We start from the raw sequence: 136,130 nt of genomic DNA on the forward strand, positions 1-136,130 counted from the left end.
TATTCTTGTGTGCAAACATGGAAATACACCCAGAATAGTTTTGGCTCGATCGAGATGTATACGTACCACGTCCCTGCTAGCCAGAGTAGCATAATGCGCAATAAAACCTGCATCAGTAAAAAAAATGTCATTATTCAAATTTATGAGGAAAACATGAATGAACAAGTTGGTTAATCTAGAAATCAGTAAGGGGTGCATCCGTATATGGATAAGAACTTATGGGATTCACTTCAAATTTGAAACTAGATTCAAAGGATTCCCCCGTTTTCCAGTCGAACCTCAAGGAAGGAACATAGGGCATAGGCACGTTGAGTTGATTATCTATCCATGTTATCTAAAGTTCTTGTGCATACAAACAAGGAAATGAGCTAAATGCACCCTAAAAGGAAGTGGAAAACTCATAACTTAATAAGCTCGCATATGCCAGCTATTGCGATATTTCTACTCACGAGAGCATGAAACATAACAAGCAACAATTGGCCATAGTAGCATCAGTCATGTTAATCTGTCCAAATATAAATTCAAAGAGATACTTCAAATTTCCATAGAAGTTCATCAAGAAACTGATATAACATACAGACATCCAAGAATTCCATAAAGGCACAGGAGTTTTCCTCGAAGGTACCGCTTACAGAATAAGATATTAGCAGAAAAGCGTACAACAAACAAGTACCGTAAGTTACTAGCACAACATATTGCTCTCTTATTGGAGCTTACCACTGTGTCGTCCCATTAGCTTGACAAGACCTATACCGTTCTCAGCACTTACAGCTTCCACATGAGCAGCATTTATTGCACGTTGAGCCTCCTCAACTGCTGTGTCGAAACCAAATGACTTGTCAATTACCTAAACATAGGTAACAATGGGTTCATGAATATAGGGTACACGTAAATGTCATATTCCACCAAAATATCACTAAAATGTGGAGAAGTGTATTACAGGGATGTCATTGTCAATAGTCTTTGGAATGCCAGCAACAGAAACTTTCAGACCACGCCTTCTAACTTCCTGAAGAAGATTAAAGGAAAGAGTGACTTACAAACATATTGCACTAATTGGTTGTGATAATATATGATCGGCTGGCTATCAAGACACCATCAAGAAAGGCCATAATTCAAGCAGGTCTAAAAACACCTTCTGCTAGTCTAAAGTTGTGCTTACTTCAAATATCACCCCTGCTCCCCTTTGAGTACCATCACCACCAATTACATAGACCTGAACAGAGCATCAAAGAGTTGAGCCAATGTACAGGTTTAACTGTCTCAGGTTGGTAAACCAATCTTCATGGTGCCGATAAATTAAGAGAAGTACAGGATGGTAACAGGAATGAGACAAAAATGTGCAGATTAGAAATGCCATTTTCTTTCATTTACCTGATTTATGCCACGATCTTGAATGCTGTCAACAATCTTCATGGTGTCATGGCCTCCTCGGGATGATCCGAGAATAGTCCCACCCCTTTTGTGAATGTCATTTACACTCTTTGGAGTCAAGGTGATGGTGTTGCGAGCGTAGAAGCCTCTATACCCACCCTATGAGAAAATAAACATGAGGATGTCAAATGAGTGCTGAAGAACTCCAGGACTAGAATGATTGATTGCATGCTTTATGTGGACTTCGCAGCACGATGTAATGACTTTTACCTGAATCCCAAGTATCTTGGTGACACCATACATGTCAGATAAACCGCATACAATTTCCCTAATCACAGTATTAAGTCCAGGGCATAATCCTCCACAGGTTACAATGCATGCATGGACCTCATCTGGTTCAAAATAGACCTAGCCAAGACAAGCATAAGGTTACAAAAAGGCTTATGAGGTTAGTAATATTAGCATACATAAAGTGAAAAGCACAAGATTCATATACCCTTTGGCGAGGTCCAGCACGTCGGAAGTGGTTCCCTCTGGGCCCATCCTTGTGAACAACAATCTGCATTGAACAATAGTTCGGATCACAGGATTGGTGTAAATACTTTGTAGAAGTGAAGTATTTGTATCACAAAAAAAGCTGCAGAAAGGACAACAAGTTCCTCAAGGATCACCTTCTGGCAGACAGTGTCGTCTGGGTTTACGAAGTACTGCCTGAAGGTGAGAAATAAAAGGACAAGTTAGTGGCAATGGCTAAGGGAACAATTTGAGCTTATCAAGCCAGCAAGTTCAAGCTTACTTCACAACCGAGTATGCTGGGTTATCTTGCAATGGATTTGGGTACGTCTGCGACATCAAATGAAAATTTGTCATGATCACAAATCGGTTATGGGTGTCTCTCAGATTCCACATTTCATCTGCAGCCTCCATAACTATGGCAAATCGCTATCACTAAATCTAAATGGCCAAATTAGGAACAAAGGAAAGAGTAAAATTGTAGTTTATGGGATCCCTCGAAAAGGCAATTGCTGAAAAAAGCACTCGCTGTGCCAATCACACCGAAAAAGCCCACGCCATATAAGCCCATAACGCAAATAGATAATAATAACGAACAAAAAGCATTATATTATAATTATATTATGAGTAATAACAAAAGTGGCTGACAACTTTAGATCGCACGGATCATTATCAGATTCCACGTTCTCGCACGATTCAGCCGCACCGCGACGATGCTACGCAGCGAGCAACCTCGCCTCCAGCAGCAGCGATCGATCAGCGGCTCCCCGCGCGGCCGCGCCAACCCCACCAGATCGACCCCCTCCCCCACTCCGCGCCCGGGACGGCGGCACTCACCGGGAGATCGGGGAGGTAATCCGACACGTGCGGCACGTCCTCGAGGACGTACCCGGCCTCGCCGGACACCAGCTTGACCGCCGCCGCTCCGTCCATCGCCCCTCCGCGCCGGCTCCGCTCCGGCTCCCACGCGCGTCCCCGAGGCGTGTCCCGGCGATCGACCAGGTGGTGGTGGTGGTCCCGCGGGCTCGGGACGGTGATCGGCTCGGGCGCGCCCGCGGCGGGCCTGCTGGGATCAGCAGGGTTCGAGTCAGCAGCGCGCGACGCGGGCGGCGGCGCCATGGGGGCTGGAGGAGGACGCGGTGGAAAAATCCATTGCGGGTGGCGTCCGGGAGGCTTTGTGGTTGTGGGGGGAAGCGGTGACGGCGACGGCGGCGACCGGGGTGCGCGTGGCGACGAGGGGTGACGGCGATCGGCGGAGGAGACGAGCGAATGGGATGCGGGCGGGCGGGGACGACGGCACGACGCGGAGGAGACGGACCGGGGAACTGGGAGAGATGCGAGGCCTGACACTTGGTGGGACCGGGCGTGTCTTTCCGGTAGTGTGGGACCGGGCCCCGATTCGTGTTCCCTTCCCCTTGGCTGCTGGACCGGCACGTACGGTGTGTCCGTGACAGATTCCTGATTCGTTGTCTCTGCCGCCGGCCACTGTTCAGCCCGAGGCAGCGAGCGGTAGGCACCGGAGTTTGATCGAGGCTCCGTTCAAAGACTCGGTTCGCTCCGATGAATCATTAAATCAGCGTTAGTCATCAGTTATCAATTAGCTAGTAATATTTTTCTCTCATAATAAATTAGCATCAACCATCAACCACAGGCAGCCGAACAAAACGAAAACTTCAAAATCCGCTACAGAAATGAACTGTGATCAAATCTTCTACGAAAATGAACAGGCTCTAAAAGGTGCTGAACTTCTGGATGTGTTTCGCATGCCGTTTTTAAAGCCTTTGACAGCGTAAATGCCTTGGGTATGACCTATGAGCATTTGCAGTTGCATGCTATATTTACCAGATTTCAACATTAAAATTTTTAGCGAATTAAAAACAGTCTTTTCTTTTACTTCTTTCATTCTAACCTTTATATTGTAGGAAGATGTCCACTCGTTGATATCAATCTCATAATGACAAAAATTACAAATAGTCATTGGATCACCACACAAGGCTACCTAGTGAATCTCACTCAATGCCAAATCATTTGAGAGAGCAAGATCTTTTAAAAGTCAGGACTCTCAAGAGGATGACACTTGACCATTATCTTTAACTCTGGAAATTGTCCACATTAGCACTTCAAGAACAAAGCCGCAATAGCTTTGCTTATGTGCGTCATCTAACTACATAGCAATTTGCCACTTCACAAGTGAAACTCGAGGTGAAGGTGGAAAAAAAAGATCCACCCCAATTTTGAGAATGGCAAAATGTTAAAGACCCAAGCCACAATTTGTCACTTCATCCTTTACCCACACCAAATTTTGTCACTTTCGGAGATGTTTGGATTGTAGTCACACCTCGCCACACTACAGTGTTAGGCGGGTGTGGCGATGGAAATCGGCGCCACAGAAGTGTGGCATGCCGAGCTGCAGTGGGCAACCAAGCATCCCTTTCATCCTCTACTCGACTACTCTAAGTCACTCTTCTCAAGTTCTATTCTTCGCTGGGAAAATCTACTGCATAGGCGCCCCCACCCCCGCGTCGCTCCCGCAGGTGACTCGGGGGGCCCTTTGCGCCGCCGGACCCTCACCCTTCCCCCTCCCTTCCTCGCCGTCGCCTGAGCGGGGGCCGGAAGTCCGGCGCCCGCAAGGAGGGCGGCGGCGGGGGGACTCGGGCGGGCAGGTGGCGCACGCCGTGCGGGCGGAGGCGTGCTTCGGCCCGACGCCGATGGAGCTCCTCCGGTGGTTTGGCGGCCGGATCCGCCGCACCTATGGCCGGATCTGTCACCCCCACGGGTGGATCTACGGCCATGGTTGGCGGCTGAGCGCGGACGGTGCTTGGTTGGCGGCGGCTCCCGTCTGCGGCGCATGGCGGCCGGTGCGCGGGGCCAGCGTGGAGGGCGCGTCGCGGCGCGAGGTAGGCAGAGGCACGGCCTGGCCGCTGGAGGAGGCCGCGTGGAGGAGATGCGGCGCGGGGCGGTGTGGTGGAAGCGCCGGGCGGCCGTGCGGATGGCGCGAGGGAGGTGCGGCGCGGCGATGGGGGCTGTGGCCGGCGCGCGGGGAAATGTGCGCGCGCACGGCAGCGGCTGTGGCCAGCGCGCGCGGCAGTGGAGCAGCGGCGCGAGGAGGAGATGCGGCGCGGACCGAGGAGGTGCGGTGGTGCGGTATGGCGCCGGCGCGTTACCGGGTCGCGAGGACGGCGGAGGGAGATGGAGCTTCGGCAGCGGGCTTTGTGGAGCTGCGACAGTGGTGTCCCTCGGTTGGGGCGGCCGCAGTGATGGTGCCGGCTTGAAGCGACGAACGCGTGCAGTGGGGTGCCGGCACTCCGGGCGAAAGCCCTCGCCAGATTCATTCTGGTGAAATGGCGGCGGCGCCTCCGAGCGTCGCTGTCCCTGTTGAGGGCGTCATTTTGGAGTTGCAATCCTCCTGCACGAGGTCTCTGGGTGAAAACCCGGTCCAGCTCCTGGACGAGCGACGGCGGCGCCTGTGGGCATCGTGACCTCCTTGGAGAAGGGCATGCTGACCGGCCTGCTGCTAGCGATTTGATTGGGTCAGTGGTTACAAATCTATCGGAGGGCGTGCGGAGAAGGGGGTTGCCTACCTCACGCCAAGACGCCTGCTCTTCTGTTGGTGGCCGGGGGGTCATCACTCGGCTGTTGTTCGCCCACTTGCAGAGTTCCGTGGTGCCTGGAACTGCGTTGCAGTCTCCAGTGCGGTGAGGGACAACATTTGAAGCGTCCCCTCATAAGAGAAGACTTAAAAGTGATACAATATCAGTCCCGGGAGGTTGATAACACTTTTATTACATCAGATGGTACATCACCGTACAACTCTACGCGGAAGTGGGCAGTGAAGCGCTACTATCGCGAGGATAACAACTAACACCCATACAATGATATTAACTACGGAGAGGGGGTCATCAGAGTCTTGCGCCATACGGATCTTCCTGCGGGTGACCCTATCCACAGGCAAGGTTGGGTGCAGGACGGAACCTCTACTCAACATCTTCGGGAACGAAGTCTGGATCTTCCTCTGTAAAAATTAAGAATGAGGTGAGTACAAACGTACTCAGCAAGTTCAACCACACCCACGGAGGGGGTATAAACAGAATATAATGCACAGGGTAAATTAAGGAGAAGGCTAGGGTTTATTTTGCAGAAAGCAAATTTTTATGCAGGGGTTCATTTGAAGGATTTTCAAAGCAAGTTTTTCCTTTTACTGGGTAACACGTAGTGTTGACCCACACAGAATCTAAGTTTTAAGCTGCTACCGAACTCCTCATCCGCCGTATCACACGACACAACTGCCGGATACTTTTCCATAACAACTCACGCCAACCCATCCAATCCCAGAAGAAACACTAGTTATGTGACCACACCGTAACTCGCCCAATACCGTGGGCACGGCTATTCGAATAGATTCTTAACTCTGCAGAGGTGTGCAACTTTACCCACAAGCGGGGTACCACAGCACGATCACCTTAGTGTCGGTGCAGATCCCAACAAAGCCATTACTCACCTTAGCTAGACCTGACTAGCCACCACGGGATCTACCAAGGGGTCATCGACCTATCACCGAGGTATAACCGGGGCATAATCACACAGAGCATATCCCTTCTCCTTGGTCACCCGTTGCTCTCAGCTCTCCTGATGGCTATCAGACTAACTAGTGAGGTTCATACTAAGCCGGCCCATTCAACGGTCGAGTGGTTTGTACGATAGTGGAGTTAGGTTAGATGACACACCAACTAGGTCCTTAGTTGTGACAAGATGGATATCTCCCTTCCTTGCTCTACCACTCGGGTATGAGCACACCATTTGGCAATTCACACAGAAGTGTCATCCATCCCGTCTATACTCATCTTTCAAAAATTTCACATTTTCCCTTCCCACACACACTCACGCATTTTCTTTATAAAGTAAGTTGTATCGTGTTTAAGGTCCTAAGCGTTCTAGCAGCAATTAACGTCCAAACACATCACATTCAAACATTAATCTAGGTGGTCAAGGAATGATTATAACAAATCAAGGGGTGGCTATCCAACCATGTTTTCAGCAGGCAAAACATATGTAGTTTTGTAAAACAGGCTAATACGTTGTGTTTATAAAAACTAGGACAAAATATGCATCAAAGGCAGGATTGAACTTGCCGTCTTCAAAGCCTTCCGGGTAGTCCTGATCGAGGTATTGTCCTTCGGGTTCGGGGTCACGGAACTGGTCCTCGTTCACTTACTCGCAGTACTGCTCGTCGATGGGTTCTCCCTCGTTCACACCGTGATCTACGACGTATACAAACAAACACACAATTAAGAAAAAGAAATAAATGTTTTATCGTTGAGCTCGAATCGGAAACAATTAATATATGGAGATAGGTGTAATATTTTTGGGCGATTTCCTAATGGCATGGCCAAAACTATGTTAGGAATGGCGTGGTAAAGTTTCAGGTCGATCGGAGATTGTTTGGCGCATGAAATTCTAAGTTAACGAGGCGTTTAGGGTCTACACAAGGGTCCAGGGACTTGTTTGTAATTATTTCTGAGAAGACAGGGGCTTGATTGATATTTTAAAAGTACCCGGGTCATTCTGAAAATGGTCAAGGGTTTATTTAGAAATATGTTTATATGGGGGAGGGATTTATTTTGGAATATAATAAAGGGCAGGGGTTCTTTTGCAAGAAGGCAAAAGAGTGGAAGGGCTCTTTATAGAATAGATGGTAGGGGAGGGGGTTTTTTGGCAAATGTACCCTCCTTCTTCCTCCTCACGCGCAGAACAGAGGAGGGAGGGCGCAGGGCGCCGACGGCCTTGGGGCCGGCGGCCCTGGGGCTTGCGGATGCCGGGAAGGAGGGGGAAAGGAGGAGGGGTGTACGGGGAATCGATTCCCCTCCTCGATTTGAGGGGTGGCGGCCCGTAGAGGTGGCGCCATGGCGGCGGGCGGTGGCGCTGCAGGGTCCCGGTGGTGGCTAGGGCTAGGGAAAATGATGAGGGAAGCGAGGGCAACCTGCTGCTCTCCTCACCTTGGGCTGGGATGGAGCGATGAGGTCGGCCCACGGCGGCGGGTAGCGAGTAGCAGAGGCGACCGTGGCGGCGGCGCTGCGGCTGGGAAGGAAGGCACGCGGTGGCGGAGGCGGTAGTGGTGGCCGAGAGCTGCGCGAAGGTGCTACTTATAGGCCGGGAGATGCGGTGGAGAGGGCGGGGCAGGTGGCCGGCTAGCGAGCTCCGAGGACGGCCATTAATGGTGCTTGGAGTCGTTGCGGCATCGTGGAGCGGTGGCGCAATTCGCGGTGGTGGTACGGGTGACGGGATGGCTCGAGCAGTGCGCCGAGGAGGACGAGCACATGGAGGAGCCCTGGGCGCTGTGCTTGTCGCTGAACGGCTCGAGCGGCGAGGCGGCGGCGCTGTGCGAGCAGTACGCGCGTGTGCGTGGCCGGCGGCGAGGGCGGGCACAGGAAGGTGGTGGTGGTGCTGACCAGCGAGCGGCGCGGCGAGCTTCGGGACCGCGTGGAACGCGTGCGGTGCTTGGGCAGGCGTCCGTGGTGTGGCGCGGGCGTCGCGGCGTGCGCGGCTCGGTGCACCGAGTGCGGCGAGCCCGTGCTTGCGCGCGCGTGCGCACGGCCCAGGGGTGCTCGGCGCGCTGGGAAGGCGGGGTGCGCGGGCTGGGTAGGCATGCACCGCGCGTGGGTAGAGGGCAGCGGCGAACTGCTTTGGCAGCGAGCGAGCGGGCATGGTCGGGGAGCCAGGCGGCGGCGAGCTGCTCAGCGTGTGGGGAAAGGAGATAGGGAAGGAAGGAAGGAGAAGGAGGAAAAAAAGAAAAGGAAGGAAAATGGAAAAAGGAAAAAGAAAAAGGAAAGGAGAGAAATAAAGAAAGAAAGAGAGAAAGAGAGAAAGAGAGAGAGAGAGAGAAAATGAGAGAGATTCGTGGCGGCGACCGCGGCCGGACGGGCACGCGCGCCGGTCGGGCGTGACGCGCAGGATAAGGGCGAACAGGGAGACAGGACGGCGATGGATTCGGATGTCGGGATCGGGTTTTTCGGAAGATCGGGAGATCGGGCGGGAAAAATGATTTGAGCTCAACGACGAAAAACTTTTGAAAACAAATTTAGCGCGTGATTTAATTTGGTGAATTTTTGGTATGTTACTAACCTACCCCACTTAAAATGAATCTCGTCCTCGAGATTCGGCTGGCTCCTAAATAGATGGGTAAATTCTATCTTCAGAGCATCTTCATGCTCCCATGTAGCTTCTTCTACTCCGTGTCTGCTCCATTGAACTCTGCAAATCCGTACTTCGGAGTTTCTTGTCCTCCTAGTGACAGTGTACAAAATCTTGACAGGTACTTTCTGGTATCGCAGGTCTGGCTGCAAATCTATCGCTTCTACTGGCACGTGTTCTGTCTCGGGTACCCTCAAACACCTTCTTAGTTGGGAGACATGAAACACTGGGTGTATATCTGACATTTCTTCTGGTGGCTCCAGACGGTATGCTACGGCTCCGACTTTCTTCAGAACTTGGTACGGTCCAATGTACCGAGGGGCCAACTTTCCTTGTACTTGAAATCTTCGGGTTCCCCGAATGGGTGAAACCTTAAGGTATATGAACTCTCCCGAGTTGTAACTTATTTCTCGTCTCTTCTTGTCTGCGTAGCTCTTCTGTCTAGACTAGACCTGGGCATGGGTCACCCGACCCGAACAACCCGACCCAACCCGCCCGAAAAAAACCCGACCCGACCCGACCCGAGCTACGTGGCGGGTGGGCGCGGGCCGTATTTTTTGACCCGCAACAATCAACAGGCCGGGCACGGGCCGTGATTTTTGACCCAAAACCCGACCCAACCCGAAAAAACCCGACCCAAAGGCCAAAAAACCCGACCCAACCCGAAAAAAACCCGACCCGACACGCCCGCGCAGGGTGCACGGGCCAACCCGACCCGACCCGGTGATAGGTACGGGTCGGGCGCGGGCCGTCCTATGCGACCCGTGACCCGACCTTGACCCGACCCGAACCCGACCCGACCCGACATTTGCCCAGGTCTAGTCTAGACTGGGCGGCCTTCAGCTTTTCTCTGATCTCGGCCACTCTTTCTTCCGCTTCCTTTATGAGTGCGGGTCCTACTAAGGCACGTTCTCCAACTTTTGACCACATCAGAGGAGTTCTGCATTTTCTTTCATAAAGGGCTTCGAATGGCGACATGCCTAGGCTTGCCTGGTAACTGTTGTTGTATGAGAATTCTGCATAGGGTAAACTTTGTTCCCAATCCTTGCCATAGGTAAGGACACATGCTCTCAACATATCTTCCATAATCTGATTTACCCTTTCTGTTTGATCATCCGTTTGTGGATGATAGGCGGAGCTGAAATCCAATTTAGTGCCCATGGCTTTATGCAAACTTTTCCAAAACCTAGAGGTGAATTGTGTCCCTCTATCTGATACAATTATGCTAGGCACACCATGCAACTTTACTATATTTTCCACATAAAGCTTAGCTAGCTTTTCCCCCACTGTAATTGGTCCGCACGGGTATGAAATGAGCCGCTTTGGTGAGTCGATCCACTATTACCCATATAGAGTCATGTCCTTTCTGTGTTCTGGGCAAGCCCACTACAAAGTCCATTTCTATCTCATCCCATTTCCAAACCGGGATGGGTAGGGGTTGTAACAATCCTGCTGGCTTCTGATGTTCGGCCTTGATCCTTTGACACGTATCACAATGGGCAACAAATCGTGCAATATCCGCCTTCATTCCTTTCCACCAATATTTTTGTTTTAAATCCATATACATTTTGGTGGATCCTATGTGAATGGAGTAGGCCGAGTTATGGGCTTCATCCATAATTATTTGCCGAAAGTCTCCTTTCTGGGGCACACAAATTCTATTTTTGTACCATAAAGTTCCTTCACTATCCACTCTAAAATCTGGTGCCTTATTTTCGCCAGTCTGCATTCAGATTTCAATTAAGTCCTTGTCCGAACTTTGGGCCTTTCTGATTTTATCCTCCAGAGTAGATTGAATGCTCATCATGCGAATGGAACCTCGGGGGACAATGTGCACATTCAATCGTGCCATCTCTTCCTGCAGATGGACATTCTTGGGTCCATAAGATTTTCGGCTTAAGGCATCAGCTACCACATTAGCTTTACCCGGGTGGTAATGGATTTCCACATTATAATCTTTAACCAGTTCTAACCATCTTCTTTGCCTGAGGTTCAGGTTTGGTTGGGTAAAGATATACTTGAGGCTCTTATGATCCGTGTATACCTCACACCTGTTTCCAATCAGGTAGTGTCTCCAAATCTTGAGGGCATGCACTACGGCTGCAAACTCCAAATCATGTGTTGGGTAGTTCTGCTCATGAGGCCTGAGTTGGCGGGAAGCATACGCAACAACTTTCCCGTCTTGCATCAGTACACACCCTAATCCTTGTCGGGATGCATCACAATAAATGACAAAATCCCGATGAATGTCCGGTAGGGTTAGTACAGGAGCGGTTGTCAAACTTCGCTTCAATTCCTGAAAACTTCTTTCGCAGGATTCTGTCCAGACGAACTTTTTTTCCTTCTTAAGTAGTTCCGTCATGGGCCGGGCTATCTTGGAGAATCCCTCGATAAATCTTCGATAATACCTAGCTAATCCCAGGAAGCTTCTGATTTCACTAACATTAGTTGGTTGCTGCCAATTGGAAACCGCTTCGACTTTCTCAAGGTCGACTGCTACTCCTTCTGCGGTCAGAATATGTCCAAGAAAAGCCACTTTCTCTAGCCAAAATTCACATTTGCTGAATTTTGCATAGAGTTTGTTTGCTCTCAACTTTTCCAAAACTACCCTCAGATGTTGCTCGTGTTCCTGGACACTCTTGGAGTAAATAAGTATGTCGTCAATAAAGACTACGACAAACTTATGTAACTCGTCCATAAACACCTTGTTCATGAGATTCATGAAATATGCAGGTGCATTGGTGAGTCTAAAAGACATCACCGTGAACTCAAACTGCCCGTAACGGGTGACAAAAGCTATATTTGGAATGTCACTTTCCCTAATCTTGTGCTGAAAATATCCTGACCTCAGATCAATTTTGGAGAAGTACTTAGCTCCTTTTAGCTGATCAAAAAGGTCATCAATCCTGGGGAGGGGGTACTTATTCTTGATGGTAACTTCGTTCAGCACCCGGTAATCTACACACAACCTCATACTCCCATCTTTCTTCTTGACAAATAGGACTGGGGCTCCCCAAGGCGACGAGCTTGGCCTGATGAAGTCAATTTGTTGTAGTTCTTCCAGTTGCTTCTTTAGTTCTACCAATTCAGAGGCTGCCATCCTATAGGGTCTCTTGGCTATATGAGAGGTTCCAAGGACAAGATCGATGACAAACTCTATATCCCTATCTGGTGGCATTCCGGGGAATTCTTTAGGGAAAACATCTGGGTATTCGTTTACTACTGGGACTTCTTCCAAGGACTTTGCTTCCATGCTAAACACCATTGGGTCAGATCCACTTCCCCGGGTATGGCATGTCACTCGTACTCATTCTGGGTCCGTTAGGTGTACCACCTTGTCAGTACAACCTATGAGACCATTGTGTCGGCTTAACCAGTCCATTCCAAGGATCACGTCTATTCCTTTAGACTTAAATACTACTAGGTCTGCTAGAAATTCTACCCCACTTAAATTGATCCTTACCCGTAGACAACCTAGTTGACACTTGATGTCACCTCCAGGCGTCCGGGTTAATAGGGGTGTTTTTAGTAGTACTGTAGGTATATTGTGCTTTTCCACAAAACTTGAGGATATGAATGAGGGTGATGCTCCAGAATCAAATAGTACTGTTGCAAGAGCTGAGCTGACTAGGTACTCATCGAGCACTACGCCCTGAGCTCCTTGAGCCTCCTGCGCGTTGATGTGGTTGACGCGGGCTCGTCCAAATGACTGCTGGGGCTACCTCATCAGCTGACTGTTGTTGTTGGTGTTGCTGTTGTTGCGGATGGGCACTCGGTTGGCACCTGACAGAACTGGTCTTGGTCCATTTACCGTGTTGGAGAAGGCTGATGTAGCAGGCTTGTTCTTGGCGTATGGGCAGTTGGCAATGAAATGCCCTATCTCTCGGCAGTTGAAACAGGCCCTAGCATTGCTGTTGTTGGTGGTGACTTGGCTTGCATTACTCTGCAGGGTCTTCATGGTGTTCTGGCTCCTAAACTGTGTTATGGGCCTGTGGCCCTGTCACCTGGGACTGAGTCCTATATTGCATTAGGGACTGATATCTTGGTGCCATATTGCTGGAATTCCTTGGTTTCTGGAAGCGGTCATGCTGGCGGGCCTTGCTTTCCAGAAACTTGCGCTTGTTATCCTTCCTTTCTTCAATTTTGGCCCCCTCTGTGAGAATAGCCTTGTTCATCAGAGTATTGAAGTCGGGGTAGATCTAAGGGGTAAGCAAGGTCCAGAGTTTTGGGTTCAATCCCTTCTTGAACATGTCCTGCTTCTTTTCATCATCGTTCACTTCCTCTGGTGCATATCGATCCAGCTCCATGAACTGGTAGGTGTACTCTTCTACTGACATGCTTCCTTGTTGCAGTGCTCGGAACTCATCCGCCTTACGCTTCATGGTGGCTGAGGGGATATGATAGCGGCGGAACTCCTTCACAAATTCTTTCCACGTGATGGTGGAGGCATCTTCGGCAGCGGCACAGTAATTTTCCCACCATGCTAAGGCAGTTCCAGTGAGTTGGTGAGCTGCCAGGAGAACTTTGTCTCGATCTGGACATTCGAATGGCTCGAGCTTCCTCTGGATCACACGCAGCCAGTCGTCTGCATCCAAGGGGTTGCTGGATCCGGCAAAGGAGGGCGGCTTGGTCCTCAGAAAAGCTGTCAGCTTGTCGTTCATGGTCTGCTCTCGTTGCCGCTTGTTGACGAGGGCATTGGCCAGTGTTTCCAGTATGAGGGTCTGGTTGTGTATTATCTGTGCCATGTCCCCGAGGGGTGGTGGTGGTGGCAGTGGCAGTGGCACTTCTCCTTGATTTTTTTCTCTGTTCTGGCTCACTTCTTGTTCTTCCTGAGGAGGGTTCTGTCCATTAGGTTGTACTCCTGCATCAGCGGCTGCAGGGGTCCGGTTGCGGGAGGCCCTCGTACCGCTTCGGGAAGCCATCTGTAGATGGGGTAGAGTCTTTGTGAGATTGGGGTTAGGATTAAGTGATGTTTAAGTTGTTTTATTCGTATTTTTGAAAAGGCAGAATCTACATTCCGCCGAAAAGCACACAAACTAACAACAAGCACACAAGCATAGCAAACAACAAGCACAAACAACTTTATTGTTGCAAGGGTACAACACGGGGACGAGATTAAAACGCGTACTACACGTCCGGGTACAGGTTTACACTTAAGGGTACAACTTAAGCCAAAGGGGCTGGGAGGGTACAATACTAGGATGGCGTCGGGCATTCTACTCGCGGGGCGAGCCTTCTTCTGGGACAGAGTGTGCGAGTAGTCCTTGCTCGCCGTCGTCTAGGTTTCCATTTTCCAATGGTTGCACAGCAGCTTCTCTTTCAACGGCGGCAGTAGACCCTTCAGGGTTCTCGGGTGGGGCTTGTGGAGTTCTCAAGAGTGGTCCCCATCCTATGACGGGTGTCCCGAGTAGAACATGGTCATCCCCAATTGCCGGGACTGGCGTTCCGCTTCTGGTCCATTCTTGCATACGCCGGTCTCGTGCTTGCCTGAGGCTCTCCTGGGCAACTGCTTCGCTGCTGACCGCGGCTGCGGCTCTTGCTTCGGTTTGGGCTGCCCGTATCTGTTACAGTCTCACCGCGAGCTCTGCTTGTTCGGCTCGATGGGTCTGCTCCCTCAGGATGCTGGCTTGCTCGTCAAAGAGCTGATCCAAGGAGGCTAGGTAGGTAGCCACTTGGTACAGGGGGTCTTCTTCATGGCGGCGCCGTTCCAGGCTTCTCATACGAGCTTCCCAAACTGGGGTTCTGCTGGCCGGCGGGAAGAACCTCATTGGTGTAGGGGCGAGTTGTCTTTCAAAACTCCGGCATAGATAACGGAACGCCTTCCTGACGGCCAAGGGATAGGTGTCTTGGTGCCTAAACCCTGTGGCGGTCACTCGCCATGGCTGGATGTCGGGGTAGTGGTCACTTCTGGCGATGACCAGGATCACCCTGCAGCGGAGGGTACCATGGTGCTCGTACTCTCTGATGTAGTACCTTAGGCGTTCCGTAACGCCAAGGCTCTCCAGGGCGTTGATCAAAAGGCTGGGGAAGCCAGGTGCAGCTTGGCAATTGCCCTGGGTCCATCCTTCCTCAGCCATCTGAAAGCAAAGGTAGAGTGAACAAGTTTTGCACGAATATTTGGGTACAAAAGGGGGTAGATGGTACTTATTATTACAACATGGAGGGATACAGTTTTCATGGATACATGATTATTAGGATAGGGTTCTAGCTTGGAGTGCTACTCCTATCATGGGGACTCTTCCTCGGTCCGGATAGGGCACTTCTTTGGTGGAAGACATTGTTCCATCACATCATCTTCGGTCTGAGTACCTCTATCCCAATGGGTTTCTTCGGGTTCTTCCTCTATCCACCCACCTATTCCTCTGCGAGCCTCATACTCTTGCCATTGGGCTTGGAGAGAGGCTAGGGAATACTCGGCGTGTGCGGCTCTTGTCCGTTGTTCCTCCAGTTCTTGGGTTGCCTTTTCTGCCCTATGGATTTGGTGCTTCAGTTGTGCCGCCTATTCGCGGTAAAGTTCATCCAGGCCGGTGAGGTAGATGGATAGGTGGGAGACCGTATCTTCTAGGTCTTCTTCTTCTCTCCCAAGTCCTCTCATCCGGGCAATCCATGAGCGTCCTCTTCCTTCAGTAGGCGGGAAAAATCCCATAGAAGTCCGCTGGAGATGATGCTTGTAGACCACATGTAGACGTCGCAGGGTTTTTCGTGCGGCCTTTTGGTAGGTGTCTGGGAAGCGAAAGCCAGTGGTGGAGATGAACCAGGGGTCTACGTCAGGGTAGCGGGTGCTTCTTCCCACGAAAATCATCACGTCGCACCGAAGAGTGCCCCTGGAGTCGTATTCCCGGTAGACATACTCTGGTGGGTCCACCACTCCGATGCGTTCCAGGCTGAGTATCAATAACTTAGGAAGGCCGGGCTCTGCGTGGTAGATTCCGCCACTCCATCCATTGTCAGCCATCTGGAACAGGGCAAGAATCAGCGGTGAGTGTTTGTGTGGAAAAAGGATTAAGTAAGGAAAAATCCTAATGTGAAAAGGCCTGAAAAGGGTTTCGATCCTAAGGGTCACGTCCTACGGCCAACTTACGGTTCTGATACCACCTGAAGTATCCCCTCATAAGAGAAGATTTAAAAGTGATACAATATCAGTCCCAGGAGGCTGATAACACTTTTATTACATCAGATGGTACATCACCGTACAACTCTACGCGGAAGTGGGCAGTGAAGCGCCACTATCGCGGGGATAACAACTAACACTCACACAATGATATTAACTACGAAGATGGGGTCATCAGAGTCTTGCGCCATACGGATCTTCCTGCGGGTGACCCTATCCACAGGCAAGGTTGGGTGCAGGACGGAACCTCTACTCAACGTCTTCGGGAATGAAGTCTGGATCTTCCTCTGTAAAAATTAAGAATGGGGTGAGTACAAACGTACTCAGCAAGTTCAACCACACCCACGGAGGGGGTATAAATAGAATATAATGCACAGGGTAAATCAAGGAGAAGGCTAGGGTTTATTTTGCGGAAAGCAAATTTTTATGCAGGGGTTCATTTGAAGGATTTTCAAAGCAAGTTTTTCCTTTTACTGGGTAACACGTAGTGTTGACCCACACAGAATCCAAGTTTTAAGCTGCTACCGGACTCCTCATCCGCCGTAGCACACGGCACAACTGCCGGACACTTTTCCAAAACAACTCACGCCAACCCATCCAATCCCAGAAGAAACACTAGTTATGTGACCACACCGTAACTCGCCCAATACCGTGGGTACGGCTATTCGAATAGATTCTTAACTCTGCAGAGGTATGCAACTTTACCCACAAGTGGGGTACCACAGCACGATCACCTTAGTAACGGTGCAGATCCCAACAAAGCCATTACCCACCTTAGCTAGACCTGACTAGCCACCACGGGATCTACCAAGGGGTCATCGACCTATCACCGAGGTATAACCGGGGCATAAGTCACACATAGCATATCCCTTCTCCTTGGTCACCCGTTGCTCTCAGCTCTCCTGATGGCTATCAGACTAACTAGTGGGGTTTATGCTAAGCCGTTGCCCATTCAACGGTCGAGTGGTTTGCACGATAGTGGAGTTAGGTGAGATGACACACCAACTCGGTCCTTAGTTGTGACAAGATGGATATCTCCCTTCCCTGCTCTACCACTCGGGTATGAGCACACCATTTGGCAATTCACACAGAAGTGCCATCCATCCCGTCTATACTCATCTTTCGAAAATTTCACATTTTCCCTTCCCACACACACTCACGCATTTTCTTTATAAAACAAGTTGTATCGTGTTTAAGGTCCTAAGCGTTCTAGCAACGATTAACGTCCAAACGCATCACATTCAGACATTAATTTAGGTGGTCAAGGAATGGTTATAACAAATCAAGGGGTGGCTATCCAACCATGTTTTCAGCAGGCAAAACATATGCATTTTTGTAAAACAAGCTAATAGGTTGTGTTAATAAAAACTAGGACAAAATATGCATCAAAGGGCGGGATTGAACTTGCCGTCTTCAAAGCCTTCCGAGAAGTCCTGATCGAGGTACTGTCCTTCGGGTTCGGGGTCGCGGAACTGGTCCTCGTTCACTTACTCGCAGTACTGCTCGTCGATGGGTTCTCCCTCGTTCACACCGTGATCTACGACGTATACAAACAAACACACAATTAAGAAAAAGAAACAAAGTTTTTATCGTTGAGATCGAATCGGAAAATATTAATATATGGAGATAGGTGTAATATTTTTGAGCGATTTCCTAATGGCATGGCCAAAACTATGTTAGGAATGGCGTGGTAAAGTTTCAGGTCGATCGGAGATTATTTGGCGCATGAAATGATAAGTTAACGAGGTGTTTAGGGTCTAAACAAGGGTCCAGGGACTTGTTTGTAATTATTTCTGAGAAGACAGGGGCTTGATTGATATTTTAAAAGTACCCGGTCATTCTGAAAATGGTCAGGGGTTTATTTAGAAATATGTTTATATGTGGGAGGGATTTATTTTGGAATATAATAAAGGGCAGGGATTCTTTTGCAAGAAGGCAAAAGAGTGGAAGGGCTCTTTATAGAATACAGGGAAGGAGAGAGGTTTTTTTTGGCAAATGTGCCCTCTTTCTTCCTCCTCACGCGCAGAACAAAGGAGGGAGGGCGCAGGGCGCCGGCGGCCTTGGGGCCGGCGGCCCAGGGGCTTGCGGCGGCCGGGAAGGAGGGGGAAAGGAGGAGGGGTGTACGGGAAATCGATTCCCCTCCTTGATTTGAGGGGTGGCGGCCCGTAGAGGCGGCGGCCGGCCCTGGCCGGTGTGGCGGCAGCGCTGCAGGTCCCGGTGGCGTCTAGGGCTAGGGGAAAATGACGAGGGAAGCGAGGGCACCCTGCTGCTCTCCTCACCTTGGGCTGAGATGGAGCGAGGAGGTCGGCCCACGGCGGCGGGTGGCGAGCAGCAGAGGCGACCGTGGCGGTGGCGCTGCGGCTGGGAAGGAAGGCACGCGGTGCGGAGGCGGTGGTGGTGGCCGAGAGCTGCGCGAAGGTTCTACTTATAGGCTGGGAGAGACGGTGGAGAGGGCGGGGCAGGTGGCCAGCTAGCGAGCTCCGAGGACAGCCATTAATGGCGCTTGGAGTCGTTGCGGCATCGTGGAGCGGCGGCGCGATTCGCGGTGGCGGTACGGGTGACGGGATGGCTCGAGCGGTGCGCTGAGGAGGACGAGCACATGGGGGGGCCCTGGGCGCTGTGCTTGTCGCTGAGCGGCTCGAGCGGCGAGGCGGCGGCGCTATGTGAGCAGTGCGTGCGTGTGCGGGGCCGGCGGCGAGGGCGGGCACAGGAAGGCGGCGGTGGTGCCGACCAGCGGGAGGCGCGGCGAGCTTTGGGACCGCGTGGAACGCGTGCGGCGCTTGGGCAGGCAGCTGTGGCGTGGCGCGGGCGTCGTGGCGTGCGCGGCACGGTGCGCCGAGCGCGGCGAGCCCATGCGCGCGTGGGTAGAGGGCGGCGGCGAGCTGCTTTGGCAGCGAGCAGGCAGGCGTGGTTGGGGAGCCAGGCGGCGGCGAGCTGCTCAGCGTGCGGGGAAAGGAGAGAGGGAAGGAAGGAAGGAGAAGGAGGAAAAAAAAGAAAAGGAAGGAAAATGGAAAAAGGAAAAAGAAAACGAAAAGGAGAGAAATAGAGAAAGAAAGAGAGAAAGAGAGAGATTCGCGGCGGCGACCGCGGCCGGACGCGCACGCGCGCCGGTCGGGCGTGACGCGCAGGATAAGGGCGAACAGGGAGACGGGACGGCGATTGATTCGGATGTCGGGATCGGTTTTTTCGGAAGATCGGGCGGGAAAAATGATTTGAGCTCAACGACGAAAAACTTTTGAAAAACAAATTTAGCACGTGATTTAATTTGGTGAATTTTTGGGATGTTATGCGTTTGAAGGACAACGCTAGCGGCAACGACAACCAGTGACGACTTGGCTTGCAGCGGATGGTGACGGGGTGTTCAGCATGGGTGAACCCTTCCGGTGCGGTATAACGTCGAAAGACGGCGCGGGCGACATCTTCGGTCTTCTGGCTCGAGGGCGGTATCTTCGTGCGAGGGGGAAAGCAACGTGATGATTTTGAACCACGACGGTGGTCTGGCGGCTTGGTTCAGTTCCCGGGGCGGGGGGGGGGGGCTCTTCTTGCTGCCTCGACGGCAATCCCTGAAACGAGTACGGAGCATGGTGCCATGTGGCGGGTTGGAGGTCCCCGCACACGCGAGTGTGATGTCCAATGGCGGAAGTAGCGAGGCCCTCGCGCGTTGGGTTGCTCCGGACTTAGTGTTTTTCATGCCGTCGGGCGGTCGGTTTGGGTGCAGCAGCACTGCGGCGTTGGGTCCTGCATGGCAGTGGCCTCTTAGTGTGGTGGTGTCTGCTCTTTCTGCTCCTCTATCAATGCTGGAACACTTCAGATGTTTCGATAGCTGCAAGAGTGCGATGGTAGGTGGAAGCTGCGGTTGTGCCTTTTCTCCTCTGTCGTTGTTATGAATAGAGTTTGGCTGTGTTGATGTCCCAATCCAACCGGACAGTGAGTATAGTTGAACGGTAACATGTGTTGACGTTCCAATCCAACTGGGCGAGTTTGTTGTTTTTTTCCTGCATATGACCTCTCAGAGCCGTAGTCTTGTATTTTTCTACTATATCAATAGAAACGCGCTCGTCGAGTACGTTAGTTCAAAAAAGAAGTTCTATTCTTCGCAATAAAAACCATCAATCCTACATTGTCGCCATCTACCCTCTAAAAATTGGAAGGAATTTCCTAGTAAGAATGTTAATGGATACCATGACATGGTCAGTAATTGGTCACTGACACGTGGGTCCCGATACAGGCTCAATGTGACTTGACGGAGAAACTTGTTCCCCCGGCAATCCCCCACTTCCTGACCTCCCAATTTCGTCCCAACCTCGCGTTAATCGCGACCTGTTTACTCTTGGTCTCATCCCAACCCGCCACCATCTCCTACCATCTCAATTTCGTCCCCGTTCGAAGCCATCGGCCCACCTGCGGTCTGCCGTTCAAGCATTCGCCATGGCCGCGGAGGCGGCCGGCCGACGGGGGGCGGCGGCGCGGAGGAAGGCTAAGGAGGCCGCGGTGGGCGCCGCCGCGAGGGTTCTCTTCTACCCCACGCTGCTGTACAACGTGGTGCGGAGCAAGGCCCAGGCCGAGTTCCGGTGGTGGGACGAGGTCCATCAGGTGAATCATCGTTTCCGTTTCCCCCATAACAGCGAGCGAGTGATTAACACGAGGTTTTGAATTTTCTCGACCCGTTAGGATTAGGAGCCTGCTCCATGCTTTTCGTTGCGAGTAAGGTTAACAATTTTAGCATTAGCAACTAGCATATAAATGGAGTAATTTTTTAGAACCGAGTAACCTGTGAAGCATAGCCCATCATGGATGAAATGCAGCTGCAGCATGCTAGGTTTTCCAGATGGTGCTGACTTCATTTTTGTCCGCTCCAAAGAATGTCATAGTTGCATTATCTGTAATTCTGCGTGCATTAATTTAGCTTCGTACCTGGGGTTTAATTATGGCTAGTCTTGGTTTAGTGTTTACATATGGTTATGGAGTTAAATTATTTCCTTTGTGGTTGAGCAGATATTTCCATTTGATGAGTGTGAGTCATACATATCTTTGATCTGATTATACAGATGCAAATATTGACCTTTGTACCAGTTCATTTTGCTTGGAGCGGTTCCATTTCGCAGGGATGTTTCACGTTTGCAGAAGCTTGGGGTACATGGCGTGATAACCTTAAATGAACCATTTGAGACTTTGGTACCATCGTCAATGTATCAGGCAAGTGGCTTACAAGTTCTTTACCTTTTTATATTAAAAGTTATATGCAATTTCACATATCCTATGGTACTTCGAAGTTTCATTAATCTTACCATATGCCACTTGGGAACAGAATTGCTCCAACCTAAGTTAATCAATCAGAAATACGTTGATGTAAATGCTGCTCTGCTGAAACTTACAGTCACGTGGGATTGATCACCTTGTTATTCCTACAAGAGATTATATGTTCGCTCCTTCACTTGTGGATATTAATCAAGCTGTTGATTTCATTCATAGTAAGTGAGACACAGATTATGCCCAAAGTGATCCTTTTGAATTTAATAGTAGTTTATGAATTGACCACCCAGATTTACTGATTAAGTTGTTGGCCATTTGTGACGTCACTTCCTTTTTTTTTTCAGCAACTTTCCTTCTCTTCAATATAACACTTCTGCACCTTTTAATTAGGGAATGCATCTTCTGGGAAAGTAACATATGTCCACTGCAAAGCTGGAAGAGGCCGAAGTACAACCATTGTCTTGTGCTATCTGGTAAATTTAGTTATCTATCTTTTAGTAAGAATAATATGAAGTCAACATTTGAGCTGAGAACTCTAGGTAATAATTAGAATGAAGTTATAACATACTACCTGTTGGAATTGATTTACAATTGCATCTTAGTGCAATCCATGATATCTGTATGGTCCTTGGTTTCACCAGGTAAAGTACAAGAAGATGGAACCTGAAACAGCTTTTGAATATGTACGATCTAAGAGGGCTCGAGTGCTGTTGACACCTTCGCAATGGAAGGTACAGTATACACACCGACTCTCATCTCTTGCATCTTAAAACATGCGAATTCTTTGCACTAACAAGATTTTCTGATTTCACTTCCCCCTGCTGCGATTTTCTTGAGCTTGGGTAGTTGCAAGAATGGGTCTCCTTTAAATAATTTATATGCACTGAAAGATGCACACTTATTGGTGGTAATTGCAATTTTCCCAATTTATCCTAATGATATAATTGAGTAGGGCCTTTTCTTCCTCAGTAAGGAAATAATCTGGTTGCAGTAGGAACATGAGTACTGTTGTTGTTACTCCTACTGCATGACTGCCTATATTTAAAATGTTTTCTTAGTGGAAGAGAACGTTCTGCTTGTGATTCAAAGGTGATGTAAACATGGCACTCATATTTGCAGAGCAATGCTGCAATCTGCTAGCTGTTTGGATTGTGACATTCAGCCACTCTTTTCTGGTGAGTGATAATGCACCAATTTATATAGCTGGGACCAAATTTACTCCTAATGGACCCAAATAAATCCCATTGATTAGATAGATGTAATGCCGAGTTATCGCTGGGGATTCTGAATGTTTCTCGAAGGTCCTGAAAGCCTTTGCAAACCTATTCACGTGGAAGAAGAGTGCAAGACAGTTTAACTCATTATTCAACGAAAATTCTTATTTATTCTAGCCGGATTTTTTTGTCGCAGGTGGTTCAAGAATTCAGCAAGAAGAACGCTGAGGTTTCTGCTGTAACAAGCAATTCCGCAACAGCATCTCCAGCAGGGGATGCCGTACCGGTAACAGAAGCAGATTTGGATGGCAATGATGTCCCAGTGGCTCTTACAGAGGATGCCAGCTTGTCTTGCCAGAAGACTACCCCGTCAAGGCCAATGATTAAGATGCTGTCATGTTTGTTTCCTTCTCGGATCTGATGAATGATCACTGGACATTGGGTGTTTGAGGTGCGTGCATGTTCTCCCCATGACCAGTTTATGAGTGAAGCGGTGTGCAGATCTGCAAGGAACTAAGGACGGCAGCTGCCATCGGCATAATATTTCGGGAGTCATAAAATTGTCCATATTCATCCACTTTGCCCGTGTGTACTTTTTTTTTTGCGGTTCTTCATCATTTTATTTTGAAACGGTATGTACCTCCATGAGAAATTCATTGAATGGACCTCTGGTGATTTTGTACGAGACAAAATGGTTTCAGGATAGCCGAAAATTTGAATTGAGCAATAACCTGTGGAATTATTTTACAAATGCATAGTCAAAATATCTGGTTTTGTTTATAGAGTTTGTTCTGGACTGGTATTCAGAAAAGATATGATTTGAGTGTGCCGCACGACTAAAGGGTCAATTTGAACTGTACAATGACTCAATTGGGTTACTCCAGTTCTGCGGCTGCCAAGTTTGGCCACCTGTTATTCCGGTCGCCATCCGATTTCAGATCACCTGATCGGATCTGAAGATAAAATAATACGGTTACATTGAATAGATCCGGATTAGTCATCTGATGTCATTGACAGATGACAGAAAGGTCTCAACAAGCAACCGAAATAAAAAGTAAGAAAGGCCTCAACAAGCAATGGAAATAAAAAAAAGTAGCACATTTTGTTTTTGAATCTTCGATTTCAGCTCTGTACTATTGTCATTGTAAGTTCTTTCAGGACACTATTGCTATTGTGAGTTTAGCCTGCCCCAATAGTGACTTCTTAGTTCACCAAAGAAAAATGGAGTCTTAGAGTCTTAGCTAGTTTATGTCATAATTTATCTATGCTTATATATACAAAAGTAGGCCAGCTTAGCAGAGTTGGAGAATCGCAACGAGGAGGTGGAAGATCGCCGGTGAGTGATGTGGGCAGCGTGGAGCGTCATTAGTGGCGGTAGAGGGGGATTGGCGGTGTCTTCAGTAGTAGGAGACTGGGTAGTAATAAAAGCAGTCGAAAAAACCCCTCACTCATTTTCATCTACACATTTTTGCCTCCGAAATGAAATCAGAAATGGAAATGAAGACTGTAAACGAAAATTGTTTCAAAGGATATAAAGAGAACAAACACGAAAAGAAACATGCAGGTAACCGACACGAATAAAAAAGATACAACACATAGACAAAAATAGTAACAACTACAATTATTAATTGGCCAACACAATACATCACGTATCCACATAACATAATGATAAATTACGGTTTATAATTCTCAAACTGCAAGCTTATTAGCCTTACTTAAATAGTTAAGCGCTCGCATACATTCACTCAACTAGATACAAGGAGTTCGGTTTCTCTTCCAATGTCGCTATTCGTAACAACTTCATAATATTAGAACTCACCGTCACGTGAAAAGAATGGAGCTTTGTTACCATGATTGTACCAATGGGTACTTTGAAGTACTTTTGCCTTGAATTTTTTCTAGCTGTTGATCAATGAAAAGTATTTACAAAAAATAAATGAAATTAGTATTCGTTCCCCACTTTTTAGTACTTGGTCCCACATTTTTGTACTACTAGATACTTTAGTCTACGTATTTCTAGGTACTTTCTATCTTGATTACCGTACGATTCTGTCAGATAGATGACTCTTATTTTTTTCAATCATTGTAAAAATTCTCAACTAATACTTTTCTTCACATTTAAATAATTTTCTAGAAACAAAAAAGAGAGCAAGATATATGTAGAAAATAGGCCGAGATATGATTTTCCGGTTCGATTCCGTTCCTAGGTTGAAGATATGAGAAAGAAACACAAGTGGAAAATAAGAAGATTGTTTGGAGGAGGAAGAACGCCTTGCATCATTTGGATTGCAAATCCAACGCCAATCATCTCAAGGAAATTTGGATCATATTTCTTTGGCTTTCTCTATCTCTCTAGCTCACTATTATGATCTCACAACCATTCATCAGCAATAAGTACCTAAAATTATTCCACCACTCACATGAAAATATACAAAATTCTAATTTACGCGTAGAATAAAAACTTAAGCAGCAGAATAAATTGAAAAAAGAGAAAAAATAAAAATAAACGAAAAGTGGAGGAAAAGTAGGGTTCCATTCCAAGGCCTCGCCCTCACGCTAGTCGCCCACACGTAACGCAACCGATATATTCCCCACCCAGCCCTGCCCAGCCGTCCAGCCGAGAGACCGCGTGCGAACCAAGCAGACCCCAGCCGAAGTAGCGAAAGCGAAGTCGTCGCCGGAGCAGGAGGAGGAGGAAGCGCGCCGGAGCAAGATGTCGTGGCAGACGTACGTCGACGAGCACCTGATGTGCGAGATCGAAGGCCAGCATCTCACCTCCGCCGCCATCGTAGGCCACGACGGCAGCGTCTGGGCGCAGTCCCCGAACTTCCCCCAGGTAGCATCCCTACTCATCTCCGGCCGCTCTGCTTGTTTAGCTCTGCTCCGTGCTCCTGCCGCTGATCTGCATTCGCGCGACTCTAGATCTGCCCCCGCCGCCATCCGCTCGCCGCGGGGACCGGCCGGATCGGGGCGGGTGTAGGTCCGGATCTTGATCGCTGAGGCGAGATGCGGATCCAAGTCGTCCAAGCTGTGGTTGTTGCTGCGGGTGTTTCTGTGGCCGTTTGATGTGAATATAGTTGAGTCTGAGCTTGCTGATGTGGGTATAGTAGATTTAGGGATGGCAGGATTTGTGTTGTTGGCGTGTGAATATGATCCGGTTGGTAGCTCGATTAGACTTTCAACTCATGAAATTATGCTGTTCTCAGAAGTCGAAATGGTCCGGCAGCAAGCTTGCAGAAATTGATTTACATGTATGATCAGAGAGTGTCTGCTAGAGGCTCACCAAATACTGCACACTGGATAAGTTTCAGTCCACGTCGTGTCAATGGTGCGACCTGAAGCACATTTTTAGTTTTGATTAGATGATGATTCGAGTGCTGCTATGATGCCCCTCTCTCTTGTGTGTGTGCTGCTTGTTAAAATCAAAAGCGTCTTTCAGTTGGGAAATGGTGTTTTGCGTTGCATGTTCAACCATAACTTTGTAGCACGCACTCTTCCATTGCCAAGGAAAATCATGTAATTTGGAAAAAAGGTCTCGCGGTACACAACCCATAGGCTTCGTCGTGGTGTTGTCATGTACATGGGCTGTGTGATGCTTTGTACAGTTGATTTGTTATTCTACCAGAGACTGAGTTTAAAATGGTATACTTATATATACAGGGTGTCTTAGTGTCTTCAATTTTACATCCTTGTGTTCACATGATGACCCATCTACTTTTTTTCCCCGCCCTGTGTTCTCATGTTCATGTTTCCTGCTTCTTGTTCCAGTACAAGCCTGAAGAGATTGCTGCCATCATGAAGGACTTCGATGAGCCTGGTACTCTTGCACCAACTGGTCTTTTTCTTGGAGGCACAAAATACATGGTGATCCAAGGTGAACCTAATGTTGTCATCCGAGGAAAGAAGGTATGGTTTGAAACAGATTATTATATCTACAATGCCTTATACCTTTGTGTATGCTTGTGTTAATTTACCAGAAACAAACTCAGTTCATGCATGCAATACCATAGTTCTTATGATATCAACTTGTAGAAGTATTAAAGGAGCTATACTGTATCAAAGATGCCCTGGATGCTGCGCATGTTGCTTTTCATGGACGTGGTCTATTATATGATGAATTCCGGCATAATTGATATTACTGCTGAAGTATGTTAATTTTTTGCATGTAGAAGCCTATTATGTAGCATGTATTTAAGATCTCATTATGAAGTGGGCAGTAATTTGTTCTGTAGGCTGAATGTCTTTGTGGAATTGTGGTTCCGTTTGTTGTCCGTAAATCAGGGTTGCAGCCATTAATTAACTAAGCAAATGAACACGCAGCATGGTACACCATATGTTAGCAGTGATTCCTTAGCCTGTCACTGTAGTGGATATCCAATCTACTCTGAACTGTTATATCCTATTCACATAAGATGTTTCACACTTTCCTCCCTGATCTCAGTAAACATGTAAAAAGCACAAACTTGAATTGCTCTTTGATTTACACTGTTGCTTTCACATTCCTTTCAGGGCACTGGAGGCATCACTGTCAAGAAGACGACCCTAGCCTTGATCATTGGTATCTATGATGAGCCAATGACTCCAGGGCAATGCAACATGATAGTGGAGAGGCTCGGCGACTACCTGATCGAGCAGGGTTTCTAAGTTTGTCATATGTTATTTTGGTCATTTGGCACTTAAGTTTGCACCTCATTTGGTTCAGTAATCTGTGGGCTTGCTCATCTACTTGGCGAATCGCATTATATTGCATGCAGTGAATAATTAGCTTGGGTTTGTTTGTTGGTAACAATGTTGGAAAAGAGTCTGAATTGGGGTTTATGTTTGGCCTCGCGTCATATCAAACTCAGCTGCTGTTTCACTGAGTAATGTACATTTCCCTGGTCATGCTACTTGTGATTCTGCTGCTGTATGGAGATGAGTGCATTTTACCGAATGTGATCGGCTTGCTGTTGAATTCTTCCGGTAGCTCAGTTTTTTTTCTCGTAGCACTCTATTCACGCTAGAACATTGATCAGGTAGACCAGTTAGAAAAAGGAAAAGGATATCGGAGTTGCCTTTGGCCTTGTTTATTTTGGGTCGGGAATGATAGGTACAACAAGAGACTTATAATAGGTACAATAAGAGATCAAAATTTATTTCAGATTGGAATCTAATTGCAATAAATAAACTCAATAGATACAACAACAGATGGGTGGATTCCACAGATCTTAACATATGGATTGATTTTAGGTCTTTTGTACCTATTATTTTGTTGCAATTAGTTTTTCTGATCCGGAATAAATTCCGATCTCTTATTTTACTTGTCATGAGTTTCTTGTTGCATCTATCATTTCCAAACGGAATAAGTCTCATGTAACCGAACAAAGAACAAAGGCTTCCTGAGATAGAGGTCTCTGTTCAGCCCCTGATGTGGATAGAGAACGCCATCTATTTGTGGGGAGACATGGACTGAACGCACGATAGCCCCTCGTGGTCACGTGCTAATCCCGCAGTTTTTTCAGGGAGGCGCGCGTCTTGACGTTTGAGCTGTGGCTGTAGGTCTTGACTAGTTGTGGAAGGAACAACTTCTGTTCTTCAGCAACGGTGTTATTGCTAGTTCTTTTTTGAAGAAATGTTATTATCAGTTCTCCTTTCGCACCTTTGTGCAATCTCAAAAACAGCTGCGACAGCATTTAAAAGGCACCGGAGAAAGGGTGTATTTGTATCTGTAGGGAAAACGCGATATCTGACCCTGGAAAGGTTTGTTCAATATCTGTGTTGGCTCTAGTCGACCTTTGGCCTTTTTTTTTTGCATAAATCGCCCACCATCGTGGAGCTAATGACATAACCTCCGTAATGAATTTTTGTAACACTTGCCCACTTGGGACTTAGTGAAATTTAGATCTTTATGAAACTTGCATATTGCATCGGGCCATAGAGTTTCATTTCATGAAAATTGCGTCAAATCACATACGTCATAATTAAATACTATGCTAATATATGAAATCGTAAAATGAAACTTTGCATTAGAGATCTTGTTTCATTCGCGAACTCAAGTGTATTTAGATGATATGTCACTCCATAAAATCGTGTAGTAAAATTTTACATTAAAAATAGTCTAATGTATTTTCCATAACACTCGCCCACTTGGAACATAAAATGATCGCGAAATCCAGAATTTTATGGCACATAGGCCACAGCCCATAGCAAATGCCATGCCCATAGCGCACCAGAAAGATCACAGAAGACGCGGGCGAGACGGTCAATGCGCCACCGGCCCTCGTCCCCGGAAAGGCAAAATTTGGCGCAAACGGGCAGGTCAGGTCGGCCGCCGGGAGGAGCGGTGACGTGCCGACGTCGCGCGGGACGCGGGGCCGGAGCGCCTCCCGCTCACCCCTCTCCTCTGTCCAGCAGCAGAGCCTCGGCTACCTGACGCTTTGACCACCGCTTCGTCTCATCCTCGTCGCCCCCCTGCGCCCTCCCCTCTCGCTCGCTCGCTCGCCAGCGGCTGCTTAATAAATCACCAGCCCTCTGCCCCGGCCACCGAAAGCAACCACCCCACCACGGATTAAACAAAGCGCGCACCCAATCAACGCGGCGGCGCACTCGCATCGCACCTCGCAACCGTATCTCCCCGAGCCGTGTTGGGGGAGGAAGAGGAGTGGGGAGCCCCGATCCAGTCCCATCCAGCCAGCCGAATCCCCTCGCCGCCGCCGCCGCCGCCGCCGCCGCCCTCTCCTTCCTCTAAAACCCTAGCGTGAGCGGGGATGAAGATCCAGTGCAACGCGTGCGGGGCCGCGGAGGCGCGGGTGCTCTGCTGCGCGGACGAGGCGGCGCTCTGCGCGGCCTGCGACGAGGAGGTGCACGCCGCCAACAAGCTCGCGGGGAAGCACCAGCGGGTGCCGCTGCTCTCGGACGCCGACGCCGCCGCCGCCGCGGCGCCCGCCGTGCCCAAGTGCGACATCTGCCAGGTCAGGCCCCGGGCCCTGTCTGCTGCCTCTGTCTCGCCTGTTCCTCCGTTCGTGGTGATCGATTGGGGTCGCTGCGCTCCATTTCTGGTGCTCGATTGGGGGTTGGTTGGGTCAGTGGGTGGGTGGGTGGTGGCTTGGAGTTGTCGCGCAGTAGTGTGTTTGCGCAACTGGTATGTCATATACGTTTACTGACGATCTGACCGTGCTAGGAGAGCAGTGAGCTCATTTCTCTCTGTCCCGGGTGTTACAGCTAAAATTGGCATCAACCGATCTGACCGGTCAGGCCAAGCGGTCTGACCGGTCTGGTGCTGATCCGGCAGGAGCCCGACCGGTCTGACCGGTGGGTCCTACCGGTCTGACCGGTCTAGGAGGAGTCCGACTGTAATTAGGGTTCTTAATAGATTTAGATCTGTAAACAAGATTTCTTGCGGGGTAAGTCTTCCCCACCCTATAAATATAAAGGGTCACAGCCGATTGAGGGGACAACCCAATCGAATCTATCAAAAACATATCTTTTATTTCTTTACCTTTACCCTACTTTTCCAACCTCGACATGTTGTTCTTCTCTCGTCTCCATGCCGTTTGAGGACGGTCCTAGCTGGCCTGCCGAGCCTAGGACAACCCTACACGCGCTTGCCCCGACGGGGTCCTTCCCGGGCTAGCATTCGTAGGATCGTCGCCATTCTGCACGGCGACCGGTCTGACTGGTCCCTCTGACCGGTCTGACCGCTCCACGCAGGAGGTGCTGCAAGGAGCCCCTCTTCGCACCACGCGATCTAGCGCGTTCGTGTGTTGACCGAGATTTGCGTCAACACAAATTGGCGACTCCGCTGGGGAAGAAAATCAGGTTATCGTAGCCGATTTGTCAAACCTTAGCAATATGACGGCACGTGAACAAGGAGTCAAAGTGATAAAGGAGTGGCAAATACCATCCCCCATTGACATATTGATGAAGATGCAATCTTCAGGTAATTTACCTGATTTTGTATCCGGTATTGTTAAATATTTTTTTGATAAAGAAAATAGTTCAATTCAAGCTCCTGTTGTTCAAAAGTCGGTTATTGAAAAGCCGACTAATAATCCTTGCAAAGATTTGCCTATTTGTGATGTTGTTGGTCAAGATACAGTTTGACCGTCTCAAGCCGAAATTGTAGAACCAAATTTCCCTTGCAAGTACACAGAAATTAATTCTAGTACTTCTATGCTCGGGGGGCAACAAAACAAAGGCAAATCTGCTGGTTGCATTGCAACCGGTCTGACTGGTCTTAAGACCGGTCTAACCGGCTCATCTAGAGTTTTGCAGAATAAATCAAAACCTAAGATGGTTAAGTCCAAAAAACCCGAGATTGGTGTTTGGAAAACTATTGAATCCAAAGGCCGTCACAAGCATCAAAAGGAAAAGCCGAAGCCCTTTCTTGGAGATCATCCGGCTAAATCCAGAAAACAAAATAATGATGCTAGTCGGCTAAAACATCCAAAACACTCAAGATCTACTCCAAGACAACAATTCCATGATCGGAATCGTCAGCCGAATAATTTTCCTAATTTAGTGCCGTTTTCATCACATAGGTCGTCTACACATATGCCATACGGGTCTTATTATAGCATGCCTTGTTTTTATCCGTCATGGTATTTTAATTCCTATATGCCGTCTTTTCCTACATATTTGTGCCCAAATTATATTACCTATGGGGAGCCGACAATTAGTAAGCCATCACCTACAAATAATGGCCGTTTTGATCCAAAAGATCGGCCTGTGCAGAAAAAGAAACACATGGTGATCAAGCAAGTTTATCGTGTCAAAAAAGATGGGCGATTGAATAAAAATTCAGTTTTGACACAAGATAAAGAAAAGCCGACCGTTGAAGAAACATCGGCTAGTTCTGTTGCTCAGATTGTCCCCAATGGAGACCATACTTCAAATGATATAGCTGAACAATGTTCAAGTTCGGCTAGGAGGCAAGATAAGAGCAACCATGTCGGTTCTGACAGGACCGGTCTGACCGGTTCGTCAGACCGGTCTGACCCTGGGAAGTCTGGTGGTGCAAAAAATAGGATCAAGCCGACCTTTGAGGAGTTTCTGGATAAATACAAGAAGATATCTGCGCAAAAACAAAGCAATCAATTGGAAGGCAAACGAAGAAGGAGTTCTTCACCACCAAGATCAAGAAATCATCATCGATCATCTTATTGGACTTCATCATTTATCCCGTCGATGCACGCACCATGGACTGCATATTTAGGTGTGTTTAATCTGTGGTTTGATTATAATCCTTGGCTGCTATATTATGACTATCAGTTTTATGCTTTACCAAGGAGCTATGATTTGTATAATCGGCCGCATTGGCCGTCTCAAGACTTTTGTTATTAAACATGCTAGGGAATATAAAGCCGAAATAGTTTACTGATATTAAACTAGAAATTGTTACATTTGCTAGTTCTCTTATTTCGGCTATTTAGGCATGTTTAAAGAATATATGGCCGATGCATTGCTAATCGTCGTCCTTAGACAATTTTGGTTTAGAAGAATGTTTTTTGGTAAGCAAGCTTTACCAAAAAACAGGGGGGCATATGTTGACAGCCAAAATTGGCATCAACCGGTCTGACCGGTCAGGCCAAGCGGTCTGACCGGTCTGGTGCTGTAGCTGATCCGGCAGGAGCCCGACCGGTCTGACCGGTCTAGGAGTCCGACTGTAATTAGGGTTCTTAATAGATTTAGATCTGTAAACAGGATTTCTTGCGGGGTAAGTCTTCCCCACCCTATAAATATAAAGGGTCACGGCCGATTGAGGGGACAACCCAATCAAATCTATCAAAAACATATCTTTTATCTCTTTACCTTTACCCTACTTTTCCAACCTCAACATATTGTTCTTCTCTCGTCTCCATGCCGTTTGAGGACGCCCTAGCTGGCCTGCCGAGCCTAGAGCAACCCTACACGCGCTTGCCCCGACGGGGTCCCTCCCGGGCTAGCGTTTGTAGGATCGTCGCCGTTCTGCACGGCGACCGGTCTGACCGGTCCCTCTGACCGGTCTGACCGCTCCATGCAGGAGGTGCTGCAAGGAGCCCCTCTTCGCACCGCGCGATCTAGCGCGTTCGTGTGTTGACCGAGATTTGCGTCAACACCAGGGAAGGTTTCATGATGCGCTCTGCCGCTGTTCCTCTAGGATTTTATGATTTTGAACACTTGACTTGGATGTTGTACTGGTGTGCCATTCCTGAGGACCTGAATCATCACTTATCCACTCATACATTCGGAAACATTTCAAACTGACCCATGGTTATTGTTACACTAAACATTGCCATTAGTGATGCTGCACTGGACATTTTAAGTAAAAGCCCTGGTGCTAAATTAAAACCCTTCACTACCATTTTGTTTCATCTGTGGCTGTGATGCTCATTATTAACTTCCATTCGAATTGACCTTAGAACTTAGAAGGGAAGGATTGGTTATGTTGTGGTGGTATAAATTCTTGAATTTTAGTGACATGCTGCTGCATGGGCAGGGGCTTATGCATTTGGTGCATAGTTGGACAAACTTATCTTCACGCAGGGCGCAGCCAAGGGGATTATGTTCCCATCCATGATAATCTAATATTTGAAGATGTAGTTGTTGATAGAGGGCATTGCGAATTATCACTTGGGGCGTATCTGTACAGACTAGTTAATTAGAAACTTAAATGAACAAAAATAGGGAATGATTTGCTACGTACTTGCAGTTGAATTAATCCTAAGGTGAGGTTGTGGTTTCAAAGATGAAAGCTATTATACACCGATGCTCTCATTTTGTTACTGATTAAATCATAAAAAGAGGTTTCGAAGATGAATATACACCAATGCTCTCATTTTGTTACAACAACAACAACAACACAGCCTTTTGTCCCAAGCAAGTTGGGATAGGCTAGAGATGAAACCCAAAAGAAACAAGGATAAGAGAAACACAAAAAAAGGCACAAGACACAAGGTAGTTACTGATTAAATAATGTCCCAATAAAATTTACATATACTTGTATTTATGGTAATTGCACGTTTTACGAAAGCAGTCCAATACTTCATTGATGCATCAATCTTTTTATGCTCTAAAGATGACACATATTGGTTTATAACCACCACCACCAGCAGCAGCAACAACAAAACCTTTTAATCCCAAGCAAGTTGGAGCAGGCTAGAGATAAAACCCAACATGAGCCACCGACAAAAGGAAAACTTTTAAAAGTATAATGGATTATTAATGTTGGCTGGAATTGATCATGCTGTCCTGCATGGGCCCAGGTAGGAGCATGCTTACTTCGCCATACTGTCTGGGTTACTGTGCATGTGTATGCACATGCAGTTTCGGTTTGTATTTCCAACCTTGTTTCGATGAAATGGATAAGCATTCAATCCAATGATTTTTGATATAGGAAAATGTGCACTAGAAATGGTCCACTCCACCTAGGTAGCTTTGTTAGGCCAGCCTTGTTTCAATGAAATGGATAAGCATTCAATCCAGTGTTTCTTGATAGATGAAAATGTGCACTAGAACTGGTCCAGGCCTACTGGGTAGCTTTGTTAGGCCATAATATAATTGTTACTGGGACTGACATTATGACCAAGGCCAATGAGGAAGACCAATGAAAATGCAGCGATTTGTAAAAGTTTTCTTTCCGTTTGTTCATTCTATCTAGTTGACCTGAATATGGCTGCTTACCATTTTAGAAGAGGATTGAAGTGGTACAAAATTACATTAAATGTACAGGTCATGGAAAATGAGAAATTTTACTTGAGTGAACCCTGATAGGCTTTGCATTGCGCTTGCACAGTTTTCACGTTTCACCACCACCCTATTTATGACAAGCGGAAGAAACTGATCAACTCTTAAGACGAAAAAAAACATCGCCACACAATGCACATGCACAAGCTCATGTGTCATTTTCTTGCACGAGTTCATGAAAAGATGCAGTTACATGCACATGTGCACTGAAGTGATCTGTAACTACCTTGAGGAAGCCAAATTGAAACATCATGTGTTTTCTCTAATCACAACACGTTGTGCCCTATCATTTCTTGTAAGCTGTCACGTTAGCTGATTTGAATAGGACCTAGTAAATGCAGCAATCGTCATATAGTAAAGTTTCTACTTTGAGTCCATGTATACTCCTTATTCTATATCAAACTAGGTTGTGAGTGCTGTAAGCAGTTAAAGTTGCCTTCATCCTAGAAAGGATAAATTACGCTGCGTGGTGCCGTTGTCTAAAGAAAAGATAAATGAAATTGCGGGGCATTTTTTCTGCAAATTACACTTGTTTCAGTTCACTGGTGGCTAGAGAGCCTTGGCACTGAGTTTTCTGTAAGTTATACATTAGGGGAAACCTTTACTTTGTTATGTATTTGTACAAATATGTATAAGAAAGGCTGTACTCAGCCCCGATGGGCTAATATTTTTTAATAAAAAATAGGGGAAAATTAGAATCTATACAAGGGCATTGGGCCAAGAAGAATAGGAGTGATCTAAAACATCTCTCATTCTATGTAATTGTAGAGAGACTTCTTTGGTGAAATCACCTTTCCACTTCAGACTTCTGTAATGTAGGCCTGATCTGTCTGAAAATGTGGTCATTTCTCTGCTTCTGGATGGTCCAGAAGATGATCATGAATGCCTCCATGAAGAATAGGGCTTAAAATTATTGCTTTTTGAATCATAGGAAACACTTAAGGGTTGTTGCTGGGTGCCTTCTATTCGTTTCATTTTATACTTAATAGCTTTTGTGCCTATGAGGATTGGATCGCCATATGAATGTTGAGTCAACTATATTTTACTTAGTTCTTTGAGGTATGGTCTAGTCTGGATAATTTGGATACTGATACTCTAATGACCTGTGTAATTAATGTACTGAGCTGCAGTAACATAATTTTCTTGTACTATATTGATTCCTGCTGCAAGAGATTTCTCATGCTTATCCTTCATTGCAGGAGGCTTCTGGATACTTCTTCTGCCTAGAGGACCGTGCACTGCTTTGTAGAGATTGTGATGTTGCTATACACACGGTAAATTCATTTGTTTCGGTGCATCAGAGATTCCTGCTAACTGGAGTTCAGGTGGGCCTTGATCCTGCCGATCCAGTTCCACCCATTGCTGAAAACCGTGTTAATGCCACTGGTGGCTCGGTATATCAACCAGCAAAACATCTTCCAAGGAGAAACACAACAGTTCAATTTTCAGGTGAAGGCACTGCTTCTGTTCCCAGCAAAAAGTTAATAAATGGAGACTATTCAAGACAGAATTCTGTTCCAACAGTCAGTACGGGAGTGGTTGATTGGACAACGCACAATGGTGCAATTCAATCCGGAGAATCTCCGCCTGAGTACATGTCAGAGGAAAATCCAACACTTCTGCAATCTAGCCAGACCACAGCAGTCTTTTCCAATCAAATTAACAGCGATAGTGATCAGGCCTACAACTTGCCATTCTCGGGTGGTAATGGGTCAGACAGCCTACCAGACTGGCCTGTGGATGAGTTCTTCACTAACTCAGAATATGGCCCAAACTTCAGCTTTTCGGAGCATGGTTCTTCAAAGGCAAGTTACCATATTATACACCATGTTCTGCCTCTCTTCTCTCAGTGTCATTAGAATCTTATTTTCATTTTCCAGTTTTTTTGGACTGCAGATGAACGTAGAGAACATTTCTTGTTTCCATAATATTTTTAAAATTCCAATTGTTTATTCCATCGGTTGACTATATTGATGCATTTGAATTTAGAACCTTTTACTGTGATAATACTGCAGATTGTTGTTATAATCATGTTTTCTTTGTCATTTACCTGAAGAACATTAATGCATAAGATTGTTTAGGTTGAAGCTTAATCTGACCATTTGATAACTAGCTAATGATGAGCTGCAGAGGTTCAGGCTTCTGCTACCAAATAGCTAGTTTACTGACTTAGTTGCTAGATTTGTTGACCATTACTCTAATGTAGAAGACTGGCTTTTTGCAATAGTTTAGGTTGAATATTTTGTGACATGGTTAACGTCAAGGTCTTCATGTACCATCTACATTTATTCATTCACTTGAAATCCTTGAAAGGTGGACTATTAAATGTCATCTTCTCACTGGATAAACTGTTTTTTGGAGACATTAATCTTTTTGTGTCCATTTCTGGTTTTACAGAGTGACAATGCTAAGCTGGGGAGTGCTGCGGGATCTCCACAATGCCGTTTAGCTGAAGGCTTCGTTGCTGAGGAACTATTAGGCCAGGTTCCTGGATTGGTAACCGATAAATATATGGGCCGAGTACCTGAGAATTCATGGGCAGTCCCTGAGGTTCCCTCACCACCAACAGCATCGGGGCTCAATTGGCATGGGAATTTGCATTTCACTGCATATGACAGCACCATGTTTGTTCCTGAAATCTCCTCCCTCCAGAGCTCTCAAGATCAATTCGCTGTACCTTCCGGTTTCCAGCGCCGGAGGAGACAGTATTGAGTGACAACAAGAGCACTAGACACCACTCTCTTTTAGACAATCTTGAGAGAGGCCTCTTGCTGGGCCAAACGACGGGAAAGGATCAGGACTGGGTGATCATTCCCACTTCAATGAATTATCCGGTAGCCAGGTTTAAAGTGTGTTGTAATGCCTCAAAGTTGTCCATCTTCCAAATATTCGAGCTTCCCTAGTGAATCGTTGTGGTGTTGAGTTTGTGTATATAGCGAAATAAAGAGGAGCACCAGTAACATCATAATTAATGGCACATGAAGTTCCTTCTCCAAGTTTCACCCCCTTTCGGTTTTGGTTGAAGGGGCACCGGTCGCCGGGGAATGCTAAAAGTTGCTCAGTTTTGATGGTACTCTTGCTGATAATCAGCCTGGCATGATGCCACGGTTTCCGTCCTGCTTAAATTAGCAAAGTATATATGCTTATCCAATCGTACTCACAAACACATATCCTATCTATATGACTATATGAGCACCTCCAAGAGATGAGATCATGAACATTGGAGCATACGTATGAAGAAAAAAAACTAAAAAAGGTTATGAATGAACAAAGTTGCTCCCCCATCCCCACTCTTACCAGTTTGGATGAAAATGATTCGGTTTGAGAATTCGGGGCACTTTTCTGTGCGCATCCTTTTTTTTCGCACCGCTCAATTTTATCACAACTATACCGTTTTGTCTAAATTCGGTAGTTGACTCTCGTACTAAATGCGGTCTATGTGAAGTGATGAAAATAGATGTTAGTTTAATTTTCAAATTTTGGAGAAATTCTCGCGTTGTAAAATTTGCACCCGAGGAAAACCGATTTGTCCATATCGGCAAGCCCGTCGTGTCGTCGGTCCCGCGTCCAAAACCTTCTTGCCGGTGCTCCGGTAGCCGCGCACGATGCTCCGCCGCGTGCCCCACTCTCTCCGCTGCGCCCTCGTCTCCTCCGCCTCCACACACCACGGCGGGGCACAAACCCCGAACCCCAGCCACTCGCCTCCGCAGGCCCTCCTTCCCCAATGGCGCCGTTACGCCTCCATTGCTTCCTCCTCCTCGGCCCCTCCGCAGCCTCCTCCTCCTCCACCTCCATCGCCGCCTCGGGGTCCGTCGCGGCCGGGCGGAGGCGGTCCCAGCGTCTCGTCTCTGAACCCCGCCGAGGTCGCCAAGTTCGCCGCTATCGCCGAGACCTGGTGAGAGTGAGATCCCTTCCTCCTTTGCGACGACGAACTCCCGTGCTTTTCCTAGATGCTTGGATGAAATTTTGAGCGGGCGTTCGGTTGGTCAACGGCATGTTTGCCCCTCCGCGCGCGTGTATTGGAAGGATGGTGGTGAACAGCCCCAGTGGCATGAGAGCCAAAGCACACTCTAGTTTGACAGACTAGTTGGCCTACCTGTTCCGGATTTGAATAGAACCTTTCTCATCCGGGAGAAGGTCTCCTGCAGTGATGGACACTCTGGGGGAATTGCTGTTGGCATGCCTTCTGTAACTGGATACTGGTTCTCATACGCAGCCATGAAAATGAGAAATGGTTCAAATAAGGTGAAGGTTCAACATGTGTTGCATCCTTCATTTGTTTTGGTGCCTTAGGCTGGGGGTTGGTTGTAGACAATGATACTATAGCAAGTGAGTGTTGTGAATACCAGCATGTTGCAAGCTACTTTCAAGGAAGTGCACAAATTAGGCTTGACCGCTTGAGTAAGATGGGACAGTTCAGTGTAAACTGTTCTATATCGCAAATGAAATGCTAAAATTGGTTGGGAACTACAAGTATCCCCTTTTCATGCGTTTGCTTATTATTGATGGTGGTGCTATTTCTGCAATGAACAGGTGGGATTCAAATGGTCCTTTCAAGCCTTTGCATTTGATGAATCCAACCCGACTGTCTTTTATCCGCTCCACTCTTTGTAGGCATTTCAGGTACATTTCCGCACCCCTTGAGCTTATTCATTTTTGCTGATACCAGAATGAGCCGCCTGTAAAGATACATGAAGTCTACTGCCATATATGCATTGATAAATCATGCTGTCTGTGAATAAAATCTTCTCTCATGGTGTTTCTTGACTAAGCTGCTGAATTAGTCTGCTGTTTTCCTTTTCCTTTTCTTTTTTTGCAACCGTCCTTAGCACATTTTTCTTTAGAGGGAGTGTATTACTCTGCTGTAGTATGTTTGGACTAAAACTTCTTTGTTTGGACTATAAATTGGCACGTCCTAAGAAGCAAATGTACTATTTGTTTGTTCATTTTAACTAATTGTGAAAGTGTGCATATTCATACGTCCAGGAGGGATCCATATTCATCTAAGCCACTCGAAGGTCTCAAAGTTATTGATGTTGGATGTGGAGGTGGTATTCTGTCAGAGGTTGAACTCTTCTCTCTGTCAATCATTCCTGTGAATCACTACCTTCCGTCACTTAACATTGTAAAAGCCAAAAGAGCAATGTTCTTTTTATGAAGGGATAAGTGTGTCGCTCATTTGGCAACAGTTACAGATTATAGAAATGGATACTATGTTTACTATAGTTGGCATTTTGCTTATCAGATTGTTTATGATGGTATTTTGTGCAATAGACATATCTTTATATTGCTTGAAAAATTGAGTTGGTGGTGGAGCTAATAGGTTCTCTCCTTCCAACTCGGAGGTCTTTTGTTGATTGATTTTGTGCTTGCATGATTTTTGTCCCTTTTGAGGATATCTTTGGAGAATGGGATTATTAGCGCATTTGACATGTATTGTCGTGACTTATGATATAATTATTTATGGCTTGCTGATTGGTGTGAATTTCAAATGTAATTTCCAAATTTAGGTCAGGGGGTAGAATTTAACTTTAATATTGCTTATTTGAAATCTGTCTGAATGGATGGGTAGGCTGGTTAAAAATTTAGGTTGAGGGTATTGCCTCATATGTAACAATATCTTTTTATCAATTCGCATTTTGGCTTAGTTGAATTTCTTAAAGTAATGAAACTTCAAGAGCATTCACCTTGCCTATCCTGAAGTCCAGAGTCAAGCTTACTTATATGGACTTCAATAATTTATTGTCTGATTTTTGTTCCTACACTTTGGAGAACAAGGTAATGTGTAGAAAATGCAGAAAAGCGTTCATTATTTCCATTTTTAAATGGCTTTATGATTTTGGACGCAAGCCTCAATGCATGTGCTAGTTCAGCTCGGGAACATTCTACATGCTATTGCTAATCAATTTAATAAATTTGTAAAGTGGGTATAATATATGATAACTAGGTTGTTTAAAAGTGATGCAGATCCCTTTTGGGTGTTTTCAGTAGAATTGTGGACTGTAACAGGTGTTTATTCTTCTTTTTTGATCGATTGGAAAAAAATATAACATAATTATATCTTTGTGCTTGATGGTAGTCTCTTGCTCGGATGGGAGCTACAGTTACCGCTATTGATGCTGTTGACAAGAATATAAAGATCGCAAGTATTCACGCGGTATGTGCGACCTCTTGATCATAAATATTATCAGGTGAATGTAGATGTGTTTATTCATTTCATGAGTTATTCTGAGATCTTAAGAACAATAATTCGTAACTTAAGTATTCCTCAGTCTGTGATCTTGGTTCTTATGTTCTCAGGCATCTGATCCGACAACTGCTTCCATTGAGTATTGCTGCACGACAGCTGGTGCCTCCCTCCCTATCTCTAAATTAATTTATATGTTGAACAACATTCTTTGTGTAGGGTCTCTGCATTATATGGTTCTAACAGCATTTACCTTTGCATTTCTGTTGAACATTGATAGAGGAGCTGTTGACCTTGTAGTTCTTTTCCATTGATACCACAGTGTGATGTAAACTATTTTTTTGGGAATAATGTCCTTAGTTCACAATGTTGTTAAAAACTTAATAATTATATGTAAGAATTAATTGTACTACAAGGGAAGAACATTACCTTTCCAGTTTTGACATGAGAGCAAATTTGGATATCAAAGTGATTGATCCCTGATATTCTTATGACTATGACTGAAGCAAAACTTATATGAATTTTTTTTACATGCAGAGGAATTGGTAAAAGAGAAAAGGATGTTTGATGCTGTAATTTCTCTTGAGGTACATTTTTTTTTGTTACAACAGTACCCACCCTCTCCTAGTCTCCTCCAAAAAAGTATGGAGGAGCCTTTGGTCTGAATGATACTGAAAAAGATACCTTGGTGTTTCTGTATATTATTGCATAGAACTTTCCATTTGTGCTCTTTTCTCTGCTTGAGAGTTTTACCTATTAGAAATATAGATCAAACAGTGTCAGTACTTTTGTGTGCATTAATCATTAAGTGGAAATATGTTTGTAATTGTGTTAGCCCAGTCATAAGGTTAGGTAAGGCTTTTTGTTTCATGTACATCTGGGATCCATGTGAATATCAGTGCCCTCGACCTGCGAGGGGTAAGCCGCTCCCTGAGCATTAATGTAAGAAGAAGACTTGTCACTCAGGTCGAGAAACCCCCTGAACCCCTACCCCACCGTAACCCGTGTGAGAGAGGGCCAGGGTGAGCCGGGACCTATTTCCATGTGCTTTGGCGTGTAGGCAGGTGATGTGATTTTTTTTTAACCTCAGCCTGAAATTCACTGCCACTAGAAGTCGAACCCAGGACCCGAGGAGTGCTACTAAGGGGAGTATCAGTGCCCTGTGCACACCAACATAACTGGTCTATGAGAAACTTATGAAATTTAAGACCGAATATCAGCATATGAGCTCATCCTGTACAATAGAATCTTTAAAACATGCCACACTGCCTTTTTTTCAGGCTCATTTCATCTACAGCCTTGTTAACTGTTGTACATTGAATCTGGAATATGGGTTGAACTTCGTATATTTTACAGGTGATTGAGCATGTCGCTAATCCTTTAGAGTTCTGCCAGTCTCTCTCGGCTTTGGCAGTTCCTAATGGTGCCACTGTGGTTTCCACAATCAACCGGTCAATGAGAGCATATGCCACTGCAATAGTTGCTGCTGAGTATATCCTCAGATGGGTTAGTATCTAGTCCTCCTTTCATGTTTTAGCTTCGTTTTCTGAAATTGATAAATTTAGTTGGGCAGCTCGTTGTGTTGCAGAAATTTGCTAGCTTGTGAAGTCTTTGATAATCGAGACTGACAGCTAATGCTTCTTAGGGACCTGAGTTGTAAAGGAAACATGGTAGTTCATTCATTCCTAACAAATGATTCTACGGACGTACATATAGAGAGTGCCCCTTGCTTCCTGCAGTGTTGTCAGAACCAGGGTCTTAGATCCATAAACAAGCTGGCTTATGCTGCTCAAAGTTTGTCTGGTTTGAAGGTTTCTTTTCAAATTTGAAAGTCTTATAATGATGTAATGAAGAGAAGCTGTGTATTAAACCGGTAGCTATTCTGAAATCGAAGCCAGGCCAGTTCCAGTTTCTCGGCTGATTCTTGACTTTTGTTACCTTGGTCAGGATCCATTAATGGGCCTAGCGGGTGAAATCCCCATAGAACCATTCAATACTATGATGTTTCTACAATTATACTGGCATAATTTTGCTTATGGTTAAAGTACTAGTGCAACTTAAGATTGATATTGCATTTTGAGTTATTGTACATATGCAGCTTCCTAAAGGCACACATGAGTGGTCCAAACTGGTCACCCCCGAGGAGCTTGCCCTAATGCTGCAAAAGGCTTCAGTCTCTGTAAGTTCTCAATCACAGTAACATGCTGATTTTATTTATGATTTATGAAGTTATGTTGCTGATAGCTTGGGATTTTGGCATCTAGGTCGAAGAGATGGCCGGGTTTGTTTACAATCCATTGAGTGGAGATTGGTCCCTGTCAGATGATATCAGTGTGAACTATATTGTTTTTGGCGTCAAGAAAAGCGGAACACCGTCAACAGATGGTGCAGAAGCAAGGTTACCATAGTTTATACAATGATGTTACTGCTGCGGTGGCGGTGGCCTGCGGAGGCAACCAAATAGCAGAAGATTTTTTTTCCATATCGTTTTCTGTTTTGCCTCGGATTGGGGGGGGGGGGGGGATGGCTGGAGATGAAGCCCTGTGAGAATTTGACAAAAGACAAGTCGCTGACATGTACTAGACCTAGCTCTGTTCTTGTAAATCGATCACGTTTCTGGTCTTGAAATATAGGAGTTAGATTCTGAATACTGAAAGGTGAAAGCTGACGCCCCTTCCCTTCGTCCCAAATCTGAACAGCCTTCTTCCCTCACGGCGCGGCTGCTTCGAGGTCCGGTCCGGGCAGGAGGTTGGGGAGCACTTTGACGTTGCCGCGCGCCACTCCGCGGCCGGATCGCCCAGCCTCCCGGAGTCCCGGTCCATCGGAGTCCGGCCGGCGGTGCGTCTCCCCGTGAGAAAATCACGGAAAGCGCTCATATCCGACGGGATGAGGCTCCGCTGCAGTTGGCCGCCGTGCAGTTGAGTCACTACGTATGGGGCCTGCACACGTGGGGCCCACGTGGCAGTGACCCAACTGCAGGGGAGGTAACTGCAGCAGATCCGGTTCCTATCCGACGACTGTTGCATCAAAAGCCAAGTTGGGATGGAGCGTCCTCCGCCGACGCTCAGAATTGGCTCGAGGAGCGTACCCTCCGGCCGCGAATGGAGAGGCAGCGGAGGACGGTGGCTGCATCCCTAGAGGAATCCTCCGTCTAGCAACAGCAATGGTGGATCGGCCGGCGAACTGCAGGGTGGCAGGAGAACCAGGGGCAATATGAAAAAAAAAACTGGATCCTGATTAATAACCGCAGTCCAAACCAGGGGTTAATGTGTAAAAATCGGATCCAATATTTTACCAAAACCCCTCTTAATTTGGATTGCGACTATTAATAACAATTTCAGATGATTACAACTTGACAGAAGTGTAGATAAAAAATTGAACAGGATTGGGATTTTTTTTTGTTTTTTTGAATCAACAGGATTGGTAGTTGATGCAAACAACGGGTAATACGATACTATCAATATCCAATTTGCAATCCAAGAGTGCTGAAGTTCAGACCGTAACCAAAATTCAGCCAAATGCCTCAGAAAAATAATGTTACACCAAATGCACAAATCATGTTATAAGAGTCTGAACTAGTTCTTTGATGCAGATCACGTATCGTATTTGTGATAACAATCCTTACATGAACCGGAGGGTTCACATTCTTGAATTGTTGAAAAAGCTGTGGTCGCATGCAATTTACATCGCTCTTTTGCTGGCACTGAAATCTAGAATGGTTTAAAACACGTTAACATACTCACAGAAAACCTGTTATATCATTGTAGGCAGTCACTAGTTGCATAGAACACGCAGTCACTAGTTGGCATACACGTATTTTTTTTAGAGTTTATTAAGTACTAGATAAACTGATACCGCCTAACGGCGTATCAGGCAGCCAATATGCCCTTACAGCGCCATTACAAGCCATGGCTGACTATGGCATTCAAGCATGCCAGTACAATACAGTTGCAAGTAACCGTTCCATCAGCATGGGGGGAGCTCATGCATCATCATCACCTTCAACAGTGTTGACGCGCTCACACTCATCAATCCATTCACTATATCTGTTTAAAAAAATCCAGCACAGTCCCAGATCAGGATAAAATGATGAATATACTATGTTGCAAAGCGTAAGAATTATTAGATGGGGTTTACTTACATGTCAATAGGCTCAGTGAGTGCTGCAAGAAAAGAGATCAGACAATTAGCACAAACATGAAGAAATGCTACTTAACAATGATTTAACTTCTACCAACCACACACTATCTACGCATGGTTTTCCATGCAGGTTTACTTTTGATGAATGCAGTTCGGACATTTTACAGCTTGCATAATCAGAGATCGCCATGATCAAGTCCGAGCCAAAGAAGAAGCAAGGGGATATGCATGAGCAGAAGGGATGAACTACACCAGCATTTTCTAGTTTGAAGTTTTTACATCCAAAATAGTAAACATAACAGCTAAATTAGGAGAAAGTAGTGCAGTTATATACAGTTTCGACATACCATTAACAGTGGTGCTGAAGTTTTCCTGACAGATTCTGCAAGAAGCCTCGCCAATCAAATTCTTCATGTCACTGGAAAAAAAGTGAGAAACGAAGTCAAAATTCTGAATGCATTGCCAAATCCAGTATCAACAGATGAACAAGAAAACTGGGAAAATGATACTCACATACGGCACTCAACACTGCTCCCATGATTGCAGAATGGGCAGGAAAAGACAGTGTCAAGCTTGTCCATCCGCTTCTTAGGAGGTGGCTTAGCAGCTGACTTTCTCTTCCCCATGCTTCAACTTCTTTTCTTCCTTCAAACCAAACCAACAAAGCAGTAATTAAGTCTCCGAGCCAACACATATATGCTGTTACTAGATGCAACAAACAAGCCACAAGAAAATTATACTCGCAGCAGATACTTAAAAGGAAATCCAACTTAAACTATATATTGTGGAAGACGTATTACCCAATGACCTAATGAATTCAACAGAGCTTTGGCCAACTTAAAAGGCTGTGCAAAGTAAAGATGTATAGAAGTTACCAAATTCATAAGAATACATGAGGTAACTAAGAACAAATGATCAGGAAATTCTAATACACACCAGATATTCGTGGAGAACCTGTGACAGGACAACCTAAATATAAGAAATCGTTTTTGACACAACTCTTACTATTAGGACATAAGAACCTGACACAAACATCTTTTAATTGCTAAAAGAATAAGTAATAATCCACCTACAACCAGTTTGGACATAAGAATCTGAGACATAAATTAGGAAAATATTCTTGCTTCCTGGACTTATTTATCTGTATCGGACCTTATTAACGCCTGCACATGCAAGATTGGGGCGACAGCGTACCCCCCGGCAGCGCCTCCCGCAAAGCCGCCCTCCACCCCGCCATTCAGCCGGTTGTCGTTCCCCACCCTACCGCTCATCTAAGCCCGTCGGCCATGGAGATGGAGCCCTCCCCCAACAACCCCGAATCCGAAACCCTAACCCTAACCCAGCCACCACCATGCCTCGATCAGAGAGGTGGGAGGAGCACGATGAGGACCCACCTCGTCGCCGGCCGTCTACCACTATCCACCATAGTTGGATCGGGCGGATCAGCTCTTCCACATGCGCACGCAAACGACGCAAAATTCCGCGCAAACGACGCAAAATTCACGCTCGAAATGAACGAGGGGGCAACGCCGGAAGAGCAGCAAATCGAAGAAGAACATGAACGGAAATCGGAAACCAGAGAATCGAGGATATTTTCGGGGATCGAGACATACCTCGGGTGGTCGAAGGGTTGGGGAAAGCCGGAATGGAATGATCGGGAAGAGAAGGGAGGGGAGCCGCGTTTGGAAGGAGGCGACTCCTTATAAACAGAGAAGGGTGCGGGCAACGCGGGGTTTGGATTGACACCTCACTGACGGCTGGGGCCCACCGAGTCCACACTAGTTGGTCTTGACCGCATCGAGGGCAGGCGCATGCCGAACCGGACGCCACCCGCGCCGCCGCCGCCTGCTGAAGAGTATGGCGGCCGCTCATACCGCCGCTGCCACGCGACAAGCGGCGGCGGCGTCAGCGTTAGCGGCGGAGGCGTGTGGCATCCAGTACTCCGTCCACCACGCGCACCTCGCGGCCCTCCTCAACCCTTCCCCGCGCTCGCCGCCGCTTCCGCTCCCCCTCCGCCGCCGCCACCTCCCGCTCTCGCTACCCGCGGCCTCCCGCCTCGCCGCGTCCTTCCCGCCGCTCCCGCTCCTCGCCTGCCTCCTCCGCGCGGTCCGCCTCCTCCCGTCCCCGCCGCCGCGCCCCTTCGACGCGCTCATCAGGTCCTACGCCTCCCTCCCCTCCCGTGCCTCCCTCGCCGCCGCGGCGCTCGCGTTCGCCAGGTCGGCCGGGTACGCCCCCTCCGTGCCCACCTACAACGCCGTCCTCCTCGCGCTCTCCGACGCCTCGCTCCCCTCCGCGCGGCGCTTCCTCGGTTCCATGCTCCGCGACGGCGTGGCGCCCAACGTGTACACATACAACATCCTCGTCCGCGCGCTGTGCGGGCGCGGACACCGGGAGGAGGCGCTCAACATCGTGCGCGACATGCGTGGATCGGGGTGCGCGCCCAATGCTGTGACCTACAACACGCTCGTCGCGGCGTTCTGCAGAGCCGGGGATGGCGCCACGAGGCTGGTCCGCATGATGCGGGAGGACGGCTTGACGCCGAACCTTGTGACCTTCAACTCGGTGGTGAACGGACTTTGCAAAGCTGGGAGGATGGATGACGCACGCAAGGTGTTCGATGAAATGGTCAGTGAAGGGTTGGCGCCTGATGGGGTCAGTTACAACACATTGGTGGCTGGGTATTGCAAGGAAGGGTGCTTGCAGGAGGCATTATCTGTTTTTGCAGAGATGATGCAGAAAGGAGTCTCGCCAGATGTGGTCACATTTACATCGCTGATCCATGCGATGTGCAGGGCTGGGAACTTGGAGCGGGCAGTGGAATTGTTGAGGCAGATGAGAGAGAGGGGCATCCGGATGAACGAGATCACATTCACAGCCCTTATTGACGGGTTCTGCAAGAAGGGATTCTTGGATGATGCATTGCTTGCACTGAAGGAGATGAGGGAATGCGGGATACAACCTTCGTTGGTGTGTTACAATGCGCTTATAAATGGCTATTGCATTGTAGGAAGAATGGATGAGGCAAGAGAATTGGTACGTGAAATGGAGGCTAAAGGAGTGAAACCTGACGTTGTGACATACAGTACAATTCTCAGTGCATACTGTAAGAGTGGCGATACAGATTCAGCATTCCAAGTGAATAAAAAAATGCTTGAAAAGGGTGTGTTTCCAGATGCAATCACCTACTCATCACTCATAAGGGGTCTTTGTGAGGAGAAAAGACTAAATGATGCGAATGCGCTCTTTGAGAATATGGTTAAACTTGGCATACAACCTGATGAATTTACGTATACATCACTTATTGATGGCCACTGCAAGGAGGGGAATGTGGAGAAGGCTCTTTCCCTGCATGATGAGATGATAAAGATAGGAGTTATCCCTGATGTTGTGACGTACAGTGTGCTTATTAATGGTCTTAGTAAATCAGCACGTACTAAGGAAGCGCAACGGTTGCTCTTCAAGTTGTATCACGAAGATCCAGTTCCAGCTAATATTAAGTATGATGCCTTGATGCATTGTTGTAGAAAAGCTGAGTTCAAGAGTGTGTTGGCTCTCTTGAAGGGATTTTGCATGAAAGGTTTAATGGATGAAGCTGATAAAGTATATCAATTCATGTTGGACAGAAACTGGAAGCTTGATGGGTCTGTGTATGGTGTGCTTATTCATGGGCATTGCAGGGGAGGAAATGTTATGAAGGCTCTCAGCTTCCATAAACAAATGTTGCAGTATGGTTTTCCTCAAAATTCAACAAGCACAATTTCCTTAATCAGGGGTCTATTTGAAAAGGGGATGATTTTGGAAGCAGATAAGGTGACTCAGCAGTTGTTGAATTGTTGTTCCCTAGCTGATGCCGAAGCATCAAAGGCTCTCATTGACCTCAACATGAAGGAAGGTAATGTGGATGCAGTGGTAGATATTCTGCATGACATGGCAAGGGATGGACTGCTTCCAAGTCCAAGATGAGGGTGATTCAGGAACCACCCTCTCTTTGTGGAATACTGGAGATCTGATGATATTGTCTGGAGCACCTTGCATCTCATAACTCACAGAGAATTAGGATCAGTGTTCTGTGGTAGGATACTACTCTGCCATGAGTCGTGATGTGCTCCATATTGAAGAGCTAAAAGAAGTTATTTGGCCTCATGCTGCATGATTAAGTGAAGTGAGCAACAAACCTCATCTCATTAACTTTTTGGCTCCTAACAAGTGAATTAAATTTTTGTTCTTGATAAATACTTGATTTGGTACTAGCAGCTTGGAGTATTTGCTGTTTATAATAATTGCTACGTTAGACAAGGCACTTCTTGTTAAGGTTGGATCGTTTGTTTTCATAGCTTTAGACAGTAAAAGATCATGATATATACTTTCACGACTTATTAATAGCTTCCTGGTGGTCTGGTCTATGTTTAGCACACATTTATCACAGCTAGAATGGGCCTTTCTTTGTATAAATCATAAAAGTCAAGTCATGGATATGCTACAATTTTTTTTTTAGAAAAAAGGATTTGCAATGGTGAGATTAGGTTCAACTATATTAATATGTGAAACTCAGTTGCCAAATCAACAAAATTATGATATCTTTGAAAAAATAAGCCTGATTAAAATGGTATAGTCACTAAAATAATTCTGTGAACAGACAATGATGTCCTTTTAATCACTTTCGATCAACAATAAGTGACATTCTTGTAGATGATCGATTTTTCTAATTTTATGTTTCTCTTGTATGGTATCTTACCGTCCCAAATTATTAGTCGTTTCGGCTTTTCTAGATTTACAGATTTTGTTATGCATCTACATGTATATTATGACTAGGTGCATAGCAAAGCCTATGAATCTAGAAAAGCCAAAACGAATACTAATTTGAAACGGAGGGAGTATTATACTTTTAGGTAAATCACCTTATTTTCGTACAATAACATTTGAAATGTTTGGTTTCTGCAGGATGAAGAATTTCATGCCCAAAAGGAAAACAAAGTTTAGAACATCTTGGAAAATCAAAGCATGTATCCACCTATATCCTCAATTAGTCAACTTTGAGAAAAGAAGCCAACTGAAAAATAATAGTGGATTTTATCTGCCATTGGGAGCAAAGCCCATATGTCACCAAACAGGAGATTATTGTTATTTTCTGAGCGAGAAATTCATGGAAAATGAGGAGCATGAAGAAAATGAAACATCTATGGCAATTGAAGTATACAGGCAGTTAGCACTTATCAGGTACACTTGTCTAATTCTCTAGCTGTAGATATAACTTGTTTCAGATTTTTTTTCTCTACTCAATACCAACTATTTTGTTTGTACCTGTAGCAACTTGGGTATTAGGTCTTTTCTTACATAAGCAGAAACCTTTCACTCCAGCTTTACTCTTCCCATTTTCTCAGTTGCATCAAATTTTATACTGTCAGATTTCAGCTAGCCTTCCATGTTCTCTATGTTCCTCAGCACATCCGCCTCTCTGTCTGCTATTTCCTTGGCCTCCTCTGGGGTGAACGGTGGTGGTAGGGTGCATGGTTCGAAGCTGGCTACATGCCTCTCCATAGAGTCCATCATGCAGTCCCGGTGTAGGCCCTGGGCGGGGCACGCAATGGACTCGGTGCAGATCTCGACGGCCTTCTCCGGGACGGTGGGCTTGTACTGGAGCAGCCTGGCGTACTCAGTGAGCAGGTGGAGCATGTAGTCATAGACGTAGTCCATGCTCATCTCCTCCCTCACAAACCGGCTGCCCTGCTCACCGATGAGCTGCGCCTGTGTCGGGTGCTCGTTGCCCCAGTCAACCGCAAACTTGATGGACTTGCAGACGTGCTCCCGGTTGATGGGCCAGTAGTGCTTGCCGGCGATGAGCCCCCTAGACAGGATGTCTTGGAAGGGCGTCGTGATGAACAGCACCGGTGAATCGCACGCCAGTATGTACTTCTCGCTCACTGACCATGCGTTTCCCTCCACGTACACCTTGTACCTGCACCATTGACAAATTTCGCTCATTTGTACCTAGGAACGAATTTCACCAGAATTTCGCAGGAAACAATAAGATTTGTTATAATAAATTCAGCAAGAGTCATGCACGTTCATGCGCTTACCTGTATATGCATTGCTTAGGTATTCTTGAATCTTTGAACCCGTTTTGAATTGCATGATTCCAGTTCTACAAGAAAAGCGGTAAGGTAAATTAACATCATGATCTATTAGACATACACGAGAAATGAAAAAAAAAATGAAATGCCAGTTTTTTTTTAAGGAGCACCTGGGTGAAGATGCGGGCGTTCCATTCTTGGCCGTTGGAGGCGTTGCATCTCAGGAGCTCGTGGCGAATGCGGTAGCCTTCGGGGTTGCCCTTCCAGAAGGCGTAGGGCTGCCTCTCCGGCCACCGCACGCGCTCGTTCTCCTGCGCCACCTCCTCCAGCATCTGCGTCCACGGCCGGATGCCCACCTCCGGCCAGCCCCAGAAGGACCAGTCCGGGAACACGATGTCGAGCGTCGACGCGTCCTTGCAGTACCGGAACACGGGCGGCGCCTCCGACGGCGTCGGGAAGTCGGCGGCGCGCACCTGGCCGGGGTCATCGCAGGCGAACATGATGTCCAGGTCCGGAACGCGGCCGGGGTAGCGGCGGATGAGCTGCAGGATGCCCCACTGCGTGAACACGTCCCGGGTCTGGTACGCGCGTTGGTACGTCTCCACGTACGCGCGCCCGCCCACGACCACCAGCCGGAAGAAGGCGTGCGGCCGCGCACGTTCGACCGCCTCCCGCGTGATGCCGGCGCCGCGCCACGGCCGGAGGTCGTCGTGGATGTAGCGGGAGTAGTCTGGGCACGACGGCGCCGGGCCACCAGACGGCAGTGGCGAAGCTGGTGTTCCAGGGCATTTCGGTGGCTGCGGTGACGTCTCGTTGCCGCAGGTGAATGGTATGGGCACGAGGGGCGCCGTAGAGTTGCTGTGGTGACGCCGACGTTGGCCGGCGGCGATGCTGACCGTGTTGCCAAGTAGTGACGACTGTAGGACCATTCATGCATGCAGGGAATTCAGAGTAAAGCTTTACTAGTAAAGTTGTAACAGTATTGAACGTGTCCTTAACCTCTCAGCTGATTCTGAACCTCTTACATTCATGAGAAAAATTCAGTTTCTTTTTAACAAAATCAGAATCTGTCTCTCATCAGGATCTTATATTAAGCAAACTGGAGTAAGACTGAAAGAAAATGTGAAATGGGCTCTTGGTCGTGAGAAACATAAATTTTGCTGCTTTCTTAGTCATATGGATCATGGATGTGCCCATCATCTTTGTTGTGGCCATCGTCGGTAGCCCATCTAGAACGATTTTTTTTCCCCGACGATCAAGCTTTGTCCTTTGAAAATCATGCAAGACAATTAATACGTGGCAAACAAACATTAATCCTAGATTAACACGTAATTGACTTCAAGCTGCAACTGTGACTGTGACTGATAGCTAGCTAGTCATGCCGGAAAAAAGTTCTTCAAAGGATGCATCACTGTGCTTACAGCGTCGATGTCGATCCATCTGCGCGCGCCAAGCAGCAAGGCAAGGACGACGAGGCCGACCATGACGGACCCCACGCCCCTGGTCCGCAGCACCGCCCCCAACGACGACACCGACCGCCCGGCCCGCGCCACCGGAGCGTCGCCGTCCTTGCACGGCGGCGTCCCGCCCTCCTCATCAATCTCCTCTGTCGCCGGTGGCACCAACGGCGCCCCCTCCTCGTCTTGCTCCCCCGACGACGACGTCGCCGGGAAGGCGGAGCCCTTCATGATCGATCACTCGCCACGAAAACGAGAGGAGCCAAACTCTGCTGCACTAGCCAGCTACCCGGGATCTTCAAAGAAAGCGCAGCTTGCTCTTTATATGCAGCTCTCAGAGCAAGTCATCGCGCAGCCCAGTACCACTACGCGCCTGCTTGAATTCTGATCCCCAAGAGTAGAAATGAACAGTGCTCGTACTTGAACAGCAATTGCAGTGCAGGGACGTCTCAAGAGAGAGTTTCTTCATATTGCTACGGGATCAACCTCTCTTTGGTTTGAAAGTAGACGAATGGCCCGTGCAAATGCGCGACTAGATGCGAACGAAAATACGATTGCATTTGCTACATATTTAGGTTTGATGACTACGATGCCGTGGGCGTATTTCAGACTTTCAGTTTCTTCAGCAGAACGTGGACTTTCTTCAGAAGTTTGGCCAGGTCCCCTCCTGCTTGTGTTCGGCGAAAATAAACTTGAGACGGCGTGGGAACAACGGCGACTATTCATCACTTACCCCCGGGTTAGTTTTATTTTTTTAAACAAGAGTTACCAGCTGTCTGCACTCTGCACACAAGCCCAAACCCAAGACCTTGACTTGCCACATCCGGAGAGAGAATTGGATAGATTGAAACGGAGAACACCTGGCTTTCTGGGCTAGTTGCTGCGTTTAGGTTGATGTTGAGCTGTGCTCAATGATGTCCTCCTCAGCGTGTTGTGGCGTTGGGCGATTGGATCGTCGGCCAAGCGATAGAGTCCTTATAGTAGAGTTTTCGGTAGTTGTCCAGTAATCACTAGTGTAGATGGATCTTTGGTCTTGCACATTTTTTTCCGACTACTGTTGGGCCCGTAATCAATAAAAGCTTTAGTCCCGATCTAACGGCTAGCTCGGTGGCCGGTGGGGGCAGGAACATTTAGTCCCGATTAGTGTTACCAATTCGGACTTAAAGGTCCTCCATGAGTTAGTTCAAAAGAATAGCATCCTTACTAAATATACATGTTGTTTAGGTGGGGTAGCAAGGGAGCTGTGCACGAGGTAAGAGATCCCAGGTTTGAATCCCGCACTTTTAGTTTTGGAAGCCCAGTGAATCTGTCCATGTTTTCTTATCCTTTCTTTTTGGCTTTGCCGATGCCAAATCTGATCAGTAAAACCGGGGCCACTGGTTTTTTACTCTAGTTTTTTTCTTCTTATTAATACATGCTGGACACCAAAAGGTATTCCAAATCTGTTCTAAAAAAATGAATTTACATCTAGTGATGACTAATGAATGTTCACATTAAATTTGTAAATTATAAAAATATACTGTCAGTGCCATCTAGCTTAGCCCTCCATGTTCTCTACGTTCCTCAGCACCTCCGCCTCCCTGTCGGCGATCTCCTTGGCCTCCTCCTCGGTGAACGGCGGCGGCAGCGTGCACGGCTCGAAGCCGGCGGCGTGCCTCTCCATGGATCCCATCATGCACTCCCTGTGCAGGCCCCGGGCGGGGCACGCCATGGACTCGGTGCAGATCTCGACGGCCTTCTCCGGGACGGTGGGCTTGTACCAGAGCAGCTTGGCGTACTCGGTGAGCAGGTGGAGCATGTAGTCGTAGACGTAGTCCATGCTCATCTCCTCCCTCACGAACCGGCTGCCCTGCTCGCCGATGAGCCGCGCCTGCGCCGGGTGCTCGTTGCCCCAGTCGACGGCGAACTTGATGGACTTGCAGATGTGCTCCCGGTTGATGGGCCAGTAGTGCTTGCCGGCGACGAGAGCCCTGGACAGGATGTCCTGGAAGAGCGTCGTGACGAACAGCACCGGCGAGTCGCACGCCAGGATGTACTTCTCGCTCACTGACCACGCATTCCCTTCTACGTAAATCTTGTATCTGCATCCATTGACCATTATCATCACAAGTTCAGAACCACACCAAACATCGTGCAACCATTCGATCTTCCATTAAAATTTGAACATGATAATCCTCCATATATACCCGTACCTGTATAAGCAATTAAGCATTGCTTCGGTATGCTTGAATCTTTGAAGCCATTTCTGACGGCATGCCTCCAATCCTACAATAAACAGGGTAAAGAAAAGGTAAATTCACCCTGCTGATTCAGATTCTGTAAAGAAAAAGAAGAACCGGAATGGTAGCTTCTCTTGAAGCACCTGGCTGAAAAGGCGGCGTTCCATTCTTGGCCGTTGGAGGCGTTGCATCTCATGAGCTCATGGCGGATGCGGAAGCGCGCAGGTGCTCCCTTCTAGAAAGCGTAGGGCTGCCTCTCCGGCCACCGCACGCGCTCGTTCTCCCGCGCCACCTCCTTCAGCATCTGCGTCCACGGCCGGATGCGGGATGCCCACCTCCGGCCATCCCCAGAAGGACCAGTCCGGGAACACGACGTCGAGCGTCGACGCGTCCTTGCTGTAGCGGAACACGGGCGGCGCCTCCGCCGGCGACGGGAAGTCGGCGGCGCGCACCTGACCGGGGTCGTCGCAGGCGAACATGATGTCCAGGTCCGGGACGCGGCCGGGGTAGCGGCGGAGGAGCTGCAGGATGCCCCACTGCGTGAACACGTCGCGGGTCTGGTACGCGCGCCGGTACGTCTCCACGAACGCGCGGCCGCCGACGACCACCAGCCGGAAGTAGGCGTGCCGCCGCGCGCGCTCTACCGCCTCCCGCGTGATGCCGGCGCCGCGCCACGGCCGGAGGTCGTCGTGGATGTAGCGGAAGTAGTCTGGGCACGACGGCGCCGGGCCGCCGGGGACAGCTTGCAGCAGCGTCGTCGACGGCGGCGGCGGCGCTGGTGGCGCTGGGCATTTCGGCTGCTGCGGCGAGGTCGCGTTGCCGCAAGTGAATGGTATGGGCACGAGGGGCGCCGTAGAGTTGCTGTGGTGACGCCGCCGTTGGCCGGAGCTGGCGCCGATGCTGACAGTGTTGCCTAGCAGAGACGACTGGGGACACGTATGCTCAGCAAAAAGTTCAGTTTCATTTGCAAAATAATAATAATATAATAAAATCGCTGCTAGATGTGCCCGTCACATCGTCTTGTTTAAAAAAAGAAGTCGTCCCCAACACAATTCACAAGTCCTATCTCCTAGCCCACCTGAACAATTAGCCTAGATTTAACATGTATTTCCTCCGTTCTAAAATATAGATTGTTTTAATTTTTTTAAATTTATAGTATTTGCTATGCATCTAAATATAATATATATTTAGATATATAATAAAATATATAAATCTAAAAAAATCAAAACGACTTACGTTTTGAAACAGATGGAGTAATTGATTGGCTTAAAGCATCAAACGTGAGAGCGTGAGCGACTACTAGTCATGCATGCACAACTGGACATGAAAAATAAAAAAGCAAATGCATTCTTACGCTTACAGCGTCGATGTCGACCCATCTGCGCGCGCCGAGCAGCATTGCAAGGACGACGAGGCCGACCATGACGGATCCCACGCCCTTCGTCCGCAACACCGCCGCCAACGAGGGCGACGACCGCCCGGCCCGCTCGCCCGACGCCGCCGCCGGGAAGACGGCGCCCTTCATGCTCTGAACTGAACGGACCTGAACGGCTGAACCGAACGAAACAGGGAAATGAGAGGAGCCAAGACAAGTTCTGCTGACCTGCAAGAAACTACAGCGTGCTCTTATATATTGCTCGCGGCGTCAGGACTCCAAGTCAACGCAGGGCGCAGCACCAGAAAGTCCAGACCAGAACACACCTGCTTGAATTTTTATCCAAGACAACCTTTTCAGATTGATACGGGAATGGGATGAACCTCTGTTCATCAGCATGAAATTTGATGGATGGCCCGTGCAAATGCGCCATAGAAGTCTGAATTCTATGACATCGTGGGCGTATATCAGTTTTCTTCAGCAAATCGTGGTCTTTCTTCAGAAGTTTCTTGTCTAGATCAACTCCGCTGCTTGCGTTCGGCGAAAAGCTGCATGAGATGGTGTGGGAGCAACGGCGACAACCTTGGTTTAAACAAGAGTTACCAGCTGACTGCGCACAGAGCCCAAGACTTGATTTGGCACATCCGGCCAGCGATTTGGATAGATTGTAATGGATAACGTCTGGTGATGCAATGGACTAATGGAACAGTGCTGGAGACTGCAGTGTTTAATAGAGCACGGGTTTATACTAATGGCAGCTGCTTTAAGTAGCTAATACGCATGTACTGGAAGTCGCCGTATCAGTTGCGTATGAAAGATCAGTCCTTCAATGTTACCTTTTGTATTACCAGCATAAAGATGATTGCAGCAATGAACTTTTCAATTGGCATTTTCAGATCATTTGTAGAACAAGCCCTTGTCCAAGCTTTATACACAACATCGACTGTACATAGTTGTACGTGTGTACCATGTGTAACTCTGTATTTGTATCCTTGTTTTGAAGAGTGTAACTCTGTATGTGCAGTCACGACAAAACAATGGGGAATCAAGTTCAGAACTCGACCCCGCTGTTCATCTGAACTGAGAACCATGGCCGGCCAAATCCGTGGAGCGGAGCGTCTACTCTGAACACTACCCCTGACCTTGTCGCGCCGCCGTTCAGCTTCGATCTTCCGATCTGTGTGTGATGAGTTCCAAACAAGATTATCAGAGAGTCTAGAGGTAAATTTTCTTCAGATGTAATGGGTACAACTGTTCAGACCGATATGGAGGCATGTGCAGAAGGTGAAGCAGTGTGGGAGTAGCCACAGATGACGCCAACATTGTCATTCGCCGAATAGATCAGCTCCGTGCACACCCCAGGATGGCGTCCACCGATCGTAGAGCATATGCTGGGCATCAGAAATTCAGAATAGAACAACAGTCAGTCTGAATTCTGGAATTGGGACACCTATTTCAGCAAGATTCTGGTCCTGATCTGGTGAAGCAGATTTTAGTACAACGATAAACAGCTAGAAACAAGCAACAGTATGGATCAAATTATGAATGCCACAGGCAGTCAGGGTTCAAGCAATTTACCTGATCTGCGTTGCTGGTTGCAGCATCAGGCCAGATCTCCTCCAAGACAATGGCTGGACAAGCCCCAGTGAGAGAGAATTATCAGGCCACTGAACCATTGGGACAACGCTGCCCCCACTCCTGTTCTGCAAGCAACTGACAGCATAATGTAAGTACAACAACGCAGCTTCTGTTCCTCATGGACTAAAGCATTTCAACCATCGGCTGACCTTGAAAGAGAAGCTGATCCTCTTCTCCCCTGGGAACTTTCCATGGGCTTGCAGGACTCCACCGCCGAGAGGGACGAAAGCGCGCGTCGTGAATCCATCACCGGCAACGTATCTTAGTTGCCCATTTGGGAATTGCATGTCCATGAATGACTGAACAAAATTTTCACTTAGAAATGGGCATGAGAAAACTGTAATGTAGTAGTAGAAACAGAGGAAGAAGATCATAAATGACTCACACAAGCAAACGGGTTCAGGCATAACATGGACATGAAGAACCATCTCTTGTGAGCCGACCAATAAGCAGGGCAAACTGAGTGAACCCCATTCTGCAAGGGGAAAAAAAGGCACTTGTGCTCTCAAGTCAAGGCATTTTGCACGTTGAATTCTTTGCTTAGAATAGCTGAAGCAATGCTGAATTTTTGGCGCGAAATCAACCAACGCACCTTTCGCTCGAATCCGTACCAGATGAGGTGCCGCTTGGACAGGTGCACCGGGAACAGCAGCGTCATGTCGCGGACGAAGAGGACCGGGCCGAGCTGCACCAGGAACAGGTTGGCCCCGTCGCCGGTGCCTCTCGGAGTCGGAGCAGAACCACTGGCGCCGCCGCCGCCGCTGTTGTGCGACGCCTCCGCGCGCCACAGGTCGCCTCTGGCCACCACCGAGCTCTCCACGTCGTTCGTCCTGCTGTCGTACGTCGCCGACAGGTTCATGCTCCCCTGGGACCGCGCGAACTTCCCGGCGGCGCCAAGGGGATCGCCGCCGCCGGTGGCCCCCTCCTTGCCGGTCGACGGCGCTCCAGCCGCTGGCCTCCCGCCATTATCCTTCCCGGCGCTGCTCCGGCGCTGACTCGGCGCGCCGGAGTAGAAGAAGGTGTCGTCGATGCGGAGGCGGCGGAAGACGTCGCCCACGGCGCGGCCCAGGCGTCCCCCGGCGTCGAGCACGGCGGCGGCGACGCCGGAGAGCTGCTGCTTCTGCGGCGGTGACGGTGGGCGCGGGGGCACGGGGAGGAACGCGGCGACGCGGCGCGCGAGGTCATCGGCCGCGGCGGACATCGGGGCATGGGCGGTTCGGGGTGGTCGTTGGGCCGGTCCGCGGATAAGGGGCTCGTGGCGGGAGGGAGCTGTGGCGAGGAGTAGGAGAGTGGAGCCTCGCGTGGACGCGGTGTTTGGAAAGGCGTCGTGGATGTTGCGCGGGCACGCACGGTGGTTTTGTGGACGCGGTCTATGAGGTTGGGTGGGAGAAAGCGTGTTCAGATAGCCGTTGAAGAGCAGGAGATGAGACTGTTAGGCTATTTCTAGTTCAGTATTTCGTTACGATTTGGTAGAGTGACATGGCATGCTAATCCTAGTGTAAATTTCATAAATTTTCATGCGCAATAAATGCATGTGACAAGTTACCATTTATGATGACATGGCAAAATATGATTCACCATGCGACATGAACTTCCATCAGTTTAACTACAAACAGCTGGTTTTAACAACCAAACCGCAAGCTGAAAATCCTACACAAGACTACCAAAATAGGCGGTAGCCGGTAGCTCTGAGCAGCCGGGACCGTTGCAGAGGTCAGCGCCATGCCTATGGAGGCGCAGTCGCCGAAGGGTGCCACGACGCCGCAACCGCAAGTGGCGGCCGACTGGCACTGTGGTGGTGGTGCCTGGTGCGTTACCTTGTGCAGGAGGCGTGGGAGAGCGCCGGGACGAAGCCGTGGAGGCCGAGCACGACGTATAGCAGCCGTCGTGATGTCGTAGAGAGCTCCAACTCGAAACCGTCGACGGGGAACTCGAGCTCCAACTCGAAACTCATCGTGTCACGTGTGGCTTCTGAACCGAGAGTGCCGGAGAGATTCATACAGCGGGCACGCGCAACGGAAACCGTGGGAGGTCACGTCATCACTGTGTTGTTTGTGCCGTGCGCCCGTCTCAAGTGATGTCTATCCGTATCTTTATCTATTTCTAAAGCAAACAATAGTTCCTTGTCCATCAATTAAAATTCTAATTGGAACTCGGATAAATCATTCAGAATCCTAATCGGAATCCGAACAAATCGATCATAATTCTAATCCAAACCCGAATAAATCAATCGGAACCCTAAAAAACCCGAACAATATAATAATCAATGGCTCCCTGATCATGCACGGCTTGTACACGGAGTGAAAAGAGCATAAAACTGGTGATCTTATATAGATCTACTAGATTATCTGTTGCAACCCATAAGCACTATACTAGTATATGATAAAAAAAATGAAAGTTGAGATTGACATGTACTACGGGGCCATGAGATATTTGCCCTTGAGGGAGAACTTTTTGGAACCGGCTAACATATGTTACAGAATTTATATCCAATTTTCATACTCTGTACCAAGTTAAACGTAGGTTACAATTTTTCTAGGATGAGTGAATGCCCAAAGAGAAAGTGCCACGTTTACAGAACTTGCTGTTGGACTAGTATATGCAAATGTACACAGCAGCAGTGCTCCTGCTTCATATGAAAAGAAAAGGAGAGTTCATGGGACCCATGGTGAATTTCACTTGAAACTTATTATCTAAACTACCACCACTATAATTCAAATGAACTTATTTTTTTTTTTTTGAAAATAAGGGCAGGAGCACTGCCAAATTATATTAGGAGAAAGAGAAGTCCAGGTCTGACAGATAAGCTATTACATAAAAGCGAAAAACTCTCACCATAGAAAAGAAAATACATGGATAACTATGAAACACGTGGCTTTCCGCACGCCCTAAAGCACAGGTCAGTCTCCTCCTTGATCAGCTGCACCACCACCAATGGCTCAGCCTCCTTGCCTTCAAAGGTTCGCCGGTTTCTCTCCTTCCACAAGTTCCACACTGTGTACATAAGCACAGCTGCTTTTGTTCTTCTCTGTTCCTTTGGCAGGTGCTGCAGGGTCGTGATCCACCAATCGTCAATGGGTATGTCCAAGTCTGGCTTACGTACCAGATCATGGGACCATGATTGAACGAGTGCCCAAACTTGCTGCGCATAGGGGCACTGCAAGCAGATATGCTGTGCTGTTTCAGGGGCAAGTTTGCAGAGCGCACACAAAGGATTACAAGGTCAATTCCTGTCCTGAAGCTTATCCGCTGTTAGAATCCTTTCTTGCACTAGCAGCCAGGTGAAAAACCGATGCTTGGGCTCTGCATACGCTGACCATATGCATCGAGGCCTGAAGGAACAAAAGGATCCTCTGAACTGGACCTCATAGGCAGATTTCGCTGTGTATTGTCCATCTGCAGTAAACTTCCAAATGATCATGTCCTCCTTGTCACTGAGAAGCACCCCTTGTACCAAATCCCAAAGCAAGACGAACTGAGCCATCTCCTCCACAGTTGACATGCGCCACATACCCCTAGTCCAACATTGGTTTACCAACTGATCTCTCACTTTCAGTTTCTTGCGCCATGCCAATTTGTAGAGCAGTGGTGCAATGTCTCTTGGCGCCCTGCCATCCAACCAACTCGACTCCCAGAACTGAGCAGTGCCTCCATTGCCAAGCTGAACCCTAGTACATGCTCTGAAAAGTTGTTTGTCAACCTCATTAACAGGTATATTTCCACCAACCCAAGGCCTGTCTACCTCTTCCCACTAGTACCAAAGCCAACGAAGCCTCAAAGCTCTGCTGAACATTTCAAGATCGAGCACACCGAGGCCTCCAAGTTTTTTTGGCCTTTTCACCTTGGCCCACTGAACCAAACTATGGCCACCATTGGCCTCTGCCGATCCCTTCCACAAAAAACTACGTCGGATCTTGTCCACTTGCTTGATTGCCCACTTTTGCAATGGAAAGACTGTTAGGAAGTACGTTGGAATTGAGGATAAAACTGAGTTGACCAATGTTAGGCGCCCAGCCCGGTTGAGAAATCTCCCTTCCCAAGAAGGAAGCCTTGCTGCCACCTTGTCGATTAGGGGCTGGACGTCCACTCTTCTTATCTGTCTCGTGTGTAGTGGCAGCCCGAGGTTCGGATGGAGAACCTAACTTATATTTGGTTCGGATGGAGAACCTAGCTTTTGTCTCTTTTGGCGCGGAAAGTTGTTGCTCTTCTGAGAAGAGCTACCTTTGGCCTTTTGGGCGGCGTGTCGTGTGTCGACGCGTACGGTACATCATTGAGCCATCTAATTTTCATCGTGCAACTCATTTCGGGCTAAAACTACTTGTAACGTTCTCATTTTCGCCAATCACTCACTTCCTATGCTGGCGTGCCGGCCATAGGGGCAACTTCAAACTTATTTGAAAAAAAAACGAACTGAACAGAGTGGAAGAAGAAGAAGAAGCAGCAGCAGCAGCGTGGAGCAGGACAGAACAGGCACGTAAAGACAAGGCCGCAACATTTTTTTTTTTGAGGGACCGGCCGCAAAAGATTTGCCCTTGAGTTTTGACTCGTCCCTCGTCTCGTCATCCGCCCATCGGCGGCTGAGATCATGATCAGATGAACTGCAGCTTTTGATCCAGAGCAGCGTGCATTTCTTTTTTTTTCTTTTCTTTTGAGAGCACTTTTACAATGCACAATACGATCACATCTGGAGTCCAGCGTAATTAACCTTGACGCGGGCAGGCTAGGCTAGTTCGTGGACTGCATTGGCATGCATGATCGAGCATTAATTACGTGCTTGCCGCTTGCGGTTCAGCTTGACACGGGTCGTTTGACGTTAGAGTTGTGCAAGCAGCCGTGCAAAAAGAAGCGCACCAGATGGATGGCAAGGGATGAAGCAGGGAAGAGCGCTCCGGAGTGCACGAGCATTCGTTTTATTTCTTGCTAGTTTAATTTCGACAAGTTCAGAAATCATTTGTTGCATTTGTAGGTAATTTACTCGTCCAGAACCGAAATAAGTTTCTTTTCAAAAAAAGAACCGAGATAAGCCGGCGGCAGGACGGGACAGGCGGCGTGTATCACTTGGGCACTCGCTCATCCACCAGGCGTGGCGGCCAAATTTCTACAGTACTCATCATCATTTTAGGCTTGCTTGGATTGCTACCAAAACTTGGTAAGCTAAAATTTTGACCACTATTTAGTTGGGTACCAAAATTTACCCACCTCTCCTATTTATCCTACCAAAATGTGGGTAAATTTTTTGCCCAACATTTAGCTAGCTAAAACTTTGACATGTCAAAATTTTGATAGCAATCTAAGCAGGCCCTTTAAAACACGCAGGAGCGCTCCTATTTCATCTTGTTTATTGTATACGAAGCGTATAAAAAAAAGGCTGAAACGAGCTCATAAGAATGGAAGTTTGCTAGTGAAAGCCTGCTGAAAACACCATCGTGTACTTCGGACAAAGCTTAATCAGATTAAACTGGAATTTCTAGCATTATTGATGATCACGATTCACAATTAATAGTCCCAATGCGTGACGAAAATCTGCAAATATAACACACAACCGATCGAGTCAAAAGATAAAGAGCAGGCGTCCAGCACCAAAATATCTGGCAATTCTCCCGCCAAAATGGAAGATACCAGAATGAGAGCATCGGAGGGGCATTCCCGTCATACCGTTCTTCTTGCTGTCCAAGAAGACGAGTTTTTCAACAACAAAAAAAAGGTGGGCCATATAACCCCCCCCCCCTCTAACCCATCTCCCAATTCTGGCCCTACTTGATTTTGTAACATACTGTAGGCAACCTTAACCATTAATTAGAGATATTAAGTAAAATTAATTTACAAAACTAACTCCACAATTCCTGCGCTATTTCGCGAGATGAATCTATTGAGGTCTTTGACCTCATGATTAGAGGATGGGTACTGTAGCATTACTTAGCCAATCTTGAATTAATTAGGCTCATTAGATTCGTCACGCAAAGTTGCATCTATCTGTTAAAAGGTTTTGCAAATAAACTTTGTTTAGTACTCCATGCACGCAAGATTCCTTTGTAGCGCTAGATGTGCTTAGGTTAGGTGTAACCAAACGGGGCTAGAGGCAGTCAGATGCAAAATTCAAAATTCCAAAACTATCATATCGAATGTATGCGGTACATGCATGGAGTATAAAATCTAGAAAAAATAAAAAAACTAATTGTATAGTTTGTTTGCAAATTACAAAACGAATCGAATGAGCCTAATTAGGCCATGATTAGACACTAAATTGCTACAGTAAAGATGTGCTGATGACAGATTAATTAGTGTTCATAAATTCATCTCGTAGTTTACAGACGAGTTCTGTAATTAGTTTTGTGATTAGTCTATGTTTAATACTTCAAATGTGAAAAGATTCTCTTACAAAAACTTTATGCCATACATCTAAACAAGGTCATTTAGGTTTTTGTGGCAAGGTGGGGCATCTCATACTGACTATGGCGCCAGAGTACGACCCAATCAACACTTACTACTTTTTCACAGATGAAGAGAAAGGTGATGGCCAATATATGAGAGTTAAGACTTTTGTGAGTCTTGTTCAGCTGCAAGCATTGTAGCGCCCTAAGAGGCTTTTGGTATGTTACAAGACGTATGATAATAGCAGATTGAGTGCTTTGATGAGGTCGCCTAGGAAGAAGTTACCTTCCTACTGAATGGGTGGCAAAAACGCGATTTTGTGTCAGACAACTGTCGAAGACTGAATCGTGACCGCAAATCATGTATGGAGATCTGTGCCATGTTGTTCCTCATGTTGTCCCTCATGAGAGTATATTGCTGTATTTTTATTTTTGTTATGCTTGTATTTCCTATATGATTTGCAGGCCAGTTTGGTAGTTGTCAAACAGAATCGAGCAATCAAAATGCTCACTGTTTTCCCCATGCATAGTTATGACACCAGTGCTTTTGTTCATTTCAAACTGCAAACTTGGTATGTGGATTGTTGGTGGAATATGCTACGTAGTTGTGATGCGGTATAGAGTATGTAGCAAAGCTTTAAGGATATATGTTTCATGACGAGTTTAGAAACAGAGGAGTAAAGAATGACTCTATGGAATTGACTCCTTATAAACTCAGAAAGTGTTTCTTCATAGTTTGAAAAAATCTCTATCTCTACCACAAGGATCTATTTGGGGTTCAGTTGAGCACCTATAAAAATTAAAAAATCTTATAATGCTCTAGCAGCATCTCGATGCATTGTGGCAGGTTTAGAATATAAAAACACATGATCTTCTAGCAGCATTCCCGCATCATTTTCTTTATCGAGTCCAATATGCATGGTTGAGAATATGTTTAGTACCAACCTGCTACTCATAGGCTCTTCAACCATAGAAGCTTTTCTGCTTATTGTTTATAAGTTCAGATGCAGTCCAGATACACATATCATTAGATATTGGAGAGCTTCGCCGGCACACCACCGGACTACGTGTTGTCGCCTTTGGTGGACGGTGGCTCGAGAGTGGTCTGTTCGAAGCCTTGCCATGGCCTCAACACGGGGAGCTTCATGTGCTACGACTTCGTGTGCAATCCAATCACTGGTTACTACAAGGCCCTAGCACTGGGCGACCATCAAGAGTTGAGGGGAACCTCCATATTCAGTGATATCGCCACGAGGAGGTCGCGGTTGGACCGCAGTGGCTGCGACGGCGACGCCATGTTCGCTGGCCGCTTCGGGCTCGGGTATGACACGGAGACGGGTATTGATTGCCCCAGACTTTCTTGGAAAAATATCACTCGCGTAGTTGGGCTCGGAACTCTCGGTGTAATTGTGTAAATAGCTTCAAAAGATAGCAGGAGAATATCATATCGAGATCCCTTCTTTTCTTATCCTTAATTAGCTTGTTACTATCTTCTTTGTCGCCATTTTCTTTGTTATGTGTCTCAAATTACACAAAATACGATTGTAACACATTGTAACAAGTAATGAAACTAATAACGACCAACCCTACAATTGTCAGTTTGCGCTTGGTTTGAATTTTGAAACTCATCCGGCCGTTTGGAAGCCCTATTTGTTCCCATATCCATGTGCAAGCACAAATTTGCCATTGAGAGCTAGTTTGATTGGAGTCTATGAGAACTTGATTGGCAAAATGTGTTGCCTGAGCTAAGAGACGCTCTCGTCCAAGTCCGTATAAACTAAATTTATTATTTAAAATATTTGTAAATTGCTTCAAATGTTTAAGATTTTTAACCAAGTTTAAATCCTATTAAAAATTCTCCAAAATTCCTGGGCTAGACATCATAACGAATTGAGTGTGAAATATCAAAATATCTAAAATAACCATGAGTCAAATTATTTTTGCGATTTTCCTAAAATAACAAAATTTAAATGGTTTTCACATCCTTTTTATCTTTAAACTAAAATCAATTATGAAATAATATTATTGAAATAACAACTCTAAAATTCAACAAATCTTGTATCCAAGGTTCTTGGACACCCATGTGTTTGTGATGATTTTTTATGCATTTTGGATAAAATTTGAGTGGGATGTGAACTATTTTGAAATCTTAAATGTTTGAAACAATTGAATAATGTTTTTAATAAATCAACGCACTTTAGTAGTATATGGACTTGGATGAGAGTGGCTGTAGCAGCACCGTCCAAATTAAACCGGCTTAAATGCACTAACCATCATCTTAATACTTAATCAAGTTACTGTGCACTTAAAACGGTGTAACCTGACAGGCTGTCGGGTAAAATCCCGATTAAACTACTGTACTCCAGAATCACAATTGCACTTAGACCCGCACGAAGACGAGCACAGGTGTTACCAGCATACAGAATCTTCAAATTAATTTACAACACAGGTTTTACATAAAAGATTCGAATACAAACGACAGAGTTCAAACGCATAGCGGAAGTTTAAAACTGAGTTCGAAATACAATACGATAGCTACGACGACGATAAAAGGTGAGCTCCACATCCTGCCCACCGATGTGACGCCAACCTGCCCAATCTTCACGGGGAAGACGGGGCCCACTCGACGGTCCAACCCGGAGGAAGCGGCTGTCCAATCCAGGACGCACAAATCTCCTCGAAGTCCGCAGGGACACAACCTGCTCAGAAGGGTTACAACAACAACCCTGAGTATACTAATACTCAACAAGGCTTACCCGACTCTGGGTATACTTAGCCCATTACCTAGACATGCAAAGCTTTTTGGCTTTGGAGTTCTTTTGCTGAATTGCTGCTAGGATTGAATCCTTACTTTCAATATTTTAGCTCCGTTTAGTAAATCATGTATTATCTAAGTTCGCCTAATCATCTAGAGCACACATGGTAGATTAGATTAATCTTCAGAACAACAGGTAAGGCATTCCATCGCTACCTTTCAATACTTATTCCACTTCTTACTACGATGTGACGCAGTGACCAAGGTTCTCTTAACCGAGAGAGACGGCGAATCGATCCGATTTAACCTTGCAAGGTGGACCTAACTCACACGACACATGTAAGCCCCGCCGGGCCATGCGCGTCAACTGTTCCCACATTACCACGGCATCTGAACTACGCCTGCTAAAACCCAGGTGATGGGCCCCTCGCGGTGAACTCCCGGAGAACCCGGAGGCGGCATCCTATCCAACACCCGCCAACTCCCACGCCCAGCGTAGCATGGCGGAATTCAAATCACCGCTGTAATGTGGTATACAGCTTACCGGTTTCGACTACCTCCTACTTCCGGTATGTGGTTAGTACTGTTCAAACTCGGTCATCAGGGCCAACAACGGTACGGTCCTCAATCGACACAGGCGGGAGTTCATTTTCTCACCTGAACCAACTCATTCCCGCCCGGTCTCCAATTCTTTTTACTCATCAACAAATTTCCAAGCCAAAGCTAAGGGATCAAGATCCTAAACTCGCGAGTGACAGCAATCACTCGACTTCTACCGAAATCCTATTTAGCAAAGCATTTCTATCGACACCTGCATACTAGTATAGGCCCACGGTACCTAGGGAAAACATGCATACTATGGTTCCATTCAACTCCTAGACATAAATGCACAATACTTAAATAAACATTGAATAATTTTAAATTATGGTTATGCTCCGGGGCTTGCCTTGCAGGTCAGCGGGGTTAACGAAGTCTTCTGGAGCGTGCTCAACGGCGACCTGCTGCTGCTCCTCTGCTCGTGGCTCCGGGACCGGCTCAGCAACTAGCTCGTGGACAGCTGCGTTCGCGGCGTCTACACGAATAAAATATGCCATGCAACGATTAGAACACAGTGCAATGCATGAGTGCTGCTGAAGCGATTCCAAAAGTTAAAACATTTTAGCCTGAAGTGTTTCCTTCAAAAACAACTACTACTAACTTGCTTAGAGCAGTAAGAATTAAAACCGGAGTTTGCTTTGCTGAGGTACACATACATGAAATAACAACTAACATTTACAAAAAGAAAAGAGTAAGGCTAGGGCACAATCTAAGCAAAACCCTAACTTGCGCATAAGCTCTAGTAACAAAAATTTACCAGCTTAACTTGAAAACAGTAAGCATGCCACCCAAATTTTTCTAACATGTAACGACGATCGAAAGCATTCATCTTAACCCTAGAAACGCAATTAAACAACAAATAGATCCACACACCTGCACATAGAACAAGCACTTGAAACTTTTCCAGTGAACTACCCACACAAGAACTAAGCCACTGCAGATTTTTCATAATTTTTCGAACAACAGAAAAAGTGGTACAAAATAAACTATGTTAAACACAAATTGAATTTTCAGCAGAGCAAAAGTAACAATTGACCTGCACAGCTATTTTTCCTCTGAAGACCATGATTTTAGAAACCTAACAAAATTGGGTTTGCAATTTTTGGATTTTTCTACAATTTTCTAGGCAATTATAAACTTTCAGCCGAAAATAAGAAATATAAACTGGAAACAAATAAAAAGGGGGGGGGGCGCTGACAGCCGGGGCCCACTAGTCAGTGGGCGCCGGCCCAGCCCCGTTTCCCCCCCTTCCTCTGCTCTGCCCCGCGCGAGCCAGCGCGTGGCCCAGGCGGCCTGCGGCGGCGCTCCCCGCCGGCGGAGGGGGAAGGCCGGCCGGCGGCACTGCGGCGGGACCCCACGGCCGGAACGGGCGGGGCCAGGGGCGTGCGTGGGAAGGCGCAGAGGGAGGGGGCGCGTGCGCGCGGCGGCCCGTGGGGGCGCAAGCCGGGGCGCGCGGCGGCGCGGGTGTTCCCCGCCGGCGGCGAGTCGAACTGGCGGCGCGGCGGGCGGGTGAGGGCCAGTGGCCCCAGGCGGCCCTAGGGCTCGCGGCGGCGCGGGCGGGCACGCAACGGAGCGGCCCCGCAGCGTGCGTGCGGTGGCGGCGGCGCTGCCATGGCGGCACGGCGGCGCTGCGGTGACGGGGGCGGCGGATTCGCCCGGGAAGACGATCGGAGAGGATGAGTAGGGAACAGGGAAGCTCGTAGCTACCTTCAATCGGCTCGAGGAGCGGCGGAGGTGGTTCGTCGGCGAGAGGGCGAACTCCGGCGGTCGGCTCGCGGTGGTTTGCGGCGGTGGCTTCGATTCCGGCCGGGAAATGGCTCAAACGAGCTCGGGAAGGTGCTGCAGAGGTGCGGGGTGAGGCTGGGGAGCTCGGGCGCGAAGGGTTCGCGGCGGGACGGCGAGGAACGGCCAGCGCGACGAGCTCTGCTCTCTCTGCTCGGCTCGTCGTGCACGCGAGCTCGAACGAAAAGGAAAGGAGACTGGCAGGGAAGCTTCCAGGGCGTCCGCGAGGAGAAGAGCGGCGCCGGGGCGCGATTGCCGACGCGTGGCGTCGCTCGCCGGCGGCCACAGCGGCGGTAAGGCGTCGGGCAAGCACAGTAGACGAACAGGAGAAGCACAGTGAAGCCCAGTAATTCATTTTGAATGATTTTGACCAGTTTTTGACCGGCCAAAACTCAAAATTTGATATGGGAACACAAAATTTGGCCAAAATAAAAGTTGTAGAGGAAAATAAGAGCTACAACTTTCGTTTTGGGCGGAAGTTGATTTGGAGCTCGGATCAAGGACAAAAACAAGATCGAACACAGCTAAGTAGATGTTTACTATGCGAACGCGATTAGCGTTAACGACGAATTTGAGTCCACGATTTGCGAGTTAACTCGTGATTAGCGAGACGATTAACACAGGGGTGTTACAGTGGCTCACAAGTTTAAGGACCAAGATGAGAGCGTGGGATAAATTTAAGGACCGATATGAGAGTGCAGAAAGTTTAATGACTCGTATGTGTATTTTGAGAGTATGAGGACCATGATAAAACTCAGGATAAGTTCAAGGACTATTATGTGCGTTTTGAGAGTACTGGGGCTGAAATGAGATCTCACAATTAATCTAATAACCGCCGGTGAAGTTTATTCGCAATGACAGTGACGACCATGACGGCAGATACACAAGTAGTCCGGACTCATAACAACGCCGGCAGGCTAGAAAATTTCGAAGCCCGTTTCCAAGACATGGTCGTTGGTGGGCTAAATCATACTACTCTCTGGAAATGTACCTAGGCCGGGCTCAAAGGCCAACCCAACTTCAAACGATTTTATAGGTCCGTCAACACAGTTATCTAGGTCCCACTTCCAGAATCCTCCTAACTTCCTTGATAAAAAATGTTCTAGAAAGATCCCAAAAGTGCTCTCTAAACAGTCCGATGCGATTCAATCGATCATGTCCTTCTCCGCAGCGCACGTCTTCAAAACGACTCCTCAAGAGATTTCGATTCCATCATCGCGTTGAGGGCAAGATTGATTCTATATTGGCTACAATGACAATGTAATGATACTATATTGGCATTATTGATTCAAACAAACAAATTTGTTTGAGTTAGTTAGTTGGTGATCGACGAAATTGGCTACGATGACAATGTAATGATACTATATCGGCATTATTGATTCAAATAAACAAAATTGTTTGAGTCAGTTTTTTATAATGGAATTAAACAAACAACCCAGCCTCTAAGTTCTGAACCAGCACACATTCTGTACTGAAAAAATACCCCTCAGAGGTGACTACTGATAAAACAATTTAGAGCATTTCACTACAGGAAAAATTCGGTTTGAGTAAAGATGAGGTTGAAAAAGGAGTTTGCAACTTTAATTTACATTTACACACACTCATGTATTGAGCAGAAATTAGACAGCCATAAAATTCTTTTTTTTTTCAAACTCAGAAGCTAAAGCATATGTAAGTTTGAAGATGATTAAGTTGCCCCACAATCTCATCACAACATGGTGTTCAAGATTTTTGAATAACTGTGGATATGTTTTTAAAGAAAGTTTTGAAGTTTGCAACACTTAGCCAGTTTTTACCGGATATGCACCACTCATCAAGGAATATTTAGTTGCCCAAACAATCACTCGTAGAGTCAGGACGCTAGCTTGTGCTTGAATAATATAAAATGTAAGCTCAGCGTGCTAGCTTGGAAGCTGCATTTGAGCACAAAAAGTTGAGAAGTAGCGTGCACACTTCCATTGATCTCCTGTTAGCGCAGAAAACAACACGCTCAACAATCTTAATCCACTTCTCCCCATCCATTTGCCAAATTGCCTTCACACGCGTGTGTGTGATTGGGATCACATCAAAGATGAGTTGGAGGTTACGTTGGCATTGAATTTGTGTACAAATGTTTGTATTTTAAAGTATCCGTTTTGAACTCATTAGTGTCAACTTGATCATTGTGGATGAAGTTAATCCATTGACTTTAAGAAGCGGATAAGAAACAAACTAGGGAGATGTATATGCTATATATAGGAGCTGAAGGAAGCGATTAATAAAATGAAAACCCGGAAAAATTTGTTGCTGAATCTGAATGGTTAGTGGGTTGTACTCAACTTGTTGTTTGAGAAAATGGATTTTAAAATGAGTCAGCGACACATAGATCCAAAAAATGAAAAACTTAAACTAGCGTTGCGTCCGCGTGGTGCTACAACATTATTTATTTACTCATCCATCTATTCATTTTGTTTGTTTGTTTTTAAAAAAAGAAAAAAAATCCGCGCTCGGATTGCAAATATCACAAATTTTGGATTTTTCTAAAATGCGAATATGACCATGGCTCCACCACTAGAACGCAGAGTTGTCCCTTGTACAAGCATCTCTATTTTCCTGTGTTTGCTATGCGCCGCTTCCTTTCTGGGGAACAGTAGTAGGTAAAGGATGCCATCTACTATCTATATGGAGTTGAGACAACATGGACAAAGGGATCCTTGTGACAATAAGTCCAAGGAAGAACACAGGCAACGGGCAACAGTTTGCCTGAAAGAAATGGTGCCTTCTGCACGCAGGCAACGATTCCGTTCGCAGCCAATCCTATGCAGGAAGCCAGAGAGCAAGTGGGATCCCTTAATTGGAAAGGAAAGCTTTCCCGCGAAGCAAGAGCAACGCGATCGAACCGCCAGCCTATAACTTTGCATCTCAAACAAAACGCCTTTCCTTGATCTGCTTTGTTACATACATGCTGTTCCGGGTTCATCATTTCCCTTCTCTTTGATTGGACAGTTACGCGTTTTTCATTTCCACCATTCACGAAATTAAGATAAATAAATAAACGTTTCGGTATAGGAGTATTTGGAGCACGGGGACTTCTCCTCGTCTCCATAGAATTTGAATCATTTTTCTACCAAATTCCTGCAAAATTCATGTGAAAACCTACCACCAAACAAGCCCTGGGATGGCGCAAAACGACAGAATGTAATGTAACCTTTTACCTTTGAGATGATGAGATGAAGACCTCGTCTGCTAGCTTTAACAAAGGTCCATGATTCGAGCAAGGTTTGTACCACTCTAGTGATGAGGTCCCTCCCCACTTTGGTAATCCACCTAAACAAAAGCTTAAGCATCTCAAAGACTCAGCAAACATCACATTATTCATTTTCCCTTTTTCTTTTCCAAACGTGAGTTAATTTGCTTCAAATTCACGCTCAGAAAAAAAAAACTAAATTACGCGACGGGCGATACCAGAAACGGTTAACGCGGAGACGCTAATTACAGGCACTGATACTCGCTTCAAGCAACGAGCCAGCCGGGCGCCGTCCCACATCACATGGACGACGAGCGCAAAGCGGCCGATGCCGGCCGGCGAGTCGTCGACCCCCGGCAGCGCGCGCGGCCGCGTCGCTCACGCCGGCTCGCGACCCGGCGCAAGGCACACCGGGGCACCGGGCCCCGGAGAGCCTTTTCCCGATGTGATGGCGATCCTGACGCCGCCTGACTAACCGACCCGCGGCCGCGTGTTTTTTGTCCGCTCCGCTCGGCCCCGATGCTCCGCCGGGCTTGCCGCCGTACGCACGCGGCTGATGACGGGGCGGCGGCGCGCGGCCGGGCTGGCTGCTGCGACGCGCCGTGGCGTTGGCTTTGTCCCTACGCCTCGCGTTCTCCACTGGCGCACAGCAGCTAGCGGTAGCAGCCCGGCCGCAACCACGCGCCCCCGCTGGCCGCGCGCTCGCGGCGATTATTATATAAAGTTATAAACCCTCCCTAATCCCCTCGAAATCCTCCCCGACCAGCTCGCTCGCGCTGCCTTAGACTAAAGCAAAGCACACGCACACAGCCAGTTCTTCGTCGTGAGACAAGTAAGATTCGAGAGCAAGAGATCGATGGCCTGCCGGGTGGCCGCGCTCGTCCTTCTCCTCGCGCTCGCCGTGGCGCTCGTCGTGGCGCCGCCTCCGTGCGCCGCGGCGGCAAGGGTGCGGCTGCTTGCCGACGTACCACGCGCCACCAGGGAGGCGCCGGGCTACGACAAAATGGATGGTTCGGCGGCGGCGGCGGCCGGGAGCGGGTTCCGAGGATCGCCGCCGGAGTTCGATGGCAAGATGGCGGCGGTTGGCAATGCCGCGGCGCGGGTGATGGGGTCCGTCCCGAGCCCCGGGGTCGGGCACTAGCAGCTAGTAGTTGCACAGTACTCCTGCACATACAGATTGCCGACATGATTTTAGCGCTATTTTATTCTTCATTAATTTGGTTTAGCTCTGTGTGTTCTTCGAGTGATTGCAAGTTGAGTAAGCTAAGATAGGAAGGAAGTTTTGTAGGCCCATGCCCATGCGTGCTTTAGACGGTCGAGCTACTAGCAGCTAGCAGATGCAGCTGTCGCACGCCACGTCTCGTGTTTCTACCACTTGTTGCCTCGTCTTTGTTTGCTGCTAGGTTGGGGAGGGTGCTGTCTCTGCTTGTGTTGTCTGCTTGTACACACTAGCAATTTCATTCACTGATTACTACGTGATCACCACTTGATTGAACATCTATCGATCATCAGTTCTCATTCACACGTACACATCTGCTTCAAACTATATATAAATGGCAGACTATGATGTTCCTTTCGGAGTTACATGTCTCACTTCATCCGGGTAAGTAGCATGAGTCGGTCTTAATAAGCCAGCTCCTGTGGATAAGACCTTGGAGCAAGTTGGTTTTCTTTCTAATTCCGGATGTAGTATGTAAAAGTTGAAAGTGCCTTTTCGGATGCATAAGCTAAATCGTAGCTAAAGTAAGTAAACATTATTCACCCGCGAACCATGCTCACATTTTTCTTAATTTATTTTAGGAGTACACATTTTTATTCTATTTTGTAATAGACACTGTTCCCATCAACAGCAAGGCATTTTAATGGTGATTTTCTCGATTTCAAGATATGTCGGTGCGGTCCCTTAGATGTGCTCATCGAGGCAGGGTGAGTGTGTGTTGTCTGTTGAACGTGTGTCACTGTGTCTCATGAACAAGTAAACATTCACCTAACTGCTTTAATTACGTAGTGTAACAATGGAACACCAAAAACTAGCTTTAGAATGGGCTTCAAGTCCATCAAGTTCTTCAATTTATTAAGACCACGAATATTATGATCACATATACAAGAAATAACTGAAAGCAAGAATGAGATTGAAGCTGAATCCAGCTCGTTAATATCTTAAATATCTAAACATTCAAATAGTATAGATATTTATGCAGCCATGTCCCATGCTTGGGTCAAGCTAGGATGAAACTAATGGGGGACCAGGGCATCGACCCCCTCATGCTTCTTCTATGCTCTTATAGACATATTTGTCTTGTTCCTACTACAAAGATGTCTAGGTTAGCCACTCTTTGATTCTACCTCTATCCCTCGGGAGGCGGACCCAACAGTGGGTCAGGGGAGGCTTGCCCCTGGGGTCAATCCTACCCCGCCACTACCCTCGGGCCACCTGCTACCTTCTTCCCAAGCTTCGTCTTTCACGAGGAAGGCTCGGAGCCGTTCTTATGAATTGGTGTTTCTCAACAAACAAGTGAATAATTGTTAATTTTCATTATTTTAAATTATGTGCCCATCTCTTCTTTTCAAAATACCTCAAATAACCTTTTAAATAGTATTCATATCTTATTTTCAAAATTATCAAAAATATAAAATGTGGCATCATGGTTATTTTGATCATCAACTGTTTGAAAGATAAAACAAAGGAAAAAGTTCAATTACTCCCCTTATATGTATGGTAAAAATTTGGATAACATCCTAAACTATTTTTGTTCAAAATACCCCCAGAACTATGTACCCCTCAATAAGATTTGTCTTTTTATTTCTCTATGCACAAATAGAGGTTTTGGTTGAAATTTTGCTAGGTGATAGAATAAATCATGGCATATCTTTAAAGTTACATTATGAATTTTTCTTCATTATTTGGATAGGCTAGGACGCAAACGATATATTAAGCCTTATGACATATAATTGTATAATGAAAAAATCATAAAATATTTTTAAAAGAATTAATGATGTCCACTCTCTCGCTACAAAATTTGAACTTAACCCTCCACTTGTGCACATATAAATAAAAAAATCTTGGTAAGGGACGATTGGACTAAATGATATAGTTGTGGAGGGTAATTTGAAAAAAAAAGAATAGGACTTATCCAAACTTCGGTCGTGCTTGAGGGAAGTAATTTGAATTTTTTTTTCCTAAATCAAATGTATCCGAAAACCGGTTAGCATTGACTATTGAGCCTAGCATTATCGAGTGATGATACACTTGAGGAACATCTACCTATCGGTACTCCTCACTACTCCACAGCCTTTGATTCATCTTTCTTATCATTTAACTTTTATAATATGCATAGCTAATTTCAACACACTAAAAAACATATTATATATTCTTCAGCTGTACATTGAAGGACAGCCCACAATACTTGGCATAAACCGCTAAAAGAGCTCTCTTGTATGGTTACCCTCGCTGTCTTCCTTTTCCACGACCTCCTTTTCCTCTTTTCTGGTGACAACGATCCATGCGTCATGCTCACATCTGCCGCCCATCCATCACCACCCTACCAGCATGGCAGCATCATAGTTGACTGCTGTTGTTTTGGCACATATGTTCCCTTGTATGATTACATAGATAATCTGAATATCATGTAGTATGTATATGTTCGTGGGGTAACGGTGTTATGCTTTCAGTGGTAGGCGACGTTCCCATCGACAGCGAGGCATCTATGGTGATTTCGTCAATTTCAAAAATTTGCCGAGTCAGTCTTCGAAGATACTCAAAGGTGAGATTTGTGTACGTTTGTTTATACGATGAGTGTACTGTGAGTGTTTGAGTTGTGCCGTGTAATTAAAAAATAAAAATAAATACATTTGCCATGGAGAGCAGGGTCGACCATATAACGCAGCTAATAGGTAGCCATAGTTTGCCAACAAGCTTAGGGTATCTCCAGGAGCGACTTATATTGTTGGCTGACTCAGATTTTGCATCCGAAATGTCGGTGTCCCGACCTGGGGGCCTGGATCCCAACTAGTAAATGCTGCGTGTTTCCTCGTCCTAGATGATGATGCAAGAGGCAATTACAGTAACGCATAGTTTATCCTGGTTCCGGCCGCGGGGCCGTACGTCCAGCAAAGGGGGTGTGCGAGGGCACTGTATTATCTTGCACCCGGAGTGCTTGTAGTAGGGGATACAAGCGAGGCGAGAGAGGGAGGGAAGCTCCCAAGTCTCTGCTAGGAGTGGAGTCGATTGAGATGAGTGCTCAGTAGTGCTGAGGGTTCTCTTGGGAGAAAGAAGCCAGAGAGCCCGCTACCAACCACACGGCTAAAGGAAGCCCACCTCCTCCTTTTATAGTCACAAGGAGGGGCGGTGCACATGAGTGGGGGCATGGAAGTCGTCGTTTTCCCCTGAATCGCGGGGGTACAGTGGTTGGACACTGTAGGAAGTATACTGTGGGAAGTACACTGTGGGAAGGCGGCGCGCGTCGCTGTCGTCCTGGATTTTGTCTTGGTTCTGCGAGGATCGCGCCGGTCGTCCTGCAGTGTCCCTGTAGGCGGCGCGCGTCGCCGATGTATGGTCTTCCATATACGGCGCGGTGGCGTTCGGTGGGCCCTGCGGACTAGAGTCCCGCATGCACCAGCGGCAGCGGGGTGCGTGGCGGCCCCGGGCCCCGAGGTCGGAGTGCGAGCGTGCACACTAGGAGGTCCGGGGGACGCGCGGCGGTCCCGGACTCCACAAGAGGGGAGGTCCGGGACTCCGCTCGTGCATGCTGAGTGCCCCTCTTGGAAGGACACGTAACATCGCCGGACCCCTTCCCCAGTAGGAGATGAGTCCGGATGGTTGGTGTCGGCAGAATAGTAACGGGAGCAGTGCCGGACCCATCTTGTCCCGCGTCGCATGTCCCACAGTGCTGCTACCGCCTCTGGGACGGCGGAGTGGTGACCGAAGTCAGCGGATGGGACCCCGGTCACATCCACTGTGGGAGTGGTGGCCTGACGCCGCATGTCCTTTGAGCCGTGGCAGAGTGGCTGGCTTTCAATGCCTTCGTACGGCGAGCGGTTGGGCGGCGGGGCCGTTTGTCCCTTGTGCTGAGAGATGGCCTCGAGCGAGGCGGAGAATGAGTCACCGCTCGAGGGTAGATCCGCTACCCTCGAGCGAGGCGGAGGTGCGTTGCGCGATCGAGGGTCCCGAAGGGAGCCCTCGAGCGAGGCGGAGAATGAGTCACCGCTCGAGGGTAGATCCGCTACCCTCGAGCGAGGCGGAGATTGTCCAGCGGGCCCGAGAGGGACCCTCGAGCGAGGCGGAGATCGTTCCGCGGGTTCGAGGGGGATGTGAATGGGCCGCGTGCTGGGCTTTATTGAGTCCTTTCCTTTCTTCCAGATTGGAAGGAGGCCGTGGGCTTGGTTGCCTTAACAGCAGAAGAGCATTGGGCCTGTGGGGTCATGCTTCTGTGATGTCCCCTAGCCTGAAGGGGGATGGAGACGCCTGACCGGGGCGCTGGCGCCAGGTCTGGCGGTTGTTTTCGCATCGTCCCCCCCGGCGACAAGGTTGCTCTCGGGGAGATGGTGCGGAGGGCGCTGTCCGCCAGCTCGACCCTCCGCGTGGTCTTCGGTGGAGGAGACGCTGGAAGAAGGCTTGCGAGGAAAGCGTCCCGCTGGACCCGTGAGGTCTGGGGGCCGCTTCTCGCATCCCTAGCAGCCTCACTGCTGCGTCAGCTAGGGGCTCGGTGCCTTTCTTTGTCGCTCGCTCCTTCCCAAGACAGGGAAAATTGCCACGTAGGTGGCAACGTGTTCGTGTCTTTCTATGGCTTCGCGCCGGTAACCGTTTGTAATCTTTATTTGTATTTGAGCAATAAAGTCCCCTTTCTCCTCTACGGGGAGGATTACCGAGGGTATAGGGGTGTACATAGAGTTATGACCCTCGAATATGTGTGAAGTCACCTTCGCGGGGGCGCGTCAGCGCACCCGCGGGTGTAGCCCCCGAGGCCTTGGAGGAGAGTTTGTGCTCGTCCAAGGGCTATAAACGTTGTCCCGCTGGGTAGCTTTATTGGGATGGCCATCCAGCATCATTTTCAGCCGGCATCGGTACTTTTTCAGCCGGCCTCGACTTCGATTACGACCCTCGTCGCCCTTCCGCAGGGAGGAGGGGTGAAGCGCACCATGCTACCCATGCCCGGGCCGCGAGCTATGGCTGCTTCAGTGAGCTATTAGCAGGTTGTTCAAGCGGACGTCCGTGCCCCGTTCGATAGGGGTCGGCTCGTGGTCCATAGACACGTCCTATAAAGCACTCGCGAGGGTTCGCTAGGCGGGGCTCGAACCTATTCGATAGGGTCCGAGGGCTCGATGCTCTCCCTCGATGGGATCCCCCTTCTAGGCACCCTCGACTGGCCTTGAACACTGCATAGGATGTCTCGAACTCTGCGTTCGAGGGTAGCTTGTACGGCACATCCCTGCAGTCCCTGACTCTGGTGATCTGGGGCGCCTGTCGAACCCCCTGAAGGGCCAGGCTTCGACCCCCTGATCAGTAAGGCCTCGAAATACGATTCCTTCGAGGGTAAAGAGACCCCTCGAAGGAATATTCCGTCGTGATTCGGAAACGACGCAGAGTCGCGAGTCATGCGCGCGGGTCTTCCGCTGGTGGTGGGCGACGTGGCCCGATTTGTGCGGTGCTGTGTGGGCGCGTCTTTTCAGGCGACAGCCTCAGGCAGATGAAGCGGCGTGGGCGGCGGCTGACGGATGGGATAGCACAACAGTCGTGCCGCGCCCGCCGGTTACCGTGCCACATTTATTGCTGCGTGCGCGCGTGGGAGACTCCGCGGCCATGGGGCCTATCCATCGGTGATAACAAAATCTACCGCATTCAATGCGGTAGATTTGGGCCATGGCTACGGATGCGCCCGTCATGGTGAATAAATATGAAGAGAAAGGGGATGTTTTGGGTTCACCTGGACATTTGCCTCCATCCTGCTTTGCCTTCTCCGCCTCCGTCGCTTCCTGAACCCGTAGCCAAGAGCGAGAAGGAGGAGGAAGAAGGAGAAGGAGAGAGAGAGAGAGAGAGAGAGAGAGAGATAGGGAGAGAGAGACTTAGCCGTTTCGGTGCCTCCTTTCCCGCATCCTCCCTCGACTCGCGGAGATGTCGGACATCCAGGAGCCTCTGCCGTGGGGGAAATCCTCCGCCACCGTGGCGGTTCTGGGCGACCGCGGAACCCCGACTTGGGAGCGCCGGCGTGGATTTCCCCGCACCCAGACGAGACCGAGCCGAAGCCCCCGCAAGGCTACGTCGTAATCTTCATGCGCCTCCATGAGCGAGGCTTCGGCGTCCCCGTCAGTACATTCATGAGGGCCTTGTGCGAGTACTACGGAGTGGAGCTACACAATTTCAGCCCCAACTCCATCTCGCAGGCGGCGGTCTTCGTCGCCGTCTGCGAGGGGTACCTCGGCATCGAAGCCCACTGGGACCTCTGGATCCATCTGTTCCGCAGCGAACTCTTCATCAAGAACGCACGGAACTAGCCAAGGCGGTTCGCGCGTGCCGGTGGCCTGACGCTCCACGTCCGCCCGACCCGGAAGAACTTTTATATCTCGAGCAAGATGACGACAAACAACTCCGGGTGGAGCCGAGGGTGGTTCTACCTTCGGAACCATAAGGATGCGCTCCCGGCATTCATTAACAAAGTTCTCCGGGAGCGACCACCGAAGTGGGACTGGGGGGTGTCGCCCCCAGCGCAACAAGCTAGGCTCAAGGGCCTCACCGACGCACTGGCGCGTTTGGCGAGGAAGGGGCTGACGGCAGCGGCCGTTATCGCGAACTTCCACCGGCAGAGGGTTATCCCTCTCGTGGAAAGGGGCCTGCCGATTTTCGAGCTCACCCCCGGGAGCAAGGTTGAAGGCTCGAGGACGTCAAGCAAGCTTCTCTCCCACACCAACGCCGCTCGGAGGGCGAAGTACACGGTGGCAGAGTTTCCCCAAGATCCCGAGGATCTTTGGAGAATCAAGATGCGCCCCAAGCTGGGGTATATTTCCCTGGTAAGTTTTGGCTTCGAACTCGTCGTGCGTCATGTAGTTCCCTTCTCCTGACCCTATCTCGGGTGTGTTTTACAGGGGTTGAGGTGCGGCACCTCGCGGCCCCCGGTCCCAGAACAGCGCCTGATCAATCGCCTCCACGCGGAGAAGATGAAGAGGCGGAAGGACGCGGCGGAGACGAAGGCCGAGAGGAAAAGGAAGAGGAAGGCGAGGCACGACAAGGCGTGCAAGCTCGCTCGCGCGGAGGGGAAGCCGCAGCCCGCCACGCCCGAGTCCTCGGAGGAGGACGAGGAGGGGGCTTCGGACGCCGAGGACCACGCTCCGAGGAGGGACGGGGAGGGCGCGAGCCCCCCACCGTTCTACCTGTGGGACAAAGAAGAGGGAGCGACCGTGGTGCCAGAGGAGCCGAGGGCCGTAGCGGGGCCATCGGCGAATCCCTCCCTCGAGGGTGCGGCGCGGGAGTCATCCCCGCCGGCGGCCGGCGAGGAGATGCCCGCGCCCCAGGTGCTGATCCGTGGCGACGAGGCTGCGGCGGGAGAGGAGTCATCCGTGCTGGCAGCCCCAAGCCACCTGGCCGACACGAGGGGGGCGCCTTCGGGGCAGTCTTCGAGGGACAGCACGATGCCCCGGGCTCGAAGGAGCGCCACGAGGAAGCGGAGCATGAGTGCTCGATCTGGGTAAGTATTTTGGATTTCGTTTTTGTTACGTATTTGGTGGATTTCTCGATCCTGCTCAACTCGCGTCTCTTGATTTCCAGCCCCGGGGCCGTTCCCAAGGATGCAGTGCGGCTTGCCCCGGCCAAGGCTCTCAAGACCGGGGGCACACAGCACTCCGCACACGGCGCTGCAGCCCCAGCCCTCCATGGATCTCGAGGCGGCGGCCGCTAGCCTATGGGAGGCCATGGAGCGAGGGGCCCAGGCGGCGCAGCAAGCTCGGGCACAGGAGGAGGAGGGTGACACCGGTCAGAGCGACACCGGCCAGCGTGGTGCCGAAGCGGCTACTCAGGCGGCCGATGCCGGTGAAGAGGCCGGCCAGGGCAGTGTCGGTGGCGCTGCCCAGGCGGCCATCGAAGTTGAGGCCGGTCAGGGCGACGCGGACAGCGCCGCCCGACCAGATACGGAAGGAGAGACCGGTGGGGGCGCGCAGGAGCGCCCTGCCGACCGTGTGGAGGAGACTCTCGTCTTCGAGCCCTCGAGGGCCGAGGGCGGGGGCGTTGCGGTGGAGGGTACAGTGCAAGAGGCGCCGACGGTGGAAGAAGCCCCTGCCCCGGGGCCCGCGAGGCCCTGGACGAGGGTACCGTCGCGATTGTGCCTGAGCCAACGGCGCAAGGGGGTGTGACAGCGGTGGTGGACCTACCGGACAACAGCGAGGAGTACGGGGATTCGATGGACATCGACCCCGCTGCTGCGGCGAGCGATGCCGCACACATCGCCGAGTTCGCGTCGGCCAGCGCGGGCGTGCTCGAAGTGGGGGCGTCCGAGGGGAGCCACCTCGGGGCGATCGTCCCGTCCGGGGTCCCCTCGGAGTTCCTCCGCAAGGAGCAGGAGGAGGAGGAGGCCTGGAACAAGTAGATGGGCGTCGGTCGCGAGATCTTGCAGGCCCTCGACCGCGCCTATCAGCTCCATCAGAATGCGGATTACCAGGTCAGCTAGGTAAATATCTCCCCCCGGAAATTGCTCGGATTCGGTTTTAGCTTTTATGCGTCTTCACCCACGCCCTCCCCCTTTGCAGCAGCTGAGGCAAATCTCGCGCGAAAAGAGCGTCGAGATGAACCGGCTGTACTCCCAGATAAGCCAGCTCGGGCAACACAACGCCGAGCTGGTGCTCAAAAACATCGACGCCAACACAAAAATGGCCGACCTGGGAGCGCGTCAGCAGGCGCTGGAGGAGGAGCTGGCGCGGGTTGCTGGTGAGCGAGACGGCCAGAGGGCGGCAGCGGAGCAGAAGGCCCGGGAGGCCGAGGCGCAAACTGCTGAGCTGCAGCGCCTTCGGACGGCGCTCGAGGAGAGAGCTCGCGAGGCGGAGGTGCAGAGCGCTGAGCTGCAGCGCCTCAGCACGACGCTCGAGCAGCAGAAGGCCACGCTCCTCCATAAAGAGGTGGCCGTGGTCGCGCTCGCCGGGACCCTCCGGGAAAAGGGCGAGGCCCTCGAGGGGAAGGAGGTGGCCCTCCAGAACATGGGGGCCGCCCTTAGAGAGAAGGAAGCCCCCTTGTCCTCGCTCGAAGAGGCCGCCCGTACCCAGAGGGAGGAAGCACAGAAGAACATGACCGGTGAGTACCTTCGATTTTTCGTCGATTTGTTTTATTTCGTGGCTAATGTCGATTTCCTTTGCTCAGAGCTGAGGCAAAAGGTGGCGGACGAGACCGCGGCGAAGGAAGCGGTCCACACCGCGCTCACGGCGGCACAGATGGAGTTTGCCGAGCTGGAGCAGACCGCCGTGAGCGTGTGTCAAGAACTCGAGGGGGAGGGTGTCGTCTCGGGTAGTTCGGTGATCAGCCGCCTGCGCGCGCTAGGCGGTCGGATTGCCGAACATGCCAAGAGCACCTTCCGCCTCGGTGTCCTGCGGGCTCTCGTCGTGGCCTCGACGCACTACCTCATGGATCTCCAGAGGGTGTCGTCGGGGTACGTCGTTCCTGATGATGCGGATGCGGACGCCGCGTCGATCATCATGGATGAAGCTGACGCAGCCGCGGAGGAGTTCGCCACCGTTCTCGCCGAGAAGCTCGAGGCAGACATCCTTCCCATCGCCGAATTCGACGCCCCTGAAGACCCACAAGGGGGGATGGTAGCCTGTAGGAAAGTTGGGCCTCGAAACCCATTGTAAACATATTAGTGTTTATATCATAGTCGCGCTTTGTAATCGCATCCTATGAATATAAAAGATTTTGTTTCGTAATTTGAATGTGTGGCCCGTCGAGGCCTTGCGTGTTCGAGCCTATGTTCCTTTACTTTATTCCCGTGTTCCTGTATGCGACTTGGACGAACATCTGCGAGGGGGTTCGCGTTCATAAGCAACGTAGGCGTAGGGTGGTGAGGGGGGTGCCGTATCCCGGAGGCGTAGGCGGCCCCACAACTCGGCCGGCCCCGTACCGTAGTTGTTTACGCCTCGCGTCCGTTTTTTCCAAGGATACGAGAAACTTAGGGTTGAGACGGAAATATTTCGAAAAACAATGGCGACTTTTTGGGGACGTTCGGGGGTTCCCCCCGTAGTAGCCCCCGAGGGAGGCTCGGCTTTGCCGAGGGTAAAGCCGAGCGTACCTCAGAGTTAGCGCGCATCCTAGCCTTCGAGGGCCCGGATGGTTCCCAAAAATAAACCAGTAAAGCGTACTTTATTACTTCGGGAAATTGAAAATGCGAGTACGAGCAAATGTACAAAAAACTTGAAGTTCTAGGGATAGAAGCGACGTAGCTGTTGTATATTCCAAGCGTTGGTGAGGACTTCGCCTTTTTCGTTTGCTAGCTTGTAGGTGCCGGGCTTGAGCACCTCGGCGATTATGTACGGTCCTTCCCATGGAGGTGAGAGCTTGTGGCGGCCTCTATTGTCCTGTCGAAGCCTCAGCACCAAGTCCCCTTCATTGAGGTCTCGGCGCCGGACCCTCTGTGCTTGGTACCTTCGCAAGGACTGCTGGTAGCGCGCAGAGTGGAGGAGCGCCATGTCTCAAGCCTCGTCCACTTGGTCCAGCGAGTCTTCGCGAGCTCGCTGGTTTCGTTGCTCTTGGTATGTCTTGAGCCTCGGCGATCCGTACTCCAAGTCAGTGGGGAGTATAGCCTCGGCGCCGTAGACGAGGAAGAATGGAGAAAAACCCGTGGCTCTGCTCGGGGTCGTCCTTAGGCTCCAAATGACCGAGGGTAGCTCTGTGAGCCACCTCCGGCCGAACTTGTTCAGCTTGTTGAAGATCTTTGGCTTTAGTCCTTGGAGGATCATGCCATTGGCACGCTCCACTTGCCTGTTCGTCTGTGGGTGTGTCACAACCGACCAGTCCACACGTATGTGGAAGCTGTCGCAGAACGCCAAGAATTTCTTGCCTGTGAACTGGGTGCCGTTGTCGGTGATGATCGAGTTCGGGACTCCGAACCTAAAGACAATGTCGGTGAAGAACAGAACTACTTGCTCGGATTTGATCTTGCCGATGGGTCGAGCCTCTATCCATTTGGAGAACTTGTCGACCGCCACCAGCAAGTGGGTGAAGCCCCCGGGCGCCTTCTTCAGTGGACCGACGAGGTCCAGTCCCCACACGGCAAACGACCACGTGATGGGGATGGTCTGCAGAGCATGGGCCGGGAGGTGTGTTTTTCGAGCATAGAACTGGCGACCCTCGCAGGTCCGCACGACGTCGTTGGCGTCGGCGACCGTGGTGGGCCAGTAAAAGCCTTGCCGAAACGCGTTACCCACGAGGGTACGTGGCGCGGCGTGATGGCCGCAGATGCCAGCATGGATGTCGCGGATCAGCTCCATGCCCTCGGAGATGGGGATGCATCGTTGCAAGACACCCGAGGGGCTGCGCTTGTGTAGCTCATTGTCGATTAGGGTGAAGGACTTGGCCCTCTTGGCGAGGCGTCGCGCCTGAGCGCGGTTCGAGGGTAGGACCCCTTGAATCATCCAGTCGAGGTACTGGACGCGCCAATCTCGCGAAGTGGGGGCCTCGTCAATTTCCATTGCCTCGGCCTCGTTGGCGGAGGTGGTACCGAAACCAATGTCCATGGGCTCGACCTCGTCCGCTGGAGGGTTCCCGCCGGAGGGCCCAGCGGACGAGGGGCCTGACTCCGTCGGGTTCGTGAACTCGACGGAGGGATTAATGATGTCTTGAGCGAAGATATTCGGGGGGACGGTGGTCCATCCCGACGCGATCTTGGCTAATTCATCGGCGTCCTTGTTGTACTTGTGCGGGACATGATTAAGCTCTAGGCCGTTGAACTTGTCTTTGAGGCTGCGCACTGCGCTATAGTACGCCTCCATCTTTGGGTCATGACTCCTTCATGACTTGATCGACGACGAGTTGAGAGTCGCCGCGCGCGTCGAGGCGTTTGACGCCGAGCTCGATGGCGATGCGGAGGCCACTGAGAAGGGCCTCGTACTCCGCCATGTTGTTGGAAGTGGGGAAATGCAAGCGTATCACGTACCGCATGTGTTCTCCGAGGGGTGAGATGAAGAGGAGGCCGGCACCGGCACCGGTTTTCATCACCGATCCGTTGAAGTACATAGTCCAGCATTCGCCCTGGATTTGTGGTGGGGGTAGCTGAGTGTCCGTCCACTCAGCCACGAAAGTCAGCCAAGATTTGGGACTTGATCGCCTTGCGGGGGGCATAGGTGAGTGTTTCTCCCATCAGCTCCACAGACCATTTGGCAATTCTACCCTCGGCTTCCCGGTTGCGGGCTATCTCTCCCAAGGGGAAAGATGAGACCACGGTGACGGGGTGAGCCTCGAAGTAGTGGCGCAGCTTGCGCCGAGCCAAAACCACTGCATAGAGCAGCTTTGGAATCTGCGGATAGCGTGTCTTAGTTTCAGACAACACCTCGCTGATGTAGTACACCGGTCGTTGGACGGGCAGAGCATGTCCCTCCTCCTGTCTTTCGACCACGATCACCGCGCTGACCACTTGGGTAGTCGCAGCTACGTATAGATAGAGGGGCTCGCCGTCTGTAGGTGGTGTGAGAATGGGAGCACGAGTGAGCGATGCCTTCAGCCTTTCGAGGGCTTCTTGAGCTTCGGGGGTCCATGCGAAGTGCTCGGTTTTTCTCAAGAGTCGATACAGGGGTAAGCCTTTCTCGCCGAGATGCGAGATGAACTGACTAAGGGACGCCAGGCATCCCATGACCCTCTGTACCCCCTTTAGGTCTCGGATCGGTCCCATCCGAGTGACGGCCGAGACTTTGTCAGGGTTGGGTTCGATGCCCCGCTGGGAGACAATGAAGCCCAAGAGCATGCCTCGAGGCACCCCGAACACGCACTTCTCGGGGTTAAGTTTTACCCCTTTGGCTCGTAGGCAATCGAATGCGATCCTGAGATCAGCAACCAGGTCGTCCGCCTTCCTGGATTTCACAACGATGTCATTGACGTATGCCTCTACACTACGCCCTAGATGGTCTCCGAAAACGTGGAGCATACACCTCTGGTATGTGGCTCCGGCGTTTCTGAGGCCAAAGGGCATCGTGACGTAGCAGTACATGCCGAAGGGTGTGATAAAAGAAGTCGCGAGCTGGTCGGACTCTTTCATCTTGATTTGGTGGTAACCGGAATAAGCATCAAGAAAGGATAAGAGTTCGCATCCCGCGGTAGTGTCTACAATCTGATCGATTCGTGGCAAAGGAAAGGGAACCTTCGGACATGTCTTATTTAAACTAGTGTAGTCTACACCCATCCTCCAGTTTCCACTCTTTTTCTTCACTAATACTGGATTAGCTAGCCACTCGGGATGGAATACCTCTTTGATGAATCCGGCTGCCAGAAGTTTCTGCAACTCCTCGCCGATCGCCCGGCGCTTGAGCTCATCGAAGCGTCTTAGGCGCTGTTTCACCGGCTTGGATTTGGGTCGGACATCAAGAGAGTGCTCGGCGACCTCCCTCGGTATGCCAGGCATGTCCGAGGGACTCCACGCAAAGATATCTGCGTTGGCGCGGAGGAAATCGACGAGCACCACTTCCTATTTGTCATCGAGGGTGGCGCTAATCTGCAACGCCTTGTCGTCGGAGTGGCTCGGGTCGAGGGGCACCCTCTTGATACCCTCGGCGGGTTCGAAGCTCCCGGCGTGTCGGTGCGTGGAGTCCAAGGCCTCGCTTGCCATTTTGTCGAGGGTGGCTGCGAGGGTCTCGTCCTCCGCTTGAGCTTCCGCGCGCTTGACGTACTCGACGTCGCACTCGTAGGCGTGCTCGAATGAAGAGCCGATGGTGATGACGCCCTTCGGACCCGGCATTTAGAGCTTGAGGTAGGTGTAGTTGGGGACGGCCATAAACTTGGCGTAGCAAGGACGACCAAGAATGGTATGATAGGACCCTCGAAATCCCACCACCTCGAAAGTGAGTACCTCCTTGTGGAAGTTGGCTGCTGTGCCGAAGCACACAGGCAGATCGATCTGGCCGAGGGGTTGGACTCGCTTCCCCGGCGCGACGCCGTGGAATGGTGACTTGCTGGGGCGAAGCTTGTCCAATCCGATCCCCATGAGCTCCAAGGTGGGGGCGTACATGATGTTGAGGCTGCTGCCTCCGTCCATGAGCACCTTGGAGAAGCGGATGTTACCGATGATGGGGTCGACAACGAGTGGATACCGTCCCGGATGCGGGACATAGTCGGGGTGGTCCTCGCGGCCAAAGGCGATGGTGTCCTTCGACCAATCGAGGTAGGATGGCGTGGCTTTGGTGACGGAAAAGACTTCGCGGCGCTCACGCTTGCGCTGCCGAGAAGTCATATTCGTCGTTGCTCCTCCAAAGATGAAGAAGGCGTTCTCCACTGGGGGGAACTCGTCATCTCCACCTTTGTCGTCCACGTCCTTCTTCTTGTCTTCGTCGCGATGCGTGACGTGGTTGTAATACTTCTTGAGCATTTCGCACTGCTCGAGGGTATGGTTGACCGGGCCCTTATGGTAAGGGCACGGCTTCTTGAGCATGTCGTCTAATTGGTCACCACCACCTCGAGGGGGGCCTCGAGGCCCTTTGCGGTCTGGAGCGGCAGCGAAGGCCTCCTCGGAGTCCTCTGCCTGCCCCGGCTCACGCTGGTTCGGTGGGACCGGCTTCTTTCCCTTCCTCCCCCGCTTCTGTTTCTTGGCGGGGGCGTTGGGTTTGGCGTTGCTGCCCTCCGCGGGCGCATCGTCCTTGCGCTTGCTCGACTTGTCGTCGAAGATGGCACCAACGGCCTCCTCTCCGGCGACGTAGTTGGTGGCAGCGTCGAACAGCTCATTGGTGTTGACGGGTCGGCTTCTTGCGAGCTCATGCACCAGGTTCCTACACGTCGTACCCTCGAGGAAAGCGTTGATGACCTCGACGTGGGTGACGCTAGGGAGCTCGGTGCACTGCTTGGAGAAGCACCGCATGTAGTCACGCAGGGACTCGCGGGGCTTCTGGCGACACCCTTTGAGATCCCAGGAGTTCCCAGGGCGCACGTACGTGCCCTGGAAATTGCCCACGAAGATGTGGACCAAGTCGGCCCAATTGTGGATCTGATCCGCAGGCAGGTGCTCGAGCCACGTTCGTGTGGCGTCTGCAAGATGAAGAGGAAGGTTGCGGATGATGACCGTGTCCTCCATCGCGCCGCCTAGCTGGCACGCTAGGCGGTAGTCATTGAGCCAGACTGCAGGATCAGTCTCGCCCGAGTACTTGACGAGGGTGCTGGGTTGTCGAAAGCGCGGGGGAAAAGATGTTGTTCGAATCTCCCGGCTGAACACCCGGGTGCCCGGAGGCTCCGGTGACTCACCCCTGCCGTGCTCAGGGTCAAAGCGTCCACCCCGTCGAGGGGTGTACCTCCTGCCATCGATGACGTTGCGGGCGTCGCCGTCGCCAGCGTGCCCGTGAGTGTCACGGATTCGCTCCCTTACGGGAACTCTCCCGATGCACTCGTGCACCGAGGGCGCCTTCGCACCGGGCGCTACGGCTGCCTTGCCCTTTCCCGCTGGGGTGTGTGTACAGAAACCTCGCGGTCCTGAAGCGCAGTCCCATCACGCTGCTCCGGGGCCTTCGAGCGCATACGAGACGCAGAACTCTCGACCTGCTGCACGGCAGCTTGCTTGATGAGCTCCTGTGCCTCGCGGCGCAGGTTGCGGCCCGAAGGTGTCGATGGCTCGGGCATAGCTTGGAGTAGGTAAGCCGCAGCGACGAGCTTCTCGCCCGCCGTTTGCAGTTCCGGAGATTTGCCGACGTTGTCGTCGGCCAGGATGCACTCCCGGGCAACACGTCCCGCCGCCTGGGCGTGTGCACCACGCACGGTACGCTGCTGCTCGAGTGCGGCGCGTAGCTCCTGGGTTTGTTGACGCTGCTCGTCGAGCTTGGCTTGAAGCTCGTTGAGCTGCGCCAGTTGAGCTTGTCGCGCCGCTGAACTTGACGAGGAAGGGGCTGCAGGCGGGACCACCGGTTGCTTTGCCCGCACGTCCGCCCCGCCGTCCTCGTCGTTGGCTGGAGCATTGTCGTCCTGCTCGTCCGCGAGGTCCGCCATGAAGCATTCCCTGGAAGGATCGAAATCCCCCTCGCTGGAGTCTTCGGAGCAGGTGAGGCAGTAAGCCGTCGCCAGCTGGAACGAGCGAAGAGCGTCGGGGTCGCGAACCCCGGAGTAGTCCTCGGCCTCCTCGACCGTGAAGTTGTTCATGATGAAGTCGATGTTGTCGGCGATCGAGCTCGCCGTCTCGGGGTAGGATTCGTCAGGAGACGACGCGATGAGGCTGTGAATCGACCGAAGATGATGACCTAGCAGATCCTCATGCTTGATGAAGTTAGCGCTGGTTGACGAGGCGTGGGCGGCAGCGTTGCGCATCCCGAAGGGGAAGGGCAACGCCGAAGTCGAGTCCCCCCTGGGAGGCACTACTGCTGCCGTAGGCGATGGTGCCGGCGCAGATGACGCCGAGGCACGCGATGACGAAACGGTGGCCCCGTTGGCCGTGATGCTGAGTTGCGACATGCCAGCCTCGACCCACGTGGGGGAGTTGTGGAGTGCCGCACGACGACGCTCTGCGCGTGCTTGTTGCGAACGCCGACCCGAGCGCCTGTTGCGCCGGGCTGGCGAAGTCGGAGCGATGGGGTTGCGTCCGGGAGAGAGGAGCTGCATGAGGTAACCGTTGCCGGTTGCCCTGAACTCGAGACTCCCGAACGAGATCACGCGTCCCGCTGGGAACGGATCCGAAACACCCATAGGGTATGGGTTGGATCTGCCCGCCATCCCTGAAGATCAAATGGGAAAAAGAGAGAAAAAAGTCACGCAGCGTCCCCTACCTGGCGCGCCAACTGTCGGTGTCCCGACCTGGGGGCCTGGATCCCAACTAGTAAATGCTGCGTGTTTCCTCGTCCCAGATGATGATGCAAGAGGCAATCACAGTAACGCACAGTTTATCCTGGTTCCGGCCGCGGGGCCGTACGTCCAGCAAAGGGGGTGTGCGAGGGCACTGTATTATCTTGCACCCGGAGTGCTTGTAGTAGGGGATACAAGCGAGGCGAGAGAGGGAGGGAAGCTCCCAAGTCTCTGCTAGGAGTGGAGTCGATTGAGATGAGTGCTCAGTACTCAGTAGTGCTGAGGGTTCTCTTGGGAGATAGAAGCCAGAGAGCCCGCTACCAACCACATGGCTAAAGGAAGCCCACCTCCTCCTTTTATAGTCACAAGGAGGGGCAGTGCACATGAGTGGGGGCATGGAAGTCGTCGTTTTCCCCTGAATCGCGGGGGTACAGTGGTTGGACACTGTAGGAAGTATACTGTGGGAAGTACACTGTGGGAAGGCGGCGCGCGTCGCTGTCGTCCTGGATTTCGTCTTGGTTCTGCGAGGATCGCGCCGGTCGTCCTGCAGTGTCCCTGTAGGCGGCGCGCGTCGCCGATGTATGGTCTTCCATATACGGCGCGGTGGCGTTCGGTGGGCCCTGCGGACTAGAGTCCCGCATGCACCAGCGGCAGCGGGGTGCGTGGCGGCCCCGGGCCCCGAGGTCGGAGTGCGGGCGTGCACACTATGAGGTCCGGGGGACGCGCGGCGGTCCCGGACTCCACAAGAGGGGAGGTCCGGGACTCCGCTCGTGCGTGCTGAGTGCCCCTCTTGGAAGGACACGTGACATCGCCGGACCCCTTCCCCAGTGGGAGATGAGTCCGGATGGTTGGTGTCGGCAGAATAGTAACGGGAGCAGTGCCGGACCCGTCTTGTCCCGCGTCGCATGTCCCACAGTGCTGCTACCGCCTCTGGGATGGCGGAGCGGTGACCGAAGTCAGCGGATGGGACCCCGGTCACATCCACTGTGGGAGTGGTGGCCTGATGCCGCATGTCCTTTGAGCCGTGGCAGAGTGGCTGGCTTTCAATGCCTTCGTACGGCGAGCGGTTGGGCGGCGGGGCCGTTTGTCCCTTGTGCTGAGAGACGGCCTCGAGCGAGGCGGAGAATGAGTCACCGCTCGAGGGTAGATCCGCTACCCTCGAGCGAGGCGGAGGTGCGTTGCGCGATCGAGGGTCCCGAAGGGAGCCCTCGAGCGAGGCGGAGAATGAGTCACCGCTCGAGGGTAGATCCGCTATCCTCGAGCGAGGCGGAGATTGTCCAGCGGGCCCGAGAGGGACCCTCGAGCGAGGCGGAGATCGTTCCGCGGGTTCGAGGGGAATGTGAATGGGCCGCGTGCTGGGCTTTATTGAGTCCTTTCCTTTCTTCCAGATTGGAAGGAGGCCGTGGGCTTGGTTGCCTTAACAGGTGTTTGTGTTTTTAAAAGCGGTCTTAGTACCCCGATTAGGGTGTCCCTAATTGTGATACCCGACACGAAACAAACACTCTGTTCTGCTGGCTACAGCAACAGTGCTTTCATCTCACACCAAATCAGTACCAGCCACTAGCCACAAGCCAACCATCAGTATTTTTCTCTCACAGCAAATCAGCACCAGCCACCGGTCACAGCCAACTGAATAGAGTGAAAAGAGAGCAGGAGATGGTGCAAAAAGAAAAGAGCAGCCGTTCCAGACGTCGCTGATCTACGCCCTGAGCCCACCACACGTGATGGGCAACTTTTTCTTCCCTGTATCTTGTTTTTTATTCCTGTTTTTATTCGTTTAGCTTTATTAGCAAGTTTGCTATTACTCCCTTCAAGCACATACAGCATTTCGAACTAGTTAAAAAAAACGGAGGGAGTACAAAATGCACACGGACTACGGAGAGCATGGCTAGGATCACTTTTTTTTTCTCTTTTTGCAGCGTGTCATAAAAAAACAGACTTTTAATGAAGAAGTAAAAAATCTTTACAACTAGGAAGCTGTCTATGTATCTTCGTTGCTAGAGATGTCGTTTTAGAACTACACCCTGAAAAGCGTCGTGTGTGAATAATATCTCGTACACCGTTTGGACCCGAGCGCAGCAGGTTCCAAGCGCGTGCACGTCGCGAGGGAGATGCCGCACCCTTGAGCGAAGATGACGGCGCAAAAGGGACCAAGCCGTGGCCTCTGATTTGCAGAAGCTGCATCCACAGCGGGTCCCATCAGAGATGCTGGGATGATGCCGTTGCCGATCGCATTCGCCGTACAGATTTGCACGGCGATGATGGTGCGTGCTCGGACTTCAACCAGGAGCCCAAAAATTAGGAGGCCCGGGCTGGCTGGGTTTGTTGCTTCGCACGGCCCGGACAGCCGGCCTGGCCCAAAGGGCGTGTACGGCGTACGGCCTGCCAGTGTGCTTCCATGTGACTGTGACAGTGTGACTGTGTGTGTGGCTCGACAGCAGTAGATTTGGACGTCATTTGGGTCGTGAATGAAACGGCGACAGCTTACAGTGACCGTAGATCAAAAGTTGGCTATACCATTTACTGCTGGGACGGGGCATGCCGCATGCATCACCAAGCGGTTGCTGTCAGGACCAGGAGCAATCTTGAAGGCAAAGCAAAGTTTTTCAGTACAGCGTGCGTGCGATCTGACTGGCGGGCAACACCAACACGGTGGTGTGGTGATGCTTGCTTGGGCTGCTTGCTACTGTCTTCGTAGACCGTAGGCCCTATAGTTCGCGAGCTTCCGAGGACGACGGGCCGGCGACGGCAACAGTTGGAGATGCCGGCTAGCTGAGCCGCCCAAGGCTCCGCTACGCGCCGCGCCTTTTCGTCAGGTAGAAGACTCCCGCCTCGTCGTCAGCTCATGGCGCACGGGCACGCCGCGTTGCCGAGGGATCGAGGAGACGACGACGCGAAGCGCGTGGCGCCGTCGGATCTCATAAAAGAGGCGACAAACGCCGACGCCGACGCGCGCTGTCGGCGGATCCGTCCGGATCAGGAGGACAGGAGGTGACGACCACGCGCCTACGGCTACGGGCTACGGGCCTTGGGCCTCGCCGCCTGGGTCTGGAATTCTGGATCGAGGCGGGGGCAGCCCTGCTGCAAGCTGTAGGCCGTGTTTAGTTTCCCCAACTTCTCCAAATTTTCTAAATTTTTCATCACATCGAAATATTAAATATATAAATAACTCATACATGAAGTATTAAATATAGGTAAATAAAAAAACTAATTATATAGTTTTGATGTACGTTGCGAGACGAATCTTTTGAGCCTAGTTAGCCTATGTTAAAACAATATTTATCACATACAAACGAAAAGTATTACAGTATTTTTCGCAAACACTTTTCGCATCCTTTTTGCAACTAAACACAGCCGTAGAAGTTTTCAGTCACGTCTGATCTTATAGGCGGCCATGTTACTGCCGGCCTTCCTGACTTTCCTGTGACAGGCTGACAGCAACGGGCACTCGATCGTGAAGGTGAAACGCGGTTGTAGTACTGCAGTAGCAGCCACGCGCGGGGGGCCACCAGTGGGCCCGGCACTGACATGGTATCCTATCATCCGTGCATAATTGCCTGTCATATTGCCATGTCAGCCTTATCTGCACAGGAGTACAACTACAAGATTGGTATCTCAAATTAGAGCAAGTATTATAAGTGGTCGAGTGGCTGAGAGTCTACGTGGATGAAAAGAGAAAAGAAAGCCGGCGTCGGGCAACGCGCCGGCTCAAGCTGGTGAAGAGTGCATGCGTCCCCTGCTATTGGTTCACATGGTGGGGTCCACCACCATCAAGTCGAGTTTCCTAGCCGGCAGTCGGCGTGGCTATTAGCCATACTCTTACGCTCAAATTGGGCTTTGGCCACGCCCAAACTGGGAACTCGTGAGATGAATCATCCATCCATGCTCGATGGCGTATGGAAGGTTAAACCAGAATTCATGGTCATGGTCATGGATTCATGGATGCAAGAACAAGGGACTCCACGGTCCACCGGTCCGGGAGTACGGCCATCCATCTTGGCCGCCGGACCAGACAGAGATGGAGGAACACGACGGATGATCCGAGAACTGTGTCATATATGATTCCATGAACTCCATGCCAAAAGTGGACCCGACGGCGACCCTGGATCCCCTCCACCTGATCAACCACCTCCCACCGATGGATGATGGTTCGTCCATCGAAATCCACACCGGATGCCCAGATCCCTTCGCTTTCTGGACTCTGAATCCATGCATGCGCGCGTGCAGTTTCAGGAAAATGGCTACTGCAGCAAGAGCTGCCCATAAAATTGGACCAAGAACTACCTCAAAAGCCCCATGTTCAGATCTGAGATCAGGCAATTGCCAAATGCCAACAGCAAGCCCAACAACTAACTCATCAACAGATCTGGTGGTCATGCACACACGCAGCACTCCAGATTGCTCTGCGCACTGGCTGGTACACACTACCTAAACTGCTTTTGGGCAATGGGCACTCTTTGAATCCCCTTTCTACCAGAAAGCAGGAGCTGGTCAGGATCAGGCTTCTTGCAACGCAAAGCCTGCGTGCAATGAGAGGCAGCATCATGGCATGCGGGCAGCTTAAATTAATTCATATTGTATGCGCATTAGGTCCAACAAACACTGGTGTCTTCTTCGGTCTGTCCATACCCATCCGATTAGATTTAATCCGATCAGCTTAAACTATAATAAGACCTTGGGTTCAAACTGTGCCGGGTTTGGATCATCAGTGGATACTGTGCAGACTGTCTGGATCCGAATCCGGATCGGAGCTGCTTTTGAGATCTTGCTTTTGCAATTCAGATCTGCCTTCTGCCTTTCTTTCAAAAAAAAAAAGATCTGCCTTCTGCCCCCATGCATGTGGATCTCGGATTCGATCGTTCTGCCTCGGCAACTCCGTTTGTGCAGGTGTTGCTTGGCGTTTTCGTCTCCGGCTCAGGCCTGCACCGGCAGATTTGGAAGTATGTGCCACGTACTAGTCTACGCAAATTATGCCTTTTTTTTCTATCCCCGTCGCCGTCGGTTGCCTTTTAATTGCAAATATTGTTGCTTTGCTTAAATTTAATTTATCCCCGTCGCCGTCGCCGTAGGTGACAAATGCAACTAACACACGCTTAAATTTTTACATTTTTAAAAATAATAAGGTAGTACAGTGTCTTAACTAAAGTCATTCGATTTTCTACAATGCCACTCGCGTACCTGCATCATAGCTCTGTTCAGGTAAACATTTCCCCTTTGTAATAGTGCACCATTGTGATCATCAACTTCTAAAAGATGCAGATTCACGGTGCATGCAATTTATATGATCGAGAGCTATACATTGTTGACCAACCAGCCTTGATGAATTCATACATCACAAGGAGGAGTTACACCAACCGCGAAAGAAAACAATGAGCAAACCACTGTATATACAATACAAAGTGCTAAAAACATATGCAACCTTACAGTGATTGGAGGCAGGCAACTAGAAGATAGCGATGATAGATCAAGACTTTTATGCCCATCCATGCATAGCTGGACTGTCACAATTTGCTATATTATGTCATGATGCACTTTTACTAAACTTTCATCATTATAATCGCCGTAGCAAATTTTTTTTAAAAAAAAATTATCAAAAGGTACCATCACACCATCCTTTTGAACCCAGCAGCATACACTTCCCTGGCCATTAGTCCTTGCTTTCCTTTAAACGTTTGACCATAAATTTACACAAGCACTAAAACCTTACTTTTTAAAAAATTACTTAAATTCTCAACAGTCGGGATAAGTCCATTTTACCCCCCTGAACTATAATACCGGGAATTCAAGGTCTGAAATCGGGCAAATTACCCCCTCCCCCAGCTGATTTTTAGGGTGGTTTCGCTGATGTGGCGGTGGGCCCCACCTGTCAGTACTCCCTCTTTCCTCTCTCCTCTCCTCTCTCCTACTCTGGTTAGCCATCGCCTCCTCCTCCCTTCACCGCCCCTTCCCCACGTTGGCTGCCGCTGCCACAGGATGTCCGCTGGAGAGGAGCAGCGGACGACACGGCATATCTTGGCGGCTTGCTGGCGGAGGGAGCAGCGGAGCATGACAGTGCGGCGCGCCCCTGCTTTGCCCCGCCGTAGTTCGCCACGTGCACCGCCTCCGCCCCGCCACACCTCGCCTCCGCGCCGCCGTGCCGCTCCGCCGGCCTGGGTGCCGCGTGCCTCTGCCGGCCTGGCCACTGCGCACCGCGAGGCCCGCCGCCGGCCCGATACCGAGTGGAGGGCGCCGGGCGCCGGCCGCGGAGGCCCGAGCTCCAGGGTGCGGCGGACTACGGCAGAGAGGCCCGAGCTCCAGCGCAGCGGCCGCGACATCTTGGGGGCAGCGGCCAGTGCGCGCGAGTGGAGAGGGAGGAGGAGCAGAGGGCGGTGCCCGGCGGGGGAGCAGTAGTAGAGGGTGCCGAGCAGGGGAGAGAGAATGGCAGAGAGAGGGAGGGAGGCGCGGTAGCGGCTGAGGGTATGCGACGGCGGCGGAGAGGTGGCGGCGGCAATCAGAGTAGGAGACAAGAGATGAGACATGTGAGACCCACAATGAAACCACCCTAAAAAACAGCCATGGGGTAATTTGACTGATTTCAATAGTTAAGGGACCCTAAATATCCGGTATTCATTCCTCCGGTCCTCTACTGCTGTCACGCACCACCAACATCATCCAAGCCCCTCCGCCCACGACATCCCGCCCCAAAACACTTCTTCCATTTCACGTTTCGGCCGCACAGCCGGCAGTGCGGGCGGGCCCCGTGCGCCCCCTACTGGACCAAGCCTGGCCGCCACCACCAACCCACCCACCTGTCCAGGCAGGCAGGTACCCCGCACCCAACCGGGCGGGCGCGTCCAACCCGACCCCAACCCGACCTGCCGCCCACCGCGCGCACCCGCCAAATCCATCGTCCCCGCCGCCCCCGTTCCGGCAGGCGGCCGCTCGCGCAGCGCAGGTGCAGGCGCCGCCCCCCACCCCACCCCACTCCGGCACTCCCGCTCCGCTCTCCCCGCGCGCGGCGTCTCCAGATCCCCGCCCGCGCCGCGGCATTGGCACCGGCAACCCCGCCGAGCGCCGCCAGCTCCTCGCGCGCGCACGCAATGCGAGCCTTGTAGCCCCTCCCGGAGCACGAGCGGGATCGAGGCATGCATCCCAAGCCCGAGGGCGGGGATGCCGACGGGGGCGCCGCGGAGGTTGGGTCCCCGCGGTCGGGCTACTTCCGGCAGCGGAGCATGCACGCCGCGGCGGCGGCGGCGGCGGATCCGGAGGCGGCGCGCCGGGCGCTCGACGTCGAGAACTCCCCGTGCTCCGCCGGCGCCGGCGGGGCCCCGGGGCTCCGGACCAGCGAGTCCGTCACCAAGCTGGAGTCGCTGGAGCGCGCCGCGCTGGCGCCGGCCGTCGTGCTCAGGACCGGGTTCTACATCCTGGTGTGGTACGCGTTCAGCACCTGCCTCACGCTGTGAGTGGCCTGGATCCCCACTCCCCCCCCCCCCCTTCTCCTCCCGCTGCGGAGATGGCGGCCTAATTGCTTCGGTTGTTGTGGGATGGCAGATACAACAAGACGCTACTGGGGGACAAGCTGGGCAATTTCCCGGCGCCGCTGCTGATGAACACCGTGCACTTCGCGCTGCAGGCGGGGCTGTCCAGGCTCATAATCTTCTTCCAGTCCAAGGGGCCTGACAGTGCCGTCGAGATGGGGTGGAAGGATTACTTCATGAGAGGTGTGGATCTCGGTTTACAACTGATTGCAGCAGTGGTTTGTGTTTGGACCAAATCGTAGTTCTGACTAGCTGTTCTGCAGTTGTGCCAACTGCTCTAGGGACAGCGTCGGACATAAACCTGAGCAACGCATCTCTAGTGTTCATCTCGGTGACGTTTGCTACTATGGTGTGTTGTCTGCTGAAGGGTTTAATTCACTTCTGCTTCTCTAGTTGGATTCCTCAATCTGTTAAGTAACTAGATTTCATGAAATTTATCTTCTGCAGTGTAAATCAGCCGCCCCAATATTCCTTTTGCTCTTCGCGTTTGCATTTAGGTGAGTGCTGGTCTTCATTCCCCTGGTTATTGTTTGTCCTACTTGGAAGCTAGTTGTAAATTGCATTATATCTATATTAGCAGAGCAGGAATTTCTAATCTGCATAATTTGTTACAATTGCCGCACAATTGGTTGGTACAGTTGTATGTTTATCCCACTTTTGAAGACAGTTAGTTGAATGAGCTGATGCTGTTCACTGATCAATTTTGGTAAGCTAGGAAGGAGGCATCACTAACGTTTTTTTCGAAAGGCAAGAATTGTGGTTCAAATGTAATGCAGTGATAAACCCACACTTCCCTTAACCACATGATGATCTGGTATTAACTTTAATTGCCACATGCCACAGCCATACTAATGGCCTACTGCTTTCTTATTTACTTGTGACTTGTCAAAGATTCTTTTTGAAATACAGATGAGCATTACAGATACTTTTTCAAGAACTTAGTTACACATTTTGCAACCTCATCGGATTGCGTAAAACCTGCTCATTCACTAACTAATTTGATTACATAATATCAATTTGTTATTTCCTTATGATAACTTGATAAGTTGATTACAGTGTCATAATATCCATTTATGTCATCATCACTCTTCCTAAATAACATGCATATCTTTGTGTTCCTTTTGTTTTCCATTGCTTTTGATTGAATATGCCTCTGAAAGTTCCTTCCAATTTTCAAGGTTGGAAAATCCTAGCATCAAGCTTCTAGGAATCATATTTGTTATCTCTATTGGAGTTCTATTGACAGGTATGTGTTGTGATAAGAATTTTGGGCGATGCCAGTTTGCTTGCTTCTAAGATTTAGCCATTTACCCCATTGGTGCTTTGCCCCACCTATCATTGTTAGATTGTATTTTTCCTGCACTGCTTGAAACATAAACCTATCGGTAATGGACAAAAGCTTTCCTTATAGAAAGCTGCTAAGATATATATAGGTATTCCATTATCCATATTACTAGTTATTCGGAGCTTAGTTTATTATAGAAAATCTGAGCGTTCTCAGTATAAATTTAAAGTTTATTTTCCTTGCAAAGTTGACAATTGACATCCACACAACACTGCAGGGTTCCACATGCTCTGTTGATGTTGTGTTCTTCTTAATCAACGAAATTCCTTATTTCTAGCTTGGTCCGTAGCTACCGAATATGTCTTCCTCTATAGTCTCTTCGACAAGTACACCACAATAAGAGCATGCATGTGATATCATTTAACTATCTGATGTAATTCAAGTCCACTTCAGCAGCTTGTGAAGTTAAGAAACTTTGCTTTGACCAAGAAGGCCAAAATGCCACTGATGCTCTTCATAAAAATAATAAAGTACACTGTCCATTGTTGGCAGCTTTAATAGTTAAATGGAGAACTGGGAGTTCTGGATATTCTTCAGTTTCACTACTGGCAACACATTTCTAGGCTTTTCCTTATTTGAAGTTGTTTAGGGAACTTGTATAATTCTCTTACAGACTTATAGGACTCTGATGCAATATTTCAGTTATTGGTGAGTTTGCTGCCTCCTAGAGTCCTAGGTGCGAAGGGTTGTCCTTCAAAGCAATTAGATATACAACTGAGCCAAATTAGTTTTCCAGAGGATATGTTGTTTCTAAAAATAGTCTGCTCCACATCATGTTGAAGTTCACATTACGGTAAACTTGAATTTCGTAATTGAGTGTTTTTCTTATCATAGTCACCATGCTAACTGAGCATTCAAACGTGCAGTTCTTTGGTCAATGTTACCAAAATAATTGGACTTATGTTTTCTGATTTGGCAATATTATTTTCATCAGTTGCCAAGGAGACCGAGTTCGACTTCTGGGGCTTCATTTTTGTGACGCTTGCTGCTGTTATGTCAGGATTCCGCTGGTCCATGACTCAGATTCTGTTGCAGGTGAGTCTATCGATCAGTTTTATACAATTTGTTGTAGATAGTGTCAACTTCATTTTTTCACTCTTTTATTTCTTTTATGCTCCTGGGCTAATGATTTCCTTTCTGTATGTGCATGTGGATCTTGATATTTCAAGAAAGATACTTATGGTATGTAAGCTTTGCTTTATTCTTGAATGTCAATTCCAACAATAGGGAAGGAGTATTATGTCGTGCAGACATTTTAATACTTCTACATATCTGATTATTCAATTCATTTGTTTATGTGTACCAGCCAAACCTTTTCCTAAACCCAGTCTGTCCTGGCTCTTTCTTCCTACCAATTGGGAGTGCTTTCGGAAGTTAGGAACCTAAGAATTAGATGAGAGCTCTATCCTCTCTTTTCTGAAGCCATTGTTTAGTGGCAGAGCAGTCGATGTAATTTGAGCCCAAATGTTATACAGCATCAGATGCTGTTGATCTTAAGCTCTGAGCATCAGGAACAGCACTTCACACAAATAAGCTCTAGTTCTGCTTGAGCCATGCCATTAGCTTAGTATCTCCGCCTCCAGTTTGTGCCCTAAGCTTGGATAAAAGTGGGACCACAATTATTTTATTGAAGCATGATTTGACTACTAGGAATTCATGAACTGTCTCCCTTTTGCAGGCCTGAAAAATCCTATTACCTTGATGAGCCATGTTACACCAGTGATGGCCATAGCCACCATGATACTGTCTCTATTACTGGATCCTTGGAGTGATTTTCAGAAGAATTCATATTTCGATAACCCTTGGCATGTCATGCGCAGTTGCTTACTTATGCTTATCGGAGGATCCTTGGCCTTTTTCATGGTAACAAGTCTTATATAATTTGGGACTAAACTTTCAGTAATTACCAGAGATTTCATGGGCAATTAATTCTAACTGCAGGTGTTAACAGAGTATATACTTATTTCAGCAACAAGTGCCATAACCGTGACGATAGCTGGGGTAGTAAAAGAAGCTGTAACCATTTTGGTAATTTTGAAAATATGATCCTTGCTGAACATTTTCTTTTGTTCATTTTCTTGAATTTGCAGTGGAATCTGGATTTCATGAACCCCTTGCTAAGAATTATGTTCCTGATTTACCTATTATTTTTGCATATACTGCTATCAACCATGAACTACACTTCATCTGGGAAAAAATGAGAGGAATAATACAGGTGGTTGGCAATTGGGTGGCACATGATAGAATAGCTACCAAGTCTTGAACGACAAAAACTAGAATAAAAATCATCCAATGAGAGAAAACTGAAAGTACCTTCAATTTTTTGGCATACAATATTAGAAGGAAGCTATCAAGTATTGACAGAGTTATATCACCTCAAGGAGTAAACACGTTGCATGTCTGCTAGTATTAGTATGAAGCTTGATAACACCAGAGCAGAGATTAGGAAGTAGTTTGTTATTCCTAGACTCCATAGAATAATATGCATTTGGTTTCTAATGCCTCTTATAAATGATCTTTATTACCTTGATCTTTCAGGTTGCAGTATTCTATTTCCATGATGAATTTACTTGGTTGAAAGGGGTTGGTCTTTTCACCATTATGGTTGGTGTTAGCTTATTCAATTGGTACAAGTAAGTAATCTCTTTCCAAGATCAACTCATACGCAGCACAGCATGACTTCAAAGGCCTTAGTTCCTATGAAACAAACTTTTGCTCACCTCAGGCTAAGAGGGATCAGGATCAATATGTGTTTGGTGATTCAAGCTGAACTGCCAAACAGCTAAACTGAAACAATTTTCCTTAACATTTGGTCAAGTTATAACCAGCATTGTTTCCTTGTGGGAAGTCATAACACGCATTTTAGTCTCAGGGAATTATGGCAGAGATTTTTATTGTTCAGAATTAACATTGTAACCATTAAAATAGCTTAGTATTAATCTATTGGTCAATATGCGTTTGGTGACTCAAGCTAAAATGCTAAAAACATAAACTGAAACATCTTCCATTAATATCTGGTCCAAATATAGCCCACATTGTAGTCTCAGTAGGTAATGGTAGATGGTTTGTTTGAGGTTGGTTCTTCAGAACCCTAAATTGTAGTCTCCGTTGTAAGGGCACGATACGGGCCCATAACTGTATCACCTGGGGTGTCTACCCCTCCCTTTTCTTCTTAATATATTGATGTGCAGTCCTCCTGCGCGTTTGAGTTTTTAGAATTTGAAATGTTCAGAACAGCGTAGCACAGATGCTGAAATAAGTCAGCGATAAAGTTAATTTCTTATGACTTGTTGGATTACTATTAGTTACCTACTCACAAATTATTTGTAACTAAGATTTTATTTAAGAACTTGTAGTGTGGTTGACCTCTGATTTTGATTGCATTTTCTTCTGCAATCTGCCAAAAAACTTGATACCCAAACTGCTGCGCCATATAGAAAATTTCACTTGATATTGTTGTAAACCGATTGTTATCCATTTGAGGACCTTTGGTTGCCTTGTGAACAACATATATACTACTCCCTCCATTCACAAGTAGCTAAACACTCACTGTGCATGATATCAGGAAGTTACCTTTTCATGGTGACATGGTGTAACAATATTTGTCTCTATCCGCAGGTATGAGAAATTAAAAAGGGGTCCGACAAATGAGGATGACGTCAATTCACCTCAATTTACTGCTGATGCCAAGTACATTATTCTTGATGACTTGGAATTTCAGGATGAATTTGAGGAGGAAGATACATAATTTTGTAATACGGCGACTTTTAATTGCCACTGGTGAGAATCAGCATCTCATATAAAGAAAAAAGACCCCCCCCCCCCCCCCCGGATGATTGAGCGCAAGGTTGTATGCATGCATGCGGTCCCACAATCGATTAGTAAATTTCGATATGTGTCCAAGCACTTTGAAAATATTGAGTATGGTTCCGTAGCCTTTGTTTTGCACAATGCATAAGTGCAAACCCTTCCCCTACCTTATCTGTCTTTATAGTTTCAAAGAGGTGAAAATTAGAAGAGGACCAAATAAATATTTTCATTTTGCCTGCTGTATCTATATCTGAAAGCACTCCTGGTCCTCTTTCAGTCTCTCTGCATTGTTTTACTGGATATTTGGACTTCTAGGGGCTCTGACTTGGGAATTAATCAGCTTGTGTTATTTTATTTCAATATTTCTATATTATTCACTAACCAATTTATTGATGATTTAATCCGTCCAATTTTGGCAGGAGTGTTCAGGCCCAAACCATCACAGTCATACCTGCCTGTTGAAAATAGTCTGTCAATACTTATGAAGTTTTTTTTTTCTGAAAAACACGCATGAAGGATGCAGCTAAGGCTGGTGTGATTATGCTACTCGCACCAAAATTTGATGTGATCCGTGTGATCTATGTCTATCTCAGGATGGATGTTCAACTCTCATCTTGATCGAACAGTGAGTCTAACTACATTGTCAAGCAAAGTGCTAACTCCATCAGATCAGAATTCCTGTTTGGAGAACAAATTGATATGCACGCTTATAGTGGAAATCGCTGAGAATGATCGACATCTGTATTCTTATTCTTCTCTTTGTGTTACTGCAGTATGCACATATTCATTCTTGAACCTCTACATTTTTGGTGCCGAGGTGTATTCATTCTCTACATAGGTCTGTTTGCAAGAGTGACCACAGGAAACAGGATACCCAACATGTGCTGTTTCCCCTTAAAATGCTGGGGACAGTGTCTTATTTGTACTTCGTAAAACTAGTAAACGAAGAGTCATTCGCTTCTCCCTATACCATGACATTTCTTGTGATTGCTGTACTATTTTATAGTTGAAAATGAGAAATAATTGTAAGGAGAAGGTAAAGAGACTTCTTGCTGATACTTTCTTTCTCATGATGAAAATCTCAAGTGTAAGCATACAAAGAATTTTAACTTCTAATGAAGAAAAGAAAATATGAATAAGCAAAGAAACATGAAAATTAAAACAAAAGGAGAAGAAAACGTAAAGGTAAAATGCAAAAATGAAAGAAAACGGCTAAGGGATGGTTAACTGCGTACTTTATTGGCCCTGTTCCATGCAAGGTGTACTCTATTAGGCCACTTTCAGGAGACGAAAGTGAACAATTTGCAACATGCAAAACTATGTTCTCGTCGCGGATAAGAACCGTGCAGTCAAGGCACAAAGTAATTATTCACCAGGATAAACAATTACGACACATAGCTTTCAATTTCAAGTTTGGGACAACCCAATTACAAAGATGGTGTTGCTGAATGTAACATTCAAAACAGTTCAATTATACACCCATCCCAAATTCAATTCAGGGCCCTTCAATTTAACCATGCGAACAATTACGTCCCATTTCAGAAGATCTTTTTTTTTTTTTTTGAAAAGAAGATTTCAGAAGACTTGCACATAGCAAAGTTCGATTATAAGATTCAGACAACAATTCTACACTCGGGCCAATTTGCTAGGGGCGACTCGATTATAAGATTTGGACAAAACGATTCAACACTCGGCCCAATTTGGAGGTATCTGATTTCGGGCCAACATCAGTAAGGATTTTCATGAGGTTACGTAGTCGAAAATAGTTTTTGCCAGCAGATCAACCTAATACTGTATCAGTCCGCCATGTTTTGCCGGAGCAAGCAAGCAGCTTCTCCCATCCATACATTTTTACTTCTTCAGCCACAGCATCAACGAAGATGAACAATGCTCAAGTAGGTAACTGGTATTTCGTGGAGGAAACGTTCCTCAGTTTCACGGCCATTGGAGTTGCGTCTCCCAAAGTCTGAAATACAAATTTTATAAAGTGAATAAGTGTTTGCATACTGGCGTCTATATCAGCTAAGCAGTTAGCCTAAGGATTCTGGTGCGTCTTCAACACGAACACCAGCCATCCAATGAATCTCATAACGGGATTTCAGCAATCGTCTTTGCACAGCTACCAGGAATGCATGAGATGCTTCTAGAGTATCTGCTAATAAAGCACTACAAATTAGTGATGTAAGACTGGAGCTGTGTGGTAAATAGTTGCAACTGCCTTGACGCCATATATGTGCATAACCGCTATGATATAGGGTACACTACATGAGAAAGCAGATGAAATGAAGCAGGATATCGAATAAATACAAAGGATGCAGATACCTTTGACGAATTCAACTTTAAACAGTTACAATTGTTACTGCATGCCATGCAATTATGTAACTAATGACATCATCTAGAGCTAAGGTATCTTGTAGTATGTTGTCAGGAAACTAGAAACCAATTAAGGAATATACACATTAAGGCCTGACACCTGTGACTTTTGGTACAAAAAGATGAGGATAGAGGTTAAGTTGATGAATTTCCTAAGCTGATGACAGCAGAGTATCTCCAGTACCATCTGCAGTTTTAGCATGCTGTTTCTCACTCTCTGTAGCATTAAATTCCTGCATGCAAAATGTCTGATTCATGTGGTGCCAGAAAGCGGCACAAGCGTTTAAGGAAAGGATGCTAGGTGAGGGGCCTTGGGAAGAAGGAGAAGACGCAGATGACATGTGGCTAAAGATGGCAACATGTGTTCGGAAGGTGGCCTCAGAGGTGTTTGGCGTGAGTAGGGGAGGCAAACAGGAGGGGCCTCAGAGGTGTTTGGCGTGAGTAGGGGAGGCAAACAGGAGGGGAAAGACACCTGGTGGTGGAATGACGAGGTGCAAAGGGCTATTAAGGAGAAGAACGAGTGTTTCAAGCGCCTCCACCTTGACAAGAGTGCAGCCAACATCGAGGGCTATAAATTAGCGAAGAGGATTGCAAAGCGAGCTGTGAGTGTAGCAAAGGGTAAGGCGTATGATGACCTGTATCAGCGGCTAGGCACGAAAGAAGGGGAGAAGGACATTTATAGGATGGCTAGGATCTACGAGCGGAAGACAAGGGACATCAACCAAATCAAATGCATTAAGGATGGGACAGATCGACTGCTAGTGAAGGATGAGGACATCTGTCATGAACCTTGGGTCCATGACGATAACTAGACCTAGGCTATGCTTTTCATGGCCGCGATCTATGTCTTCTCCGGCGAGGTTTTCCCCTCTACCGCAGGCTTGGTTGTTTAGAAGAGATAGAAAGAGATTAGATTGGTTGATAATTCATTGCTTGATTAAAAGAGATACAATCCCATCCTTATATAGATGGGCTGACTTGACCCTTAAGAAACCCTGACTTAACCCTTAAGAAACCAATCTCTAAATTTAAGAAAATAACAAACCAAGCTAATCTAAGCTTTCTTAATATCCTAGACCTATTATTGTTCACGGCGTGAACAGTACTTCCTACCCATGACATCTCCCCCCTCCTTCGAAAACAGCTCGCCCTCGAGCTGTGGTGGTCTGGTGGAGGCCATGGCTCCCGTCCTTCATAGCCCCATGGCAGCTTTGACCTGCACGTGAACAGTACTTCCTACCCGTGAACAGTAATAGGTCTAGGATATTAAGAAAGCTTAGATTAGCTTGGTTTGTTATTTTCTTAAATTTAGAGATTGGTTTCTTAAGGGTTAAGTCAGGGTTTCTTAAGGGTCAAGTCAGCCCATCTATATAAAGATGGGATTGTATCTCTTTTAATCAAGCAATGAATTATCAACCAATCTAATCTCTTTCTATCTCTTCTAAACAACCAAGCCTGCGGTAGAGGGGAAAACCTCGCCGGAGAAGACATAGATCGCGGCCATGAAAAGCATAGCCTAGGTCTAGTTATCGTCATGGACCCAAGGTTCATGACAACATCATGGATAGATGGAGAGAGTACTTCGACAAGTTGTTTAATGGGGAGAGTGAGGGCCCTACCCTTGAGTTAGATGACTCTTTTGACGATACCAACAGACGTTTTGTGAGGAGAATTCAGGAGGTAGAGATCGGGGAGGCTTTGAAGAGGATGAAGGGAGGTAAAGCGATGGGTCCTGATGGTATCCCCATTGAGGTGTGGAGATGACTAAGAGATAGAGCAATAGTATGGTTAACTAAGCTTTTTAATCTCATTTTTCGGTCAAACAAGATGCCGTAAGAATGGAGGAGAAGTATATTAGTACCTATCTTCAAAAACAAGGGCGATGTTCAAAATTGTACTAACTACCGTGGGATTAAGCTGATGAGCCATATAATGAAGCTTTGGGAGAGGGTTATCGAGCATCGCCTAAGAAGAGTGACAAGTGTGACCCAAAACCAATTTGAGTTCATGCCTGGAAGGTCAATCATGGAGGCGATTTTCTTAATACGACAATTGATGGAGAGATATAGGGAGCAGAAGAAGGACTTGCACATGGTCTTCATTGACCTTGAGAAGGCATATGACAAAGTACCGAGAAATGTCATGTGGTGGGCCTTGGAGAAGCACAAAGTCCCAACTAAGTACATTACCCTCATTAAGGATATGTACAAAGATGCGACGACGTTTGTCCGGACATGTGATGGCAACACCACTGACTTTCCTATTAACATAAGCCTACACCAGGGGTCAACATTGAGCCCTTATTTATTTGCTTTAGTGATGGATGAGGTCACAAGGGATATATAAGGTGAGATCCCTTGGTGTATGCTCTTTGCTGATGATGTGGTGCTAGTTGACGAGAGTAGGGCAGTGGTTAATAGGAAGTTAGAGCTGTGGAGACGCACGTTAGAGTCGAAAGGGTTCAGACTTAGTAGGACCAAGACCGAGTACATGATGTGCGATTTCAGCGCGATTAGGCATGAGGGGGGAGACGTTAGTCTAGATGGACAAGTGGTGGTCCAGAAGGATACTTTTCGGTATTTAGGATCGGTGCTACAAAAGGATGGCGACATTGATGAAGATGTTAGGCATAGAATTTCAGCTGGCTGGTTGAAATGGCGACAAGCTTCTGGCATCCTTTGTGACAAAAGGGTTCCACAAAAGCTAAAAGGCAAATTCTATAGGACAACAATTCGTCCGGCGATGCTATACGGTGCTGAATGTTGGCCTACAAAAAAGCGACATGTCCAGCAACTGAGTGTAGCAGAGATGCGGATGTTGCGGTGGTTTTGCGGGCACACAAGCAGGGATAGAGTCCGGAACGAAGTTATTCGGGATAGGGTCGGAGTGGCACCAATTGAGGAGAAACTTACCCAGCATCGGCTGAGATGGTTTGGACATGTCCAACGAAGGCCTCCTGAGGCGCCGGTGCGTAATGGGGTTCTTGAGCGGGTCGATAATGTAAAGAGAGGTAGAGGTAGACCTAAACTGACGTGGGATGAATCGGTTAAGAGAGACCTTAAGAATTGGAATATCTCTAAAGAGATAGCTTTGGATAGGAGCGCTTGGAGACTAGCTATCAATGTGCCTGAACCTTGAACTTATTTTTTTCGGGTTTCATCTCTAGCCTACCCCAACTTGCTTGGGGAAAAAGGCTATGTTGTTGTTGTATGTGGTGCCAGAAAGCCCATAGGTCCGATATAAGTATTTATTGAAATTTGAAAAGGTAACACATGGAGAATCTCCATAATGTGCTATATATTCGGGATCAGCTAGATAAAAGTTCGCTGTTATCTTCTACAAGGACGAATGGAGCAATGGAATACGAATAGAGAAAATATTGGGTGATTCAAAAATCTACAATTTCCAGTCCAAATCTTAGATAGGACAAAGAAACCAATAACATTACTGACCTCTTGGACAGCAGCTTCTTTACAGTGCTTTTCATTTTTTACATCTATCTTTGGAGCCTGGCAGATATGTATTGTTTATATTCTCCTACATAGGATAATGGAAGCATTGTCTTAAAAATCGAACATTCTTAGTATCCCTCAAATATCACATGAGAAAAACAACTACGCAAAAAATACTAAGCAGCAAAGCGTTCAGTGAGAAAATACAATATACATGACAGTGAAGGAAAAATGTTTCATGCACAAACCTGTTCAGAAGATTCTTTAGCAATCTCTTGCCTGTGAACTTCTTCACTATTACCTTGGTTCAAAGAATCATCCTTACTGGTATTGACCTGAAAGAGATTGATTGAAATCACTGTTACCATAGTTCAATAAACAGTAAATATGCTCCACCTTGTCCTCCGCAGAATCTCCAATCCCAAGGAAACAGTCAGTATATCTTTCTTATTCACATACTACAGAAATCCACCAAATTGTGTGTTTGTTCATGCGTATCTTATACATATCCAGTAACTTAATTGCTTGCTCCTGTGCTATACTGAATCTGGATGTTCTCACTGACCCCATCCAGTCACCCACGAGTTAAAAAAAGTTTTATATTTAACCAATATAACTGTCTTGGCAACATAGGAGTATTTATTAGGGAAGCATTTGCACTCTGCCACCATTGCACAAGGAACAAAAGAAATCAGATATATAATGAAAAACACAGTATTATTTTTTTCCGGAAGGGCGACAACAACTTTACCGCAAAATTTATAATGAAAAGTATGGTATTAATACTTGCCTCCTGGACCAATTTATTACGAAGCACTTCGTTCTTAGAAATCTCTTTGGAATTCCATGCACCGTTTTCTTCCAATTCCTCCTGCACGGAACAATATAGAATTATCCTCAACATCATGCACAGCATTAGTAGTTTAAATTAAATGCACCAATGCGTTATATGAAGATACAGGGAAAACATACGAGGTCTGAAAGCCTACTGGCACAAACCTTTTCAGCAGACTTCTCGCCGTTATCTAGTTCAATATCCTCCTCCTCCTCCTCCTCGGTGTTTCTAGAGTCCTCCGTCCCTTTTTCAACATCCTCCTAAAATAAACAGCCCAAGTCAGGTTAGCTAACCAGAAATCTCACAAGAGATCACCAAGCATTTGATGACTTTTCAAACAACTGTTGCATCCTCATGACCCAAATATGACCAGATAGCTGAAGTCATATATCTACCAGTTCAAAACTGAATTCACTAATACCCTATAATAGGAGACAAGTCATTTTTATGAAACCAAAGACTTGTCATATATGAAACCAAAGACTTGAGAACAGTGGTATAAATGCACATTGCACAGCGGAGCATATATTTTTGTAGCAGATAATCAGAACTGCCAGAACAAACCTTTTCAGCAGAGTCTTCACTGTTCTCTAGTTCATTGTCCTCTTCGTCACCATTGGCACTTGAGTTTCCATTATCTTTCTCAATTTCTTCCTGATAACAACAATCAAATCAGATTAGCTAACCACAAATCACATCCTCGATCGACAAGCATTCAACAACTCTGCAGCCAACTGTTGCGTAATCATCATTTGAAGAGCTATTTCTCCGCAATTCCCAAATTACCATCCTACTAAAATCGTCAACCAAATGAAATCAACAGACCAATAATCCCATTAACCACTTAACAAGTCGTGCACCTCTTCTTCATCCTCATCACTCGAAGAGTCATTTTCGTCCCCAGTAGCATCATTCTCCTGATACCAGCAAGCAAATCAGATTAAGAATGCGGTCAAGGCTTAAAACCTGAGCAGCGAGCTCCAAAGATTCTACAGGCCAATAACCTTCGCCAGTTGAACATCGGCCTTGGCCTCGGCAGCGAGCGCCTGCCCGAGCGTGCCCCGGGGATCGATCACGATGCTGGGCAGCCGGGCGACGTCCCACCCGAGCACGCGGCAGACGACGGCGGCGAGCGCGCGGTGCGCCCGGGGCCTCCCGTACCGCGTGGCGGCGCGCGCGTGCTGCACGAGAGCGACGCAGCCCCGGAACCGCCGCCCCGGCTTCCTCGCGCCCCCGGCGCACGCCACGCACGCGAACTGCCCCTCCTCCCAGCCCCGCTCGTAGTGGCCCCGCAGCGCGGCGTCCCGCTCGAACAGGCCCGTGATGAACCCCGCCGCGTCCTGCTCGCCCTCCGACTCGGACCCGGCGCCGTCGTCGTCGTCGTCGGAGTCGCGGTTGGAGAAGAACTCCGCCGCGGAGCGGAGGGCCTCTCGCTGCGCGAGCGCGCCGGGGGAAGGCGGCGGAGGCGGAGGCTTCGCGGGGGAAGGGGACGAGGCCGGCGCGGCCTCGGGCCAAGTTTTCGGGGAGGAATTCGGCGGGGATGGCGCAAGGGGCCACTCGAGCCCGGTATCCTGTGGCTGGTCGGCGGCGGTGTCGAGCCTGCGGCGCTTGGTCTCGGTGGTTATGCGGCCGGCGGAGCGGGACTGGGTTCGGGCGGGGGCGGCAGGGCCGCGGCGCCAGAGGGAGTGGAGGTAGAGGACCTCCTCGGCGAGGCGGCGTTCGCGTTCGCCGGGAGGGAGTCGGGCCCGTGGCCGGGGCGGCCGGCGGCGGCTCGGCATCGCAGGTTTGCGATCGCGGCGGCGCGGCATTGCGGATTTCGTTTGGTTGTTCCGCTCGGGATGGAATTTGGAAGGGGAGATTTCGAAGAGGCGCGCGAGGCGAGGTGATGACTGTTTGCCTGTTTGGTTGGTTGGAGCGGCGGCCGGCGGCGAGTGAGCCCGCGACCCTTGCTGTTCGTTTCAGTGCGGCGCCTGCGTCTTGACGCCAGGCTCAGAGCCGCCGTTCGTTGGGTGGGTACGATGCATGTGCTACTCGGGTGACGCGCGTGACCCACGCAGCTCAGCCCTCCAAGATTCCGTATTTTATAGATTTAAAACCGATTTAACAAACCGGTCTATTCGTATTTTTTGTTGCTGGAATAAAAATTTAATTACCAGAATATATTTTTATTGCTAGAACGATAACAAGTATTCGGGCAGTAAGGAAAATTATTCAACAATAAAAATAATTGTTGAACCTTGTGTAATAAATTTCATTGCCAATATTGACGCTGAAGCACTTTAAATTGGATCGTGATTCATAATCACAATCCAAATTAGGGTGTATTATACATGTGGGACCCTACCAAAGAGACATTTACAGATATGAGGCAACTAGACGGAGGGGGCTCTCCGAATTAGGATTTCACGAGAGCACCCCGCCTCCCCCCTCCTCCCACCGGTCCCCATCTTATCCCAACTGCGTCTTCCACCTCCGCTCCGCCTCCCTCCCTCCACCTCTGCCTCTGCCGCCCTCTGTCCCCATCCCCGACCAGCCCCTCGTCGTCGTCTCCTCCAACATCGGCGAGGACCACCCTAGTCTAATCTCTCTCCCCTCCCCCTTCCCTCCGGCCTCCGTCTATCCGCCTTCACCCCGCCACCGACCTCCTTCTCGCCGGCGAGGACCGCCGTGCTCCTCCCCCTCCCATCCCCTCCCCACCCCGACCACCTCCACCGCTCGCCCCTGCCACCGACCACCCGCACACCAACCATCCCTCTAAGCCACCGACCATAGAAGCTCCCTCAACCCAAACCCCCAATCTCTAACCCGAACACTAAGACCGCCGACCTCTGCCGCCACCCGCGGCCGATCGCTCCGCCCACAACCCGCCGGTGATGGAGTAGATCGCTAGAGAAGATGAGACGCTTGATGTTGGCTCTTCTTTACTAGGTGATTCCCCGCGCGTTGCTGCGGGACTTGAAACATAGAATAAAAATTATTTTAGTTAAATAAAAAATTAATGACAAAATAGCACTCGTAAAGTATGATACAAAATTTTCTTTTTTATTTCTTTATACTTTTTTCTTTTTCTCTCTAATTTTATTTTTTCTGTTTATTTTCTCTACCTTTTCCTTTTTTCCTTTTTTTCTTTTTCTCCCTTTAATCCTTATCCTTGTATTCTAATTATTACATTATTCTTTGTCCAACTCTTTTCCTCCCCATTAGAAAACCATAAAAAAGGGATTGAAAACAAAACACCTTGAAGATGAGCGTAAACATCACCAAAAACCTTTCATCTCCTTTTTCTTCCTATTTCTAGTTTGTATCATCCGCCCCTTTGACTGGAATTTCACCTCTCCCAGCGCCTCCCGTCGTCAGCCGTCGGCGATCAAAACTTGTTGGGCGCGAAGTCGCCGTCCCAGGCTATCCACCCGACGGGGTCGACCATCGCGTCCAGCTCTGACAGCAGGAACACGGTGCGCGAGTACTGCTTCCACGGACGGCCCAGGTACGTGCGGGGCGCCGCGGCGGCAACGCAGCCAGATCCGCCCGTGTTCTAGTTAGGGTCCTCCCGGGCCCGCGTTGTGAAGATGCTGTTCTGGTTGGGGAGGAGACGACGGGCATGGAGGTTGTAGCTCTGCTGCACGACGGCGGCATTGCCGAAGATAAAGTCGACGGTGACCTTAGCTACAGCCGTGCCAAGTAGGGTGGGGCATGCCAGAGGCGGAGTGGAGTTATTTAAACTCGATTGCAGTGATGATCTTTGGGTTTCTTCGTATTGCAGTAACGACCTTCGGTTTCTTCATCTCATTTTCAGGTGTGTTTATTATGGTGGAGGAATTATTTGTGCTAGAATTGATAGATTGCGGTTGTGCATAGAAAATCAGTAGAAGGTATAAATAGATTCGAGTGGATGATGACGTGGATAATTTGCATGTTGAGAGAAATAGAGTAAGTGACCTTTTAGTAGGGAGCTTCTTTATATTCTTTATATGTTTTATAGATTTGTTACTTTTCTCTTCTTTTTTTCGGTTCCTTTTCTGGTTTCGGATTTTTTTTTCTTCCCTTCTTCCAATTTTCCAAATCGGGAGGCCTCTCGCGATTAGGGCTTCTCGGTTTAGCTTTTCCGTTTACGGATAACCCTCCGTTACACGGGTGGGCTCTTTGCTCCGGCCCGGCCGCCGGCGGCCTCCCTCCAGCTCTTCGCCATCGCAGTCACAGGGAATTGCATCGCTGATGGAGCGCCGCCGGTCTCCAGATCACCCGGCGAATCGGGTGCCCGACAGAAGAGCGAAACAATGGAGCCAAGGCCTGCAGTTGCGCCCTCCGCTGTCCCTGCCTGTCTTGTGCGCCGTGGTCGGCGCCGGAGCCGGAGAAGGCCGATTTGGGCCTGCTCGTGGCCGTCAGGGAGCTGCAACGATGTCGCTTGACAGCATGGTCCCCAAATCCGCCGGCATCCGCTTGGCCGAGATGGCGAGATCTCCACGGTGACCTCCACGGCCGTCCCACTTGTAATCGTCGGCGGCGCAGGAACGCGAAACACAACCCGTGCTATGATCCTGGGAAAGCGTATTGCTCACACGTAGCATTTCGTCATTTCGTATGGCTCAGTCGAAGCATATTGCCGTTTTGAATCGTGATGAAAACGCCAGTTCAACAGCACTTCAATTCAACCAGTGTGTTCAGAAACTGTCCTTTCTCCAATGAAGAGACTTCCACAGCTCTCACTGATGACGAGAACACAACCATAACGAACATCACGCACCGGTAAGATTCCGTGAAATACAGTTCTGTGGATGTGCTTTGGTAGTACCAAATTGGTACACCAGAGCTGATTACAAGCAGCCGCAGCAAACATATAGACGACCAGGGGATCACACAGACTGGGGCACAGTGAAACCTCAAAGAAAACATCTATATCGGTGGGTCAAGAATTTAATAATTGCACAAAATCAGTCAGAAACATCAACAGGACACGAAAGTGATCTAACATTGTGAGACAAACATGTCCAAGTTCATAAACAAGGCGCTTTGACAATTCGCGGTTCCCTGGATGCATGCGCGCCTCCACTCAGGTGTTCTAAACGACGGGTTTAAGCAGGAGTAGGTGCATCGGTCATCTCCAGTTCAACCAGTGTTTTCTCAACCGGGTAGTAGTGGTAGTGCAGCTCCCCAACATCATCTCCAGAAAGCTTCTTCCAACCATCGGGGCCAACGTGATAAACTGCAATTCGGAAAGTATGTCAGCCACAGCCACCAAGATTTTTCAAAGATCACAATGAATTTTACTTGACAAAAATCAATGAGCAATAACATGCCAGTTACAATTAGGGTCGATGCAACATAGGAAGGCAATGTCAGGAAGGTGCTGAGAACAAATGCAGCAGCATAACCACATCAAGACAACTTTCAGGTTACCTACGAGCTACAAATAATTGTTTCTACAAGAACAGAAATTACCATTACATTGAAACTCTTCTAGTTCAGAGAAGCTAATAAGTTTTTTACCCTTCAACCATAGCAAGAGAAATAAACATGGTCCAATCATAACCAGAAAACATAACAATGTGGTAGATGCAACATTATTGATCCTAGATATGTTGGATGCAATATAATATCCCATGCACTAATATCACAAACAATGTTTTTAAATCGCCTAATCGTCTGATCGAACAATGGGTGGACCAGACGACTAATCGTGATTAGTCGTCGACTAGGGTCGATCAGACCCGACTAACCTACCCTAGATCGCGATTAGTCGCTCGATTTGAAAACATTGATCACAAAGACGTTGGCAATATGTTTGTATTCTCAAATTGTTTTATTCTTGTAACTGGCAATTGCAAAGTAGAGATATCTAATGTCCCTAGCCAGAATAACTATGGTGATAAAATATACCACAAAATGAAAATAAACATGATGAAGTAGACAAAAACATACCACTAACACAACCACCACTTGCTGCATCACGGAAGGTTGCCCCATAAATAGCCCTTCGAGCTAACTCACCAGCTTCTTCAACTGACATGTTGAAGCGGTAACTGAAAAAGTGGAGATAATAAACAATTAAACACTCAACTCAAAGTTAATCTCAACACAACACATGTTACAAGTTACAAGGAACCTACCCTTCATCCAAGATACCATAAGCATAGAGGGAACCAGAGCCAACAGAGAACCTGTTTCCCACGAGCCTTGCACCCTCACTGTCAACATAGTACAGGCCAGGACCCTAGATCAAGAGAAGAACCATTAAAGCTCAAGAAAAAGAGAAGAGCCATTAAGCATGTGTCATCTCATACAACTTAGAGAATCTGAAGGTGTAACCTCCAACAACTCACCTTTTCATCCCACCCCGCAATCATTGTACCAATTGACAGTCCCATTCCACGATATGAATAAAGGATATTGGCCAACAGTTTGGAAGCACCAGCAATAGAGATCCTTCGCTTGTTCGAAAGCTCATGGAGCCGGCACTGCAAATCAGAACCTATATTAGCCCTACTCAGCAAAGGTGTAATGCAAGTAATGATAATTAAGAGGAAGAGAAAGACCTTGGTCCCAAGGTTCCTATGCCAAAATTGGCAATCAGCGGCGCCTCCAGCCATAGTTCCCAACATGTAGGGGTTTATTTCAATAATTTTCCTCACAGTTTGTGAGGCTGCATTAAAAAAAAAAGAAAATGTGAGATCATATAAAACAGCATACAATCTGGTATCACATGCCTAGGGATCAGAGAAACATACTTGAACCCAATTGGTAAATCTAAGCAAAAGCGAACCTTTTTTTCCACCAAAATCCCAGTTCATCTAGTACATTATTTTGTAAATGATCCTAACCACTGCATGAATACTATTCCATTAGTAATACTTCTCTTCCCATAACTAATACAGAGAGCACATAACCAGTAATTCTGACAGCCTACTCAATGATGCTAAAAACATGTTATGTCATTCTATTTGAGGCTGAACTGTTTTGAACACCGTACTCTATTTGTTTGAGATTAGAGCCATAAACAACTACAGTGAACTACATGGGATACAACCATCCGTACCTATCGGATACTACGAATCCCGCATAAAAATCGCAGTATTTCCAATCCCACGAACAAAAAGCTACGCAGCCCTAATCGGTGAGACAAAGCCTTCAAATTCCACATAGAGATCTAAAATTTCCGTCACAAATTGCGCATCATCCACACCACAGATTCAGCCCCGCCGGAAAACCCTAACCGGTCCCAACACCGCGAGTCCGAGAAGTAGACGGGCTACTCACATATGTAGCCGCCCATGCTGGCCCTGGAGTCGGCGGCGACGATGACGCCCTTGTCGAAGATGAAGGCGAGCGTGGTCGTCCCCTTCTTATTCTTCACCATATCCTTGGTCGCCGCCTGGAACCCGTCGAACTGCGCGGGAGACAAACAGGCCAACCAAGGCTCAGACCGAACGAATCTGGCAGATCGCAGAAACCCTCCGCGGGGGAGATCGAAGGCGGGGGAGGAGAGGGGAGGCGGGATCGAGTGCTCACGTCGGCGCAGGTGGGGAGCACCATGGACGGCACGTCGGGGGCCTCGGCGGAGAAGTACATGCCGTCGCCGTCGTCGCCGCAGGGGACGGCGAAGTTGGTCTCGAGCGCGGACATGTCCAGCTTCATGGCCATGGCGTCGCCGGCGATGTGCGCTGCTGGGAGAGAGGCGGAGGCGATGAATCGAGTGAGGCTTTTTCAGGTTTCGGTTTCGATTTCTCCTTTTTCTTTCTTGCGTTATAAGAAGAGAAGAAGGGTAGGGAAGGCTGCTTGGGCTGCAGAATTTGTAGAGGGTTGGGTAAGGCGGGCCTGTGGGCCGGTGTCCGAGAAGGATCTGAGCTCGAATCTTTTTGTGTGTGCGGTTCGGATAAGTAGGCCCAGCTCGCTTTAGGCCTAATAAGTACGTCAATTAGAAATCAAACTTTCCTTTTTTCCCCCTGGGATAATTGCATAGAAAATTTGATTATTTCAGCAGTGGGATGAACGTCCGAGTCCGTAGATGCGTCCGAAAAAATTGATAATTTCATACGAGGCTGAGGTCTTGTATTGAAAAATAATTCCAACGTGTAAAATTTTGGAAGCCTAAGATAGATATTATCACGAGATAATGGTCAACAGGTCAAAACTCGAACTGTGGCATGGAAGAACCACTCGGAAGTTAGGTCTCCTCCAACGGTGCACTGAATGTTATCTTAGACCTCCTCCAGCGGTCCTAGCTAGTGCTAGCGATGTCACCGGCCAAGGTGGAGGAGAGAAGATGAACTTGCTCGTTATGAGGCTGCATTTACTCCCTAGAGCCCACGCGCTCTCTCCCATCGCTGCAAATCGACCGATGACGAGTTCGTCGCTAGCTGATTCTCTCTCCTCTGTTTTTCCCTCCCCGTCAGCTCCGAAGCTACATTCAAGCCTAATCACTAATGAAGTCCCTTTGGAGGTGGCCTTATAGGAATTTTTTATCGGTAAACAGTGCCAGTGCGTGAACAGTAGCGCTAGCTCACTCACTGTCCGATGCATCTCCCCTCCCCGCACTTCTCCTGCCGATTTTGGTACTGTGCTCAAGAGCTAAGTTGGCTCCACCGTTGGAGGTGGCCTTAGAACTGAAAACACCAAACACCTAGACTGATAAAGCACTAAATGTTCCGTCTTCAGCTGGCATCTCCTTTCCTTTTTTTTATTGTTGCGTTTTTATGCTATTCTATTTCGAAACCAAGGCCTGTGATTCTGGACCATCTCGAGTCTAAACAATGATCTACTCATGCTTCTTCTTGGACAGCACGCATATATGTTTCAGGACTGAACCTCCGTACTGACGCCAAAAGCAATTCTAAAAAAAGTATACACACGGTCTAATAAATGTAAAGCAGTTGATCCTCTCTTGATGAATTCTTGTTTCTTTGTTTATTTAGGAAAATGCTTCTGCTTTCTCACAGAGATGATTGGTGGGCAAATCTCTTCCACCTCCCAAGTTTCTCGCAGCCCTAAAAACGGTGTAAATGATCAGGTAAATGAAGCATGCGACCATAATTGCACAAGATTACTGATAACAGAGGATCGTTGAATAGCTGCTCAGGCAGTAAGAATGTGATGCTTTGGCCAAGTCATGAGGACTAGGCAACATGAAGTGCCTTTGTACAACAAGATAATAATGAGAAAACAACGTGTACCTTCCGTGGTTTAATGGCTAGTTCATTGTCCTCCATAAGAACAGCCCTGAATCCCAACGGTTCCAGTACCTTCTGATAGCTGAAGTTTCAAAAAGGATGGTTGTCAACACAATAGCACAGTACTACAGTAGTGAAGAAGAACATTACGGTTTTTTTTGTCTAAAATAAAGTAGTCATGTTACCATGAAAAAACAAACGTTTTCAACTGTAAATTAATCATTCCATGATGGCAAGGGGATACATATTCTTACTCAGAAACTGTATTATTGTACGGTGGTCCTCCCTCTTGATCACTGATCTGTAATATGAAGCTTTGTAAGAAATTATCATCATGGTCAACAGTGCAATGGACTACCATTCAGAAATGCAAATAGATTTCAAGCATGCATGCAGATTAATTTTGGTGTCCAGTGCTATAATACTTGTATTCAACTTTTCCATGTTTCTGCTTTGTCTCTCCTCCTAACGTAACAACACTGACTGGACAAACAGAGTGAGACAAGAGGTTTTATGACTTTTATCCTGTCTTTGTCCAATACCAATCACTTGAGCTCATGCTCACAAAATACAACACGTTCACACATTATTTTGAGGGCCATCTCACACTAAAGTCCTGAATCACACGACAAGAGGATGGGAAAACCTTAGGTGCCTGGCTGCTTTTGGGTAATAATGAACTGTCAAGCACTAAGGAATGGTTAAGTAGGAAAAGTCCCTGCTCTGCACACAATACATCGCCAATGGACTGACTTTTCTTACTTCCCCCATTGCCCACCAATACGGATTCTGAAACCCATATTCTATTAATTACATTCAGAATGTATCCTATCAAATAATGATTTCGGTGTAGTACATCTTGTGATCCTTGGAAGATGAAAAGAGCTAACAACTCAACATTCTAGGACTAAAATAGATATAACAGAGGAGCTAATTAAGAGTAAATCAGATTATTGAAACTTTGAAAAGTTCAGTTTGAATAACAAACAATCATACAATTTTTACAATGGGAGCTTCATGCAAAAGAAAATAAACAAAGCTCAGAGATTATGTCCTCACCAGATAAATCAAGGTGAGAAGCTCTCCATCAGGTTTTAGCAGCCGGTTAACTGTCTCTGCCCAAGCCACCCTCAAACTTGGGTCAAGCGCACAAAAGAACCTGCACACATCGATACATGCGATATCTGAGCTGCCATCAAAATAATAAACTGAGAAGATAAACTGACACCTACGTGTAATCAAATATAAGGTCAAATTGTCCGTTTGGTATCCACTTGAAGAAATCTTCAGCCAGAAAAGTAAAATAATCTGCATTGGGCAAAGAGGATGACCACTGTATACCAATGGAAAAGATAATCAGACATATTTATCTATATCAGCATCAAAAGAAAGTTTACCTACAATCAGAAGACAGCTTTCAGAAAAAGGGTATTCTAGAAAAGCTGTAGTCTAGTAGTGATGGTTGGAATAATGTAAATTTTATTCGAAAATGAACTCAGTACCAATTATCCGAAAAGTGGTTCAGTTGTCAAGCCCATTATGATCAATTTACAATTTGAGAGGTTCAAAAATAAATAAAAACTAATATCCCGAGCCCCGCAATTAATGTTACTTTGGAAAATATACCCTGTATTATATATCAAGCGTAACTACCTGAAACATAAGAACAAACTAGGCAAGATACCAAGCAGGCCAATTCCCAAGATAGCTTCCCATAACTGACAATCAAGCTCTTGCTAAGCCACTGGACATCAGCATACCTGCTTAGCCTTCTTAACAGCCATATCAGAAACATCCAATCCAATAACAAATCGTTCAGGGCATGCCAGAGCCACCACATCGTATCCCTGTTATACAGAATCAACTCAATGTGGGAAAAGAAATTTGATGAGATGGTGTTACAGCGAAAACCTAAGTTCCAATTTGTAATAAGTTATTATAATGGCCAGCAAAATGGGTTCCAGCTTATAGTATTAGCGTACACTGTCACAGATACATTCTTCAATGAAAAGATTGATATTGCTAATGTTATTGTATTATGTCAAGTTTGGTACTGTTCTCATGGGTCATGGCACATCAGCTCTCAATAATGACAAAGGACAAATGGAGAAAACTAAACAAGTTCTATAACAGGTGTCATAGGGAGAAAGTAATGGTCTGATTTGAAACCTGAGCTTGATTACTGGGGAGAGGAAGGGAGGAAAACATAATATCTATGGGAAACATCTGAGCCACAGAAGAATGAAATAATTTACCATTCCACATCCAGGAACCAAAGCTCTTCCATTCGGCAGTGTTCCTGATCTAACAAGATGTTCGATGACAGGTGTTGGCTTCCCCAAATCCCACGGCGTCACACCAAACTCCCAGGACTTCTCCCACCCATCTGATGAACAGTAATTTAGAAAAGGCGATTCAGAATCAGCACTCACATTATAAAATACAAGGCACAAAGTTGGTGTTAAGAACTGGAAATTCAACAAAGGAAGCAGACATCATAATGTTCCCTGCTGGAAATTTTGTCGGCTGAGAACCTAATTTTGACATATAACTGTCTAGTGTGCTCATCCCAAATGGCACCCATTGCTCTATGGGGAAATATCATTCTCTGCTTGATCAGCAATGCAGCAACGGTTTCAGGTTTTCAGAATACAGAATTTGCAGTATGAACACGGAGAGCCTCGCCAAGCACCTCCAACTATTGATCTGTCTACTTTCCTCGACCTTCTTGTGCCTCAAAACACTGAGATAGCTGGAGTTCCAGCTCCTCCAGTACACTCACAGCTGGATTCCGTTCAAGCGATGCCTCTGTTGAAGCGTTTGCTCGCTTCCGATATTAGGTGATTACTTCTCCCAAGCTCCAACTACAAACGAAACGAGAAACCCCCAACCACTCGCCACAGCCCACTCCACCGATCAAGCGCCCACGCACCGACGCACATGCGCGCCCACCCCTCGTACAGGCAACCCCGACCAAACCAAACCAAACGCCCCCCAAATCCACCTTCCCCAGCCCGCAACAACCGGCACGAGAGAGACGATTCGCCACCGCCCTCACCTGCCGCGTCGGCGTCGCCGACGAAGAGCTCCCGCAGCCTCCCCACCTTCGGGTTCTCGGCGGGATCCCTCCCGCCGCCGGCCGCCGCCGACCCCATCGCCCGCCGCGGCCGCGCGCGCGAGGCCATCATCCAGCGCACGTGCTCGCCGACGCGAGGCAGCGCTCGCATGTGGCTTGCTTGGCTCCCCCGCAACCGCAATAGAGACGGAACGAGCGAGCGGGGGTGTAACGATTTTTGTTTCTAAAAGAAAATATTTCTACAAGGATAGGATAAGATAATACTCTAATTATTACAGATAAAAAAAATAAAAAGAGAGAGAGAGAGAGAGAGAGAGAGAGAGAGAGAGAGAGTACTATATCGCTTCGCTGTGCAGCTCTCCTCGTGTCCATCGTCCCCACTCCTCCCTTCACCCACAGGCCACATCCCCCCTCTCCTTCCCAACTGCCCCCCCTGCCCGCGCAAGGGAAAGGGGGGAAAAGGGCTCGACGACTTTGCCGGACGCGGCGGCGCACGCATCCCACCCCATCGCCGCGTCGCATGGCGGAGGACGCCGCGGCGGGCTCCCCGGTGCTGGACCTGCCGGAGCCGCTGCTGCTGCACATCCTGGGCTTCCTCACCGACCCCCGGTCGCGGCACCGCGCCGCGCTGGCGTGCCACCGGCTCCTGGCGGCGGAGCGGGCGACGCGCGCCGCGCTGTCGCTGCGCGGGGACCCCCGGTCGCCCACGTTCCTCCTGCTGGGGCCGGGCTTCTGCTTCCCGGCGCTGGAGCGGCTCGACCTCTCACTGGTGTCGCCGTGGGGCCAGCCGTTCCTCTCCGCCTCCGCGCCGGCCGCCAACGCCGTGCCGCCGCACTCCACGGAGGAGGAGGAGGAGGTCGCGCAGCAGAACGCCTTCATCGCGGAGCACCTGGCGCAGTGCTTCCCGGCCGTGTCCTCGCTGGCCGTCAACTGCCGCGACCCCACCACGCTCGCCAGCCTCACCCCGCAGTGGCGGGGCCGCCTCAGCAGCGTCAAGCTCGTGCGCTGGCACCAGCGCCCGCCGGGACTCGACGCCGGCGCGGATCTCGAGCCGCTGCTCCGGGACTGCCCCGCGCTCAGGGCGCTCGATCTCTCCGAGTTCTACTGCTGGACGGAGGACATCGGGCCGGCGCTAGCGGCGCACCCTGCCGCCGCCGCCGCGCTCACGGAGCTCGACCTCGGCCTGGCGGGCGCCACGGACGGGTTCCACGCCACCGAGCTAGGGACCATCGCGGGATCCTGCCCCAGTCTGCGGAAGCTCGTGGCGCCCTGTGTGTTCAACCCACGGTACGTCGACTTCGTCGGCGACGATGCGCTCCTCGCCATCGCCACCAGTTGTCCCAAGCTCACGGTCTTGCGGCTTCGGGAACCGTTCGAGCCGGCGTCCACCAGCCAACGGGAGGACGCCGCCATTACCGTGGCTGGGCTGGTCTCCTTCTTTGCTGCACTCCCGGCGCTGGAGGATTTCACACTTGACCTGCGGCATAATGTGCTGGAGGCAGCACCTGCGATGGAGGCGCTTGCCCGCAGGTGCCCGCAGATCAAGTACTTGACTCTTGGGGGTTTCCAGGGGTTGTGCAAGGCATCATGGTTGCATCTTGATGGCGTTGCAGTGTGCGGTTCGCTGGAGTCGCTTTGCATCAAGAGTTGTCTGGATCTCACCGATTCCAGCCTTGGAGCAATCGGTCGTGGGTGTGGTAGGCTTGCTAAGTTTGCCATCCATGGCTGCGATCTTGTGACACCAGGTGGGATCAGGAGGCTAGCAACAGCGCTTCGGCCCACAATCAAGGAAGTCAGTATCTTGCACTGCCGGCTTCTCGACACAGCGGCATGCCTCGCTGCTCTAAGTCCGATCCGAGATCGCATTGAGAGTCTTGAGATCAACTGTGTCTGGAAGGAAGTTGAACAACCTGAGAGCGTAGCCAATGGCACAACCGGATGCAGCCATGAGGATGATGATCTAGATGAAGTTTCATACGAGTCTGCATCGAAGAAATGTAGGTACATGGAGTTGGATGATCTAGTCAGCTGGGAGATGCTCCGGTCACTCTCCCTCTGGTTCCCTGCTGGTGAGCTACTCTCCCCACTCATTTCTGCTGGGCTTGATAGTTGCCCTGTGCTGGAGGAGATCACAATTAAGGTAGAGGGTGATTGCCGGACATGTCCACGCCCTGGCCCTCGAGTTTTTTTCGGCCTGAGTGATCTTGCAGGCTTCCCAGTTCTGGCCAAGATGAAATTGGATCTGAGTGAGGCAGTTGGTTATGCACTTACTGCACCAGCAGGGCAGATGGATCTTTCTCTGTGGGAGCGATTTTATTTGCAAGGAATTGAGTCGCTAATTACTTTGTATGAACTCGACTATTGGCCTCCCCAAGACAAGGAAGTGAACCAACGGAGCCTGACACTGCCCGCTGTGGGACTGCTCCAGCGCTGCGCCGGACTCAGGAAGCTCTTCGTCCATGGCACTACACATGAGCATTTCCTGAGCTTCTTCTTGATGATGCCAAATTTGAGGGACATGCAGTTACGGGAGGACTACTATCCGGCACCAGAGAATGATATGATGATCACGGAAATGCGGGCTGAGTCTTGGCTCCGATTCGAGATGCAGCTGAACAGCCGGAGAATTGAGGATTAAGGTGAATCTGACGAGCTGTGAGAGCCTCAAATGAATACAGGTACTTATTTCAGGTGGGACCGAACCAGGTGGAGATGATGTGGGATGGTGCTGAGCGATGGATGAGTTGCTTGTGTTTAGGGGAGTAGCCAAAATTGCTGGTGTCTGCTATTGAGGAGGGTAGAAGACGATGCTTTGAGCCTTTGACCACGCGGAACATATCGGTGATCTTCTCTAGTTGCATTTTTCTTTTGCTTTTATTATAAAATATGTAATAAGAGAGTTGATGCAGAATTGAAATATTTGGAGGAGGTGAGATGATAAAGTAGTCTTTGAGGAAATTTTGCCTAGGATGATTTTTTTCCTCCTTTTTTGAGCTGAGTTGAGTTGAGTTGAACACCGGCATGATAAATTGGCATTGTTCCTGTGAGCTGTAGCAATTTAGCAACTCCGAGCGGTTCGAGCGGACCCGCCCCTCCTGTCGTGGTCGATGAGCAGGGGCACGGGGCGCCGCTGGTGCCTTTCGGCTCGGCTGCAGCTGGAAGGGAGGATGGAGTGGGAACGCTGCCGCGCAAGTGGAAAAAAAAAGGCAGCTCCTGGCCTCTAGAAGGAGCAGGCGGATTGGGTAGCGCCCGGCTACGGAAGCTTCCTCCTCGCCCTCTCGCCTCGAGCCACGTCGCGGTCCCCCCGGCTCGCATGATTGTGCGGGGTGAGACAGGGACGGACACGCGCATGAACGCGTCCGCCGTCCGCCACCCGCCGTGAGTTCCCAAACACTTTCTCAGAGGAGTTCTCATCAAACGCTTTCTCAGAGAACGTTCGTAAATGTTAACTTCAAAATGTTAAGAATGAGTTTTTTTTTTCTTCTACATCTCTCGTCTAGGTACAGCTAGCTGTAGTGTCGGTTAATTAGTAAGTAATAAGTTGAAAATACAGAGTTGCAGTCTTCTGCATTTGTGCCATTAATTCCGCCTTGCCGCATCTCTGAATCATCAGCACCTGATGACCTTGGTGTGCTGAATTCTTCTTCTTCTTCGTCGTCCTACTCCTACCTGATCGATGCAGATCGAGCGCCGCGGAAGGTAAGCAAGCGTCAGGAGAGATGTCACGAGCAGGTGCAGAAGCGTTTACGGCCGCCTTCACGAGGAAGCCGCTGGCGTCGTGCCATGGCGTGGACCTCTGCCATTGGCCCGGCCTGCTCGGTTGGTACAAGTATTCGGCATTTTTCTTCAGTTGGCTTGCGTGGAAAGCTGCTCTTTCTTATTAGGGCTGTGTGTTAGATTCCTGGAAAAGCTGGAAGAAAAAACACATCGGACACTGTAGCACACTATAACACTTTTCGTTTGTTTGTGGTGAATATTGTCCTACCATGACCTAACTAGGCTCAAAAGATTCGTCTCGCAACGTACATCAAAACTATGCAATTAGTTTTTTTATTTACCTACATTTAGTACTCCATGCATGAATCATTTGCTATATTTAATATTTTGATGTGATGGAGATGTGATGGAAAGTTTGGAGTTTTTGTGGGATCTAAACATACCGGTCAGATGAAGTCTCGAGAGCAAGATAAGGACGGATAGAATGCAAAGCTATTTGCTTATCTCGCGTAAGTATAATTGTATAAAACAAAAAAGGGTAGCTAGCTCGGTACGGAGCAGCCGGATTGTCAACAAACCCAGCTGCGCGTGCTCGCGTTTTCTCGACGGCTGACTGCACGATCGATCATCCAGCGTCTGGGTAGGCTTTAACCTTGAGCCCGACTGACGAATCCTAAGCTAGCACGGTCACAGCTGCGGAGAGCACTGAGCATCGTATCCTGACGGGTGACAAGGCCATAGCTTGTGTTGCGGGCAGTGATGCGGCCACCTCCGATCTAGTGGGGCGTGACGTGGCATTTCTTCGTTCTCAGCAACAAGTTTTACGTATGAAAAATGGCGAGTGCTGAAGTTGCGCGTGGTGGCGATTAACAGCGGCATACAAAGATGACACATGACCAAGTGTGCTGTTGGGTTGGGTACGTCTGGCAACTTGGCCAAGTGCACGTTTTGTTTATCACCCGTATAATAAATTAAAGGGCGTCGTCACACGTAGAGTGTCAGTTGTCTTATCACACCTCCCCAGCCACAACTTGGGAATTGGGACCCATATTTCTTTCTTCTACGAATTGTTTACCTTCTTACTCGAGCTTTGTGATGGTTGTTCTTTTTACTCAAGCTTTGGAAGAAAAAAAAACTTCATATGAAACACAAATGTTTTGGGACTTGGTCTAGATGGTTCAATGTAGTTCTACTTCTCATCACCATATTCGTATATCAGTTTACCACAGGGAATTTTGGGGAGAGAAAAAAAAGGGAAAGAAAAGATCCAGACTTCCAGAGGAACAGGCTCTTGGTGACCACCGGAGCTGCGGAGCATATTCAGCAGGCACGTGAGCTAAACAAGTGAGCTGGCGACGGCGACCCGTTCTGTGATCTGCAGAACCGGCGGCCCGTCGCGCATCGCACTCGCTCACAGCAGGGATCAACGAGGCAGCGAGAAGACCAACGGGTAACGAGGCAGCGACTGATGACAAGACCAACGAGGCAGCGAGAAGGCGAGAACAGTCGGTGGGGGCCACGCCAACGGATACAACCCGTACCTTACGCTGCAAAAGACAAGCGAGCGACGAAGAGGGAAGCTGCGACCTGTGCGAAAGATCAGGGATGCCCGGAGGCGCCGCCGGGGGCGGACCGCGGACGGCCGGCGTCGAGGTGGCGGCGATGGTGGGCGCCGGACCCGACAGCGACGCGGAACCACGTGCGCGCGGGGACAGGTCACGGACGGCCGGGTTGGTCTTGGTCCTCCTGCCCGTGGCGCGGCCTCGGCGCTCGGGGCGCTGCGCTCGCCATGACATGTGCCACGCGCCCTGCATGGCTGCGTGCACGGACCTGGCGCCCCACGGCGGCACGGCGCACATCACATCTGTGGTGAGCGGAGACCCGGAGAGCTGGGCAGGTACAGGCGTGCAGCTTGCCCCCCTGTTGATCGCTGCATCTATCGGGCCCAGGCCTCCAGGCCTCTGCTTGCTGTATGGGTATGGCCCGGCCTAAGCCGGTGGGCCCACACTATGCGATGCGCCACTCGCTCGAACAACTGTGCCGGGATCCTCATCCGCGCCGCCGGTCGCCGTCGCCGGCGACGTGGCGGATCACGTCCCCTCCACGCCACCCGTCCGCGCGCGGCCCCACCCGACAACACGCCGAAACAGACCACGCCACGCCGCCCGCTCCTCGTCCGTCCCCCTCCTCTCCTCCGTCGCTTTCATCAGCTCCCGATCTCGTGTACGTGCGTGCCCGCTGCGCTCCGATCCCTGCTGCTTTCCCGTGGCGCGACGCCGTCCACGGTGACCAGCGGTACAGCCACCCACCGCCCACTGGCCACGCACACGGCACACCCACCCGCGAGGCCGGCCGGCCCGGCTCGACCGCGCGCGCGCTCCTCCGGCGCGGTCGCCGTCGCGACGAGGACAAGATTGGGGTGCGGCGAGCGCGACGGACGGCGATGGCGCCCTATGCATGCTACCCCGCCCGTCGCCAATGCATCTGCTGCGGCGGTGGCTGGTGGACGAGGGCGACGGCGCATGCGTGTGTCCCGTCGCCGTCGCGTCGTCGGTTGCCGGCGTCGCACGCATTGGAGCAGGAGGAGCTCAGCTAGCCTAGCCTGCCTGCCTTTGGCTTTGGCTTGGGTTGGGTTGCATGGGTGCATGCACCTTTGCTTTTGCTTTTGCCAAAGGGTGCCAAAGGCCGAGAGGCCAACGAGATCGTGGGAGGCCGGCTGGCCGGGCGAATAACGGCGGCAGTACACGGGCGCGGCGTACGAATAATCGTCGTCTTGCACGTTCTGTTTACCTCTTGTTCGGGAAATAGGGGCGTATGAGAATATGTACGTTGCTCCATATGCTGCCGTGCTTGCTGATAGGAAAAGAGGCTAATTGCATTGCATCAAGCAACGTATAACTAGTTCGTCCAACAAAGAATGTGACCATGCAAAACTTAATTAACAAAGCGCTAGTAGTCGTAGGTTTAATTTCCTATATAGTATCCTACTTATTTTGTACCGGTTTCAAGTATATTTAATTTGTTTCTACACTTTATCTGTTCGAAATGTTCTTCTATATATAGCAAGCTTGTAAGAGATTAATCCTCCATGTCTTTCAAGAAGAAAAAAAAGAGATTAACACTCCAAGAATCCACCTTGTTCAATGTGCAAACTATAAGAAATTAAATGGAATCGGGGACGATTATTTTTCTCATAATTTCCTATATAGTAGCGCATTTATTTTTTTAACTGATTTCCGGTATGCGTTTTTACACTTCATTTGTTGTTAAGGTACTCCTTTAACAAGCTCGTGAGAGATCAACACTCCAGGAATCCACCTTAATTACAAAAAAATAGCTTAAGTTTCTTTGATTTTATGTAGAGTTTTAATCATGCAAAACCTAGATCTTGTGGATAAGATCGACCTTCGCTCTCTTTTCCTCGCCACTTCTGCATGCTAGCCCGACCAACCCTAATCTCCACCGTGCCCTCGCTATAGGGCCCATCACTTCACTCGATTGCTACCATCTTATCTTGCCGTAACTCCCACACACGTACGCCAACCAATCCGTTCCAGATGGATCACTGCCGTCGGATCCACAACCACGCACTTCAAAAAAAAAAGTAAATTCAAGGACGCTACGCCATCCCAACTTCATGCAACATCCTAGAGTATTAATTTTGGAGCTACAACTCAACTGCTTTGTCGATGAACTTTAGTTTCTCCAAATCCACACGGTAGATCCCTAGAAGCCGTACGAGTTCGTTCACGAAACTCAAGTCTTTTCATATTTTTAGACAAAAAAATGGTGCCATCACTTTTCCCTTTTCACACACGCTCTCTTCCTTTCTCTCAGTTCAGCACTGTTTCAGATAACATGATCGACGACGGAGTATCCGCTCGCCTTATCCGGAGCGCGCGCGTGGGCCGGACCCCCCCCTGGCCTACGGATAGAGATGTTCATGTGATCCATCCAGCCGGAGCCCAGAGCACGTAGAAAAACTGGTGTGGCAAGTAAAGCCGAGCGTGCCGGGGGTCCCCCTGGACGCCGCCGCGCAGGCCGGCCGGCACGCGCGTCGCCGCGGCGACGGACCCGGCGGTTGGTTGCGCGTCGCGCTCGCGTGCGGCAGGAGTCACGAGTCAGTCAGTCACCCGGGAGAAAAGTCGCCGTCCGTCCGTCCGGGCCCGGAGCCTCTGTTCTGGATAGCGCAGCGGCGCACAATCATGCGCGCGCACTCGCCGGTGTCCCCCCGCCGGACCCGGGGCCGTACGGGAGCCGCGCGGCGTCAGGTCTCGGCGTCGCGGTGGTGGCGCCGTGGGCGGTGGCATGTGCGGCGACCGGCCGGCGCGGCGCCTTCCTTTCGCCCAGGCCTCGCGCGCATGCGTCTCGGGAACGCCGGGAACGCGCACGCGGCGTACGGGGTGGATGCGACGGGAGGGGCAGGGGCCAGACGGACGTGCTGCCAGCTACTGGCCGCTTGATGTGCCCCAGGACCGGCGCGGCTGCAGCCAACTGCCGGCCGGGCTGGGGTGGGGCTGGTTGTGGTTGGCACGTGCGTTGCATGTCTTTGCCGGCCTGCCGAGTGCCGGGCGGGTGCGGTTGTCTAGTCGAGACTTGACACTTGAGACGGCACGACGGGGGTGGGGCTCGCTTTAATTTTTCCCACGCGTGGAGCTGTTGGTTTTTGTACTTGGGGCAGGCGGCGAGGCGTCGGCCAGTGGTGCTCGTCATAGCAATAGCAATATAGCGTCCACTCTTGCTTCTTTTCCGGGGCTAAAAAACCTTTTCCGTTCAAAACTCTTCCATATATATATGCTGGTCAGAATCACTTAGACTCAGCTGTGTAATCTGAATCCAAAAGACAAGCTAAATTTTTTGGTACCATTATAGTAAGTATTCGTTTATATTCTTTTTTACACAAAATGAACCTATAAAGTCCTACAATTTGAGATGTGCCAATAAAAATAAATGGCTTTGGTTTTACTCAGGTTTCTGGCTCATTAGTAAACCCTAAATCTTAAAGATAAGATCCATTCTTTTCTCACTGCGTGTAACCATCACATCTCTAATAAAACACCGCACTACCACGGTCCTTGCAGCTATGATAACATTAGTGCTACTATCCCATGCTCATTATATTCAACACATTTTTCGTGACAGCATGTAGCTTACTAGGACAGATCTATAACCATACGGCCATACATATAGTTTGGCTACCGGCTACTCAAACTTATCCAGAGTGACTGGATGTAAAGTGGTTCTTAATGAATTCCTTGAATAAGGTCAATCTCAGTGGGAGTGTTATGAAAGTGTCATGAATATTAAATTTGCTAATATGTACCAATAGTATGAGAAGAGAGAAGAGAGGAGTATTATGAAATGTGAGAGGAGTATCATCACCATAACACTCCACTGGCACAGTTTTTAAAATTCCAGTCTAGGTAACTATGTCTATGACACTCCCACTGAGACTGGCCTAAGTAACATCCTTGCAACGGCCATATTTTTAACCATTTCTCATGACATATACTCCCTCCGTATTTATCTATGTAACATATTATGTTTATCCTAAGTCAAATTTAGCTAATTTTGATCAATTTATAGAAAAATATAGCAACAACTATGCTACCCAACAGATGCACTATCAACACACTATGTTGGTTAAATTTAATTTAGAGTAAATCTAACACGACATATCCGATACTTATACCAACTTTGTTCATAGCAACGCACGGACATAGTAATTGCCTAGTAAATAAAAATAGAGCGAGTAGTACCAGAACCCATTCTTCTCCAGCTTTTTTTTTACGATAAAGTTAAGTTGCTTTATTTATTATTCCGGAGTACGAGTGCATTTGCGCCACCTTGCGCGCACCACAAGTCGACAACACGCCGAGGCTTTTATTGGCACGTACCGTGTGTATCTCCATAATAGCAAACTAGGCTTTGGTCCGTTCGTTAGCTTCTCCGTCCACGGATATCGCCCGTCCAGTCGTGCGACATCTTTCACGAAAGTCAAGGTCCCTTGTGTAGTGGCATACTGGCATGCACCATCGTCGCTTCTACTTTGGTTTTCTTTCCTCTCTCTTTTCCTTGGCCTTACTATTGTTGCAGATAAATGCGATGGGGTGGTATGGTATCCACTGCTGATCATCTTATCAGGATTGTGGGCCGGACTCGGGGATGCTGCATGCGATCGTCGTCCATCCAATCCGACGACACAGCGCGTAGAAAAAACGCAACGAAAATCGACTGGGACTTAATTGGGATGCGTCGCGTGGATCGACCGCAGCACGAGCGCTAGGGATGGACACCCGGATGCCCGCCGGATGTGTGTGGCATGCGTGCTCGCCAGAGCGCCTTCGTCCGTCCGCTAGCTCCGGCCCGAGCGGCGGCGAAAAGCCGGACGCCGTTACGGCCGGACAGGGACACTGGGACAGCACACGCGCGCGCGCCGGCGCGGGTGTCGCCCTCCCTTTCGTCCGCCGTCGGCGTGATCACGCGCGCGCGCGCAAGGGCGGTCGGTGGCCGCCGAACCGAATCGGCGTCAGGCCGGCCGGTGCCGGCGGCGTGCGGTTTCGCGGGAACGCCGCTCCGCGCACGACCCCCGCCCGCGCGGCGCGCGCCGAGGCGCGGACCTCGGTTTCGCCGGCCTGCCAAGCGCGCGGCTGCAGTGGCTCTGAACGTTGGGGTATCACTAGACGTACTGCCGGGCACGTGCTTCGAGCTGCTAAGTCCAAGCCCTTGTACTCGATGTCAGTTGATCCGGAATCCAGAACTGAATGGTTTATCGAATCCTAGCGCTGGAGGCTGGAGCCGGAGAGAACCGGAGCCCATCACTGTACACGCATCGCAACGCGACTGCGCGACGTGAGAGCTGCCAAGTGCCATGCATGCGTTACAGAACGAGAGACCTCCCAACTTCAGCCTGGTTGGTTGGGGTTCGAGTCCAGCCAGAGCGCGCGTTCGCTATCGGTATTTCACTCCAAACGGTCCAAAACTCGAAACCTACTCTGTGCGTGCTTTCCTGTGGCGGGCCGGGACGATCACCTTGCTTTTGGGCCAAAAACGGTAAAATCATCCGTGTTTTGTATTTTAGGACTTGTTTGGATGTGCTGAAGTTGAATGCTAATTTAGCACACCCAGTATTTGTCAGGTACCAAGATTAGGGGCACCCTAATCAGGGAACTAAAACAGCCCTAAAATGCAAACACATGCTGGGCAACCGGGCCCACGAAGCCCTACAGCCTCCTTCCAAGCTGGAAGAAAGGAAAAGACTCAAAGAAGCCCAACACGCGGCCCACGTACTCAGTGCGGCCCGTCCGCACCCCCCTCGAACCCGCGGGGTGATCTCCGCCTCGCTCGAGGGCTCCCTGCCGAAGCCCTCGACCGCGCCCTGCGCCTCCGCATCGCTCGAGGGTAGCGAGCCTGCCCTCGAGAAAGCGGATCGTCTACACCCTAAGGAGCTGAGCAGCCGGACACCTGGGGTCTGACTCCATCTCACCGGACCAACGGTCCCGGACCCGCTTCACGCTCGGGGACGGGTCCGGCGTCACCACGTGTCCCAGAGGTGGAAATACTCAGCACCTGTGGTCGCGGACCCGGACCCCCGCAGATGGGTCCGGGACCTCCACGTGCCTATCCGGACCCCCATGAGCTCTCGGCTCAGCTAGCTGCTCGGGAGGGGTCCAGAGCCGCCACGTGTCACGCGGACGCGGGCGCGAGCACAAGCCTTCCGCTGGAAGCTCCCTCACCCGCCCATATTAAGTGCGAGTGGATGAGGCGTGCTCCTCTGACGCCGGGCAAAGCCACCCCTCGACAGAAAGGACAAACGGTCCTTCCACTCACCCGCCCGCCGTGGGGAGGCATTAATGCCAACCAATCCTCCACAGCGCCTGGGTCTGATGGCGTCAGGCCGCCATCCCCCACAGTGGCTGCGACCGGAGTCTTGTCCGCCAACTCCGGTCACTGCTCTGCCATTCCGGACGCTATGACGACACTGTGGTAACCTGTGACGCAATGCCGGCACTGCTCCAGCTACTATGCTGCCAACTCCCCATGCCTCTTTCGTACTTTCCCTTCCGCGGAGCCCCCAAACGGCATGGGCACGACTCTCGGAAGCGACTCCGGCCTTGACCAGGACAAGACCCTGGCCTGCAGGACCTATAGAACATCGCCACGCCATGCCTGGAGGACGGTACCACCCACAGCAACGACCACGCCGCCCGTTGGAGCTGCCAGGACGCCGTCGCGATCCTCGCAAGACCAAGGACGAAGCCCAGGACGACTGCCATGCCTGGCGCCATACCCCATAGTGTACTTCTCACAGTGCTCGACCACTGCACCCCCACGATTCGGGGAAAAGGCGACGACTTTCATGACCCCCCTGTGCATGTACACCGTCCCTCCTTGTGTCTATAAAAGGAGGAGGCAGGCATTCCCTTGGGGGTCGGCCCATTCGGTAGGACGACGCTTCGCACTACTAGCAGGGCACATACGCTCCTCTGAACCCCGATATTGGCACCACGTTCCCGTACTCCTCGCTGCTCTCCGGTAGTTGCACCACTGGTACCACGTTCTCCGGCGCCGCTTGTGCCGTCACCGCCGCAACAACCCCGTCGTCCCAGGCCCCCGCAGGCTCCGGGATGCAGGTTTCCTCCTCTGCTAGCGCCCCTGGCGCCGACTCCTCCTCCGCGACACCCTCGACCCCAGCCCTCGGGGGTTCGAGGATGAGGGTCTCCACCCCTATTTGGCTGGCGAGGCGTTCCTGCTCGCCCCCCCCAGTTTCCCCTTCTCCTGCGACTGGCCGGACGACGCTATCCGCGTCACCCCGACCGGCCCCGACTTCGACGTCTGGCCGGGTGGCGTCATTTGCGCCGCCCCGGTCGACCTCCCCCTCGGTGTCAGCCAGAGCGGCCGTTACAACACCGCCTGGGCCGACGTCGCCCCTGCTCTCCGGCGCTCGAGCCTGTAGGGCCTTCTGGGCCCCTCGAGCCATATCTTCCTGGAGTTTCACGGCCCCCGCCACAATGACCACGACGGGCAGGGGCTGCGGTGCCGTGTGTGGTGTGGCACGCGCCCCGGTCTTGAGGGCCTTGGTCGGCGCAAGCGGGGCTGCATCCCTGGCGATGGCCCCGAAGCTGGTAATCGGGGAAGAAGCGATGAAGTCAGCAGGATTGGGGGGCCAATTAAACGAATGTGAAGAATAAAATCAAAATCACTTACCCTAATCAGGCGCTCATGCTGCGCTTGCCTGAGCCGCTCGATCGGGCCCGCAGCACACTGACACCTCTCGACGACTGACCCAAGGGCGTCGTCCTCGGATCGGCCTGGAGCCTCGAAGCCGTCTGCGCGGGCGTCTCCGCACTCGCTGCGGACCCGCCACCACCTGTCGACACCGCGGGCGCGGGAGTCCCCCTACCCATCGCTGGTAGAGACGACCTCTGTCCTGACGCGGGCGCAGACGACCTCCCGCCCGCTGCCGGCGTGGGCGACCTTCGTCCCGCCGCTGGCGTGGGCGATCTCCGCTCCGCCCCTACGAGGGGCGGATTCACCAACAACCCTGGTGTGAGCCTCGCCTCACCCAGCGTCACGGGCACATCCTCGTCCCAGCCCCTCGATAGACCGGCGGGGAACCCGCGCCTGTCGCCGACTTGCCGCCTCGTCGTCGTCTGAGAAATGGATCTCGGCATCCGAGTAGCCCTCCTCCTCCTCGGTGGACTCGGGCGTCGTGGGCCGTGGCTTCCCCTCCGCGTGCGCAATTTTGCACGCCTATCGTGCTTTTCCTTCCTCTTCCTCTTCCTCTTCCTGGCGGCGGCCGCCTCCGCCGCGTCCTTCTGCTTCTTCACCGCCTCTGCGTGCAGGCGGTTGACTTCGCGTTCCTCCGGGACCGGAGGCCTCGAGGTGTAGCCCCTGCGGCTCAACCCCTGCGAAATGCAACCAAGTCAGAATCAGGGAGTGGGGAGAGGAGAAGCACAAATCGGCAATGAATTGAAACTGGAACTCACCACAGAAAGGTACCCCGCCTCGGGGCGCATCTTGATCTTCCAAAGATCCTTGGGGTTGTCAGGGAACTCCGCCACCGCGTTCCTCGCCCTCCGAGCAGCGACGTCACGGGGGAGTAGCACGAGCGACGTCCTCGAGCCCGAGGCACGGGCCTCGGAGGTGAGGTCGAAAATCGACAGGCTCCTCTCCGTGAGAGGAATCACCCTCTGCCGGTGAAAGTTCGCGATGACGGCTGCCGCCGTCAACCCCTTCCTCGCCAGATGCCGCTACGCCTCGGTGAGCACTTCGAGCCTGGCCTAATGCGCTGGGGGCGATACCCCCCAGTCCCACTTCTCCAGCCTCTCCCGGAGCACCTTATTGGTGAACGCCGGGAGTCGGTTGCCGAAGTTGCGCAGGTAAAACCACCCTCAAGTCCACCCGGCGTTGTTCGTCGTCATCCTGTTGGGGATGTACAAACTCCTCCGGGTTGGGCGCAAGTGGAGCATCAGACCGCCGGCGCGGTCGAACCTCTTCGGCTGGCCCCGCACGTTCTCGATGAAGAGCTCTCCGCGGAACAAATGGATCCACAGATCCCAGTGCACTTCGATCCCAAGATACCCCTCGTAGACAGCGACGAAGACCGCCGCCTGCGAGATGGAGTTGGGGCCGAAGTTGTGCAGCTCCACTCCGTAGTACTCGCACAACGCCCGCATGAATCTGCTGACGGGGACGCTGAATCCCCGCTCGTGGAGTCGCACGAGACTCACGATGTAGC

The 136,130-nt window shown here is 49.4% G+C and overlaps 15 protein-coding genes and 1 pseudogene across 28 annotated transcripts in view; 8 read left to right on the top strand and 8 right to left on the bottom strand.

Moving 5' to 3' along the window:
* LOC120702644 (ATP-dependent 6-phosphofructokinase 6-like) overlaps positions 1-3,223 on the bottom strand; it is a 4,561-nt gene extending 1,338 nt beyond the window's left edge. The window contains exons 1-10 of the mRNA XM_039986513.1: positions 2,725-3,223; positions 2,171-2,217; positions 2,046-2,085; positions 1,871-1,933; positions 1,645-1,782; positions 1,375-1,533; positions 1,163-1,216; positions 941-1,009; positions 718-847; positions 67-107 (exon numbers count right to left, since the gene is read on the bottom strand). Of these exons, the coding sequence (XP_039842447.1) occupies positions 67-107; positions 718-847; positions 941-1,009; positions 1,163-1,216; positions 1,375-1,533; positions 1,645-1,782; positions 1,871-1,933; positions 2,046-2,085; positions 2,171-2,217; positions 2,725-3,006 (1,023 nt within the window). The 5' untranslated portion in view covers positions 3,007-3,223. The remainder of the gene's footprint in view (positions 1-66; positions 108-717; positions 848-940; positions 1,010-1,162; positions 1,217-1,374; positions 1,534-1,644; positions 1,783-1,870; positions 1,934-2,045; positions 2,086-2,170; positions 2,218-2,724) is intronic.
* A 17,223-nt stretch (positions 3,224-20,446) lies between these two features.
* LOC120702645 (phosphatidylglycerophosphate phosphatase PTPMT2-like) lies at positions 20,447-23,408 on the top strand. 2 transcript variants are annotated; one of them, XM_039986515.1, is made up of 7 exons: positions 20,447-20,779; positions 21,260-21,382; positions 21,564-21,657; positions 21,830-21,912; positions 22,081-22,170; positions 22,559-22,614; positions 22,850-23,408. In XM_039986515.1, the coding sequence occupies exons 1-6, from the start codon at positions 20,615-20,617 to the stop codon at positions 22,577-22,579; spliced, it is 576 nt and encodes a 191-aa protein (XP_039842449.1). In that variant the 5' UTR covers positions 20,447-20,614; the 3' UTR covers positions 22,580-22,614; positions 22,850-23,408. The 2 variants fall into 2 exon arrangements, with proteins under 2 accessions (XP_039842449.1, XP_039842448.1); XM_039986514.1 differs by lacking the exon at positions 22,559-22,614 and having other exon boundaries at positions 20,451-20,779.
* Positions 23,409-25,184: 1,776 nt separating this feature from the next.
* Positions 25,185-27,607, top strand: LOC120702646 (profilin LP04). Its single transcript, XM_039986517.1, has 3 exons — positions 25,185-25,489; positions 26,422-26,559; positions 27,163-27,607. The coding sequence occupies exons 1-3, from the start codon at positions 25,367-25,369 to the stop codon at positions 27,295-27,297; spliced, it is 396 nt and encodes a 131-aa protein (XP_039842451.1). The 5' UTR covers positions 25,185-25,366; the 3' UTR covers positions 27,298-27,607.
* Positions 27,608-28,953: 1,346 nt separating this feature from the next.
* Positions 28,954-37,352, top strand: LOC120702647 (B-box zinc finger protein 22-like). Of its 2 annotated transcripts, XM_039986518.1 has the most exons (3): positions 28,954-29,603; positions 35,556-36,161; positions 36,754-37,352. In XM_039986518.1, exons 1-3 carry the CDS (start codon positions 29,400-29,402, stop codon positions 37,066-37,068), a joined length of 1,125 nt encoding a protein of 374 aa, XP_039842452.1. In that variant the 5' UTR covers positions 28,954-29,399; the 3' UTR covers positions 37,069-37,352. The 2 variants fall into 2 exon arrangements, with proteins under 2 accessions (XP_039842452.1, XP_039842453.1); XM_039986519.1 differs by lacking the exons at positions 28,954-29,603; positions 36,754-37,352 and adding an exon at positions 30,176-31,846 and having other exon boundaries at positions 35,556-35,687.
* A 519-nt stretch (positions 37,353-37,871) lies between these two features.
* Positions 37,872-43,193, top strand: LOC120702650 (ubiquinone biosynthesis O-methyltransferase, mitochondrial-like). The gene is made up of 9 exons (XM_039986525.1): positions 37,872-38,251; positions 38,890-38,979; positions 39,343-39,421; positions 40,436-40,513; positions 40,657-40,705; positions 41,081-41,130; positions 41,900-42,049; positions 42,642-42,722; positions 42,808-43,193. The coding sequence occupies exons 1-9, from the start codon at positions 37,962-37,964 to the stop codon at positions 42,949-42,951; spliced, it is 1,011 nt and encodes a 336-aa protein (XP_039842459.1). The 5' UTR covers positions 37,872-37,961; the 3' UTR covers positions 42,952-43,193.
* A 1,066-nt stretch (positions 43,194-44,259) lies between these two features.
* Positions 44,260-46,451, bottom strand: LOC120702651 (transcription elongation factor 1 homolog). 2 transcript variants are annotated; one of them, XM_039986527.1, is made up of 6 exons: positions 46,297-46,349; positions 46,078-46,098; positions 45,197-45,328; positions 45,031-45,101; positions 44,685-44,706; positions 44,260-44,589 (listed from the first exon to the last, which is right to left on the bottom strand). In XM_039986527.1, exons 3-6 carry the CDS (start codon positions 45,307-45,309, stop codon positions 44,526-44,528), a joined length of 270 nt encoding a protein of 89 aa, XP_039842461.1. In that variant the 5' UTR covers positions 45,310-45,328; positions 46,078-46,098; positions 46,297-46,349; the 3' UTR covers positions 44,260-44,525. The 2 variants fall into 2 exon arrangements, with proteins under 2 accessions (XP_039842461.1, XP_039842460.1); XM_039986526.1 differs by lacking the exon at positions 46,078-46,098 and having other exon boundaries at positions 44,280-44,589; positions 46,297-46,451.
* Positions 46,452-46,479: 28 nt separating this feature from the next.
* On the top strand, positions 46,480-50,752 carry LOC120702648 (pentatricopeptide repeat-containing protein At5g39710-like). Of its 3 annotated transcripts, none has more exons than XM_039986522.1 (3): positions 46,480-48,845; positions 49,625-49,900; positions 50,089-50,752. In XM_039986522.1, the coding sequence occupies exon 1, from the start codon at positions 46,541-46,543 to the stop codon at positions 48,644-48,646; it is 2,106 nt and encodes a 701-aa protein (XP_039842456.1). In that variant the 5' UTR covers positions 46,480-46,540; the 3' UTR covers positions 48,647-48,845; positions 49,625-49,900; positions 50,089-50,752. The 3 variants fall into 3 exon arrangements, with proteins under 3 accessions (XP_039842456.1, XP_039842455.1, XP_039842454.1); XM_039986521.1 differs by having other exon boundaries at positions 50,126-50,752; XM_039986520.1 differs by having other exon boundaries at positions 49,625-50,751.
* Positions 49,844-52,606, bottom strand: LOC120702649 (protein O-glucosyltransferase 1-like). Its single transcript, XM_039986523.1, has 4 exons — positions 52,176-52,606; positions 50,925-51,671; positions 50,761-50,825; positions 49,844-50,639 (listed from the first exon to the last, which is right to left on the bottom strand). Exons 1-4 carry the CDS (start codon positions 52,440-52,442, stop codon positions 50,096-50,098), a joined length of 1,623 nt encoding a protein of 540 aa, XP_039842457.1. The 5' UTR covers positions 52,443-52,606; the 3' UTR covers positions 49,844-50,095.
* Positions 52,607-53,566: 960 nt separating this feature from the next.
* LOC120702652 lies at positions 53,567-56,478 on the bottom strand (annotated as a pseudogene).
* Positions 56,479-56,625: 147 nt separating this feature from the next.
* Positions 56,626-58,673, bottom strand: LOC120702653. The gene is made up of 6 exons (XM_039986528.1): positions 58,036-58,673; positions 57,829-57,918; positions 57,593-57,742; positions 57,384-57,508; positions 57,067-57,196; positions 56,626-56,982 (listed from the first exon to the last, which is right to left on the bottom strand). The coding sequence occupies exons 1-6, from the start codon at positions 58,642-58,644 to the stop codon at positions 56,857-56,859; spliced, it is 1,230 nt and encodes a 409-aa protein (XP_039842462.1). The 5' UTR covers positions 58,645-58,673; the 3' UTR covers positions 56,626-56,856.
* A 14,150-nt stretch (positions 58,674-72,823) lies between these two features.
* On the top strand, positions 72,824-73,702 carry LOC120705004. Its single transcript, XM_039989552.1, has one exon. It carries the CDS (start codon positions 73,031-73,033, stop codon positions 73,313-73,315), a length of 285 nt encoding a protein of 94 aa, XP_039845486.1. The 5' UTR covers positions 72,824-73,030; the 3' UTR covers positions 73,316-73,702.
* A 23,249-nt stretch (positions 73,703-96,951) lies between these two features.
* LOC120702654 (probable sugar phosphate/phosphate translocator At1g06470) lies at positions 96,952-103,813 on the top strand. 3 transcript variants are annotated; one of them, XR_005686489.1, is made up of 13 exons: positions 96,960-97,538; positions 97,631-97,800; positions 97,881-97,966; positions 98,065-98,114; positions 98,796-98,863; positions 99,897-99,997; positions 100,132-100,144; positions 100,641-100,825; positions 100,904-100,990; positions 101,501-101,595; positions 102,581-102,742; positions 103,192-103,397; positions 103,546-103,650. XR_005686489.1 is itself a non-coding variant. In XM_039986530.1 (12 exons), exons 1-11 carry the CDS (start codon positions 97,225-97,227, stop codon positions 102,708-102,710), a joined length of 1,299 nt encoding a protein of 432 aa, XP_039842464.1. In that variant the 5' UTR covers positions 96,960-97,224; the 3' UTR covers positions 102,711-102,742; positions 103,192-103,813. The 3 variants fall into 3 exon arrangements, 2 of the variants coding, with proteins under 2 accessions (XP_039842463.1, XP_039842464.1); XM_039986530.1 differs by having other exon boundaries at positions 103,192-103,813; XM_039986529.1 differs by lacking the exons at positions 102,581-102,742; positions 103,192-103,397 and having other exon boundaries at positions 96,952-97,538; positions 103,546-103,792.
* Positions 103,814-104,147: 334 nt separating this feature from the next.
* On the bottom strand, positions 104,148-111,391 carry LOC120702655 (mitotic apparatus protein p62-like). Of its 7 annotated transcripts, XR_005686491.1 has the most exons (9): positions 110,437-111,385; positions 110,293-110,349; positions 109,997-110,086; positions 109,597-109,692; positions 109,388-109,468; positions 108,846-108,932; positions 108,598-108,682; positions 105,246-105,378; positions 104,148-104,738 (listed from the first exon to the last, which is right to left on the bottom strand). XR_005686491.1 is itself a non-coding variant. In XM_039986534.1 (8 exons), exons 1-7 carry the CDS (start codon positions 111,238-111,240, stop codon positions 108,629-108,631), a joined length of 1,269 nt encoding a protein of 422 aa, XP_039842468.1. In that variant the 5' UTR covers positions 111,241-111,386; the 3' UTR covers positions 104,148-104,738; positions 108,598-108,628. The 7 variants fall into 7 exon arrangements, 5 of the variants coding, with proteins under 5 accessions (XP_039842468.1, XP_039842469.1, XP_039842467.1 ...); XR_005686490.1 differs by lacking the exon at positions 108,598-108,682 and having other exon boundaries at positions 110,437-111,391; XM_039986534.1 differs by lacking the exon at positions 105,246-105,378 and having other exon boundaries at positions 110,437-111,386.
* A 2,913-nt stretch (positions 111,392-114,304) lies between these two features.
* On the bottom strand, positions 114,305-117,196 carry LOC120702658 (proteasome subunit beta type-5-A-like). The gene is made up of 7 exons (XM_039986537.1): positions 116,939-117,196; positions 116,687-116,816; positions 115,966-116,072; positions 115,753-115,887; positions 115,540-115,643; positions 115,352-115,452; positions 114,305-114,635 (listed from the first exon to the last, which is right to left on the bottom strand). Exons 1-7 carry the CDS (start codon positions 117,068-117,070, stop codon positions 114,505-114,507), a joined length of 840 nt encoding a protein of 279 aa, XP_039842471.1. The 5' UTR covers positions 117,071-117,196; the 3' UTR covers positions 114,305-114,504.
* A 937-nt stretch (positions 117,197-118,133) lies between these two features.
* On the bottom strand, positions 118,134-121,885 carry LOC120702659 (probable thiol methyltransferase 2). The gene is made up of 8 exons (XM_039986538.1): positions 121,655-121,885; positions 120,852-120,982; positions 120,357-120,443; positions 119,829-119,929; positions 119,656-119,755; positions 118,851-118,897; positions 118,600-118,678; positions 118,134-118,413 (listed from the first exon to the last, which is right to left on the bottom strand). The coding sequence occupies exons 1-8, from the start codon at positions 121,821-121,823 to the stop codon at positions 118,360-118,362; spliced, it is 768 nt and encodes a 255-aa protein (XP_039842472.1). The 5' UTR covers positions 121,824-121,885; the 3' UTR covers positions 118,134-118,359.
* Positions 121,886-121,999: 114 nt separating this feature from the next.
* On the top strand, positions 122,000-124,701 carry LOC120702657 (F-box/LRR-repeat MAX2 homolog). Its single transcript, XM_039986536.1, has one exon. It carries the CDS (start codon positions 122,193-122,195, stop codon positions 124,308-124,310), a length of 2,118 nt encoding a protein of 705 aa, XP_039842470.1. The 5' UTR covers positions 122,000-122,192; the 3' UTR covers positions 124,311-124,701.
* The last annotated feature ends 11,429 nt before the right edge of the window (positions 124,702-136,130 follow it).

Source organism: Panicum virgatum, chromosome 4K (genome assembly GCF_016808335.1).
Source record: "Panicum virgatum strain AP13 chromosome 4K, P.virgatum_v5, whole genome shotgun sequence".
Taxonomy (NCBI): domain Eukaryota; kingdom Viridiplantae; phylum Streptophyta; class Magnoliopsida; order Poales; family Poaceae; genus Panicum; species Panicum virgatum.

Excerpts from the sequence above, each read along its gene's own strand:
- LOC120702646 (XM_039986517.1), top strand. The coding sequence starts at position 25,367 with ATGTCGTGGCAGACGTACGTCGACGAGCACCTGATGTGCGAGATCGAA. Across the intron at positions 25,490-26,421 it reads AGTCCCCGAACTTCCCCCAG|TACAAGCCTGAAGAGATTGC; the intron begins GTAGCATCCCTA and ends TTCTTGTTCCAG. Across the intron at positions 26,560-27,162 it reads TTGTCATCCGAGGAAAGAAG|GGCACTGGAGGCATCACTGT; the intron begins GTATGGTTTGAA and ends CATTCCTTTCAG.
- LOC120702645 (XM_039986514.1), top strand. The coding sequence starts at position 20,615 with ATGGCCGCGGAGGCGGCCGGCCGACGGGGGGCGGCGGCGCGGAGGAAG. Across the intron at positions 21,913-22,080 it reads CCATTGTCTTGTGCTATCTG|GTAAAGTACAAGAAGATGGA; the intron begins GTAAATTTAGTT and ends TGGTTTCACCAG. Across the intron at positions 22,171-22,849 it reads TGACACCTTCGCAATGGAAG|GTGGTTCAAGAATTCAGCAA; the intron begins GTACAGTATACA and ends TTTTTGTCGCAG.
- LOC120702655 (XM_039986531.1), bottom strand. The coding sequence starts at position 111,240 with ATGCCGCGCCGCCGCGATCGCAAACCTGCGATGCCGAGCCGCCGCCGG. Across the intron at positions 110,350-110,436 it reads CCGATGTTCAACTGGCGAAG|GAGAATGATGCTACTGGGGA; the intron begins GTTATTGGCCTG and ends TGCTGGTATCAG. Across the intron at positions 109,693-109,996 it reads GTGAAGACTCTGCTGAAAAG|GAGGATGTTGAAAAAGGGAC; the intron begins GTTTGTTCTGGC and ends TGTTTATTTTAG.
- LOC120702647 (XM_039986518.1), top strand. The coding sequence starts at position 29,400 with ATGAAGATCCAGTGCAACGCGTGCGGGGCCGCGGAGGCGCGGGTGCTC. Across the intron at positions 29,604-35,555 it reads CCAAGTGCGACATCTGCCAG|GAGGCTTCTGGATACTTCTT; the intron begins GTCAGGCCCCGG and ends CCTTCATTGCAG. Across the intron at positions 36,162-36,753 it reads CGGAGCATGGTTCTTCAAAG|AGTGACAATGCTAAGCTGGG; the intron begins GCAAGTTACCAT and ends CTGGTTTTACAG.
- LOC120705004 (XM_039989552.1), top strand. The coding sequence starts at position 73,031 with ATGGCCTGCCGGGTGGCCGCGCTCGTCCTTCTCCTCGCGCTCGCCGTG.
- LOC120702659 (XM_039986538.1), bottom strand. The coding sequence starts at position 121,823 with ATGCGAGCGCTGCCTCGCGTCGGCGAGCACGTGCGCTGGATGATGGCC. Across the intron at positions 118,898-119,655 it reads TTCTCACCTTGATTTATCTG|ATCAGTGATCAAGAGGGAGG; the intron begins GTGAGGACATAA and ends TTCATATTACAG. Across the intron at positions 118,679-118,850 it reads TACAATAATACAGTTTCTGA|CTATCAGAAGGTACTGGAAC; the intron begins GTAAGAATATGT and ends TTGAAACTTCAG.
- LOC120702653 (XM_039986528.1), bottom strand. The coding sequence starts at position 58,644 with ATGTCCGCCGCGGCCGATGACCTCGCGCGCCGCGTCGCCGCGTTCCTC. Across the intron at positions 57,743-57,828 it reads GCCTGAACCCGTTTGCTTGT|TCATTCATGGACATGCAATT; the intron begins GTGAGTCATTTA and ends AATTTTGTTCAG. Across the intron at positions 57,509-57,592 it reads GGATCAGCTTCTCTTTCAAG|AACAGGAGTGGGGGCAGCGT; the intron begins GTCAGCCGATGG and ends AGTTGCTTGCAG.
- LOC120702649 (XM_039986523.1), bottom strand. The coding sequence starts at position 52,442 with ATGAAGGGCTCCGCCTTCCCGGCGACGTCGTCGTCGGGGGAGCAAGAC. Across the intron at positions 51,672-52,175 it reads GATGGATCGACATCGACGCT|TCGTCACTACTTGGCAACAC; the intron begins GTAAGCACAGTG and ends ATGGTCCTACAG. Across the intron at positions 50,826-50,924 it reads ACGCCCGCATCTTCACCCAG|AACTGGAATCATGCAATTCA; the intron begins GTGCTCCTTAAA and ends CTTTTCTTGTAG.
- LOC120702654 (XM_039986529.1), top strand. The coding sequence starts at position 97,225 with ATGCATCCCAAGCCCGAGGGCGGGGATGCCGACGGGGGCGCCGCGGAG. Across the intron at positions 97,967-98,064 it reads CGGTGACGTTTGCTACTATG|TGTAAATCAGCCGCCCCAAT; the intron begins GTGTGTTGTCTG and ends TATCTTCTGCAG. Across the intron at positions 100,991-101,500 it reads AAGAAGCTGTAACCATTTTG|GTTGCAGTATTCTATTTCCA; the intron begins GTAATTTTGAAA and ends TTGATCTTTCAG.
- LOC120702651 (XM_039986527.1), bottom strand. The coding sequence starts at position 45,309 with ATGGGGAAGAGAAAGTCAGCTGCTAAGCCACCTCCTAAGAAGCGGATG. Across the intron at positions 44,707-45,030 it reads CTTCAGCACCACTGTTAATG|CACTCACTGAGCCTATTGAC; the intron begins GTATGTCGAAAC and ends CTTTTCTTGCAG. Across the intron at positions 44,590-44,684 it reads CTCACTGAGCCTATTGACAT|ATATAGTGAATGGATTGATG; the intron begins GTAAGTAAACCC and ends TTTTTTAAACAG.
- LOC120702650 (XM_039986525.1), top strand. The coding sequence starts at position 37,962 with ATGCTCCGCCGCGTGCCCCACTCTCTCCGCTGCGCCCTCGTCTCCTCC. Across the intron at positions 40,514-40,656 it reads AGATCGCAAGTATTCACGCG|GCATCTGATCCGACAACTGC; the intron begins GTATGTGCGACC and ends TTATGTTCTCAG. Across the intron at positions 40,706-41,080 it reads GTATTGCTGCACGACAGCTG|AGGAATTGGTAAAAGAGAAA; the intron begins GTGCCTCCCTCC and ends TTTTACATGCAG.
- LOC120702658 (XM_039986537.1), bottom strand. The coding sequence starts at position 117,070 with ATGGCCATGAAGCTGGACATGTCCGCGCTCGAGACCAACTTCGCCGTC. Across the intron at positions 115,453-115,539 it reads TATGGTATCTTGGATGAAGG|TTACCGCTTCAACATGTCAG; the intron begins GTAGGTTCCTTG and ends CCACTTTTTCAG. Across the intron at positions 114,636-115,351 it reads AAGTGGTGGTTGTGTTAGTG|TTTATCACGTTGGCCCCGAT; the intron begins GTATGTTTTTGT and ends TCCGAATTGCAG.
- LOC120702657 (XM_039986536.1), top strand. The coding sequence starts at position 122,193 with ATGGCGGAGGACGCCGCGGCGGGCTCCCCGGTGCTGGACCTGCCGGAG.
- LOC120702648 (XM_039986522.1), top strand. The coding sequence starts at position 46,541 with ATGGCGGCCGCTCATACCGCCGCTGCCACGCGACAAGCGGCGGCGGCG.